The following is a 128,852-nucleotide window of genomic DNA, read 5'->3' on the forward strand; positions in this document are numbered from 1 at the left end:
CTATCGTCATGTTTGCTTCACCCTTGTCTCGTCCTGTCGGAATCTGCCTGTTCATCTGATGCTACGTGCGATCAGGTACCTCTGTCATCTACAACCCGCGCCTACCCAGAGAGACCAGCAGTCTGTCGCCGCTAACCTTGCTATTCTCCTCTGCTGCTAAGAAGGGGACTTTTCTGTAATATCAGAAGGACTTTATGATTTATTTGTCGCCCTCTCTGCGGGTTGTCTATTTTGCTATTCAATACATCTGAAGAGGATCTATGTCTTCCCTGTGTTTTGACATTAAAGGACTCTGTTTTTGTTAAACCGCTTTTGGGTCCTCACTCACCTGCATAACAGAAGAATCTGACCTAGAATGGACCCAGCGACTTCGGATCCTCTCCACTCAGCCGTCGAGATCCAGGGAGCGATGCTAGGCAGACACGAGCAGGAATTGTCTGCTGCTCGACATTCCGTTGAGACCCTGGCCGCCCAAGTCTCCGACCTCACAAAACAGATTCACCATCTCCGCCTCGATCCACCGGCCACTTCCAGGGCTTCCGAATCTCCGGAGCCCAGAATCAATAACCCGCCGTGTTACTCTGGGGAGCCCACTGAATGCCGCTCGTTCCTCACCCAGTGTGATATTGTGTTTTCTCTCCAGCCCAACACTTACTCCAGGAGCACAGCTCGTATCGCCTACGTCATATCTCTCCTTACTGGACGGGCTCGTGAGTGGGGCACGGCAATCTGGGAGGCGAGGGCTGAGTGTACTAACCAGTATCAGGACTTTAAGGAGGAGATGATACGGGTTTTTGATCGTTCTGTTTTTGGGGAGGAAGCTTCCAGGGCCCTGTCTTCCCTATGTCAAGGTAATCGATCCATAACAGATTACTCTATTGAGTTTCGCACTCTTGCTGCCTCCAGTGACTGGAACGAGCCGGCTTTGCTCGCTCGTTTTCTGGAGGGTCTCCGCGGAGGTAAAGGATGAGATTCTCTCCCAGGAGGTTCCTTCCAGCGTGGATTCCTTGATTGAACTCGCTATTCGCATAGAGCGACGGGTTGATCTTCGTCACCGAGCTCGTGGAAAGGAGCTCGCGTTATCCGTTGCCCCCCTCTCCGCATCACTACCATCTTCCTCCGCCGGCTCGGGTGCTGAGCCTATGCAGCTGGGGGGTATCCGCATCTCGACTAAGGAGAGGGAACGGAGAATCACCAACCGCCTCTGTCTCTATTGCGGTTCCGCTGGTCATTTTGTCACTTCATGTCCAGTAAAAGCCAGAGCTCATCAGTAAGCGGAGGGCTACTGGTGAGCGCTACTACTCTGGTCTCTCCTTCAAGATCCTGCACTACCTTGTCGGTCCATCTACGTTGGACCGGTTCGTCAGCTTCCTGTAGTGCCTTGATAGACTCTGGGGCGGAGGGCTGTTTTATGGACGAAACCTGGGCTCGGGAACATGACATTCCTCTCAGACAGTTAGGGGAGCCCACGGCCTTGTTCGCTTTGGATGGTAGTCCTCTCCCCAGGATTCAGCGTGAAACGCTACCTTTAACCCTCACTGTCTCTGGTAATCATAGCGAAACCATTTCTTTTTTAATTTTTCGTTCACCTTTTACACCTGTTGTTTTGGGCCATCCCTGGCTAGTTTGTCATAATCCTTCTATTAATTGGTCTAGTAATTCTATCCTCTCCTGGAACGTCTCTTGTCATGTGAAATGTTTAATGTCTGCTATCCCTCCTGTTTCCTCTGTCTCTTCTTCACAGGAGGAGCCTGGTGATTTGACGGGGGTGCCGGAGGAATATCACGATCTGCGCACGGTGTTCAGTCGGTCCAGGGCCACCTCTCTTCCTCCGCACCGGTCTCTTCCTCCGCACCGGTCATATGATTGTAGTATTGATCTCCTTCCGGGAACCACTCCCCCCCGGCGTAGACTATACTCTCTGTCGGCTCCCGAACGTAAGGCTCTCGAAGATTATTTGTCTGTCGCTCTCGACGCTGGTACCATAGTCCCCTCCTCCTCTCCCGCCGGAGCGGGGGTTTTTTTTGTTAGGAAGAAGGACGGGTCCCTGCGCCCCTGCGTGGATTATCGAGGGCTGAATGACATAACGGTTAAGAATCGTTATCCGCTTCCTCTTATGTCTTCAGCCTTCGAGATCCTGCAGGAAGCCAGGTTTTTCACTAAGTTGGACCTTCGTAACGCTTACCATCTCGTGCGCATCAGGGAGGGGGACGAGTGGAAAACGGCGTTTAACACTCCGTTAGGGCACTTTGAATACCGGGTTCTTCCTTTCGGCCTCGCTAACGCTCCAGCTGTCTTTCAGGCATTAGTGAATGACGTCCTGAGAGACATGCTGAACATCTTTGTTTTCGTTTACCTTGACGATATCCTGATTTTTTTCACCGTCACTCCAGATTCATGTTCAGCACGTTCGACGTGTCCTCCAGCGCCTTTTAGAGAATTGTCTTTATGTGAAGGCTGAGAAGTGCTCTTTTCATGCCTCCTCCGTCACATTTCTCGGTTCTGTTATTTCCGCTGAAGGCATTAAGATGGATCCTGCTAAGGTCCAAGCTGTCATCGATTGGCCCGCCCCTAAGTCACGCGTCGAGTTGCAGCGCTTTCTCGGCTTCGCGAATTTCTATCGTCGTTTCATCCGTAATTTCGGTCAGGTGGCAGCTCCTCTCACAGCCCTTACTTCTGTCAAGACGTGCTTTAAGTGGTCCGTTTCCGCCCAGGGAGCTTTTGATCTCCTCAAGAATCGGTTTACATCCGCACCTATCCTTGTTACACCTGACGTCTCTAGACAGTTCGTTGTCGAGGTTGACGCGTCAGAAGTGGGCGTGGGAGCCATTCTTTCTCAGCTCTCCCTTTCTGACGAGAAGGTCCACCCTTGCGCGTATTTTTCTCATCGCCTGTCGCCGTCGGAACGTAACTATGATGTGGGAAACCGCGAACTGCTCGCCATCCGCTTAGCCCTAGGCGAATGGCGACAGTGGTTGGAGGGGGCGACCGTTCCTTTTGTCGTTTGGACTGACCATAGGAACCTTGAGTACATCCGTTCTGCCAAACGACTTAATGCGCGTCAGGCTCGTTGGGCGCTGTTTTTCGCTCGTTTCGAGTTCGTAATTTTTGTTATCGTCCGGGCTCTAAGAACACCAAGTCTGATGCTTTATCTCGTCTCTTCAGTTCTTCAGTAGCCTCCACCGACCCCGAGGGGATTCTCCCTGAGGGGCGTGTTGTCGGGTTGACTGTCTGGGGAATTGAGAGGCAGGTAAAGCAAGCTCTCACTCACACTCCGTCGCCGCACGCTTGTCCTAGGAACCTTCTTTTCGTTCCCGTTCCTACTCGTCTGGCCGTTCTTCACTGGGCTCACTCTGCCAAGTTAGCCGGCCACCCCGGCGTTCGGGGTACGCTTGCTTCCATTCGCCAGCGTTTTTGGTGGCCCACTCGGGAGCGTGACACGCGTCGTTTCGTGGCTGCTTGTTCGGTCTGCGCGCAGACTAAGTCCGGTAACTCTCCTCCTGCCGCCCGTCTCAGACCGCTTCCCATTCCCTCTCGACCGTGGTCTCACATCGCCTTAGACTTTATCACCGGACTGCCTTCGTCAGCGGGGAAGACTGTTATTCTTACGGCTGTCGATAGGTTCTCTAAGGCGGCTCATTTTATTCCCCTCGCTAAGCTCCCTTCTGCTAAAGAAACGGCACAAATCATCATCGAGAATGTTTTCAGAATTCATGGCCTTCCGTCAGACGTCGTTTCGGACAGGGGTCCGCAATTCACGTCTCAATTTTGGAGGGAGTTTTGCCGTTTGATTGGGGCTTCCGTCAGTCTCTCTTCCGGCTTTCACCCCCAGTGTAACGGTCAAGCAGAACGGGCCAATCAGACTATTGGTCGCATCTTACGCAGTCTTTCTTTTCGTAACCCTGCATCTTGGTCAGAACAGCTTCCCTGGGCAGAATACGCCCACAACTCGCTTCCTTCGTCTGCGACCGGGCTATCTCCTTTTCAGAGTAGCCTCGGGTACCAGCCTTCGCTGTTCTCGTCTCAGCTCGCCGAGTCCAGCGTCCCCTCCGCTCAGGCGTTTGTCCAACGTTGTGAGCGCACCTGGAAGAGGGTCAGGTCTGCACTTTGCCGTTATAGGGCGCAGACTGTGAGAGCCGCTAATAAGCGTAGAACTAAGAGTCCTAGATATTGTCACGGTCAGAGAGTATGGCTCTCCACCCAAAACCTTCTCCTTAAAACAGCTTCTCGCAAGTTGACCCCGCGGTTCATTGGTCCGTTCCGTATTTCTCAGATCATTAATCCTGTCGCAGTGCGACTTCTTCTCCCGCGATATCTTCGTCGCGTCCACCCGGTCTTCCATGTCTCCTGTATTAAGCCCGTTCTTCGCGCCCCCGCTCGTCTTCCCCCCCCCCCCATCCTTGTCGAGGGCGCACCTATCTACAGGGTCCGTAAGATTTTGGACATGCGTCCTCGGGGCCGTGGTCATCAGTACCTAGTGGATTGGGAGGGGTACGGTCCTGAGGAAAGGAGTTGGGTTCCCTCTCGGGACGTGCTGGACCGTTCGCTGATCGATGATTTCCTCCGTTGCCGCCAGGTTTCCTCCTCGAGTGCGCCAGGAGGAGCTCGGTGAGTGGGGGGGTACTGTCATGTATTGTCATGTTATGTTTTGTTCCTGTTCTTTCTCTTCACTTCGTTTCCCCCTGCTGGGCGTATTAGGTTACCTTCTCTTCCTTTCCTTCCCCCAGCTGTTCCTGATCTTCTCTAACTACCTCATTCACCCTTTTCCCACCTGTTCCCTTTTTTCCCTCTGATTAGTTCTCTATTTCTCTCTCTGTTCCTGCTTCTGTCTTTGTCAGATTCTCGTTTTGAGTTTCTCATGCCAGAACCAAACTATCGTCATGTTTGCTTCACCCTTGTCTCGTCCTGTCGGAATCTGCCTGTTCATCTGATGCTACGTGCGATCAGGTACCTCTGTCATCTACAACCCGCGCCTACCCAGAGAGACCAGCAGTCTGTCGCCGCTAACCCTGCTATTCTCCTCTGCTGCTAAGAAGGGGACTTTTCTGTAATATCAGAAGGACTTTATGATTTATTTGTCGCCCTCTCTGCGGGTTGTCTATTTTGCTATTCAATACATCTGAAGAGGATCTATGTCTTCCCTGTGTTTTGACATTAAAGGACTCTGTTTTTGTTAAACCGCTTTTGGGTCCTCACTCACCTGCATAACAACGTGTCCGCTGTGCGGGGGAAATGATAATACAAGCGGAACTACGTAGCTAACTCTGTTGTAACGGGGATCCTTATTGTAGCAACACACTTTTGGAGGGAAGGCAATCCTGCGCTGCGTTAGCTAAGTTTTCATGTCATCGGGTGTAGTTCATAAAGGTTGAAGAGTGTATGTTAGGATGAAGTGTGAATTCATGCCAGGAATAATAAGTGTGAAGTTTGATTTCCTCCCTTCTGTAATAAGCAGCCAATGAGGTATTTTGTCCTTTATTCATGTGTTTAATCTGAACCCGTTATAACGCCGGTTAAACTGTTATGTATGTAAGCACTTCAGAGTTATACCAAGCTAATAAGTCACTCGTAAGATAAGGTTGTAAGAGTGTGCTTAACTGTATTTTTCATTTACTTTATAGTTCTCACGGAAGGTGATAATTCTGACTAAAACTACAGAATAAAGCCGCCAGTTAAAATCAAGGAACGGTTGTGCTCGTGGTTACTGAAGGGAGCTACATCTTCTACTCCATGTTTTACTCTGATCATTGAGATTAGCTAGCAGCAGGCAGTAGCACTACGATAAATCAGTTTGATCATTTCACTGGTCTCTTCTACTGCGTGTTTTACTCTGATCATTGAGATTAGCTAGCAGCAGGCAGTAGCACTACGATAAATCAGTTTGATCATTTCACTGGTCTCTTCTACTCCATGTTTTACTCTGATCATTGAGATTAGCTAGCAGTAGCACTACGATAAATCAGTTTGATCATTTCACTGGTCTCTTCTACTCCATGTTTTACTCTGATCATTGAGATTAGCTAGCAGCAGGCAGTAGCACTACGATAAATCAGTTTGATCATTTCACTGGTCTCTTCTACTGCGTATTTTACTCTGATCATTGCGATTGCTACTGCCTGCTGCTATAAAATCAGTTTAACATCAAGTGGAGCGAGGGTAGGAAAAAAATGTACATGTAAAAAAACACATTTTCTGAAAGCACTTTCTACATATTTCCTTCTCCCTCTCCTTTTACACTTTACTTGATTTGAAGGGTAAAAAAATAAGGGTTTCATTACATTTTTTAAAATGTAACCTTTATTTAACTAGGCACGTCAGTTAAGAACAAATTCTTATTTACAATGACGGCCTACACCGGCCGAACCCGGACGACGCTGGGCCAATCGTGCGACGCCCTATGGGACTCTCAATCATGGCCGGTTGTGATACAGCCTGGATTTGAACCAGGATGTCTGTAGTGACACCTCAAGCACTGCAATGCAGTGCCTTAGACCGCTGCGCCACTCAGGAGACCAATATTCATAAGCCATACACAACACATCAACATGCTGTACAAAATAACTATTTTATTGCATTTCATGAATGCAAGTCGACAGGATCATTATTGTGACATACAGAGCCTTCAGAAAGTATTCACAACCCTTTACTTTCCCACATTTTGTTGTATTACAGCCTGAATTTACAATGGATTACATTTAGATGTTGTGTCATTGGCTTACACACAATACACCATAATGTCAAAGTGGAATTATGTTTTTAGAAATGTTTACAAATTAATTTAAAATTAAACGTTGAAATGTCTTGTGTCAATAAGTATTCAACCCCTTTGTTATGGGAAGCCTAAATACATTCAGGAGTAAAAATGTGCTTAACAAGTCACATATACTAAATACAAATATAAACGCAACATGCAACAATTTCAAATGAGTAAATTCAAACAAATGAATTAGGCCCTAATCTATGGATTTCACATGAATTGGAATAGAGATGGTCACAGATACCTTAAAAAAGCATGCCAATTGCACGCACCCTCAAAACATTTGTGGCGAAGTGTGACAAAACTGCACATTTTAGAGTGGTCTTTTATTGTCCCCAGCATAAGGTGCACCTGTGTATGATCATGCTGTTTATTCAGCTTCTTGATATGTCACACCTGTCAGTTGGATGGATTATCTTGGCAAAGGAGAAATGGTCACCAACAGGGATGTAAACACATTTGTGCACAACATTTGAGAGAAATAACCTTTTTTTTGCGTATGCATATTCCTAAGATCTTTTATTTCAGCTCATGAAACATGGGACTAACACTTTACAGCACACACAAGTACACTTTTATTAATTACACTTTGGATGGTGTATCAATACACCCAGACGACAAAAATACAGGTGTCCTTCCTAACTTGCTGGAGAGGAAGGATACCGCTCAGGGATTTCACTGAGGCCAGTGGTGACTGTTCCTGACAGTTACTGAGTTTAATGGGTGTGATAGGAGAAAACTGAGGACGAATCAACATTGTAGTTACACCACCACAATATTAACCTAAACGACAGACTGAAAACAAAGAAGCCTGTAAAGAATACAAATATTCCAAAACATGCAATAAGGCAAAAGTAAAACTGAAATAAATGTGGCAAAGAAATTAACTTTATGTCCTGAATACAAAGCGTTTCCTTTGGGTCAAATCCAACACATCATCACTGAGTATCACTCTTCCCATTTTCAAGTATGGTGGTGGCTGCATCATGATATGGTTAAGAATGTCATCGGCAAGGACTAGGAATTTTTGGGGGATAACCCCCCCCCCCCCCCCGAATACAACTAAGCATACGCAGATCCTAGAGGAAAACCTGGTTCTGTCTGCTTTCCAACAGACACTGGCAGGCAAATTCACCTTTCAGCAGGACAATAACATAAAACACACTTGAGTTGCTTACCAAGACGACATTGAATGATTCTAAATGGCCTGGTTACAGTTTTGACTTAAATCTGCTTGAAAATCTATGGCAAGACTTAAAAATGCCTGTCTAGCAATGATCAACAACCAACTTGACAGAATTTTATAAATAATAAATGTGCAAATATTGTACGATCCAGGTATGCAAAGCTCTTAGAGACTCGTGGCTGTAATCGCTGCCAAATATCCTTCTAACAAGAATTGATTCAGGGGTGTGAATACTTATGCAAATGAGATATTTCTGTATTTCATTTTCAATACATTTGCAAACATTTCAAAAAACATGTTTTCACTTTGTCATTATGGGGTATTGTGTGTAGATGGGTAAGGAAAAAAATTGATTTAATACATTTTGAATTCGGGGTGTAACGCAACAAAATGTGGAGGGGTATGAAGTCCAGGGGTATGAATACTTTCTGAAGGCACTGTAACAAAAATATAAACTTGTCATTGTTGAAAAATAAATTATGACATTCTCATATACTTTCTTATGAATGTTGTGTATTGGTTATGAATGTGTAATGAGGTAACCTTCAACATAAACCACTTGAAGCACTTTTCAATTCCCTTCCTGATTCTACATGCACAGTTCCCTCACAACATTATCTAATCTTGGGGTAGACATTGCTCTTAATAGATCTAGGATCAGGTAACCCAACTCCAATCCCTTACTTCATCCATCAGGTGAATTAAAAAAGACCAGACCCTATATCAGTTAGAAGCAACTTCCACCTACCCCCTAGGGCAGGGGTGTCAAACTCATTCCATGGAGGGCCAAGTGTCTGCTGGTTTAAGACCTAGACAACCAGATGAGGTGAGTTCCTTACCAATTAGTGACCTTAATTCATCAATCAAGTACAAGGGAGGAGTGAAAACGCACAGACACTCGGCCCCCTCTGTGGAATACGTGCGATACATGCCCTAAGGCAACACCTTCTCACAACATTGTCTAAGCATTTTCTATGGCCGATGCCGCACTCGTTGTGGACATCTTGACTGTGTTCTCAATGGCTGAGACAGAGGTGGAAGCCATCATTGACTCTATGGCTGAGTTGGAAGACATCATTAACTTCTTGACGCTGCTATCCATGGAGGAGGAATTGGACTTCTTCACCGTTTGGATGGTCTTCTTCCTCTTGACGTGGAGGATCTCCATTGCGTCTAGATTGACTCCCGACTGCTGGAACTCTTTGCTGGTCTCAACAGGTTCTGACACCTGCTGCTGCTCCTCCATCTGCTGCTGGTGGATGAAGAGAGAGATTGGACATATTTACACCTTCCATATTAGTTTTGTGTATAACCAGACTCCTTGCAGATATAAATGTGTTAGATCTGTCATTCTCATTGATAAGTGGAGATCAAATCCTAAAATCTAATTGTATGTCGCTCTGGATAAGAGCGTCTGCTAAATGACTTAAATGTAAATGTAATGTCATATGCTTCGTAAACAACAGGTAGATCTGTGAACCTTCCCAACAATGAAGAGAATGAAAAAAGGAGAAATAATAGAATAATAATAATAACAAAAAGGAATCGCACAATAAGTACTGAGAACATGGCTATATACACAGGGCACCACTACGGAGTCCATGTGCAGAGAGCTTGGGGGTAGAAGCTGTTCAGGGTCCTGATGGTTCCAGACTTGGTGCATCGGTACCGCTTCCCGTGCATTTGCAGAGAGAACAGTCTGACTTGGGTAGCTGGAGTCTTTGACAATATTTTGTGCCTTCCACTGAAACAGGATGCACCTGAACTCAGTTTCAAGTCTCATAGCAAAGAGTCTGAATACTTATGTAAATAAGTTATCTGTTTTTGATTTGTAATACATTTGCAAAAATGTATAAAACCTGTTTTCACATTGTCATTATGGGATATTGTATGTAGATTGATTCCATATTGCAATAGCATTTTCATTTTTAACAATTGGCGTTGCACGAACAGGATTCACCTTTGAGAGAGACTTGGTGGGAAGGAGAATCGGTAGTGGAGGTGAACAGACTAAAATAAAAAAAGGTAAGCTAGTTTCTTACCAATACCTCCTGTGCCTCATAAGGGCCATCTACCCTTTCTGTATCTGTAGGAGAGTGAAGTTTCAATTTGTTTATGTGATTGTTGGTGAGAGGGGTACCCTGAAATAGAGGCCGGTCATCATAAGAATGCAGACTATTGGTAGTAGTTTTGAATTTGGGGGAAGGACTGTGACATATCCGGAATGTCTAGCACAGATCTATAAAAGGTCTCCGGGTGGGGGCCTACGTGCTCCGGCATTACGGTCGGGTTGTATCATCGTATGGTCTGAGGTGGGATTTCAGTATACAGAGTCTCACCAGAACGTTGTTCGGAGGGTCGGTCAACGCAGACGGGTCATATTAGGTGATCGATTCGGGTGCGTCCCTATCAGAGAATAGACGTGCAGTTGTGCCATGTTCGCCGCAAAGACAAGGGAAGGGGAAGGGAATACTGGAGTGGAGACTTGTATTTAATATAGGTGAAAACAATGACTGTGTGCTGGTTTTCATGGGCGAGAGCTGTATTTCATGAAAGTATCCACAGGTGAATGTATACACTGTTCAAAAGTTTGGGGTTACTTTCGTTCTTTTTGAAAGAGAAGCACATTTTGTTGTCCATTAAAATAACATCAAATTGATCAGAAATACAGTGTAGACATTGTTAATGTTATAAATGACTATTGTAGCTGGAAACAGCTGTTTTTAACAGAATAGCTACATAGGCGCACAGAGGCCCATTATCAGCAACCATTACTCCTGTGTTCCAATGGCACGTTGTGTTAGCTAATCCAAGTTTATAATTTTAAAAGGCTAATTGGTCATTAGAAAACCATTTTGCAATTATGTTCGCACAGCTGAAAACTGTTGTCCTGATTAAAGAAGCAATAAAACTGGCCTTCTTTAAACTAGTTGAGTATCTGGTACATCAGCATTTGTGAGTTACAGGCTTACAAAATGGCCAGAAACAAATAACTTTCTTCTGAAACTCGTCAGTCTATTCTTGTTCTGAGAAATGAAGGCTATTCCATGCGAGAAATTGCCAAGAAACTGAAGATCTCAACGCTGTGTACTACTCCCTTAACAGAATAGCGCAAACTGGCTCTAACCAGAATAGAAAGAGGAGTGGGAGGCCCCGGTGCACAATTGAGCAATAGGACAAGTACATTAGTGTCTAGTTTGAGAAACAGATGCCTCACAAGTCCTCAACTGGCAGCTTCATTAAATAGTACCCGCAAAACACCAGTCTCAACGTCAACAGTGAAGAGGCAACTCCGGGATGCTGGCCTTCTAGGCAGAGTTGCAAAGAAAAATACATATCTCAGACTGGCCAATAAAAATAAAAGATTAAGATGGGCAGAAGAACACAAGACACTGGACAGAGGAACTTGAAACTTCTCTTGAGCTTTTTCTCAATTTCTTATTGCAAAGAGGTTGCAATAGCATTTTATTTAAACAATATACATAAAAGCATGCTGTATTTCGCTCTCTCACCATCATCATCATGTGTTGGTACTGGGCAATGGCCTCCTCAGTGCTCACGCTCTCTGCCAGGCCCAGTTCTGCAGCCCGCCGGGCCATCTCCACCTTATGGGAGCCAGGGGGGGTCCAGCCCACACCCCTGATCCAGTTCAGATCTGACTTGTAGTTCACCTGCAACAGATCGCGTTGGGGGGCACAAGTCGATATTAGGAAGGTAATCCTAATGTTTTGTACACACAGTGCATATCTTGTACCAGTCAAGAGGGTTTATCTTGAATTTGACAATTTTCTACATTGTAGAATAATAGTGAAGACATCAAAACTATGAACTAACTCACATGAAATCATGTAGTAACCAAAAAGAAGTGTTCAACAAATCTAAATATATTTTACATGTTAGATTCTTCTAAGTTGCCACCCTTTGCCTTGATGACAGCTGTGCACACTCTTGGCATTCTCTCAACCAGCTTCATGGAGGTAGTCACCTAGAATGCATTTCAAGTAATAGGTGTGCCTTCTTAAAAAGTTAATTTGTGGAATTTCTTTCCTTCTTAATGCGTTTGAGCCAGTTCTGTTGTGACAAGGTAGGGGTGGTATACAGAAGATAACCCTATTTGGTAAAAGACCAAGTCCATATTATGGCAAGAACAGCTCAAATAAGCAAAGAGAAATGACAGTCCATCATTACTTTAAACATGAAGGTCAGTCAATCCGGAAATTTCAAGAACTTTGAAAGTTTCTTCAAGTGCAGTCGCAAAACCATCAAGAGCTATGATGAAACTGGTTCTCATGAGGACCGCCACAGGAAAGGAAGACCCAGAGTTACCTCTGCTGTAGAGGATATGTTCATTAGAGTTAACCGCACCTCAGATTGCAGCCCAAATAAATGCTTAACAGAGTTCAAGTAACAGACACATCTCAACATCAACTGTCCAGAGGAGACTGCATGAATCAGGAATTCATGGTCGACTTACAGCAAATAAACCAGTACTAAAGGACACCACTAAGAAGAAGAGACTTGTTTGGGCCAAGAAACACGAGCAGTGGACATTAGACCAGTGGAAATCTGTTCTTTGGTCTGATGAGTCCAAATATGAGATTTTTGGTTCCAACCGTTGTGTCTTGTGAGACACAGTAGGCGAACGGATGATCTCCGCATGTGTAATTCCCACTGTGAAGCATGGAAGAGGTGGTGTGAAGGTGTGGGTGTGCTTTGCTGGTGACACTGTCTGTGATTTATTTACAATTCAAGGCACATTTAACCAGCATGGCTACCACAGCATTCTGCAGCGGTACGCCATCCCATATGGTTTGCACTTAGTGAAACTATCATATGTTTTTCAACATGACAATGACCCAACACACCTCCAGGCTGTATAAGGGCTATTTGACCAAGAAGGAGAGTGATGGAGTGCTGCATCAGATGACCTGGCCTCCACAATCACCCGACCTCAACCCAATTGAGATGGTTTGGGATGAGTTGGACCGCAGAGTGAAGGAAAAGCAGCCAACAAGTGCTCAGCATATGTGGGAACTCCTTCAAGACTGTTGGGAAAGCATTCCAGGTGAAGCTGGTTGAGAGAATACCAAGAGTGTGCAAAGCTGTCATCAAGGCAAAGGGTGGCTACTTTGAAGAATCTAACATTAAAATATATTTTGATTTGTTTAACACTTTTTTGGTTACTACATGATTCCATGTGTTATTTCATAGTTTTGATGTCTTCACTATATTATTCTCTGCTCTGGAATCCCAGTAAATTGAGTATACCTTAAACTCTAAACCTTTTCTACAATTTACAATGGGTACCCCCCCACAGACACACAAACACATTCATGCACGAGCACACACACACACTCACGTCACTCTGCAGCTTGTAGGCCTGCTTGGCGTGTTGGACGTTGAGCTGCTGAGGGTCAAAGGTGTAGTCATGGAGCCTCTGGTGGTAGGTCTGGTTGCTGGCCAGAGCTTGGCTCTTCTTGGCCTGCTGGAACACAGGCTGGTTGGCATGCATCTTGAACTGGGAGCGCGTCTCTTGAGCCTGCCTCTTGTACCCCAGGCAGCTCTGGAGCTTGCTGGCTGCCAGGGAGTGCACCATCTTTGGGTCATCTTCGACACTGAGCAGCCCCACCTGCTGACCCTTCTCCTTCACAAAGGCTTCCTTGTAGCGGAACTGAGGGTGCAAAGACAGGACCATTTTAGAGAATCGCCCAATTCCACTTGGCTCTACACTTGGCTCTCATGATCCTGACCGGTCTATTGTTTCAGCCCATCAACTGATGTGGAAAACAGTAAGCCGGTTTTTCATTTCCAAAAAGTCACAGAAGATGAGGTCTTATCTGCACTATCTGTTATAGATTCGAAGAAATCATTAGGCGCTGACAATCTGGATCCATATTTACTCAAATGCGGGGGCACCTATAATTACTAGTGCAGTGACGCATATCTTTAATCAAACATTAGTCGTAGGAAAGATTCCTAAATCTTGAAAAACAGCTTTTGTTTTACCACTCCTCAAGGGAGGTGATGGTAGAGAATTGGATTATTATCGGCCCATCTCTAAGCTCTCCTGTTTGGCTAAAATTTAGAGTCATTGGTGCTACAACGACTACAATAATTTTTAACTGTTAAAAATACTCTTTCTAGCAATCAATCTGGCTTCAAACCTAAACACAGTAGCACTATGGCCACTGTACGTGTTGTAAATGATATTACAAATGCCCTAGATAATACAAAGTACTGTGCCGCCTTGTTCATAGATTTGTCTAAAGCTTTTGACACTGTAGACCATGTGATACTTTTGGGTAAGCTGTCATCAATAGGACTGGGATCGGATGCCTGTTGTTGGTTTCATGACTATCTAAAGGATAGAAGTCGGGCTGTTAGAGTCGATGACATCCAGTCGGAGCCATTGGAGTTGGTTAAAGGGGTCCTCCAAGGTTCTATACTTGGTCCATTACTGTTCACTCTCCACATAAACAATAATGGTGATGAGGTAAGAACGTGTAAAATACAACTCACAAGTTTACATACGTTTAGGTTGGAGTCATTAAAACTAGTTTTTCAACCACTCCACAATTTTCTTGTTAACAAACTATAGTTTTGGCAAGTTGGTTAGGACATCTACTTTGTGCATGACACAAGTCATTTTTTCCAAAAATTGTTTATAGACAGATTTCTTCACGTATAATTCACTGTATCACCATTCCAGTGGGTCAGAAGTTTACATACACTAAGTTGACTGTGCCTTTAAACAGCTTGGGAAAATGACGGAAAATTATGTCATGGCTTTAGAAGCTTCTGATAGGCTAATTGACATCATTTGAGTTAATTGGAGGTGTACTTGTGGATGCATGTCAAGGCCTGCCTTCAAACTCAGTGCCTCTTTGCATGACATCATGGGAAAAATCAAAAGAAATCAGCAAAGACATCAATAAAACTTTGAAGACCTCCACAAGTCTGGTTCATCCTTGGGAGCAATTTCCAAACACCTGAAGGTACCACGTTCATCTGTACAAACAATAGTACGAAAGTATAAACACCATGGGACCACGCAGCTGTCATACCGCTCAGGAAGGAGACGCGATCTGTCTCCTAGAGATGAACATACTTTGGTGCGAAAAGTGCAAATCAATCCAGAACAACAGCAAAGGACCTTGTGAAGATGCTTGAGGAAACCGGTGAAAAGTATCAATATCCACAGTAAAACAACTCCTATATCAACATAAGCTGAAAGGCCGTTCAGCAAGGAAGAAGCCACTGCTCCAAAACCGCCATAAAAAAACAGACTACGGTTTGCAACTGCACATGGGGACAAATCATACTTTTTGTAGAAATGTCCTCTGGTCTGAAGAAACAAAAATAGAACTGTTTGGCCATAATGACCATCGTTATGTTTGGAGGGAAAAGGGGGAGGTTTACAAGCCAAAGAACACCATCCCAACCGTGAAGCACGGGGGTGGCAGCATCATGTTGTGGGGGTGCTTTGCTGCAGGAGGCACTGGTGCACTTCACAAAATAGATGGCATAATGAGGAATGAAAATTATGTGGATATATTGAAGCAACATCTCAAGACATCAGTCAGGAATCTAAAGCTTGGTTGCAAATGGGACTTCCAAATGGACAATGACCCCAAGCATACTTCCAAAGCTGTGGCAAAATGGCTTAAGGACAACAAAGTCAAGGTATTGGAGTGGCCATCACAAAGCCCTGACCTCAATCCCATAGACAATTTGTGGGCAGAACTGAAAAAGCATGTGCAAGCAAGGAGGACTACAAACCTGACTCAGTTACACCAGCTCTGTCGGGAGGAATGGGCCAAAATTCACCCAACTTATTGTGGGAAGCTTATTGTCGGGACTAGGCTACAGTACTAAGAGCATAACATTTTCACACCCTAATTGCAGTCTAACCAATACCCAAACTGAAATTCAGTGAGAAAACAAATCTCTGTGATTTATCAAGACCAGTCCCCATACTTGTTTCAGAGCAGCGCAACAGAGATCACTTGCTAATATTCAGTCAACACATATATCTTAAGAATATCATGGAATACAATTGAACATTTTAGTTTCTCATAGAATAAAAACCTTTGGTAAGTAAGTAGTAAGTAATACTGACGAGTTAGTGACAAAATAATAAGTGTATTTTTCCGGGTGTGAGCGTGCAGGACAGAAGAATAGCAATTCTTACCGATTGTTCTATATTCAATTACCTTCTTCATCATTCGATTAATTTAAATAAAAATGTTGAAGTTGTGCAGAATTATCTGTTTCTATTTGTTTCACGTTGCCCATTCATTGTCAATTAGACACATTAGCACCTTGGGACCCAAAAGCATAACCAGTGCTCTAACTCCCCCTTGGGCTGGTCTGGAGCAATGAAGCAGTGCGCCAGGGTACCGTACCAAAACACAAATTACGCAGTATAATCCCGCAGTATAATCTCAAAACTTTTAGTTGAGCAACCACTGTATCTCAGCTGTTTAGCTAGCGCTCAGTATCATTGACCACCAAATGTTGCTAATGTTAGCTCGCCACTTGATAAAACTTGTTTTCTAGCTAGCTAAATTAGCCATGTTATTAATACAACTGTCTGTTGTCAACATAAGGATACGATTTGAGAGTTCAGTGCCTAGTCACACCACAAACATAATTTTACCAAATTGCCGTGAAGCAATTGTAATGACAGTCCACCACAACATACGCAAGAGTTTCCTGATTAGCAAGGGGTAGTCTGTGTTTATTTTCAATGTGTGTTGAAAACACATTTGAGATTATTGTGAGGGCCTTTCGCCAGTGGTTAGAAGGTGAAATTGGGCTTCCTGGGAAAATGTTGTCCAAGGTTGCAACAGTAACCAAGAGGGGCGGGGCTTAGCAAAGGGTAAATTGCCACTGCCTGTTGCACACAACAAGCTTCCATTCCTGCTGTCACAAGGGGATATACGGCTGATTTGAGAGATGGGTGAGAGAAGTTGAATGTGATCTTTACGACAGAATGTTACAATAAGGTGAAATCAAACTTTTTTTTAACCAAGTCAGACTTCTCAAAATCAACAAATTGGTGTAACGTCCAAGGTAAGACAAAAACCTCCCTCAATAAAGCAGCTATTAGCAAAATCAGTGCTAGTAAGTAAAATACAAGTGTAAGTGCAAGAAAGACAATTAAAACAGCAATGTGTTAGTATTTTTCGTTGCTTTTTTCTCGTGTAAACTAAACTCACATCACTGGCGATATTCGTGGAAGCCTTGGCCGTCTGGAAGGGAATAGCATCCAGCCTCAAGTCGTAGCCTGCCGACCTCATCTCATCCCCAGACGCTTTATAGGCTTTCTGCAGAGGCCGGGACAAAGAGATAGACAGGCATGGTTACTAAATCAGGATAGTTTTTGTGTTTCACTATGGACTGTTCATACACAGTAGGTGATGCATGAAGATCTGGGTGGGTTACCCCCACTGTTTTAGCACATGGTTCATTACATTTTCATTCTTGTGGCATGGAAATGTGTATTTAGGCTTACTCTGGTGTTTTGGTCTGGTACTTATGTCAAGTACACTGTATATAACAAAGTCGATAACAGTACTTGTCTGGTACAAAATGGCACATTGCCAATCATGCATCCCTACAAACTGAGGAGTAATTATCGGGCATTGCATTCGGAAAGTATTCTGACCCCTTCCTTTTATCCGCTCATCAATCTACACACAATACCCCACAATGAAAAAGTGAAAACAGGTTTAGAAATAGTTGCAAATGTAAAAAACAAAAACAAAACAGAAATACCTTATTTACATAAGTATTCAGACCCTTTGCTATAGGACTCGAAATTGAGCTCAGGTGCATCATGTTTCCCATTGATAATCCTTGAGATGTTTCTGCAATTTGATTGGAGTCCAGCTGTGGTAAATTCAAGTGATTGAACATGATTTGGAAAGGCATATACCTGTCTTTATTGTTTACTCCATGTGTAACTCTGTGTTGTTGTCTGTTCACACTGCTATGCTTTATCTTGGCCAGGTCGCAGTTGCAAATGAGAACTTGTTCTAAACTAGACTACCTGGTTAAATAAAGGTGAAATAAAAAATTAAAAAATAAATATATAAGGTCCCACAGTTGACAGAGCAAAAAACAAGCCATGAGGTCGAAGGAATTGTCCGTAGAGTTCCGAGACAGGATTGTGTCAAGGCACAGATCTGGGGTTCTGCAGCATTCTGCAGATTCTGCAGCATTGAAGGTCCTCAAGAACACAGTGGCCTCCCATCATTCTTAAATGGAAGAAGTTTGGTACCACCAAGACTTCCTAGAGCTGGCCACCCGGCCAAACTGAGCAATAGGGGAGAAGGGCCTTGGTCAGGGAGGTGACAAAGAACCCGATGGTCCCTGTGACAGAGCTCAATAGCTCCTCTGTGGAGATGGGAGAACTCCACCAATCAGACGGATGACACTCCTCAGTAAACGGCACATGACAGCCTCCTTGGAATTTGCCAAAAGGCACCTAAAGGAATCTCAGACCACGAGAAACAAGATGCTCTGGTCTTATGAAACCAAGATTGAACTCTTTGGACTGAATGCCAAGCATCACATCTGGAGAAAAACTGGCACCGTCCCTATGGTGAACATGGTGAAGGCAGCATCATGCTGTGGGGATGTCTTTCAGCGTTAGGGATGGAGAGACTAGTCAGGATCAAGGGAAAGATGAACGGAGAAAAGTACAGAGAGATCCTTGAAGGAAACCTTCTCCAGAGCGCTCAGGACTTCAGGCTGGGGAGAAGGTTCACCTTCCAACAGGACACGGTAGCTCAGCACACAGCCAAGACAATGCAGGAGTGGCTTTGGGACAAGTCTCTGAATGTCCTTGAGTTGCCTAGCCCGAGCCCGGACTTGAACCCGATCAAACATCTCTGGAGCGACCTGAAAATAGCTGTGCAGCGACGCTCCCCATCCAAACTGACAGAGCTTGAAAGAATCTGAAGAGAAGAATGGGAGAAACTCCCCAAATACAGGTGTGCCAAGCTTGTAGTGTCATACCCAAGAAGACTTGAGGCTGCAAATGCTGCCAAAGGTGTGTGAAAAAAGTACTGAGTAAAGGGTCTGAATACTTATGTAAATGTGATATTTAAAAAATATATATATAAAAACCTGTGTTTGCTTTGTCACGATGGGGTATTGTGTGTAGATTGAATAAGTCAGGGGGTCTGAATACTTTCCGAATGCACCGTATACAGTGCCTTCAGAAAGTATTCACACCCCTTGACTTTTTCAACATTTTGTTGTTACAACCTGAATTTAAAATGAATTACATTTAAGGAAAAAAATATCACTGGCCTACACCACAATACCACATTTTAGAAATGATTTACAATTTAATAAAAAATGAAAAACTGGCATGTCTCGATTCCATAAGTATTAAACCCCTCTGTTATGTCAAGTAAGTTTAGGAGTTAAAATGTGTTTAACAAGCCAAATCAAATCAAAGTTTATTTGTCACGTGATGAATACAACCTTACAGTGAAATGCTAACTTACAAGCCCTTAACCAACAATGCAGTTTTAAGGAAATACCCCCAAGCAAGTAAGAGATAAGAATACCAAGTAATGAAAGAGCAGCAGTAATGTAACAATAGCGAGACTATATACAGGGGTGGAGGGGGGTACCGGTACAGAGTCAATGTGCGGGGGCACATGTAGGTAGAGCTATTAAGTGACTATGCATAGATAATAGAGAGTAGCAGCAGCGTAGAAGAGGGGAGGGGGAAGTGCAAATAGTCTGGGTAGCCATTTGATTAGATGTTCTTATGACTTGGGGGTAGAAGCTGTTTAGAAGCCTCTTGGACCTAGACTTGGCACTCCGGTACCGCTTGCCATGCGGTAGCAGAGAGAACAGTCTATGACTAGGGTGGCTAGAGTCTTTGACCATTTTCAGGGCCTTCCTCTGACTGCCTGGTATGGAGGTCCTGGATGGCAAATCAAATCAAATTTTATTTGTCACATACACATGGTTAGCAGATGTTAATGCGAGTGTAGCGAAATGCTTGTGCTTCTAGTTCCGACAATGCAGTGATAACCAACAAGTAATCTAACTAACAATTCCAAAACTACTGTCTTATACACAGTGTAAGGGGATAAGGAATATGTACATAAGGATATATGAATGAGTGATGGTACAGAGCAGCATACAGTAGATGGTATCGAGTACAGTATATACATATGAGATGAGTATGTAGACAAAGTAAACAAAGTGGCATAGTTAAAGTGGCTAGTGACATAAGGATGCAGTCGATGATCTAGAGTACAGTATATACGTATGCATATGAGATGAATAATGTAGGGTAAGTAACATTATATAAGGTAGCATTGTTTAAAGTGGCTAGTGATATATTTACATCATTTCCCATCAATTCCCATTATTAAAGTGGCTGGAGTTGGGTCAGTGTCAATGACAGTGTGTTGGCAGCAGCCACACAATGTTAGTGGTGGCTGTTTAACAGTCTGATGGCCTTGAGATAGAAGCTGTTTTTCAGTCTCTCGGTCCCAGCTTTGATGCACCTGTACTGACCTCGCCTTCTGGATGATAGCGGGGTGAACAGGCAGTGGTTCGGGTGGTTGATGTCCTTGATGATCTTTATGGCCTTCCTGTAACATCGGGTGGTGTAGGTGTCCTGGAGGGCAGGTAGTTTGCCCCCGGTGATGCGTTGTGCAGACCTCACTACCCTCTGGAGAGCCTTACGGTTGAGGGCGGAGCAGTTGCCGTACCAGGCGGTGATACAGCCCGCCAGGATGCTCTCGATTGTGCATCTGTAGAAGTTTGTGAGTGCTTTTGGTGACAAGCCGAATTTCTTCAGCCTCCTGAGGTTGAAGAGGCTCTGCTGCGCCTTCTTCACGACGCTGTCAGTGTGAGTGGACCAATTCAGTTTGTCTGTGATGTGTATGCCGAGGAACTTAAAACTTGCTACCCTCTCCACTACTGTTCCATCGATGTGGATAGGGGGTGTTCCCTCTGCTGTTTCCTGAAGTCCACAATCATCTCCTTAGTTTTGTTGACGTTGAGTGTGAGGTTATTTTCCTGACACCACACTCCGAGGGCCCTCACCTCCTCCCTGTAGGCCGTCTCGTCGTTGTTGGTAATCAAGCCTACCACTGTTGTGTCGTCCGCAAACTTGATGATTGAGTTGGAGGCGTGCGTGGCCACGCAGTCGTGGGTGAACAGGGAGTACAGGAGAGGGCTCAGAACGCACCCTTGTGGGGCCCCGTGTTGAGGATCAGCGGGAGGAGATGTTGTTGCCTCCCCTCACCACCTGGGGGCGGCCCGTCAGGAAGTCCAGTACCCAGTTGCACAGGGCGGGGTCGAGACCCAGGGTCTCGAGCTTGATGACGAGCTTGGAGGGTACTATGGTGTTGAATGCCGAGCTGTAGTCGATGAACAGCATTCTCACATAGGTATTCCTCTTGTCCAGGTGGGTTAGGGCAGTGTGCAGTGTGGTTGAGATTGCATCGTCTGTAGACCTATTTGGGCGGTAAGCAAATTGGAGTGGGTCTAGGGTGTCAGGTAGGGTGGAGGTGATATGGTCCTTGACTAGTCTCTCAAAGCACTTCATGATGACGGAAGTGAGTGCTACGGGGCGGTAGTCGTTTAGCTCGGTTACCTTCGCTTTCTTGGGAACAGGAACAATGGTGGCCCTCTTGAAGCATGTGGGAACAGCAGACTGGTATAGGGATTGATTGAATATGTCCGTAAACACACCGGCCAGCTGGTCTGCGCATGCTCTGAATATTCGTCAATATTTCCATCTGACGCAATACGAAACATGTCCCAGTCCACGTGATGGAAGCAGTCTTGGAGTGTGGAGTCAGCTTGGTCTGACCAGCGTTGGACAGACCTCAGCGTGGGAGCCTCTTGTTTTAGTTTCTGCCTGTAGGCAGGGATCAGCAAAATGGAGTCGTGGTCAGCTTTTCCGAAAGGGGGCGGGGCAGGGCCTTATATGCGTCGCGGAAGTTAGAGTAACAATGATCCAAGGTTTTACCACCCCTGGTTGCGCAATCGATATGCTGATAAAATTTAGGGAGTCTTGTTTTCAGATTAGCTTTGTTAAAATCCCCAGCTACAATGAATGCAGCCTCCGGATAAATGGTTTTCAGTTTGCAAAGAGTTAAATAAAGTTCGTTCAGAGCCATCGATGTGTCTGCTTGGGGGGGGATATATACGGCTGTGATTATAATCGAAGAGAATTCTCTTGGAAGATAATGCGGTCTACATTTGATTGTGAGGAATTCTAAATCAGGTGAACAGAAGGATTTGAGTTCCTGTATGTTTCCTTCATCACACCATGTCTCGTTAGTCATGAGGCATACGCCCCCGCCACTCTTCTTACCAGAAAGATGTTTGTTTCTGTCGGCGCGATGCGTGGAGAAACCCGTTGGCTGCACCGCATCGGATAGCGTCTTCCCAGTAAGCCATGTTTCCGTGAAGCAGAGGATGTTGCAGTCTCTGATGTCCCTCTGGAATGCTACCCTTGCTCGGATTTCGTCAACCTTGTTGTCAAGAGACTGGACATTGGCAAGAAGAATGCTGGGGAGTGGTGCGCGATGTGCCCTTTTTCGGAGTCTGACCAGAACACCGCCTCGTTTCCCTCTTTTTCGGAGTCGTTTCCTTGGGTCGCTGCATGCGATCCATTCCGTTGTCCTGTTTGTAAGGCAGAACACAGGATCCGCGTCGCGGAAAACATATTCTTGGTCGTACTGATGGTGAGTTGACGCTGATCTTATATTCAGTAGTTCTTCTCGACTGTATGTAATGAAACCTAAGATGACCTGGGGTACTAATGTAAGAAATAACACGTAAAAAAACAAAAAACTGCATAGTTTCCTAGGAATGCGAAGCGAGGCGGCCATCTCAGTCGGCGCCGTTTCGAAACAGGAAGCTTGGCCCCGGTGATGTACTGGGCTGTACGCACTAGCCTCTGTAGTGCCTTGCGGTCAGAGGCCGAGCAGTTGCCGTACCAGGCAGTGATGCAACCAGTCAGTATACTATCGATGGAGTAGCTGTAAAACCTTTTGAGGATCTGAGGACCCCTGAGGGAGAGGTTGTTGTCCTTGCACCACAGGGTCAGGTCTCTGACCTCCTCCCTATAGGCTGTCTCATCGTTGTCGGTGATCAGGCCTATCACTGTTGTGTCATCGGAAAATGTAATGATGGTGTTGGAGTCGTGCCTGGCCATGCAGTCATGAGTGAACAGGGAGTACAAGAGGGGACTAAGCACGCAGAGTCCAGAGTCCTTAGCTTATTGACAAGCTTTGAGGTCACTATGGTGTTGAACGCTGAGCTGTAGTCAGTGAATAGCATTCTCGCATAGGCGTTCCTTTTGTCCACGTGTGAAAGGGTAGTGTGAAGTGCAATAGAGATTGCATCATCTGTGGATCTGTTGGGGAAGTATGCAAATTGGAGTGGGTCTAGGGTTTCTGGGATGATGTTGTTGATGTGAGCTATGACCAGCCTTTCAAAGCATTTCATGGCTACAGACGTGAGTGCTACGGGTCAGTAGTCATTTAGGCAGGTTACCTTAGTGCTCTTGGGCACAGGGACTATGTTGGTCTGCTTAAAACATGTTGGTATTACGGACAGGGAGAGGTTGAAAATGTCAGTGAAGACACCTGCCAGTTGATCAGCGCATGTTTGGAGTACACGTCCTGGTAATCAGTCTGGCACAGCGGCCTTGTGAATGTTGACCTGTTTAAAGGTTTTACTCATATCGGCTGCAGAGTGCATGATCACACAGTCGTCTGAAACAGCTGATGCTCTCATGCATGTTTCAGTGTTACTTGCCTCGAAGCGAGCATAGAAGTTATTTAGCTCGTCTGGTAGGCTTGTCTTACTGGGGAGCTCTCGTCTGTGCTTCCCTTTGTAGTCTAATAGTTTGCAAGCCCTGCCGCATCTGACGAGCATTGGAGCCGGTGTAGCATGCTTCGATCTTGGTTCTGTATTGAAGCTTTTCCTGTTTGATGGTTCGTCGGAGGGCAGAATGTGATTTCTTATAAGCTTTCGGGTTAGAATCCCGCTCCTTGAAAGCAGCAGCTCTACCCTTTAGCTCAGTTCGAATGTTGCCTGTAATTCATGGCTTCTGGTTGGAGTTTGTATGTACAGTCACTGTGGGGATGACGTTATCGATGCACTTATTGATGAAGCCAGTGACTGATGTGGTGTACTCCTCAATGCCATCGGAAGAATCCTGGAACATATTCCAGTCTGTGCTAACAAAACAGTCCTGTAGCTTAGCATCTGCTTCATCTGACCACTTTTTTTATAGACCGAGTCATTGGTGCTTCCTGCTTTAATTTTTGCTTGTAAGCAGGAATCATGGAGATGGAATTATGGTCAGATTTGCCAAATGGAGGGTGAGGGAGAGCGTTGTATGGGTCTCTGTGTGTGGAGTAAAGGTGGTCTCGAGTTTTTTCCCTCTGGTTGCACATTTAATACGCAATAGAAATTAGGTCAAACAGATTTAAGTTTCCCTGTATTAAAGTCCCCGGCCACAAGGAGCGCCGCCTCTGGATAAGCATTTTCCTGTTTGCTTATGGCGGTATACAGTTCATTGAGTGCGGTTTTAGTGCCAGCATCGGTCTGTGGTGGTATGTAGACAGCTATGAAAAATACAGATGAACTCTAGGTAGATAGTGTGGTCTACAGCTTATCATGAGATACTCTACCTCAGGCGAGTAAAACCTTGAGACTTCCTTAGATATCCTGCACCAGCTGTTGTTAACAAATATACATTGGCCCCCGCCCCGTGTTTTACCAGAGGCTGCTGTTTTATCCTGCCGATAGAGTGTATAACCCACCAGCTGTATGTTATTAATTTCGGCATTCAGCCACGCCTCTGTGAAACATAAGATATTACAGTTTTTAATGTCCCGTTGGTAGGATATACATGCTTTCAGTTCGTCCCATTTATGTTCCAGCGATTGAACGTTGGCTAACAGTACGGATGGCAAAGGCAGATTAACCACTCGTCACCTGATCCTCACAAGGCACCCCGATCTCTTTCCGCGAAATCTCAGTTTCTTTCTCCATCGAATGACGGGGATGAGGGCCTGTTCAGGTGTTCGGAGTATATCCTTCCCGTCTGACTCATTAAAGAAAAATGATTAGTTCAATTCGAGGTGAGTAATCGCTGTTCTGATGTCCAGGAGCTCATTTCGGTCATAAGAGACGGTAGCAGCAACATTATGTACAAAATAAGTTACAAGCGATGCGAATAAATAAACAAAATAGCACAGTTGGTTAAGAGCCAATGAAACGGCAGCCATCCTCTCTGGCGCCATCTTCATTTTAACATAATAAGTTGAATGGACTCAGTCTGTGTGCAATAATAGTGTTTAACATTATTTTTAAATTACTACCTCATCTCTGTACCCCACAAATACAATTATCTGTAATGTCCCTCAGCCGAGCAGTGAATTTTAAACACAGATTCAACCATAAAGACCAGGGAGGTTTACTAATGCCTCGCAAAGAATGGTACCTATTGGTAGATGGGTAAAAAAAACTTTTAAAAAACTTGAATATCCCTTTGAGCATCGTGAAGTTATTAATTACACTCTGGATGGTGTATCAATACACCCAGTCATTACAAAGATACAGGCATCCTTCCTAACTCAGTTGCAGAAGAGAAAGAAAACCGTATGAGGATTTCAAAGTGAGGCCAATGCTGACATTAAAATAGTTACACAGTTTAATGGCTGTGATAGGAGAAACCTGACGATGGATCAACAACATTGTAGTTACTTCACAATACTAACTTAACTATAATATAATATAGAACTATAACTAACATAAACGAAGGGAAAAGAAGGAAGCCTGTACAGAATCCAAAACATGCATCATGTTTGCAAGTCACAAAAGTAATATTGCAAAAACATTTAGGAAAGAAATTCTCTCTTTTTTTTTTCAAATAGTTATGTTCGGGGCAAATCCAATACAACACATTACTGATTACCACTCTCCATATTTTCAAGTATAATGGTGGCTGCATCATGTTATGGGTATGCTTGTAATTGTTAAGGACTAGGGAGTTTTTCAGGATGAAAAATAAACAGACTGGAGCTAAGCATAGCCAAAATCCTAGCCTCCTGTTTTAGTCTACTTTCCTCCAGACACTGGGAGATGAATTCACTTTTCTGCAGGAGAATAACCTAAAACACAGGGCCAAATATACTCTGGGGTTGCTTACCAAGAACACAGTGAATGTTCCTGAGTGGCTGAGTTACAGATTTGACTTAAATCTAGAGTTACCAGCCTCAGGAATTGCAGCCCAAATAAATGCTTCACAGAGTTCAAGTAACAGACACATGTTCAGAGAAGACTGCGTGAATTCATGGTCGAATTGCTGCAAAGAAACCCCTACAAAGGGACACCAATAAGAAGAGACTTGCTTGGGCCAACAAACACGGGCAATGGACATTAGACCGGTGGTAATCTGTCCTTTGGTCTGGAGTCCAAATATGAGATTTTTGGTTCCAGGCCTGCGTCTTTAGGAGACGCAGAGTAGGGGAACGAGTGATCTCCGCATATATGGTTACCACCGTGAAGCATAGAGGAGGAGGTGTGATGGTGTGGGGGTGCTTTGCTGATGACATTGTCTGTGAGTTATTTAGAATTCAAGACACACTTAACCAGCATTCTGCAGCGATACGCCATCCCATATGGTTTGCGCTTAGTGGGACAATCATTTGTTTTTCAACAGGACAATGACCCAACACACCTCCAGGCTGTTTAAGGGCTGTTTGACCAAGAAGGAGAGTGATGGAGTGCTGCATCAGATGACCTGGCCTCCACAATCACCTGACCTCAACCCAATTGAGATGGTTTGGGATGAGTTGGACCGCAGAGGGAAGGAAAAGCAGCCAACACGTGCTCAGCATACAGTATGTGGGAACTCCTTAATGACTGTTGGAAAATTTTGAGAGAATGCCAAGAGTGTGCAAAGCTGTCATCAAGGCAAAGGGTGGCTACTTTGAAGAATCTAAAATCTAAAATACATTTTGATTTGTTTAATGCTTTTTTGGTTACTACATGATTTCAAAGTGTGGCCCATGGCTCTTTACCATCATGTAAGGTTGCACCCTCCTAGGCCTCACCATCTCACTGTAATTTGCATTTTAATTTTGCCTTATGGAAGAAGAGGAATAATAATATTAATTAAAGCTGCAGGTAGCGTTGCCGGGGATCAGCTGTGTGCTCACTGTGCCACCATCAGGACAAATTGGACACATTGCACTAGGATGAGCTAATTCTGTACTGTTTACAATGCTTGCCAAATATCAGAACTCCACATTGAACAAGTCATGCAATATTTTGCTTTTGAGGTATTTTGGACCATTTTCAATGATGTTGACTACTTTAAATGTCTTCCTTTCCAGGACCGCTGTACCGCTTGGCACCAAATTTGGTATATATCATCTATGTAGCCATGTCTTTAAACTGAACATTTTGCAGGACTCTAACTGAAACAGTATGGCTGCTATGAGCCAATGAGCTTGCATTAATGTGCGTTGGACAGGAAAAAACATTCATGCAGCCAAATTATATCGTACTTTACAGGTTAGCTAGACTCATATCCCTGAGCATGTGTGCCAAATTCCATCATTCTGAGTCAAACAGATCAAGAGATATAAACATGTGCCCGTTACAGGCCCACAGTGTGAGGAGAGGAACCTAGGTACACATTTTTGGACCCTAGCTAACACGGGGTGAGGGGCGTGACCTTTTAAATTGAGCATTTTCAATCGCTTGTTATAGTGCCACAATGTGGCCAATTGGCAAGGCATTTTATGAGAGGGTGTGTTGGCGCTTTACCATCATGCCAGGTTGCACCCTCCTAGGTCTTATCATTTCACTGGAATTTGCATGTGGATCTGAATGTGCTTGAATATGTTCTCTTCACAGTGTTTGGAACATGTGTACCAAGTTGTTACAATACTTAAATTCGTGACTGATTTATATGCATTAATGAGAATAAATATGTGCCCGTTATAGCACCACCGTGTGGTCAATCTGCATATGCTTGCATATGTTGAGTGTTTGGATTTGTCTTGGATATTATGCATCTAATTATTTTGTTTGACATTTTCAGGCCCTGTACACACTCAGATTGACAATTTATGTACAACACATTTGACACAAGGTTGTGATGCAACTGATATTTTTGTAGTACAATGGAGAGATTAACAACCATTGTGATGTGTTTCGGCAACTCATCTAAACACTTTTGTGTAGACAAACTCTCTCTGTTGTATCAAACTCTCCGTTGGTACATCAGTTGTATAAACTGGTATTAGAGGCATTAGAGAAAAAAAAGCATAGTTGGTCTCTTACATTGCTAATCTGCTGGGCGTTGATCCTTGCTCTGATGAAGTCTGGGTCGTCTGCATGTAAGGTGTATTTGTGCATGGCGTCCGAGTCTCCAGACTTATACAGCCTCTGTAACGTGATGAGAATAACATTGATAACAATTACACAGAATTTGCCTTTGAAGGGGTCACAGACATACATGGTTTTAAATACTATTGTAAATCTTTCAAATACTTATAGCGTTTGCTTTAGTCTGCCTGGAGTGCCAAATGGGTGGTGTTTGCTCTTTTGAGACTAGGCAAGCTCAATCAAGCTCAGCTGTATATTACACATTTCCAAATAGTATTTGAAGCCTGGTCTGCTCAAATAGCAAGTTCCATTAGATTTAGTAGCCCTTCTCAACACTGACGATTTTACAAAATGAATAGGAGCTCATACCTCACTGCACTGGAGGTAGCTGTTCTTAGCATGAACAATGTCTGGAGAGTCCGCCACTTGGGTGAACTTCAGACTGTCTGGCAGTTGACGATATTTCTTCTGCAAGACCAATTCACATGAGGATCAGTCACACACACACACACACACTCTCACTCTCTTAATTCTCAGGTAACACGGCCGCTAGTTGTGTACTTACATTACTGGTGAGTTCTCCGGCTTTCTTTGCCAACTCCATTTGAGGCGCCCCCACACCATCCCAGGCCACGCCCTTCATGAAGTTCAGATCCGACTTGTACAGGTTCTAGAAAACAGACGCAGGGAGAGGGTTGCTATTTATACCCTCATATTTACTGACACTCTTATTTGAATATTGTTCTTTGTATTTCCTGGGAAAGACTTTGGTTGAGATGAAAATGTACTATGGTAAAAATTATTCTATTTGATTGTATTCTCTTCTAGTCTATTCTAAACAATGTTGCACCCTGGGACATGATTTGTTAAATTAATTTGAGGGGAAAGCCCCTGCTCCAATATCCTAATACTTAATAGTATATTTCCCTTAATCATGTTCTCCCTCTCCCCTCCACCCTCCACTCTCATCTTCCACCCACCCTTCTCCTCGCTGCCTCACCTCGCTCTGCAGGTTGTAGGCCTTCTTGGCCCATTGGACTTTAATATCGTCAGGTAGGACAGTGTACGCATGGAGCCTCTTCCTGTAGTCCTGATCGCTGGCCAGAGCCTGGGCGTTCTTGGCTGTCACTAAATTGATCATATCTGGATTGAGGTGGTACTGGCCGCTGGTGGAAAGTGCGTCTTTGCGGTACTCCTGCTCGCTCGTCAGCCGGCCCATCTGCATGCAGTGTAGCATGCGCGGGTCATCCAGAATGCTGCGGGCGCCGATGTGCTTGCCCTTATCCAGCAGGTGGTGGTGCTTGTATTGGACCTAGGTTGGTAGAAGGGAAAGAGAAGAGTGAACAGGCAATAAGTGTATCTTATGATGGACTGTCATACATTGGTGACTTCATTATATACATTTCATTATTTGACTTAGTTAATAAAACACCTTTTTTTTGTTTATTTCCCCACACCCCATTGTTTTGTTGTGCACCTCATATACCAAACCCCCCTTTTTGCCCTCAAATACCACACCCCCCGTTTTGTCCTCAGAACAGCCTCAATTCATCCGGGCATGGACTCTACAAGGTGTGGACCATTGTACAAGGTGGACCATTCTTGATTACATACAGGAAACTGTTGAGCGTGAAAAACCCAACAGCGTTGCATACCCCATTCAAATGCACTTAAATCTTATGTCTTGCCCATTCACCCTCTGAATGGCACACATACACAATCCATGTCTCTATTGTATCAAAGCTTAAAAAGCTTCTTTAACCTGTCTCCTCCCCTTCATCTACACTGATTGAAGTGGATTTAATAAGTGACATCAATAAGGGATCGTAGCTTTCACCTGGTCAGTCTATGTCATGGGAAGAGCAGGTGTTCTTAATGTTTTGTATACTCAGTGTATCTTGCATGCAAATAGGTACTACTGTAGTGGCTAAGGTTCCCAGCTAAGGTTCCTTTTATTTTGTGTCTTGTCCTTTCATTTACTGTTTTTGTTGGACAATTTTGTGCAGTTTCTGAGTTTCCTTTTTGCCATCATTATCATCCTGGAATCTGTTCAAATAACCTGGAAATAATCCATGCGTTCATTACTCAAACCTTGGAACAACTAACTGTACCTGGGAATAATTACAATCAAGAAATCTCAAGTTGTTTTATTGGAAGATTTGCATTAATTGGAAATGAGTTGGAACCCTACATCTATTTTGGTGTCTATTATACAACGGGTGGGTCTAATCCTGAATGCTGATTTGGTTAAAACTGCCTTCCAGCCGGTGTCTATTCCACAAGTTACCACTGGCTAAAGCTATGATGTTAATATGCCTATTTACTCTGTTCCATCTGACTGCGCAATCCACTAACTCATCAACCAAGCCAGGCAATTTATAAAATTGATCTCCACTAAGAAAAGCAGCTAGACATTCTCACATTTCTTTTAGACAAAATTGTAGTTTTCAACAGCTGAGATTTGGAACCACATTCTACCGTTGTTATGGCTTCTGTTCTAATGTTCTAATTCGCCATGTCTATTAGACACCAAAATACAGGTAAGGGTTACAACTCATCTTCCAATAAAACAACTGTACATTTCTCGATTGCAATTATTAACATATTTATTACTCACTAAGTTCAGTTATGAACTCAGTTTCAAATTTTGAGTAATGAAGGCATTGATTGTTTCCAGGTTATTAGAACAAAATCCAAGATAATAATGATGATAAAACGCAAACTCAAAAAGATACAAAATGATACAACAAAAACAGCCAAAGGATAAGGAGAGATATGAAATGAAAGACATGGAAATGGTGCCATATTGCCATATATAAACTGGTTCTAGGTGTTAGTAACAGGAATGGCCAGCAGGTGGTACAATAACCTGAATAAAATGGGTTCAAAACATATTTATTTCTCCAGGTAATATTCTTTATATTTCTTACACAATTCTAGCACATTTTCTAATATTTAAAAATGGCTATTACAACTACTGTACTTTCAAAGAGTGCATTCATAAACGGAGTATTACTCACATCGCTGGCTAAATCCATCGAGGTTTTGGCAGCCTGGAAGGGGATGTCCTGCATGGTCAGTTTGTAGCCCTGAGCCCTTAGAGTGTGCCATGACTCCCTGTACTTGGTCTGAAGAGGAAAACAAACCATCAGTAAGTCCAGGCCCTGGTTTGCCAGAGCCTTCATAAGCCTTAACGTAGACTGGATCAGTTATTCATATCATTTATCATCTAATGTTACAATTGTTCATTGGAGATCCCATCATAAGGTGCGTCATTACACCTGGGCTGTTTGTCAAAATCAACTTACTATCTAGACTCTCTTTCTGATGGTATCTACATTTTGGAAAACGATTACATCTCGCTGCCCAAATCATGTCAGTTTCTGGCCCCATCACTGGCCCCTGGGCCCATCAAAATAGAAATATGTGATGCTTTTTACTCTCAATATTTGAGAATGTAGCTCTACCTTATGTTTCTACGCAGACTGTAGACAGTGTGGAGCTCAACAGACACTAGGGATCCCTTGTTTTCCTTTAATCAGTTTACAGACAAGGACGTGCTTGATTCTTTGCTTACTATAGATGTTAAGTGCAGAGGCAGACCAGTTAGATCCTGGTCATCTCGTTGTGACAGTCCCTCTTATTGTCAAACCCATAGCCCATATTTTCCTAGTAATATTTCTTTCCGGGATTATTCCTAAAGAATGGAAAACAGTGCATGTTTTTCCTCTTCACATCTGCCCGATATCAACACTTTTGTGTTTGGCTAAAGCACTAGAGTTATTGATAAACTCTCAAAGTCGCTCCTTCTTTAACAGAAACTGTATCCTAAATACAGTACATATCAATCTGGATTGAGACAAGGACATAGTACCATCTCAGCTGCATCCCTTGTTGTCAACGTTATTGTATGCTCTCTTGATTAAAAAAACAGCATTACACTACCTTGTTTATAAACCTTTTAAAAGCTTTCGACACTATGGATCATTCATTGTTATTACAAAACGGTCCACTGGCGGACTTGATAGAAATGAATGTGCTTGGTTAAAAAAAACGACCTAATGGATAGCTCTCAATTGCTGACTATGTCATCTCGCAATTCCTCAAAGTCACAAAGGGAGTTCCTTAAGGGTCTATGTTAGGGCCAGTACTATTCACACAGTATTTAAATTATATTGGTTCCATAGTAAATAACTAAGCTACACTTTTATGCTGATGACACTGGGCTGTACACTTCTGCCTCCTCTGTGAACCAGGCTATAGCTGATCTGCAGATGGCTTTTAATGTCGTACAAAAAACTCTTCTTGACCTTAAACTGGTACTGCATGCAGATTTTAAAAAAGTAGGCCTATATAATATTCTCTAGAGAACCATTTTGACTATACAGACTTACATATTTGCACGTTAAATAGAACACAAATTGAGCAAGTCCCCTAATGTATATACCTTGGCATTTGGAGTGATGACAAGTTGTAATTTAAAACACATTTCAAAAACATAAGCTAACAAAGAAACTGATAATTAACCTGGGCTTCTTCTACATAAATATACTGTACCTTGATAGCAGGAAAAAAAGTATTGAGTCAACTTTCCCGTCAGCTCTTGACTATGGCAACAATATCTATATGAACCCAGCTGCCACTACTTTAAAAACCACTGGATGTTGTTTATCATAGTGCACTCTGCTACGAGTGACCAATTTTGCACACATCACTGTGATCTGTATCAGAATGTGGGCTGGCCGTCACTGGCAACACAGAGAACGCAACATTGCCTTCTATTCACTTACAAAGCTTTCATGCAGAAACAACCATTTTACCTTACATCGCTCCTCCTACAGAAGTATGGAATACCTTACTTGCTCACAGGAATGGCTAACTCTTGAAATTCCTTTTTATTTACATGAACTAGTGCCTTTCAATCATTTTAGGGTTCTGGTAAATGGTTCTGGTAAAGACTAATGTACGTGTCTTTAATCATTATATTTGTATTTTGGGATTTCCCATGATCCCGCATTTATTGTTGTAATTGTATCACTAGTTACTTTGTATTTCTGGCAGCATTTTTTTGTGAAGCAGGGCTCCCTTGCAAAAGAGACGTGGTCTCAACGGGACTTCCTTGTGTAAATAAAGGTTCAATACAAAATAACAATTGCTGCAAAACCTTTTTAACAAACACTCTAGCTAAGACTTAGGCCAACTAATTTAGCATATCTGGTTCAGATAGTTAAGGTCTTGTTGACAGGCAGCTAATTAGCAGAATCAGTTGTGTTAAATTAGGGTTGGACTGAAAACCCACAGGACGGTAGATCTCCAGGAAGAGGGTTGGGCAGCCCTGACCTACATGTTTCAAGCAGACCACCATAATCCCTGTGCCCAAGAATGCCAAGGTAACGTGTCTAAATGACTACCGCCCTGTAGCACTCACAGCTGTAGCCTTTAAATGCCTTGAAAGGCTGGTCATCAACACCAACTATAGCTCAGTGTCCAACACCATAGTGCCCTCCAAGCTCATCACTAAGCACAGGACCCTGGAACTGAACAACTCCCTCTGCAATTGGATCCTGGACTTCCTGACGGGCTGCCCCCAGGTGGTGAGGGTAGACAACAACAGATCCGCTATGCTGACCCTCAACACTGGGACCCCTCAAGGGTGTGTGCTTATTCCCATTATGTACTCTCTGTTCACACATGACTACATGGTCGCGCATGACTACAACACCATCATTAAGTTTGTTGACAAGACGATGGTGGTTGGCCTGATCACTGACGACAATGAGACAGCCTATAGGGAGGTCAGTGACCTGGCAGTGTGGTGCCAGGACAACAAACTCTACTCTCAACGTCAGCAAGACAAAGGAGCTGATCGTGGAAAAGGAGTGCAGAGCACGCCCCCATCCACATAGACGAGGCTGTAGTGGAGCGGGTTGAGAGCTTCCGCTTGCAAAGGAATTATCATGGTCCACACACACCAGCACAGTCATGAAAAAGGCACGACAATGCCTCTTCCCCCTCAGGAGGCTGAAAATATTCGACAGATCCTCAAAAGGTTCTACAGATGCACCATTGAGAGCATCTCGTCTGGCTGCATCACCACTTGGTATGGCAACTGCTTGGCATCCAACCGCAAAGAACTACATATGGTAGTGCTGTGTAGCTCAGTTTTTCAAGCATGGCACTTGCAGCACCAGGTCACTCTACATAAGCGCGGCTGCTAAATGACTAAAATGTAGTGTATACGGCCCAGTATATCACTGGGGCTGAGCTCCCTGCCATCCAGGACCTCTAGACCAGGCCTTACAAGTTGTCAAAGACAAAGACAGCCCCCTAAGTCATAGGCTGATATCTGTGCTACTGCGTACCAAGCACTACAGATACCAAGTCTGTAACCAACAGGACTCTAAACAGCTTCTAACCCCAAGCCATAAGACTGCTAAATAGTTAGTAGTGTAACTATTTAACTCAGACTGCATCACATATACTGCTGCTACTGTTTATCATCAATCCTGTTGCCTAGACATTTTATCCCTAACTACTGTTTAAGTACATATCTACCTCAATTACCTGGTACCCCTCCACATTGATTCAGTACTGGTACCCCAAGTACAGTGCATTCGGAAAGTATTCAGATCCCTTGACTTTTTCTACATTTTATTACCTTACAGCCTTATTCTAAAATGTATTACATTTTTTGATGCAAGCTTGCTCTTGTTTGCTGCATATAGGCCTAAAATACCACAGACCAAAGAACTGGCGGGGAGTTTGAAAGGAAAGAGAGCACAAGAGTGCAATCACATTGAATGGTGATGATAAATTGATAGACTAACTATACTCATAATGTGTGCTCTGAGGAAGAAACAATGATATAATGTAACAACATCGCCCGAAAACAGCCACATTTTAGTTGAGATGTTAATTCTCCAATGGCATTGATCCTCTTAAAAAATATATCATCCAGATTGAAATATTTAAGGTTCATGTCCAATAGTCCGCTCTGCCTTTGCTCTCTTGATGCACTGATGATGCATCAAGATGTTGCCCACTGAATGTTGTCAGGCTGGCCTGATTGCATTTACACTGAGCTGAGCTCAGAACACAAAGTGAGCTCGTCCACCTCCGGAGGTCCCCAGGCAAATCTGCTTACATGCCAAACATTATGTGCATTGTTTACATTTAGACCTGGCATTAACATTCTTGTTATGCAAATTATTTTAATGCAAGGTGCAAATTGGGTCTTCTTCCGCTAAGTGGTCAGGCTGCGTGTTTTAATCATCTACACCTGATTAAAAATGTGGGCACAATCAGAACATGGACAAGATCAGGACAAAAGTACACGTTGGAACCACGTATAAACAAGGGCTAATACAATGAATTGTATCTCGGACTTAGGCTAAGACAGAAATACCTCGCTGAAGTTAGCCGCGTTGATCTTAGCCTGTGTTATCTCTGGTCTCTCCAATGTCATTGTGTAGTTATGCCTGTCATTCTCCCCTTTCATCTTGTACAGGCGCTGATGAGAAGAAAATGTTACAAAAATTGATATTTTGAATGTCTGTTCAGGACTATGTGAAGATATGTCACCTCGGTGTAACGATAAGTGGCACATCTCACCTCGTTGGTAAGCTTATTGCTGAGTTTGGCATGGACAATGTCTGGTGAGTCTGCGACAGATGTGTGCTTGAAGGAGTAGGGCTGCTGACGGTAGTTTTTCTGTTGGAGAGGAAAGAATGAAGAGGTTAACATTTTCATACCAGTATATTAGGTAGCACTATATAATAACACCTTGCAATAAAGCATGTATAATGGATAAGTAAATAGTTTATTCATGTTTTGTGTGACTAGTGTAATGTCTCACAAAAATATGGACCTTCTAGCAGTACCTGATGCTCGTTACGGTCTTAAAATAGCCTAGAACATATCAATGATAAAGGAATGAGCACACAACACAGCATGTGTAGCCTTTTGCACTCGTAAAAGGTTGAAAATGACAGATTTGGGCACTGATTAGCACCTAAATTGGAATGCAGTGCCTGGCCAGTAACATGCTATAAATGATGTCAGGGCTCTGGCTCTGCACTTCACTTTGTTGTATGGGTTCTGACTGACAGCCGTTCTGAACATGAGCACCGCAAACACCAAGAAGTTTCCCTCCTGCGAATTGGGCAACTTTTGCACAGTTTTTGTTGTCTGAGTGAGGGAAATGCTGTAAGAGTACTCAATATACTTTGAAAGATGAGACATTGATGATTATAATAAATACCGCTAACTATAATCATCGTGTGCGCTCAGAGGAATCGAGCTAGAAATGCCAATGGTAGAGATGTTGCTGTTTATATTCAGAACCACATTCCTGTAAAGATTAAATACTGTTGAAGTAATATGGCTACAGGTTAATCTGCCTCACCTAAAGCCCATTCTGGTGGGAAGCTGCAATAAACCACCAAGTGCTAACAGTCAGTGTCTGGATAACATGTGTGAAATGCTTGATAATGTATTTGTATGTGGTATAAACAGAGGTATATTTTCTGGATGATATAAATATTAACTGTCTTTCATCGAGCTGCCCACTCAGGAAAAAACTTCAAACTGTAACCAGTACCTGTAACCTGGATCAGGTTGTCAGTCAACCTACCAGGGTATTTACAAACAGCACAGGAATGGCATCATCAACATGTATTGATCACATCTTCACTAATGCTGCAGAAATCATCTTGAAAGCAGTATCCAGATCCATAGGTTGTAGTGATCACAGTATAGTAGCCATATCTAGGAAAACCAAAGTTCCAAAGGCTGGGCCTAATATAGTGTATAAGAGGTCATACAATAAGTTTTGTAGTGATTCATATGTTGAGGATGTAAATAATATTTGCTGGTCTGTGGTGTCCTAATCCAGGCACTTGTCATCTCCCGTCTGGATTACTGCAACTCGCTGTTGGCTGGGCTCCCTGCCTGTGCCATTAAACCCCTACAACTCATCCAGAACGCCGCAGCCCGTCTGGTGTTCAACCTTCCCAAGTTCTCTCACGTCACCCCGCTCCTCCGCTCTCTCCACTGGCTTCCAGTTGAAGCTCGCATCCGCTACAAGACCATGGTGCTTGCCTACGGAGCTGTGAGGGGAACGGCACCTCAGTACCTCCAGGCTCTGATCAGGCCCTACACCCAAACAAGGGCACTGCGTTCATCCACCTCTGGCCTGCTCGCCTCCCTACCACTGAGGAAGTACAGTTCCCGCTCAGCCCAGTCAAAACTGTTCGCTGCTTTGGCCCCCCAATGGTGGAACAAACTCCCTCATGACGCCAGGACAGCGGAGTCAATCACCACCTTCCGGAGACACCTGAAACCCCACCTCTTTCAGGAATACCTAGGATAGGATAAAGTAATCCTTCTCACCCCCCTTAAAAGATTTAGATGCACTATTGTAAAGTGGCTGTTCCACTGGATGTCTTAAGGTGAACGCACCAATTTGTAAGTCGCTCTGGATAAGAGCGTCTGCTAAATGACTTAAATGTAAATGTAATGAGGAGCAACCAGACGCTGCATTTGACACATTTATGAAATTGCTTATTCTAGTTACTAATAAGTACGCACCCACTAAGAAAATGACTGTAAAAACGGTTAAATCCCCTTGGGTTGATGAGGAATTGAAAAATGGTATGGTTGAGAGGGATGAGGCAAAAGGAATGGCAAATAAGTCTGGCTGCACAACTGATTGACAAATGTATAGCAAATTGATAAATCATGTGACTAAACTGAATAAAAAGAAGAAACTACACTATGAAACAAAGATAAATGAAGTAAAGAATTATAGTAAAATTTAGTATGAAAGACACGAACAAATTATTGTTGTCTATCAACAATCACAAGCCACCGAGGTCTGACAGCATGGATGGAACATTACTCAGGATAATAGCGGATGATATTGCCACTCCTATTTTTCACATCTTCAATTTAAGCCTACTAGAGAGTGTGTGCCATCAGGTCTGGAGGGAAGCTAGTCATTCCGCTACCTAAGAATAATAAAGCAACCTTTACCGGCTCAAATGCCTGAACAACCCCTTAGTAAACTTATAGAAAAAAATTGTGTTTGACCAGATACAATGCTATTTTACAGTAAACAATTTGACAAACATTCAGCATGCTTATAGGGAAGGACACTCAACAAGCTTAGCACTTACACAAATGAAGAGAAATTGATGAATTAAATGTGGGGGCTGTCTTGTTAGATTTCGGTTCGGCTTTTGACGTTATTGATCACAGTCTGCTGCAGGAAAAACATGTGTTTTATGGCTTTACACCCCATGCTATATTGTGTTCTAACAGAACACAGAGTGTGTTCTTTAATGGAAGCCTCTCCTTCATAATCCAGGTAGAATCAGGAATTACCCAGGGCAGCTGTCTAGGCCCCTTACTTTTTCAATCTTTACTAACGACATTCAGTAAAGCCAGTGTGTCTATGTACGCAGATGACTCAACACTATAGATGTCAGCTACTACAGCGACTGAAATGACTGCAACACTTAAAGAGCTGCAACTCATTTCAGAGTGGGTGACAAGGAATAAATTAGTCCTAAATATTTCTAAAACTAAAAGCATTGTATTTGGGACAAATCATTCACTAAACCCTAAAACATAAACTAAATCTTGTAATAAATAATGTGGACATTGAGCAAGTTGAGGTGACTAAACTGCTTGGAGTAACCCTGGATTGTAAACTGTCATGGTCAAAACATATTGATACAACAGTAGCTAAGATTGGGAGAAGTCTGTCCATAATAAAGCTCTGCTTCTTAACCACACGATCAACAAGGCAGGTCCTACAGGCTCTAGTTTTGTCTCACCTGGACTACTGTTCAGTTGTGTGGTCAGGTGGCACAAAAAAGGACTTAGGAAAATTGCAATTAGCTCAGCACAAGGCAGCACGGCTGGCCCTTGGATGTACACAGAGAGCTAATATTAATAATATGCATGTCAATCTATCCTGGCTGAAAGTGGAGGAGAGATTGACTTCATCACTGCTTGTATTTATGAGAGAAGGTATTAACATGTTGAATGCACCGAGCTGTCAGTTTGAATTACTGCCGTACAGCTCAGACACCCATGCATACCCCACAAGACATGCCACAAGAGGTCTCTCCACAGTCCCTAAGTCCAGAACAGATTATGGGAGGCACACAGCACTACATAGAGCCATGACTACATGGAACTCTATTCCACATCAAGTAACTGACGCAAGCAATAAAATTACATTTATAAAAATACACCTTATGGAACAGCGGGGACTGTGAAGCAACACAAACATTGGCACAGACACATGCATACACACACACACACTGTAACATATGTACTATACACACACGTACATATGGATTTTGTACTGTAGATATGTGCTAGTGGAGGAGTAGGGGCCTGAGGGCACACAGTGTGTTGTGGAATCTGTAAATTTGTTATGTTTTTAAAATTGTATAAACTGCCTTAATTTTGCTGGACCTCAGGAAGAGTAATGGGGATCCATAATGAATACAAATACTGCATAAAGCAAGTCAACCACCAATGAGTCCAAATGTGCACTTCACATCTCCATATCATAAAACTCATGTCATATACCGTGGCAACGTTTATGATCACGATGTTTGATGTACAGTCACAAGATGACATGGCGTCATACCCTGGGTTGTTCTGAACAGAATGAGCCTGTTTGTCTATTGTGAATAAATGTTGCCGCAGGACACGCACCTGAATGCACTCATGACTCCTTTGTATGTGCACCAAAATTACAATCTGTTTCTCTGAATTGCCTTGTCAAAGCCTAACACTGTAGGATTGTATTTTATCATTTTGCTAGTCATATTGGCTATAGAACAAGCTTTTAAATTATGCCGACCTGACCAAGATTGCGATATATAATGGGCTGTGTTGGATTGCGTAAACAACAACAGTAATTGTGTGATGGTGGAGATCCAGTGTTGTGTTCCGAAACCAAACAACTACACGTGTGCTCTAGTTCCTGAACGGCACTAGGAGAGATTTTTTTTTAAATAATTGAAAAGCACCTTACAGTTCAAGCCTCTTCTTACAGTCATAGAAGTGCATTGAAATTACTTAGGAACCCGCACACTTCAGAGAGGTTTGCGGCCACTGGAAGACAAGTTACTCACTCAAAACATTGTAAATGTTTTGTCATATGTTGCACCTGCCCCACATTTTCAAATAATATTCTTATCATGTTACTAAATATATCCAGAGTATTCAGATTTCATTATCAACAAATGCAGTGAAAGTACAGTAAATATAAAATCACCAGACACGATTCAACTTTGGTCTAATCATTTCCCTATCATCTCCAAACGGTTCGCTTTCAATTGCTACCATGCTTTTGCACATGGTGTTCATATTTCTTCTGTAGGAAACATTTCAATTTAGCCCTATCCATATACAGTACAATCGAAAAGTTCTCAGGCCCCTTTACTTTTTTCACATTTTTTTAAGTTACAGCCTTATTCTAAAATATATATATTTAATTCTCTCATCAATCTTAACACAATACCCCATAATGGAGAAGCAAAAACAGGTTTATAGAAATTGCAAATTTATAACAAAAAAAAACTGAAATATAACATTTACATAAGTATTCAGACCCTTTACGCAGTACTTTTTTGAAGCACCTGTTGCAGCGATTACAGCCTCAAGTCTTCTTGGGTATGATGTTACAAGCTTGGCACGCCTGTATTGGGAAGTGTCGCTGCACAGCTATTTTCAGGTCTCTCCAGAGATGTTTAAGTGGGATCAAATTCGGGCTCTAATCGGGGCCACTCAAGGACTTTCAGAGACTTGTTCCTAAGAAACTCACCCTGCCGCAGAAGCCACCAAGTTTATGGCTAAAATGTCCTGGTACTGGGTAAAGTCCATGATGCCGTTGACCTTAAAGCCCCAGGACCAGTCGATAATAACCCCATCACATCAAGTATCCACAGTAGAGATGGGGTTCTTTTCTGCTCATGCATTTTCATTTCAACACCAAAACCACCACTGGTGTGCATGGCCAAAGAGCTCTATTTTCATGTCATCCAACAAATGTAAACACCTGGAGTTTGCTACACGGCAGATTGGAACCGATGCCTTGGTCAGATGACATGAAAATAGAGCTCTTTGGCTACACACACTAGTGGTGGATTTGGCATTGAAATGAGAACGCATAAGCAGAAAATAACCCCACACCTCCTGTAAAATATGGTGATGGATCTTTGATGTTATGGGGCTATTTTGCTTCCAATGGTCCTGGGGCCATTGTTAAGGTCAACAGCATCATGAACTTGGCTCCTTGGCGAATGCATTGGGAAAGATAACATCAACAGCCTTCATTGAGGAGAGGGGAGGCTATGCTTGGTTATTAATCAAATGTAACGAAATGGGGGAAAAAAGTTTCTAAATACAAGGTTCACCAGCACAAAAATAACATATCTTGTTCCATGAGCATATGGGCACTGTTCATCATGGCTGGATAGGCTGCGTTTCCACTCTAAAAATCCATGCCATTACCAACTGTGTTACCTCTAGGACGTGCTTTTTGTGGGTCTTAATTCTCCCCATTTGCTCTGTATGAAACTGTCACTTGTTTTTAAGGACACACCTCAAATATTGCTACCCCTCTCCCTCAGCGAAAGTGAGCTGATGCTAGACAGGTAAATTGCTGAACATGGTGCAAGGGGTGGGAAATTCCAGAGTGCCAGTTGTTACATGCCAAAATTGCCAACTAACATGCATTTGACAGGAGCACTGCCTTATCGCCAGCCGGAAAAGTCCAGAGACTGTGATGTTGAAACAATTTAACATATAATAATATATCCCATTTAGCAGACACTTTTATCCAAATCAACTTTCAGTCATGTGTGCACTGCATACATTTCAACATTATATTTCTATGGTTAACATACTATACTTAATAAGTCCAATGGTATCTTTAGTGACCACAAAGAGTCAGGACCTCAGTTTAGCCTCTCATTTGAAAGACGGTCGGAGGACTAGAGCAGTTGCCTACATGGTACTGACAATGCACCTTTTAAAGGCAAGATCGCACTCATGGTAAGCGCTGCGGAGTCAAGTACAATGCGCTTGTCGATTACTCTGCTTTGATTTAATTCTGGCCCAAGTCTCCCCTGGGTGGTAGCTAAGGACAGAGTTATAGAAGAGTGGAGTTTGACTCACCTCACTAATAAGGTCTGTGGCCCTTTTGAAGCCCTCCATCTGGAGGGCCCCGGTGCTGATCCAGGCTACACCACGCAGGTAGTTCAGGTCAGAGCGGTACACTTTCTGAGGGCCACATGCAAACAAAATGATTGGTTCAATATGCAAAGTAGCACACTGCTATCTAACAAACACAATACACAAAAGTGTTTTCAATGTGCTTTTAAATGTTCTTTGAAAGTGTAGGGAATAACGCTCCTCTATCCAGAGACATTCAATGACCAGTCTAGAAACAGAACCCCTCTTATAACGTCTAAACACTACGAGAGAAGGTTCCCTGAACAAAGCTTGGGCTTTTATTTGACTGTCTTATTGTTCTAGAAACATTCTGACAACAGCAACGTTTTTTACATTTTAATTCTATATCAATATATGAATAACTGAGCAAATGGCAGCTACAGTGGGAAAAAGTTACTGGTTAGCTGGGTGTATTCATTGGTGCACACTGTAGAAAACCATAGGATAACGTTTTTCAATGAAAACAAGAGTTTCTTATTGGACAAATGTAGGTCCCTCCCAGTTTCAACCATTTGGTTCCTAGTGAATAGACCCCTGGTGAGGGGTTGTTACCTCGCTCTGTAGTTGGTAGGCTCTCTTAGCGGCCTGCACCTTCATGTCATCGGGTTGAGTAGTGTACTGGTGGAGTGTAAGCCGGTAGTCCTGCTCACTGGCCAAGGTCTGGGCCTTTTTAGCATGGGCCATCTCCAACATGTCCATAGAAAGGTGGTACTGAGAGCGCTTATTCACAGAGTCCTGCTTATACTTGATCTGCAAAATTAGAGAGAGACAGAGAATACAATTCAATTACACCGTGTCCTCTAACAGTGCATGTCCCCATACATCACTTACACTACACCATTTCAATACCCTCAACATTTAACGTTTTGCAGTCTTTTTCAATCCATTGGTGGTTGAGCATCAGGGTGTGCACATTTTTTCTCTAACAGAAACACACCTGATTCAATTAATCAAATGATCGGAAATAGTTTAATCAGATGGATTGTTGGTGGACTAGAACACACCCCTGGGGGTTTCCACCAGGAATTGGTTGAGAAACACTGCCTTACTGTATGAAGTGTATTAATCTACACTCCAATCACTCCCTTTCATACTACACCCTATACACCCATATTACTCTGATACAAACCCATTGCTCATGTTGAGCTGGTACTCACGTCACTCTGCAGTTTGCTGGCATTCACAGAGTGAGACATGTTCATGTCGTTCTCCAGTCCCTTCAGTCCAATCATATGCCCCTTGGTCTTTTCAAACTGCTCCTTGTACTTGTGCTATAACAAATGTTTCATTTACGTACAATATGTTTTATGTACTGTATGTTCAGATGTTTCACAGAGAGGATCACTTTGGAAATACACATTTAAATAATGCTTTTAAATTATATAGTCTGGAATCAAATTTCACCCAAAATAGAATATACATGTACAGCGCATTCAGAAAGTATTCAGACCCATTTTGTTACGTTTCTGTCACCCTGATCTGTTTCACCTGTCTTCGTGATTGTCTCTACCCCCTCCAGGTGTCGCCCATCTTCCACATTATCCCCTGTGTATTTAGACCTGTGTTCTCTGTTTGTCTGTTGCCAGTTCGTCTTGTCTTTTCAAGTCAACCAGTGTTTCGTGTTTCAGCTCCTGCTTTTCCAGTCTCTCTTTTCTCACCCGCCTGGTTTTGACCCTTGCCTGTCCTGACTCCGAGCCCACCTGCCTGACCACTCTGCCTGTCCGTGCCCTTGACCCTGCCTGCCACCCGGTACCGCTACCCCACCTCTGGTTAAATGAACCCTGCTTGACCTGTCTATTACCTGCCCCTGTCGGAATATTAAACTATTGTTCGAAGTAGTCTGCATCAGGGTTCATCAGGTACCTTCATACCTGACAGTTTCAGCCTTATTCTAAAATGGATTACATTGTTAACTCATCAATCTACATACAATACCCAATTATGACAAAGCAAAAACAGGTTTGGATTTTTTTGCAAATGTATTAAAAATAAAAAACTGAAATATTGCATTTGTATAAGTATTAAGACCCTTTACTCAGTACTTTGTTGAAGCATCTTTGGCAGCGATTACAGACTCAAGTCTTCTTGTGTATGATGCTACAAGCTTGGCACACCTGTATTTGGGGAGTTTCCCCATTCTTCTCTGCAGATCCTCTCAAGCTTGTTCAGGTTGGATGGGGAGCGTTGCTGCACAGCTATCTTCAGGTCTCTCCAGAGACGCTCGATTGGATTTAAGTTTGAGCTCTGGCTGGGCCACTAAAGGAAATTCAGAGACTCTTCCCGAAGCCACTCCTGCGTTGTCTTGGCTGTGTGCTTAGGGTCGTTGTCCTGTTGGAAGGTGAACCTTCGCCCCAGTCTGAGGTCATAACCACTCTACCATAAAGGCCTGATTTGGTGGAGTGCTGCAGAGATGGTTGTCCTGCTGGAAGGTTCTCCCATCTCCACAGAGGAACTCTGTCAGAGTGATCATCGGGTTCTTGGTCACCTCCCTGACCAAGGACCTTCTCCCCCGATTGCTCAGTTTTGCCAGTTGGCCAGCTCTAGAAAGAGTTTTGGTGGTTCCAAACTTCTTCCATTTAAGAACAATGGAGGCCACTGTGTTCTTGGGGACCTTCAATGCTGCAGAGGTTTTTTGGTACGCTTCCCCAAATCTGTGCCTCGACACAATCCTGTCTCGAAACTCTACAGACAATTAATTTGATCTTGTTTTTTTCTCTAACATGCACTATCACCTGTTGGAACTTTATAGACAGGTGTGTGTGCCTTTTCAAATCATGTCCAGTCAATTGAATTTACCTCAGGTGGACTCCAATCAAGTTGAAGTCTCATGGCAAAAGCTTCATTTTGAGGCTCATAGCAAAAGGTCTGGATACTTATGGAAATAAGTAACCTGTTTTCACTTTGTCGATATGGGGTATTGTGTGTAGATTGATGAGAGAAAACATGTATTTCATCAATTTTAGAATAAGTCTGTAAAGTAACAAAATGTGGAAAAAGTGAACTTTCCGAATGCACTCTAAAATATATACAGCATTAATTCATGAAAAAATGTGTTGACAGTTTTCATGGTCTTTCTTTATATGCAATATAGTAACATTATATATATGACGTAAAATCAAACTCACATCACTAAGTATGTTCCCAGACGCTTTGGCTGACTGGAAGGGAATGGCATCCAAACGGAGCTTGTAGCCACCATCTCTGATTTTAGTCCACGACTCCTTATAGCGGGTCTGCCAAGACAAAAAAATTCAGAGTCCGTAAACTACCGACACAAATGGATCCAACGATAGGTAAATCAGAAAAAATAACTATCCACATTTGCTTGATTTATCTGCAAAACCAAGTGAGAGAACGGGTAAATTAATGGATCAATGGATGGATGGATGAATAGGCAGCACTCTATTCGTTATTCACCTTTGCATGAGTGTGTGTGCGTCTAGGGTACTGACCTCACTGATGTTCATGGCATTGAGCTTGGCCTGCACGTGTTCAGGCAGATCTCCGGAGAGTGTGTAGTTGTGCTTCATATGTTCCCCCTTTTCCCTGTACAGCCTCTGAAAAACACAGGTCAACCTTGTTGTGGTCACAAAACTATTGTACAGTCCTACAACGAATGAAGCATTTTCTTGTCTGTAAGAAATTACATGTTCAGGGCTATAATTCTTTGTTGTTGCTATTTCCACCGCGGGTAGCGCAAAACGGCTGGGTTTTGATAGAATGTATTTATTTTAAGTGTGATGAGGACTTGACCATTCACTGGCCAATCAACGTTTTTCATGGCTTAATTCTGCATGCGGTTCTCTCAAGTTTTGTATGCTATTGAAAATCGTTGAGTTATCATCAACTACAATTCGGCTGGAGGGCACGGAATATTATTGTCCTAAACCATGGATTGATACCGTTTAAATAGGATACAGTAACTAATAATAGCAACAGTAGAATGCATCCTGGTTTGAAAAATAAGTTTGCAGTCCAAATAGTTCGAGATGACTTCAACAAAATCAAAAATAATACAAAGGGAATGTACTGTTTTGTTGTTCCCAAACGTGGTCTTTCAATAAAGCTTTGGTGATTAAGAATAATTTCAAGGCAGTCTCACAAGCAGCAAAATCCTTTAGAAGAATGTTTTAAAATTGGGGGAAAATAATTTGTTTTTTATGTTTCTAATTATAGATACAAGTTTCACCAGCCCATCTGTTGTTCCATGAGCATAAGAGCATTGTGCGTCCCGGCTGGATAGGCTGCACTTCCGCTCTCAAAACCAATGCCATTACTAACCGTGTTACTGCTAAGACCTGCTATTGGTTAGTGTTAAATGTCCCCACTTGCGCTGCGCTGCCTTCCCCCTTCATCTGACTGCGCAATCCACTGTCATCAGCCCAGCCAAGGAAGTTAAACTTGATCTTCACTAAAAATCATGCAGACATTATCTCACTTTTTTTTGACAAACATTACGTTTTCAACAGCGGAGATTTGTATAACCCTTTCTGTCGCTCTCTCCGACATTTGCAACATTGTTTCTATATTCAGTCTCAAATTGTCCCATAGTAGTGAACGTGTAGGGGGTCGGGACGAGAGAGACGCAGGCAACGTTTCTTAAAAGGCAATCGAAATCAGGAATCAGCTGGTATCATTTTTATGCATATATACAAAGAAATGTCAATTGAAAAAAAATATTAAACGAAATTAAGTGTATCTAGTTTGCAGTCTTCCCAACTTCAGTTTGAAGTTTGTGTTCGCTGTGTTGTTGGCTAGCTCCTCTGAAAAACAGTGTCTTTATTTAGCAAGGAGACATGGGCAGGGCTCAATATCTTGCTTGATAAATGAAAAACACGGATGAACGGTCCCTTTTTGTCTTGGTTGAATTGCTTGATTTTAAGTTCCGTTATTTCTGTAGACAACTTGTCCTGGAGCGCTTGGTTAGTTTATCAGTTCATTGAATAGGCCATCATTAACAGCTCCTTGCAGAGGTGTGCGTTTCTCTTCAATCGTGGTATCCATTTCAAAATCCTAAAATAAAAGCGTGAATTAAAATTTTGTATCTCGGAGCATCGTATCACTATTAAGTGCAAAAACTCGACTTACCCAGTTGCGGCCCACTTTTTGGAAGCAACCCATCGATTTTCACCCTCCCTAGGGGAGGGGGTGACCTCAAATGTATTGTTAAAACGAGATGCTGCCTGGATCTTTAATTTAAAGACCCTTGCTACCTTCGGTCTCAACGTAGACTTTGATCTCTAGCCATTATTGTGATTTTGCTACTGTAAATGTTTCTAGGCTTATGTAGCCAAATTGTATCTATGATCGTACGCTATCCATTTATGTTTTTTGTATGCTTTTTCAATATAATAGAATTAACCAATGATATCAGGCCACACCTGGCCATGATTACAGACACCTTTGTGTCTTTTGACACTATATAAATGAGTCACCCCGCAGTGTTTGTCATTATACCTTGATGAAGACAGATTGTCTGTCGATACGTTGGACATATACATTTGTTTGCATCTGAGCTCTTCGAGCTCTCCTTTATTTTTGTAAAACGTTTACAATAAACACGTGCTGCGCCCTGCGCTTGAAACCAGCTCTCCGTCTTCCCTTGTGTTCGTTCATTACAGTAGGTTTATGTGTATGATATTGGATGTGAAAGTGTGTATGTCTGAATAAGAGTAAGACAATAACGTGTGATGTCCAAATAAATAATAACCCAGACAATTTGCATTGTTGAGTGTCTGTGTTTAACATGAAATGAGCATAGCCTTAATATTCCGGATGATAATTGTAATCCATATCGTATCATCATCATAGATGCATCATATTGAAATGTAACAACATTTTCAGAGAAAAACACATCCCAGCATTTCCATTGCAATTGACATTTCACATGATCATGAAAGAGACCTTGCATTACTCTAGAGACGGCTTCACTACAGTACAAATGTATTCCGTACAATGTGTTATTATTCCATAACGTCCCTGTTCTGATATCTTCCCATTGCTTGTTAAACATATATCAACATGTAGACAGACATACAAAGGATAGACAAACACAAACATTACATTTGAGAAGTTTCACAATAATGTTTAAGCGTGTATGTAATTGAGTGTGTGTGTGCTGATAAAGTTCATAGTGTTCAAATATTTGTTCAGCTCCAATTTTTTTCCGTAACCTGACGTCCCGGTAGAATTTAGTACAGGTGTTATGGAGCAGTCTCTGAAGAGCAGTCCATAATGAGAAAGGCACGCTTACCTCTCTCCCGCTGTTGCCTCTGTGCAGGATACAGCCTCTTGCGACGTTCGTTTATCTCCCGGGGAAATTGGTAATGTATTTGGTCCCTTTAAGCTCGCTTCCCCTGCTTTAGATCAGCACCTTTTGTTGGTCGTGTTCAAATTTTGAGTTGGTCTTGTCGCACTGAGCCACCTTGTTTACCGTCTATATAGGAAGTTTCAAAGTGGATTGCACGAACTCTGATCGCCCCCTCTGGACTATTTGATGCGTCCTCGGGAATCCCCCCAAAATATTAGATTTTCACGCATGCTACGACGTTGTATGTCTAGTAGCGTCTCCTCCATCACCCTGTTTTCCCTGAGTAAACAATCCATGTTGGAATCGTGTGTTTTTTTTTTTACCTTGGCTGTGAGTGTCTTGTTTTCTCTTTGGAGCTTGAGAATGTCACTCTGGCTAAACTCCTAACTCCCCCTCAGCCCTGCTACCTCCTCATCCAACTGTTCCATTGTTGCATGGATTCCAGCAAGAACACTCGCCTCTACTTCAAAATGTAAGTAAGTCATCAGTGTCTTTAGATTAATCGGCCTTTCTATTTTTGTAGGGTTAGAGTTATTTTGTGAGGTAGCCGGATCTTTCTACGACGGAGTATGTTGTTCCTCCATAGCATAAAGCTGTTGATACTCGTCGATTTCCCTCAGGATCTCCTTTAGTATCACATTTGGCTTAGAACTGCAAGCAGTTGTTGCCAAATCTTTTAACGACGTGTCTTTGCCAGGACGACCGAAGATGTTATTGAGTTTGTTTAAAAAGAAATAACAGACAGGCGAGATATTCCAACCGTTTTCCCCATTCACTTTTCCCATTGTAAAATAATGAAATTAAGCAACCGCATCTAAGCAGAATGAGTACAATGTAAGGGATGTCATTTCAATGGATAAACAAATGCATTGCCTTAAGATGACTACTTTTGTTTTTTGCTGAGCTTGACCTCGTTGATTATATTCATAATGCATGATAAATAGCTTGTGGGAAGAGGGAGGGGGATGCATGCTTATGGCATTGCCAGCAGTAAGATTTGAGTTCGATTCCAACAAGGAAATCGCTGTAGGTTATGAATGGTGTGTCATTTATTTATATTTTTTACCTTATAAGACGGAGTTAGTGCACATGTGTTATCGGATCCAAAGCAACCGCCCAGAGTTTAAGTAGTGTCCCTTTTTAGTCGCTATGTATAGATGACTGGTGGGCTTACGTCTAGGGCCAGTTTGTTGCTGAGTTTGGCCTGGACCATCTCGGGAGTGTCCTCCACGCTGGTGAACTTCAGATCGCTGACATGTTGACGGTACTTTTTCTGAAATAAACTTTTTCTGGAAAACACCACAGATAAAGCACAGTATGTGAAATGAAATAAAATCGAACTGTATTAAAAATGCATTTAAAATGTAAAACACACTTTACAATAAAACAAATAAGACGTTAAAGCAAATAAGAGGTAGGCTGGGTCCAAAATAACTCTACCCCCAGTTAATGTCAATCTATTTTAGACTGTTCTGGAGCTGAAATAGTTGTTACGGAAATTATAATAAAGATCATTACTTTACATATTTAAAATCACCCCTGCAGATATTCACAGAAGTGAAGGATTAAGGCTCACTGCTAGCTAAAATAATGAGATGGGTCAATCATATTGCTTTCACATATCGTGTCACGGTTGGATTGAGGTCAAGAAGGAAAAGGTGCAGAGCAATACAAAGACGTTATGATATACTATACTGTAGCTGTTTTTCAATAAAACTTCACAATTCGCTTGATTTGGCTGCTGGTGGGCAAGGAGACCCCCAGCTCCCCAAAACCATTAACAACTATGTGCCGTTTTTAAGGGATAGTTAAATGTTAACTATTTGGTTTTAATACTGTATAATCACCTATTTAGCATAGTCAGAACTACACATTTCCGATTATTCAATATAAAACAATTGCACACTTAGCTCCATGAGAGTTATACAGTAAGTAACTTTTCATGATCAGTAAACATCAATGATAATGTAATTTCAGATACGTGCAGGTACCTATCCATTTGGCATGTACTAAACAAACAACATCCTTTAGCTTTGCTTCATCAGAGATGAGTATTTTGGAACGAGGTTGACATCGGCAAGTTGGACTACTGTTTTCACCGCTATAGATGGCAAGGAAATCAAATAATATTTGGATATAGTCATTTACTTTATCCCCTGAAAGTTTGCTTTTTTACTAGCCATATTGACATGATCTGTTATTAGCTAGCTAGCCAATTTCACCCGGTTCATCAATCAATGTAGCCTATATCATGTGTCAGCAGCAATCGTAATTAAACACTCTTAAAAACAATGTTGAAAAGGGGATCATGTTAGCTAGCTTCTCTAGGTAGGCCTACATTGGTTTGCGAAAAAGTACATTAGGTCAACAGTACTTACCACTATGGACAAGGTTTCTGCTGGTAGCTTGCGAAGTAAACAGGCAAATGCTCGCTTCTGCTACTTGACAGGCAGAGCCCACAATAGATGCAAAAATAAACCACTCATGCTTGTCAGATAGAATTCACTTATTTTATATCACTCAAATATCCAATTAATGGTGCTAATATTGAGCGACATTGTGAGGCTACCCTACATATCTGAAATTACATGATGAATTGATGTTTACTGATCATGAAAAGCATGCAGTTAGTTAATTGCTGTATAACTCTGATCATAGAGCTAAATGTGCACAATTGTTTTACATAGAATAATCAGAAATGTGGTCTGACCATGCTCTTCAAGAGGTGATGAGGTGATTACAACCAAATAGTTTTTATTACATTTTTTTAAAAAAACATTCAATCTATCTGCAGTGAAGCCACTCAACATTTACATTACATTCCATCATCTAGCAGACACTCCCATCCAGAGCATCCGACAGGAGCAACCAGGGTCAAGTGCCCCACCCAAGGGGACAAGGACAGATCCCTCACCCAGTTGAATCGGGGAACCGAACCAGCAAACTCTCGGCCACTGGCCCAAGCTCCCATCCATCCAAGATCCCCCAACAGTTCCCCTCGAGCGCTGCCCCTCAACCATCCAAGACCCTCCTGAAAAACCTCCCCCTCAACTCCCCTCATCTCCCCAAGCCACCGTCCCCTTCCAACCAACCACCCAACCAAAACCACCACCCACCCAATGCACCAAACAACCAACAAAAAGAACAAAAGACAAAAAAGACACAAACAAACAAACAGAAAACAATGCAAAAACAAAAGACATCAAGGACAACAAAAACCCAAAACAGCAAGGCCAACTGTATGCGTTTGTGTGCATGTGTGGCACTATTTCATGAGTGTGTGTGTTTCCGTGTGTGCGTTTTGAATGTGAGTGTGTGTATGCATGTGTCCACATGTACAAGCTCTTGCGTGGCATCAGCCTGAGGCAAACTGGCATTGGATCTAACAAAGTTCCTTTTTAGTATCAGTTATACATATTTTTTTCCTTTTTTAAAACTCTTTGACTGTCCATTCCACCCTCCGCCCAGCAACTTCACTCCCACTTTTCTCCTGTTCCACATCGCAACTCTCAGATTCCCTCAATCCACCCCACCTACCTTTTCTGGCCAGCCTCTTTGTATTTCTATGAGCCATATATCTTTCAACTATGCTGTGATGTTTAACAAACCATTTTAATCTATCAAATAGAATCTACAGATTGCCAGTTGAAGATAAACATTTTTACTTAGAGTATTAGTAATTGACTGACCCGGTCTCTCCAGATCTTCCAACAATGCTATTTCTAGGGTACATTTTTGATTAATGTTGTGTTTTTTCAGCCATTCCTGAACCCGAGACCAGAAACAGGCTTACCTGAGGGCAATACCAGAAGAAATGGTCTTTTGATTCTTTATCCTCTCAACAAAATCTGCAGAGATGGTTGTATGCCCCAAATATTCAAAATGTTGTTGGTGGCAAGAATTCTGTACAATGATTTTAGCTGAAAAGCATGAAGTCTTGAATCTTGCGTTGTTTTATATGTCAACTCATACACCCTGTGATATGAAATCAGTACATCAAAAATCTCTTCCCAGCTATTTTACAATCTGTATGGCACAGCCGTCAACATCCTTGTCCTCAAATTAAACTGGTATATTTTCATATTTTTGTTCCTCCGCCAGTTTTGCTCCATTATATTGGGCAAACAGACCAGTTCCCTACCTCCTCCTCCTCAAAAGAAATCATCAAAGACCAAACAGCTCTATTTTTGTTTCATTAGACCAGAGGACATTTCTCCAAAAAGTATGATCTTTGTCCCCATGTGCAGTTGCAAATCGTAGTCTGGGTTTTTTATGGCGGTTTTGGAGCAGTGGCTTCTTCCTTGCTGAGCGGCCTTTCAGGTTATGCGATATAGGACTCGTTTTACTGTGGATATAGATACTTTTGTACCCGTTTCCTCCAGCATCTTCACAAGGTCCTTTGCTGTTGTTCTGGGATTGATTTGCACTTTTCGCACCAAAGTACGTTCATCTCTAGGAGACAGAACGCGTCTCCTTCCTGAGCGGTGTGCCGGCTGCGTGGACCCATGGTGTTTATACTTGCGTACTATTGTTTGTACAGATGAACGTGGTACCTTCAGGCGTTTGGAAATTGCTCCCAAGGAAGATCCAGACATTCTTTTGATTTTCACATGATGTCAAGCAAAGAGGCACTGAGTTTGAAGGTAGGCCTTGAAATACATCTACAGGTACACCTCCAATTGACTCAAACAATGTCAATTAGCCTATCAGAAGCTTCTAAAGCCATGACATCATTTTCTGGAATTGTCCAAGCTGTTTAAAATCAGTCAACTTAGTGTATGTAAACTTCTGACCCACTGGAATTGTGATACAGTGAATAAGTGAAATAATCTGTCTGTAAACAATCGTTGGAAAAATGACTTGTGTCATGCACAAAGTAGATGTCCTAACCAACTTGCCAAAACTATAGTTTGTTAACAACAAATGTGTGGAGTCGTTGAAAAACGAGTTTTAATGACTCCAATCTAAGTGCATGTAAACTTCCAACTTCAACTATATATTTAGCGTCATATATAGTCGATTTAAGTATGAAAGTATGTGATTCTTAACCCAGTCATATAGTATGTCCTCTATTCCCCTTTATATCAAGTGTTTGTATGTTTGGTGCAACTTTGTATTTCCAGCTGTGAACAAAGACCTCATTGACCTAAGATTGAGCATTCTTTTCTAGGTTAAGGATTTAAATGTTACCTCGCTAACAAGCTCGCCAGCCTTCTTTGCTTGTTTCACATCCAGGAAATCTGCTGCCACCCAGCCCACGCCCTTCATCCAGTTCCGATCCGACCTGTACTGTTTCTGAATACACAAACAAGGAACAGCTCTCATGCCAGTTCGTCATTTTAAATACTCATTTGTTCTTAACTGACTTGCCTGGTTAAACACATGTTAATTTAATTCATACATTAAATACAAACCTTTTAAAGGTGCATTCATTCTGTAAAAGGTCCATATGCAAATAACCTTCAACATCTATGATATAATGATATCTGTATTTAGGGTAAAATAGAAAAATGCCAGCAGACATTTCTGGTGCTTTAGTTGTTCTGATGCCGCATTCATGCCCTATCGGAGTAATCAGAGGAACGATTGTCAACTTGGAACCACAACTTGGGAGCTTTCACTTGCTTCGAACTCGTTTAGAACGCTAACAACTAACTAGCTACAGCAAACATAATCTAAAAGTTCAGCTATCACGTGGCCCGCAATCAAATTATGGTGTTAAAAAAATATATATATTGTAAAAAAATATATATATATATATATTTAACTGCCAAAAATTGCTGTCATCAAAGTCATTTCTGTGGTAATAGGTTACGTCAGCGTTCAGCATATAGGGAAAGTTAGGGACCAGAGAGTTTTCAACTTGTATGTACAGCTTGGAAGCTGGCGTGAGCATTTTTTCCAAGTCGGGATTTATATTTACTATTACTCCGATTTGCTGTGAATGCAGCCTTAGACTTACGTGACTGAGAATGCTGGGAAATGTAGTTCCAGCAGGTAAAACTTACATCACTCAGTAGTCCGTAGGCCTTCTTGGCCCAGGCCACCTTCATGTCGCCGGGCAGAGTTGTGTACTTGTGCAGGAAGGTCCTGTAGTTGGTCTCAGTTGCCAGATCCTGGGCCTTCTTGGCGTGGGTCATGGTCAACATGTCCAAAGAGGCACTATGCTTGGTTTTAGTGTCCTCGTACTTCTTTCTGTAGTGGCGATCACTCTGCAACCGGGTGGCCAGAGCCGAGTGCGCCATCTGAGAGTCGTCAGTGACCATCTTCACCCCAATCATCTTCCCCTTAGTCTGCTCGTACTTCTCCTTGTATTTCACCTGGCCAGTCAGAGATTTCTCATTAGTGGCCGTTAGAAGAGATCCTTGAAAAGGACATTTAGCCCCATCCCTAACACTAACTTCTGGGACTAATCCCTGCCTACCATACCCTTTCTGATTGGTATTTTGACCAACCACATCCTGTTAAAATTAGCATTTGTGATTATGTTGTTGCTGTTCTTGTATCAATGCATTTCTGTGAGTGACAGAGATACTTAGCATAGTGCTATGCCTGGTACCTGGTCAAATAAAGGTTAACGAATACATTAAGGGGGTAACTCACGTTACTGGCCAGGTCTCTCTTAGCCTTAGCTGTAAGGATGGACAAGGAGTCCATGCGCAACTCAAAGCCCTTCTCTCGCTGTTGCTCCCAGCTACTCTTATACACTTTCTGAAATGAGAACAAGATCGAATGATGGAACATGTTAAAAGACAGACATGAATTGTAAATTGCCCAGAGCTGTGTTTGAATACTCATACTAACCGCACTGTTTGACATAAATTGCCCAGAGCTGTGTTTGAATACTCATACTAACCGCACTGTGTGACGTAAATTGCCCAGAGCTGTGTTTGAATACTCATACTAACCTCACTGTGTGACGTAAATTGCCCAGAGCTGTGTTTGAATACTCATACTAACCTCACTGTGTGACGTAAATTGCCCAGAGCTGTGTTTGAATACTCATACTAACCGCACTGTGTGATGTAAATTGCCCAGAGCTGTGGTTGAATACTCATACTAACTGCACTGTTTGACATAAATTGCCCAGAGCTGTGGTTGAATACTCATACTAACCGCACTGTGTGATGTAAATTGCCCAGAGCTGTGTTTGAATACTCATACTAACCGCACTGTTTGACATAAATTGCCCAGAGCTGTGGTTGAATACTCATACCAACCGCACTGTGTGATGTAAATTGCCCAGAGCTGTGGTTGAATACTCATACTAACCGCACTGTGTGATGTAAATTGCCCAGAGCTGTGGTTGAATACTCATACCAACCGCACTGTTTGACGTAAATTGAGTATATTATATGCTTATTGTTCATAGTATGGATACAGTTAATATGCCAAATGTTCCCGGATGTCGTACTAAATCCGCCAAAATACGAAGAATACAAGCAGTGGACACTTTCTGTGCTTTTAGGGCCCATAATGCAATTCTTCTGAAAATGGGCGGAGCTTCACAACGTTTTCAGATTTGAAGAAAATGGCAGAAATGATGCGACCGAAGTCCGAGAGTGGATACAAATTCATCGCTTTAACTAATTATGACAGATGTTAACATTTTGAGCAATGTAATAAAGTAATGACTTTCCAAATAAGTTACGTTATATGTTGGCTGAAGATTTGTTAGCTACGCCATCCTTACGAACCGCATAGCGTTACAGCAGTATGTTCATTTTTATCAGGATCCCCATTAGCTAACGCCGTAATGTAAGCTGATCTGAAAGGATACCGTTTGTTCACAATATACTAAAATTAACTAATAGTATGTAGTCTGCCAGAGTCCTTACCCCACTGAGGAGGTCTGCATTGGCTTTGGCCTGCCTGAAGAGTGGCTCATCTTTGTCCATGGTGTACTGGTGCATCATCTGTTCGTTGCCCGCCTTATACGTTAGCTGACGGGAGAAATAGCCAATCAAACACAAGCCGACTGAATACAGCCAGAAGAAAAGAGCAGGACAGGGTTATAGCAAATTATCAGCCAACCTCACCTTGCTCTGCAGTTCCTGGCTCTTCTTGGCGTGTTTGATAGAGGGAGTATCGGCCACCTGGGTGAACTTGACGTTGTCCACTTTCTGACGGTACTTTTTCTGTGAGAGGAAACAAAGTGAGGAGTCAACACTAAAGAAACAAATCAAAAATACAATAATAAACACACATACACACTCTACCCTATTATACTGACATCACTGAGAAGCTCTCCAGCCTTCTTGGCTTGGGTCACATTCAGAGATCCATCAGCCTCCCAGCCAACTCCCTTCATCCAGGTCAGATCTGAACGGTATTGATTCTGAGGGGGAGAGTGAAAGAGAGAGCGTGAGGGGGGGGGACAGGCAAAGAGTGTGAGACCGAAAAAGAGTTCACAATTCATTCATATTTGATAGTAAACACTAACTTGAATAACACCCATATAGATATTTTCCTAAATCCCTATTCACCTTCCCTTTGCTGTCCCGACCCTCTCACCAAACCTCAACCCTGAAGATCTCAAGTAAATTCAAACATACCTTATGACTGTTCAACTATAAGACCAAAGACCACTATTACCCCTTTAAACATTGGCTCTCAAATTCTATTATCTGCATGAGAGGATAGGCTGTTCATTTTAGTCTATCAAACACACATAGAACCCTCCACCAGTGCCGCCTATGGCCCACCCCTCTCTGCCTCACCTCGCTCTGCAGGTTATAGGCCTTTTTGGCCTGCTGTACTTGGATGTCGTCGGATAGGATGGTGTAGTGGTGGAGCTTCGTCCTGTAGTCCAGGTCGCTGGCAAGGGCCTGGGCTTTTTTAGCATGGCTCAGGTTGACCATGTCCATGGACAAGCTGAACTGGGACTGGTTCTCCTTGGAGTTCTTCTTGTACTCAATCTGTTGGGATTGTTGTGGATAACAGAGAGACAGACAGATAAGGGAGGAGATTGAGAATCAGGAGGTTGTGTGTGTGTGTGTGTGTGTGTTTTGTACACTGCATCATTTAGAGGGTTTTGTGAACTGTGTGCTGTGACTCACAATAGTATTGTGAGTGCCTTCAGAAAGTATTATATCCCTTGACTTATTCCACATTCTGTTGTGTTACAGCCTGATTTCAAAATGGATTAAATAGATGTTTTCTATCACCCATCTACACACAATACCCCATAATGACAAAGTGAAACCAGTTTTTAGAAATGTTTGCAAAGGTATTGAAAATGAAATACAGAAATATATCACAACCATGAGTGAAATCTGTGTAGAAGCACCTTTAGCAGCGATTACAGCTCTAAGTTTTTCTGTGGGAGTCTTTAAGAGATTATTCAAGCTCTGTCAATTTGGTTGTTGATCATTGCTTGACAACCATTTTCAGGTCTTTCCTTAGATTTTCATGTACTTTTAAGACAAAGCTGTAACTCAGGAACATTCACTGTCTTCTAGGGAAGCAACTGCAGTATAGGTTTGGCCTTGTGTTTTAGGTGAAAGGTGAATTAATCTCCCAGTGTTCAGTGGAAAGCAGACTGAACCAGGTTTTGCTTAACTCCCCAGTCCTTAATTATCACAGGCATACCCATAACATGATGCAGCTACCACTATGCTTGAAAATATGGAGTGTGGTTTTCAGTAATGTATTGGATTTGCCCCAAACATAACACTTTGTATTTAGGACAAAACGTGTATTGCCTTGCTGCAAACAGGATACATGTTTTGGAATAATTATATTCTGTACAGGCTTCCTTCTTTTCACTCTGTCATTTAGGTTAGTGTTGTGAACTAACTACAATGTTGATGATCCATACACAGTTTTCTCCTATCACAGGCATTAAACTCTGTAACTGTTTTAAAGTCACCATTGACCTCAGAGAAATCCCTGAGTGGTTTCCTTCCTTTCCGGAAACTGAGTTAGGAAGGACACCTGTATCTTTGTAGTGACTGAGTGTATTGATACACCATCCAAAGTGTAATTACTAACTTCACCATATTCAAAGGGATATTCAATGTCTGCTTTTTTTTAACCAATAGGTGCCCTTTGCAAGGAACTGAAAAACCTCCCTGGTCTTTGTGATTGAAACTGTGTTTGAAATTCACTGCTTGACTGAGGGACCTTCCAAATAATTGTTTGTGTGGGGTACAGAGATGAGGTAATCATTCAGAAATCATATTAAAAACTATTATTGCACACAGAGTCCATGCAACTTAATGTGTGACTTGTGAAGCACATTTTTACTCCTGAATGTATTTAGGCTTGCCATAACAAAATGGGTTGAATACGAATTAACATTTTAGCTTTACATTTTTTATTAAACTGTACACAAGTATCGTTGTAACGGCTGTTGGTGGAAGAAGGTGAGGACCAATGCGCATCATGGTACGTGTTCGTCATTTTAATGGTAAAGCTGAACACTATACAACAAGCAACAAAAGAACAACCGAAACATCTCCGTCAGGTGCAAAACACACTGAACAGAAATGAATTACCCACAACAACCCAGTGGGAAAACGCTACCTAAGTATGGTTCTCAGAGACAACGATAGACAGCTGCCTCTGATTGAGAACCACACCCGGCCAAACAACAAAGAAATCCAAAACATAGAATGCCCACCCTGGCCTAACCAAAATAGAGAATAAAAGCCTCTCTATGGCCAGGGCGTGACAATCGTGGACAAAGATCCGGGTGCCTTGTTAGGATCCGTCGCCGAGAGGGTAATCTACCTATACCATCAGTCCTATTAGCCAACGTACAATCAATCAGTAATAAAATATCCGACCAACGGGTCATTAAAAACTGTAATATCTTATGTTTCACCGAGTCGTGGCTGAACGACGACATTAAGAACATACAGCTGGCGGCTTTTAAGCTCTTTCGGCAGGATAGAACAGCGGCCTCTGGTAAGATAAGGGTTGGTGGTCTATGTATTATGGAAACAACAGCTGGTGCACGAAATCTAAGGAAGTCTCAAGGTTTTGCTCGCCTGAGGTAGAGTATCTCATTATAAGCTGTAGACCACACTATTTACCAAGAAAGTTTATCTGTATTTTTCGTAGCTGTCTACATGCCACCACAAAACGATGCTGGCACTAACACCGCAGTCATTGAGCTGTGTACGGCCATAAGTAAACCGAAACGCTCACCCAGAGGCGGCGCTCCTAGTGGCCGAGAACTTTAATGCCGGAAAACTCATCCGTTTTACCAAATTTCTACCAGCATGTTAAATGTGCAACAGAGACGTGTACAAAGCTCCCCCTCGCCCTCCATTTGACAAAATGACCATAATTATATCCTCCTGATTCCTGCTTGCAAACAAAAATTAAGGCAAGAATCCCCATTGACTCGGTCTATAAAAAAGTGATCAGATGAAGCAGATGCTAAAATACAGGACTGTTTTACTACCACAGACTGGAATATGTTCCGGGATTCTTTCGATGGCATTGAGGAGTATAACACCACATCAATCACTGCCTTAATTCATAAGTGTATCGATGACGTCGTCCCCACAGTGACCGTACATACAAACCCCAACCAGAAGCCAATAATTAAAGGCAACATCCGCATCGAGCTAAAGGGTAAAGCTGCCGCTTTCAAGGAGCGGGACTCTAACCCAGAAGCTTAAAAGAAATCCCGCTATGCCCTCCGACGTACCATCAATACAGGACTATTTTATTTATTTTACTAGGCAAGTCAGTTAAAAACAAATTCTTATTTTCAATGACAGCCTAGGAACAGTGGGTTATAACTGCCTGTTCAGGGGCAGATCGACAGATTTTTACCTTATCAGCTCAGGGATTCGATCTTCCAACCTTTACGGTTACTAGTCCTCTAACCACTAGGCTACCTGCCAACTAAGATTGAATCGTACTACACCGGCTCTGATGCTTGTCAGATGTGGCAGGGCTTTCAAACTATTACAGACTGCCCAGTGACATTAGTCTACCAGACGAGCTAAATTACTTCTAAGCTCGCTTCAAGGCAAATAACATTGAAGCATGCATGAGAGCATCAGCTGTTCCAGACAGCTGTGATCATGCTCTCCGTAGCTGATGTGAGTAAGACTTTTAAACAGGTCAACATTTACAAGTCCGCAGGGCCAGATCGATTACCAGAACGTGTACTCCGAGCATGCGCTGACCAACTGGCAAGTGTCTTCAATGACATTTTCAACCTCTCCCTGTCTGAGTCTGTACACTGCACATTGTCTCTGTACTGGTACCCCCTGTATATAGCCTCCACATTGTCTCTGTACCGGTACCCTCTGTACATAGCCTCGTTATTGTTATTATACTGCCGCTATTTAATTATTTGTTTTAATAACTGCATTTTAAGATGTTGGTAAAGGGCATGTAAGCATTTCACAGTGTTGTATTAGGCGCATGTGATGAATACAATTTTATTTGATTAAAAGAGCTGGAGCTGGAAGCGCGACAAAGGGAGATCTGAATCCGAAGCATTCCGAATCCAGTCAGGCCACCCTCAACAGAGTTTGATTTTGGTTGGAACAGCCGACTTGTACTGCCTTTCAACCAAAAGCAGGTTGATGTATATTTTACTCTGTTTGAGCAGATTGCCACATCCCTAAAATGGCATATTTGGTCACTGCTCCTCCAAAGAGTTCTTGTGGGAAAGGCTTAGAAAGTGCACGCTGCTTTCTCTTATCCAGAGATCAGATCATGACACTGTTAAAGCTGCTATTCTTCGTGCTTATGAGTTGGTCCCAGAGGCATACAAACAACAGCTTGTCCAGAACAGACTATGGGAGGCGCACAGTACTACATAGAGCCATGACTACATGGAACTCCACATCAAGTAACTGATGCAAGCAGTAAAATGTTGATAAAAAAATGAAAACAACTGGCCTTGATTGGGAGTCCCATAGGGTGGTGCACAATTAGCCCAGTGTCATCCAGGGATGGCTGGTGTAGGCCATCATTGTAAATAAAGGTTAAATACATGTTTTTATAACAATTACCAACAATGACGAGACAGCCTACAGGGAGAAGGTGAGGGCACTGGGAGTGTGGTGCCTATAAAATAACCTGTCACCAAACATCAACAAAACAAAGGAAGGGCCTCCCGGGTGGCCCTTCCTGCAGCGCCAGCTGTACCACCAGAGGCTCTGGGTTCGTGCCCAGGCTCTGTCGTAACCGGCCGCAACCGGGAGGTCCGTGGGGCAACGCACAATTGGCCTAGCGTCGTCCGGGTTAGGGAGGGCTTGGCCGGTAGGGATGTCCTTGTCTCATCGCGCACCAGCGACTCCTGTGGCGGGCTGGGTGCAGTGCTCGCTAACCAAGGTTGCCAGGTGCATGGTGTTTCCTCCGACACATTGGTGCGGCTGGCTTCCGGGTTGGATGTGCGCTGTGTTAAGAAGCAGTATGGCTTGGTTGGGTTGTGTATCAGAGGACGCATGACTTTCAGCCTTCGTCTCTCCCGAGCCCGTACGGGAGTTGTAGCGATGAGACAAGATAGTAGCTACTAAAACAATCGGATACCACAAAATTGGGGAGAAAAAGGGGTAAAAATGTTTTTTTAAATAAAAAAAAACAAAGGAGCTGATCATGGACTTCAGGAAACAGCAGAGGGAGCAGCCCCTTATCCACATCGACGGGACCGCAGTGGAGAAGGTGGAAAGTTCCTCAGTGTACACATCACTGACAAACTGAAATGGTCCACCCACACAGATAGGGTGGTGAAGAAGGCGCAACAGCCATTGTTTCATTCATGGGGACACTACGCCACCAAAGAATCTACAGGGAGACCTAGGCAGTTCAAGCCCCCTTTGGTGCTGCCGTAGATTTACATTAGAAGTGCCACCATTTCTCAAATCACTTTATATCTAGTGTAGCGTTGATTTAGACATCATGTTAACAACATACTTTCAGAATCTTAGCTAGCAAAGTAGACAAGTATTCATCATCATGAATCACGTTGACAATCGACTGGCAAATCATTGTCACATGAAGAGAAATTATAGATAAAACGTATCGGTGCTCATCTGCCATTGGACATAAACATTACATAAGTCGGAAATCGCATATTCAGCCATGTGTGGTTTGGAAGGAATCAGTTGCAAGAGTTGCAAAGCAATCACGATTTTGCTTCCCCTGCCTGCTACTCGGTGGAGAGGGTGTGTGGTCAAAGTCTGGGTTTAAGGATTTAAAACATCTGTCTTGAAAGGGTCTCTTTTCCAAGTTTAAAATGATAAACATTCACACGCAACACCATGGGCCAGAAAAGGCAGAGTGCATTGGCCACGCTGTCAATCCAGCATGACTTTTACTGTGTTCAAAACTATTGGAAACTTGGAACTGGGACATCTCAGACTTCAGTGAGTTCAAGACAACTGGGAACTCGAAAAACAAAAAAGCTGCAACTGGGAATTCCAAGTCGGGAACTCTGGCCTCTTTCTAGAGCTCCGACCTGAAGATCACTGACGTCATGATTCAACCTTGTTTTTTTCTGAGTTCCCAGTTGTCTTTAAGGCACCATAAATCCAAAGAATGTCAGACTTTGATGATAAAGTTTGATGTGAGCACAGCACAACAACGATCAGTCCAAAAATGCATTTTATGCTACTGCATATAGAGCATTCGTAAATTATTCAGACACCTTCACTTTTTCCATATTTTGTTATGTTACGGCCTTATTCTAAAATGGATCAAATTCAATATTTTTTCTAATCAATCTACACACAATAACCCATAATGACAAACAGAAAACAGGTTTTTAGACATTTTTGCAAATTAAATAAACAGATACCTTATTTACGTAAGTGTTCAGACCCTTTGCTATGAGACTAAAATTTGAGCTCAGGTGCATTCTGTTTCCATTGATCATCCTTGAGATGTTTCTACAACTTGATTGGAGTCCACCTGTGGTAAATTAAATTGATTGTACATGATCTTGAAAGGCACACACCTGTCTATATAGGGCATGTCAGAGCAAAAACCAAGCCATGAGGTCAAAGGGATTGTCCGTAGAGCTCTGAGACAGGACTGTGTCAAGGCACATATCTGGGGAAGGGTACCCATAAATATATGCTGCATTCAAGATCCCCAAGAACACAGTGGCCTCCATCATTCTTAAATTAAGTTTGGAACCACCAAGACTCATCCTAGAGCTGGCCACCCGGCCAAACCTGAGCAATCAGGGGAGAAGGGCCTTGGTCAGGGAGGTGACCAAGAACCCCATGGTCACTCTGACAGAGCTCCAAAGTTCCTCCATTGAGATGGGAGAAGCTTCCAGAAGGACAAGCATCTCTGCAGCACTCCACCAATCAGGCCTTTATGGTAGAGTGGCCAGACAGAAGCCAATCCTCAGTAAATGGCACAAGACAGCCCGCTTGGAGTTTGCCAAAAGGCACCTAAAGGAGTCTCAGACCATGAGAAACAAGATTCTCTGGTCTGATTTAAACCAAGATTGAACTCTTTGGCCTGAATGCCAAGTGTCCCGGCTGGAGGAAACCAGGAACTGCTCATCATCTGGCCAATACCATCCCTACGGTGAAGCATGGTGGTGGCAGCATCATGCTGTGGGGATGTTTTTCAGGGGCAGGGACTGGGAGACTAGTCAGGATCGAGGGAAGGATGAACAGAGCAAAGAGATCCTTGATGACAACCTGACAACCTCCAGAGCGATTAGGACCTCAGACTGGGGGCGAAGGTTCACCTTCCAACAGGACAATGACCCTAAGCACACAGCCAAGACAATGCAGGAGTGGCTTTGGGACAAGTCTCTGAATGTCCTTGAGTGGCCCAGCCAGAGCCCGGACTTTAACCAGATCAAACATCTCTGGAGAGACCTGGAAATTGCTGTGCAGCTACCGTTTTGCGGGCTCCTAACCAATTGTGCTATTTGCTAGTTTTTCTTCAATTTCTGTGTAGTATTTTGTATGTAATGTTGCTGCTACCGTCTCTTATGACCGAAAATAACTTCTGGACATCAATTACTCACCTCGACTGGACAAATATTTTTTTATTTAACTCGACGGAAATACTGCTTTCTCGAGAGACTGGAGTGAAGAAAAGACAGCGGAGGTCGAGCTGAGAATTAGTAGGCAAGTGAGTTAACCTCCATTACCATCCATTCTATTGGCCAATGTGCATTCATTGGAAAAACAAATGAATGATATACCAGTAAGACTATCCTACCAACGTGTCACTAAAAACAGTAATATCTTATGTTTCACCTAGTTGTGGCTGAACGATGACACGGATAATATCAAATCAAATCAAATTTGTCACATACACATGGTTAGCAGATGTGAATGCGAGTGTAGCGAAATGCGTGTGCTTCTAGTTCCGACAATGCAGTAGTAACCAACGAGTAATTTAAACTAACAATTTCACAACTGCTACCTTATACACACAAGTGTAAAGGGATAAAGCATATGTACATAAAGATATATGAATGAGTGATGGTACAGAACGGCATAGGCAAGATGCAGTAGATGGTATCGAGTACAGTAGATACATATGAGATGAGTAATGTAGGGTATATAAACATAAAAGTGGCATAGTTTAAAGTGTCTAGTGATACATGTATTATAAAGATGGATGCAGTAGATGATATAGAGTATATAAACATAAAAGTAGGGTATATAAACATAAAAGTGGCATAGTTTAAAGTGTCTAGTGATACATGTATTACATAAAGATGGCAAGATGCAGTAGATGGTATAGAGTACAGTATATACATATGAGATGAGTAATGTAGGGTATGTAAACATTATATAAAGTGGCTAGTGATAAATGTTTTACATCAATTTCCATTATTTAAGTGGCTGGAGTTGAGTCAGTATGTTGGCAGCAGCCATTCAATGTTAGTGGCGGCTGTTTAACAGTCTGATGGCCTTGAGGTAGAAGCTGTTTTTCAGTCTCTTGGTCCCAGCTTTGATGCACCTGTACTGACCTCGCCTTCTGGATGATAGCGGGGTGAACAGGCAGTGGCTCGGGTGGTTGTTGTCCTTGATGATCTTTATGGCCTTCCTGTGACATCGGGTGGTGTAGGTGTCCTGGAGGGCAGATAGTTTGCCCCCGGTGATGCGTTGTGCAGACCTCACTACCCTCTGGAGAGCCTTACGGTTGTGGGTGGAGCAGTTGCCGTACCAGGCGGTGATACAGCCCGACAGGATGCTCTCGATTGTGCATCTGTAAAAGTTTGAGTGCTTTTGGTGACAAGCCGAATTTCTTCAGCCTCCTGAGGTTGAAGAGGCACTGCTGCACCTTCTTCACAACACTGTCTGTGTGGGTGAACCAATTCAGCTTGTCCGTGATGTGTACGCCGAGGAACTTAAAACTTACTACCCTCTCCACTACTGTCCCGTCGATGGAACAGGGGGGTGCTCCCTCTATTGTTTCCTGAAGTTCACGATCATCTCCTTTGTTTTGTTGACGTTGAGTGTGAGGTCATTTGTCTGACACCACACTCTGAGGACCCTCACCTCCTCCCTGTAGGCCGTCTCGTCGTTGTTGGTAATCAACCTACTACTGTAGTGTCGTCCGCAAACTTGATGATTGAGTTTGAGGCGTGCATGGCCACGCAGTCGTGGGGAACAGGGAGTACAGGAGAGGGCTCAGAACGCACCCTTGTGGAGCCCCAGTGTTGAGGATCAGCGGGGTGGAGATGTTGTTACCTACTCTCACCACCTGGGGGCGGCCCGTCAGGAAGTCCAGTACCCAGTTGCACAGGGCGGGGTCGAGACCCAGGATCTCGAGCTTGATGACTAGTTTGGAGGGTACTATGGTGTTAAATGCTGAGCTGTAGTCGATGAACAGCATTCTCACATAGGTATTCCTCTTGTCCAGATAGTTAGGGCAGTGTGCAGTGTGGTTGCGATTGTGTCGTCTGTGGACCTATTGGGGCGGTAAGCAAATTGGAGTGGGTCTTGGGTGTCAGGTAGGGTGGAGGTGATATGGTCCTTGACTAGTCTCTCAAAGCACTTCATGATGACGGAGGTGAGTGCTCAGTTACCTTAGCTTTCTTGGGAACAGGAACAATGGTGGCCCTCTTGAAGCATGAGGGGACAGCAGACTGGGATAAGGATTGATTGAATATGTCCGTAAACACACCAGCCAGCTGATTTGCGCATGCTCTGAGGACGCGGCTGGGGATGCCGTCTGGGCCTGCAGCCTTGCGAAGTTTAACACGTTTAAAAGTTTTACTCACGTCGGCTGCAGTGAAGGAGAGGCCGCAGGTTTTGGTAGCGGGCCGTGTCAGTGGCACTGTATTGTCCTCAAAGCGAGCAAATAAGTTATTTAGTCTGTCTGGGAGCAAGACATCCTGGTCCTCAACGGGGCTGGTTTTCTTTTTGTAATCCGTGATTGACTGTAGACCCTGCCACATACCTATTGTGTCTGAGCTGTTGAATTGCAACTATACTTTGTCTCTATACTGACGCTTAGCTTGTTTGATTGCCTTGCGGAGGGAATAGCTACACTGTTTGTTATGTTTACGGTCACCTTGCCCTGGTTAAAAGCAGTGGTTTGCGCTTTCAGTTTTGCGCGAATGCTGCCATCAATCCACGGTTTCTGGTTTGGGAATGTTTTAATAGTTGCTATGGGTACGACATCGCCAATGCACTTTCTAATGAACTCGCTCACCGAATCAGCATATTCGTCAATGTTGTTGTTGGACGCAATGCGAAACATATCCCAATCCACGTGATCGAAGCAGTCTTGAAGCGTGGAATCAGATTGGTCGGACCAGCGTTGAACAGACCTGAGCACGGGAGCTTCCTGTTTTTAGTTTCTGTCTGTAGGCTGGAAGCAACAACATGGAGTCATGGTCAGCTTTTCCGAAAGGAGGGCGGGGGAGGGCCTTATATACATTGCGGAAGTTAGAATAACAATGATCCAGGGTTTTACCAGCCCTGGTTGCACAATCGATATGATGATCGAAATTAGGGAGTCTTGTTTTCAGATTAGCCTTGTTAAAATCCCCAGCTACAATGAACAAGCCAGTATCCCTTTCATTGCTGCTTGCAGCTTTAATCATTATCATATGAAACATTTAATCTCAAATCCAAACTGCTGGAGTATAGGTTCAAATAAAAAATGTTAGCTTCACTGTCCAAATACATATGGTGCAACAGCATGTTTATTGTGTTTCATATTCTTACCTCACTGGTCATCTTGGAAGCCTGAAGAGAGTGCAGGGTCTTGGAGTCGCTGACATTGCTTGTCTTATCTTTATTTTTCATGAAGGACTCTTTGTACTTAATCTGTAACACACGGCCACCGCCCAAATCACATCAGCCAGTCACGTATAATCAGATGACCAATCCCTCCCTCATTCTTATCCACTAATATCTCATTCTCATTACTTAAGAAAGGATTGTTCTTTGTGATTGTTCAGCTACAGGAAGGGAATGCTTACATCACTGGCCAGGTCCCGAGATGCTTTGGCAGCCTTGACGGTCAGCGTGTCGAGGCCGATGTCACATGTTTTGGACTTGGTCTTCTCCCAGTCCTCCTTGTATTTGATCTGGAATCATTTATATAAATAAAAACTACAGCAACCCTTATTCATATGGTATGTGTATAACCCTTTCGGAATATAGTGCATTCTGAACATATTCACACCCCTTGACCTTTTCCACATGTTATTACATTATAGCCTTATTCTAAAATGTTTTTTTCCCTCATCAATCTACACACAGTAACCCTATAATGACAAAACAAATTTTTTTGGTACTTTTTACAAAATATCTACTGAAATATCACATTTTACGTAAGTATTCAAACCCTTTACCAAGTACTTCGTTGAAGCACCTTTAGCAATGATTACAGCATCAAGTCTTCTTAGGTATGACGCTACAGCTTGGCACACCTGTATTTGGGGAGTTTCTCCCATTCTTCTCTGTAGATCCTCTCAAGCTCTGTCACGTTGGATGGAGAGTGTCCCTGCACAGCAATTTTCAGGTCCCTCCAGAGATGTTTGATCGGGTTCAAGTCCGGGCTCTGGCTGAGCCACTCAAGGACATTCAGAGACTTGTCCCGAAGCCACTCCTGCATTGTCTTGGCTGTGTGCTTAAGGTCGTTGTCCTGTTGGAAGGTGAACCATTGCCCCGGTCTGAGGTCCTGAGCGCTCTAAAGCAGGTTTTCATCAAGGTTCTCTTAGTACTTTGCACCGTTCATCTTTCACTTGATCCTGACTAGTATCCCAGTCCCTGCCACTGAAAAACATCCCCACAGCATGATGCTGCCACCACCATGCTTTACCGTAGGGATGGTGTCAGGTTTCCTCCAGACGTGACGCCTTCGAATCAGGTCAAAGAGTTCAATCTTGGATTCACCAGACCAGAGAATCTTGTTTCTCATGGTCTGCATCGTTTAGGTGCCTTTTGGCAAACTCCAAGCGGGCTGTCATGTTCCTTTTACTGAGGAGTGGCTTCCGCCTGGCTACTCTACCATAAAGGCCTGATTGTTTGTGGGCTTCATAGATAGTTGTCCTTCTGGAAGGTTTTCCCATCTCCACAGAGGAACTCTAGAGCTCTGTCAAGAGTGACCATCGGGTTCATGGTCACCTCCCTGACCAAGGCCTTTCTCCCCTGATTGCTCAGTTAGACCGGGCGGCCAGCTCTAGGAAGAGTCTTGGTGGTTCCAAACTTCTTCCATTTATGAATGATGGAGGCCACTGTGTTTTTGAAGACCTTCAGTGCTGCAGAAATGTTTTGGTACCTTTCCCCATATCTGTTCCTTGATACAATCCTGTCTCGGCGCTCGACGGACAATTCCTTCAACCTCATGGCTTGGTTTTTGCTCTAACATGCACTGTCAACTGTGGGACCTTTACATAGACAGGTGTTTCCCTTTCCAAATCATGTCCAATCAATTGAATTCACCACAGGTGGATTCCAATCAAGTTGAGAAACATCTCAAGGATGATAAATGGAAACAGGATGCATCTGAGCTCAATTTCGAGTCTCATAGCAAAGGGTCTGAATACTTACGCAAATAAGGTATTTATGTTTTTATTTTGAATAACTTTGCAAAAATGTCAACCTGTTTTTGCTTTGTCATTATGGGCAATTGTGTGTAGTTTAATGAGAATCAAAAAATATTTAATTAATTTTGGAATAAGGCTGTAAACGTAACAAAATGTGGAAAAAGTCAAGGGGTCTGAATACTTTCCAAATGCACTGTATATGCAAATGCAGAGCGAAAGCTATGTTGTTTGTATGTACTGTATAGAGTGTAACGTTTGGTATAGACCGTGGCGTGATAGAAAGATAGTGTACATGTGTATCTTTGGCTCTACTTGCATTGCTGAGTTGTTGAGCGTTGATCCTGGCCTGGACGATTTGAGGGGTATCTGTCACCGAGCTGTACTTGACTTGGTCAATGTGTTGTCTGTAGTTAACCTACATGGGGGAATCAGAGAGAGAGTCAGGTTTCCTTGATATTATGAAAGGGGTTCCGCATAGGTTGGTTTTGGTTCCAGTACTTTTTGCTATATACATTAACAATATTGGTTTGTCTGTAAAAAATTGTAACCTACAAGTGGGGCTGTTATGGTGCCCATATTACCGCCACATCTGTGGTGAAGAGTCATGATGGCAGTTAAATTTCACATGACCTTTAGTCACTAATTAGGCTTCTCCAAGCTCTGATGCCTATGCTGCTCTGTACCATCACTCATTCATATATCCTTATATCCTTATGTACATATTCCTTATCCCCTTACACTATGTATAAGACAGTAGTTTTGGAATTGTTAGTTAGATTACTTGTTGGTTATTACTGCATTGTCGGAACTAGAAGCACAAGCATTTCGCTACACTCGCATTAACATCTGCTAACCATGTGTATGTGACAAATAAAATTTGATTTGAGGATTTGATTTGATGCTGCTGATGGTCAATAGTAGCCTAGTAAACTTGATAACTGCCTGGTACTCAGCACTCTATTGTCCCACTAATCACTCTGACAATGAAAATGTATAAAAAATCTACTCAAACACTTCATGAGAGCCCATGAGCTCGTGTTGCGCAACATTTCTATAGGCTATGCAATTGCTTGAGAAAACAGAGTGATGGCCTCTATTAAAAAGAGGAGGATCCCATCAGTTTGTATAGGCTAGGACTACTATATTTATTTCTCAACTTTCCGAATATTAAGCACATTGCTTATCTTTACAACAGGAGCACAGCCTACCTGGCTGGCATGAAAATTAACCATGGGGAAAGTGTTCCTCCATTCACTATTTAAGTGCATAGTTGACATGTATTTTCCCCCTGGCCCTGTTTCGAGATAGGTGCATGATAATGGTCCATTCTAAATCTAAACAAATTTCACACATATATTATTTAGTATTTGTCAAGAACCGACCAAAACAATTATAGTCTGGTGGGTGACAATATTAACTTTGCCTTAAAGCTTGTGTGCAGTAAGGCAAGAAACGCATGGCTTTTTTTTAACATCTTTTTCAAAAAGTCGCACACCTCATGTAGCCTAGCCAACAGGTTTAAAGTGGCAAAATAACTTCTTGAAATTAAGCACATGAATCCGCTTTACAAAGGGTGTAGAGCCTAACTGGCATACATACGCAGCACGTGAGTTTCAAGTTCGGGGAATTTTCACTTTCACCATACAAATTCACCTTTATAATAAAAGCATTACATGCATAATCACATTTGCCGCCACTTTTGAGAATGGTGTTTTCCCGCTAATGGAACACTTGATTTAAACATATGTAGATTGACACTTCATTTTATTACGGCCACAGCTTCAGTGCACATCAATGCATTATTTACCAGAAAGTAGGCAGGCCCTCTTTAAAATCAAGTAGGTTGATTCATTTCTCTTTTTATTTATAAGTCTCTTTTATAAAAACTCCCACCGTACCTAACATCATTAATAACCTTCAGATGTATGGTACCATACCTAGTCTCAGGGATGGCTAACTCTGGAAATCCCTTCGGTCTCCCCAAAGTAAGGTAAATCAGCTTTTAGTTTCTTAGCATCCCATGTTCCCAAAGTTCCCAACAACTGGATGTACTGGTCCCACTCAGGTAGTTCAAAATATTGATTGGGGACCACTTTGCTGAGGAATGTGATTGTTTTTCTTGAGTGTGTTTGTAATGTTGTATATTTGTATTCTATAGTCATTTGTAAATTGTGTTTATGCAGAGCTCCCTTGTGAAAGAGACCTTGTTCTCAATGGGACTCCCTGTTAAAATAAAGATTAAATAAAGTGGTATATTGTAGTATTACTTATTTTGTGTGTGTGTGTGTGTATTCCGGCACAGCCAGAAGAGGACTGGCCACCCCACATAGCCTGGTTCCTCTAGTTTTTCTTAGCCACCGTGCTTCTACACCTGCATTGCTTGCTGTTTGGGGTTTTAGGCTGGGTTTCTGTACAGCACTTTGAGATATCAGCTGATGTACGAAGGGCTATATAAATACATTTGATTTGTTTTATTAGCTTGTGGTGTGTATACACTCACATCACTGCACAGTTCAGCATTGGGTCAGGTAAGGTTAGACAAATAGCTGAATGATTTAACGGTGAAACGTGTCAGAAGGACATTTATTAATCAATGTCGAACATGCAATAGTGTCTCACCCCCCTCCCCCACATCAAAAAGCATCAAGAAGCACTTACATTGCTGAGTTGTTGAGCGTTGATCCTGGCTTGGACGATGTCAGGGGTATCTGTCACCGAGCTGTACTTGACTTGGTCAATGTGCTGTCTGTAGTTCTTCTACATGGGAAGATGAGAGATGCAGGGTAGAAAGATACAGTATGTAAAGACATCTGTAGTGCTGCCTCTGAACATATTTTTTTCTACCCCTGAGTTATTTGAATCCTGTGGTAAAGATAATGGCCCCCAAAAACCATAGAATGTGGGCTGTGTTAGGTGTGAGACTTACGCACACAGTTGACAAACAAGTTCAGGGCACTTTATGAAAGTTAGCAATTGTGCCTGATAAAATGCTAAGGGGTCCTTAATATTTCAAAATGAAAAGCATTGTATTAGGGACAAATGATTCACTAATCCCTAAACCTCAACTAAATCTTGTAATAAATAATGTGGAAATTGAGAAAGGTGAGGTGACTAAATTGTCGTGGTAAAAACATATTGATACAACAGAAGCTATGATGGGGAGAAGTCTGTCCATAATACAGTACTACATAGAGCCAGGAGTACAAGGAACTCTATTCCACATCAAGTAACTCATGCAAGTAGTAATATTCGATTTTTTTTAAATGATAAAAATACACCTTATGGAACAGCGGGACTGTGAAGCAACACAAACATAGGCCCAGAGACACGCACACAAGATAACATATGCACTATACACACACGTACACATGGATTTGTGTATTAGATATGTGGTAGTAGAGTAGGGGCCTGAGGGAACACAGTTAATGTGTTGTGAAATCTGTTGTGAAGTATTGTAATGTTTTGAAAATTGTATAAATGCCTTAATTTTGCTGAACCCCAGGAGGAGTAGCAGCTGCCAAGGGACCCATAATAAATACAAATACAAAATGAGAAGAATTGAGAAGATGTGAAGTCAACGGTGCGCTTATGATTTAGATATTATGGGTTGAGCTAACTCTATATATTAGTCTAGTTTAATGGATGATCCACATTTAAAATGGTTTACCCAGCTACTAGACCCCCTTAAGTTGGCCTCTTTAAAATAGCCCACTTTTGAATTATACAGTCCTCAAGTGGAACCCTTGGGGTTTTTCTATCTGCGAAAGCACCCTGTTTTCTGGTTTTGGTTACTATGTCCAGTATGAGAGCCATGTTAAACTTATTTGAGGCGAAGGGGAAACTCACGTCCTTGAGTGGATCCAGTTTCCTCTGACTCTGGTAGCCTGGTGTGATGGTGGCTGGGTAGTTGTATTCCACATGGTCAGTTTTCTCCTGCTCATACTCCTGCTTGTAGGCAATCTGCAGGTCACAGAAACATTTGAATGAACGTTATTGATCCCCAGCAGTACCAATACAGACACACAGGCATGCATGAGACAGAACACATAGATGTGAGTACTGATGGCTGATAGGCATTATATGTGCCACATTTACCAATAAAATAAACAACACCATGAAATAGATTCATAAAGAAAGAACCTGTGTGGCTCAGTCCTGTGAGGCTTAGTTGGTAGAGTATGGCACTTGCAACTTCAGGATCATGGGTTCTATTCGCACTGGGGCCACCCACATGAAAATGTGTAACAGGTGGGGCCTCAGATGGTCAACCTTAAAAGGTTCTGATTAATTTCCTGACTTCCCTATATAAAGTGAATTCTAATCAGGCACTTGGAGAGACTCCTTTACCTTGGGTCATATTAATGTGCCTGCTTTGTTTGAATAAGGTTGAACATCATGGTGAAGCTGAAGCAGACCGCTCTAGGTGGTTCTTGGTGAAACTGATGTGACTCTAAGGATGCACTAATTGTAATTGCTTATCCAACCTCTGTTTTTTCTTTGTTAATGTGTCATTCCACGATTAGAGTGCCTTTTTTGTAAAAATAAAAAAAAACAATATTTCACGCAATTTTAACATTCTGTTAAAAATATCACGTTCAACTTCATAAACAAGTCTCTCACCGTTGCCGCCTGCTATAGACCACCCTCTGCCCCCAGCTGTGCTCTGGACACCATATGTGAACTGATTGCCCCCCCATCTATCGTCAGAGCTCGTGCTGCTAGGCGACCTAAACTGGAACATGCTTTAAAACCCCAGCCATCCTACAATCTAAACTTGATGCCCTCAATCTCACACAAATTATCAATGAACCTACCAGGTACCTCCCCAAAGCCTTAAACACGGGCACCCTCATAGATATCATCCTAACCAACTTGCCCTCTAAATACACCTCTGCTGTCTTCAACCAAGATCTCAGCGATCACTGCCTCATTGCCTGCATCCGTAATGGGTCAGCGGTCAAACGACCTCCACTCATCACTGTCAAACGCTCCCTGAAACACTTCAGGGAGCAGGCCTTTCTAATCGACCTGGCCGGGGTATCCTGGAAGGATATTGATCTCATCCCGTCAGTAGAGGATGCCTGGATATAAAAAAAAAAGCCTTCCTAACCATCTTAAATAAACATGCCCCATTCAAGAAATTTAGAACCAGGAACAGATATAGCCCTTGGTTCTCCCCAGACCTGACTGCCCTTAACCAACACAAAAACATCCTATGGCGTTCTGCATTAGCATCGAACAGCCCCCGTGATATGCAGCTGTTCAGGGAAAATAGAAACCATTATACACAGGCAGTTAGAAAAGCCAAGGCTAGCTTTTTCAAGCAGAAATTTGCTTCCTGCAACACTAACTCAAAAAAGTTCTGGGACACTGTAAAGTCCATGGAGAATAAGAACACCTCCTCCCAGCTGTCCACTGCACTGAAGATAGGAAACACTGTCACCACTGATAAATCCACCATAATTGAGAATTTCAATAAGCATTTTTCTACGGCTGGCCATGCTTTCCACCTGGCTACTCCTACCCCGGTCAACAGCACTGCACCCCCCACAGCAACTCGCCCAAGCCTTCCCCATTTCTCCTTCTCCCAAATCCGTTCAGCTGATGTTCTGAAAGAGCTGAAAAATCTGGACCCTATCAAATCAGCCGGGCTAGACAATCTGGACCCTTTCTTTCTAAAATGATCTGCCGAAATTGTTGCCACCCCTATTACTAGCCTGTTCAACCTCTCTTTCGTGTCGTCTGAGATTCCCAAAGATAGGAAAGCAGCTGCGGTCATCCCCCTCTTCAAAGGGGGGTGACACTTTTGACCCAAACTGCTACAGACCTATATCTATCCTACCATTTCTTTCTAAGGTCTTCGAAAGCCAAGTCAACAAACAGATTACCGACCATTTCGAATCTCACCATACCTTCTCTGCTATGCAATCTGGTTTCAGAGCTGGTCATGGGTGCACCTCAGCCACGCTCAAGGTCCTAAACGATATCTTAACCGCCATCGATAAGAAACATAACTGTGCAGCCGTATTCATTGATCTGGCCAAGGCTTTCGACTCTGTCAATCACCACATCCTCATCGGCAGACTCGACAGCCTTGGTTTCTCAAATGATTGCCTCGCTTGGTTCAACAACTACTTCTCTGATAGAGTTCAGTGTGTCAAATCGGAGGGTCTGCTGTCCGGACCTCTGGCAGTCTCTATGGGGGTGCCACAGGGTTCAATTCTTGGACCGACTCTCTTCTCTGTATACATCAATGAGGTCGCTCTTGCTGCTGGTGAGTCTCTGATCCACCTCTACGCAGACGACACCATTCTGTATACTTCTGGCCCTTCTTTGGACACTGTGTTAACAAGCCTCCAGGCAAGCTTAAATGCCATACAACTCTCCTTCCGTGGCCTCCAATTGCTCTTAAATACAAGTAAAACTAAATGCATGCTCTTCAACCGATCGCTACCTGCACCTGACCGCCTGTCCAACATCACTACTCTGGACGGCTCTGACTTAGAATACGTGGACAACTACAAATACTTAGGTGTCTGGTTAGACTGTAAACTCTCCTTCCAGACCCATATCAAACATCTCCAATCTAAAGTTAAATCTAGAATTGGCTTCCTATTTCGCAACAAAGCATCCTTCACTCATGCTGCCAAACATACCCTTGTAAAACTGACCATCCTACCAATCCTCGACTTTAGTGATGTCATTTACAAAATAGCCTCCAATACCGTACTCAATAAATTGGATGCAGTCTACCACAGTGCAATCCGTTTTGTCACCAAAGCCCCATATACTACCCACCATTGCGACCTGTACGCTCTCGTTGGCTGGCCCTCGCTTCATACTCGTCGCCAAACCCACTGGCTCCATGTCATCTACAAGACCCTGCTAGGTAAAGTCCCCCCTTATCTCAGCTCGCTGGTCACCATAGCATCTCCCACCTGTAGCACACGCTCCAGCAGGTATATCTCTCTAGTCACCCCCAAAACCAATTATTTCTTTGGCCGCCTCTCCTTCCAGTTCTCTGCTGCCAATGACTGGAACGAACTACAAAAATCTCTGAAACTGGAAACACTTATCTCCCTCACTAGCTTTAAGCACCAACTGTCAGAGCAGCTCACAGATTACTGCACCTGTACATAGCCCACCTATAATTTAGCCCAAACAACTACCTCTTTCCCTACTGTATTTAATTTATTTATTTATTTTGCTCCTTTGCACCCCATTATTTTTATTTCTACTTTGCACATTCTTCCATTGCAAGTCTACCATTCCAGTGTTTTACTTGCTATATTGTATTTACTTTGCCACCATGGCCTTTTTTTTATCTCACCTCATTTGCTCACATCGTATATAGACTTGTTTATACTGTATTATTGACTCTATGTTTGTTTTACTCCATGTGTAACTCTGTGTCGTTGTATGTGTCGAACTGCTTTGCTTTATCTTGGCCAGGTCGCATTGTAAATGAGAACTTGTTCTCAACTTGCCTACCTGGTTAAATAAAGGTTAAATAAAATAAAATTAAAATAAATAAATAACAAACATGCTTTTCTAGCTCAAATTTAGAAAACATTTTATAAATGAGGGACATTCCAAAAGGGGGATTTTCAGAGAAAACAAATAACTTAATTTAATAAATAAAAAACTGCTATTGGAATTTTATATGTTATGTTATGTTTAGTAAGGGGAACATATGTATGTGATCCAACTGTTAGATTAAGTGTTTCATCAAAATGTATACGCATAATTCCTGAGAGACATAGAAGGGACTCTATTCGTGGAACAAAACTAAGAATTAGAGCCACTTCCCACGGTGTTGCAGTGCAGTGCCAGGATAATTGTAGAACTTATTGAGTGAACCTGCTTTTTGATAACCTAAAAGTGAGACTTATTGCGTAAACACGCATGTGTAATTGGTGACAGTTTCAAATGACTATTGGGTACATCCTAACAATTTCTATTCTAACCTAATCAATGACTTATCCTTGTAATACAGTTGCAATTGTGGTAGAGTTGGTCTTAAAGAAACAATGTATATTTTTTACAAGAAACCTTAGTATTGCTCAACAACAGAATCCTATTTTTCTAAATAAAAGCTTTTTTTGTATTCTGGTGTACTACTACTTCTATCATTTATTTGATAGGCCTGTGTTAGGAGCCTTAGTTTGGAGCTACCCTTTGCTCCTGTCTAAACTAATGGGTGGCAAAGTGTAGCTAATGTCTATCTGGTCACACATACACAACTGTAAGTCACTTTGGATAAAGACGTCTGCTAACTGGAGTATATAGTGCCTTCGGAAAATATTCACACCCCTTTAAAAAAAAATTGTTACAGCCTGCATTTAAAATGGATTGATTGAATTGAGAGTTTGTGTCACTGATCTACACACAATACCCCATAACATCGAAGTGGAATTTTGTTTGTGGAACATTTTTGAAATTAATACAAATTTAAAGCTTGAAACCCGTTTGTTATGGCAATACCTAAAAAAAAGTTAAGGAGTACAAATGTGTTTGACACATCACATACAGTTGAAGTCGGAAGTGTACATACACCTTAGCCAAATACATTTAAACTCAGTTTTTCACAATTCCTGACATTTAATCCTAAAAAAAAATCCGTATTTTTATTTTTTATTTTTACAAAAACACAAGCAAGGGGTAACATTAAAGTATTAGAACATGAAGGACAAACACTACAGCATCAAGACACTATCAAACATGTATCAGTCTTTCCGCAGCAGAGCCATCCTTATGTGTGAGGGTGCGTGTGCATGATAGTGATATAAAATATGTCATAGTTTCCTTTTTCATGATCACAATGTTGTGAAACCTGAACCCTCCAAGATTCCCAATAGCTGTCCCTCAACCATTTGAACAAAATACCCTTTTCAAACATCTTTCCCATAAATACAGGTATTTTATCAACCATCACATTTGAGTTCAGCCATAATATTTGTTGTAATATTTGTTCTATCTTTTCAGGGGGATGAAATTGAAATTGTAGCCAGCTCTGCAATGCCTGTTTGAAAAAGACAGATACTTTGAAAAAAGTATAATTTAACATTTTTGAACAATGGATGAGCTTTTCTTATTAATCTACTTGAGAACCATTTAGGGTTCAAATCAAACTTTTGAATAAGTGAAGCTTTTAGAGAGAGGTTTAGTGCTTTTATATTTAATCATCTCAACCCACCCAATTCATATTCATTATATAGATGGGCTCGTTTTATTTTGTCTGGTTTAGCATCCCAGATATCCCAGAATATTTTTTGCTCGTATGATTTGAAAAACGAATCATCAGGAGTAGGCAGCGCCATAAGTAAGTGAGTAAACTGAGATATGACTAGGGAGTTAATCAGGGTAATTTTTCCATAAATAGACAGGTATTTACCTCTCTGGTTGCAGGATCTTGTCTATTTTTACAAGTTTTCAATTGAAATTCATTGTGGAGAGCTTATTTATATATTTTGTGATATGAATACCGAGTATGTCTACTTCACCATCAGCCCATTTTATAGGTAAGCTGCAAGGTAATGTAGAAGTTGTATTCTTTAAGGATCCAATACGTAATATTGTACACTTATCATAATTAGGTTTCAGTCCAGAGAGCACATAAAAGTTATCTATATCTTTAATGAGACATTATTGCAGGGATCTAGCTTGTGGACTTAACCTGTTGCCTCTACTTGGGACGCTTGCGTCCCAACTAGAGCTCTGGAAATGCAAATGCGCTACGCTAAATGCTAATAGTATTAGTTAAAACTCAAAAGTTCATTAAAATACACATGCAGGGTATCAAATTAAAGCTACACTCGTTGTGAATCCAGGCAACAAGTCCGATTTTTAAAATGCTTTTCGGCGACAGCATGAGAAGCTATTATCTGATAGCATGCACCAATACACTACAACAGAAAAGCACAGCAGGGGACGTAAACAAAATAATTAGCATTTCGGCGTTACACAAACCGCACAATAAAATAGAAAACAGTCATTACCTTTCACCATCTTCTTTGTTGGCACTCCTAGATGTCCCATAAACACTATTGGGTCTTTATTTCGATTAAATCGGGCCATATAAAGCCAAGATATCGTTATATGTAGACTGTGTGATAAACGAAAAAAACAGCGATTTCACAACGTAACGTAATTTTTTAAAATTCAAAAAGTAGACGATAAACTTTCACAAAACACTTCGAAATACGTTTGTAATGCTACTTTAGGTATTAGTAAACGTTAATAAGCGATAAAAATCATCCGTAGGCGATGTAAATATCATTAGCTGTCGTCTTGGAAAAAATTTCAGGAGAGAGCTCTTCCGGAATGATCTGGGCGGAGACCGGAGGTAAGCGGTGCCCCTCTTTCGGTTCAACCAAGAATCAAAGATGATTAAATTCACAAGATACTCGACAACATGGGGATGCTGTGGGAGTTGAATGCTCGGTCTTATCTAATTCGGCTCACTGTTAACAATTGCTGGAAGTGGCGCAAGGATATTTATTTCCATTTTCTGTGATCAGGTTTTCCTGCGCTTTCCGATGTAACGCACGTTATGTAATAGCCACAGTCGTGATTTAACCAGTTTTAAAAACGTCCGAGGGTTTCCTATCCACACATTCTAACCATATGAACGTACTATATTCCTGGCATGAGTAGCAGGGCGCTGAAATGTTGCGCGATTTTTAACAAAATGTTCAAAAAAGTAGAGGGTCGACTGAAGAGGTTAACATAAAACTTGAGTCATCGGCATACATGGACACCTTTGTTTTTAAGCCTTGGATTTCTAATCCTCTGTTGTTATTGGATCTGATTTTAATAGCTAGCATTTCCATGGCCATAACGAATAGATATGATGACAGCGGACACCCTTGTTTAACTCCTCTTGACAATTCAAAACTCTCTGAGAAGTAGCTGTTATTTACTATTTTCCACCTGGGGTTGCTATACATAATTTTTTACCCATTTTATAAGAGAATTACCGAAATTGAAAAAAATCCAGGCATTTATAAATAAAGTCCAGTCTTACTTTATCAAATGCCTTTTCAAAATCCGCTATAAATACCATTCCTGGCTTCTTATATGTTTCAGGATGTTCTATTATTTCTAGTAGTTGTCGTATATTATCTCCAATGTATCGTCCATGTAAAAAACCAGTCTGATCAGGATGAACAATACCTGGTAAAAACCCTTTAATTCTGAGTGCTATGCATTTTGCTAGTATTTTTGCATCACAACATTGAAGTGTAAGGGGCCTCCAGTTTTTTTAGATAGACTGGGTCTTTATATTTGCCATCTGGGTCTTGTTTTAATAATAGAGAAATAAGATACCTGACAGACTACCATTTCTATAGAAGTAGTTAAAACAGTCTAATAATGGAGCTTTTAATATATCAAAAGATTATTGATGTACCTCTACCGGTATGCCATCAAGCCCTGGGGTTTTTCCAGACTGAAAGGATTTAATAGCTACAAAGTTCTTCCTCTGTAATTTGGCCTTCGCACTGATCTTTCTGTACATTTGTTAATTTTCCATTTCTGTATATTATTTGGAAATAATTCCTTACCGTAATCTTCATTCAGTGGGAGAGGATGAGACTGAAAGAGAACATCTGTCTAAAATAATTAGCTTCCTCTTTTAAAATATAATTCGGAGAATAATAGATGACTCCGTCTTCAGTAATGAGTTTCTGCAAATTATTTTTGTTAGCGTCCCTGTATTGGAGATTCAGGAAGAATCTTGTGCATTTTTCTCCATATTCCATCCAGTTTGCTTTATTTTTGTAATAGATTACATTAGATCGTTCTTGAATAAGTTCCTCAAGTTCTTTTTGTTTTTCCTCTAACTTATTTAGTATCTCTGTAGTATGGTTCGTGGATTTCCCTTGTTAGTCTTGATTCTTTAGCCAGAAACTGCTTTTTTATTTTGATGAATATTGAATTGAATGACCCTGAAGGTACATTTAAAGGTATCCCAAACAATAAGGGGATTTGCTGAACCTATATTATACTGGACAAATTAAGTTATAAATTATTTTGTCTCAGTTAAATATAAGTTGTCCTCTAGTAAACTTTAATTAAAATCCCAGTCTACGTAGAAAATCTATAAGAGTTATGTGAAGGCCAATTAGATGATGATCCGATCGCATTCTGTCTCCTATTAAAACTGTTTTAACCTTTGATGCAAAAGAGAAAGAGACAAGAAAGAAGTCAAGATGACTAGCTTGATTAAGTCTTCTCCATATATATCTCACTAGGTCAGGGTTTTTTTAGTCTCCAAATATCCACCATTTCTAATGTGTCCATAATATTTGTGATTTCCTTAAGGGCACGGTGATGATAGTTTGTAGAGTGATTACCTTTACGGTCCATTGAGGTACTTAACACTTTGTTATAGTCTCCTACCATAATGATTAGATCATCTGTTGCCTGTAAGTTCAATAAATTGGTATAAATGTTTTCGAAGAAGTGTGGATCATCCTGATTTGGACCATATAGATTAATGAGCCAAATCTCTTTTTCTTCCACTTTCATATTCAAAAGGATCCACCTTCCTTGCGAATAATTCCTGATTATTTTCACATTCAGATCGACATTTTTGTTAATTAATATCATCACACCCTTTGAGTTCCTTTGTCCATGACAAAAAATTATTTCACCACCCCATTCCTTTTTCCACGCAACTTCATCTAAGGATGTAGAGTGAGTTTCCTGTAAACAGTATATTTTACATTTACATTTAAGTCATTTAGCAGACGCTCTTATCCAGAGCGACTTACAAATTATATGTTATATTCCTTTTCTTTTAGCCATGTAAAGACTGATCTTCTTTTTTTATAATCTGCCTAACCGTTACAATTGTAACTAGCTATACTTATTTCACCCCTTACCATAACTAGATACTATTCTCAGGCTAATTTGACCATAATTAGTGCTTGTAAAGTCATTGCCATCAGAGGTATTAGGAAGGTCAAAACTAGAGCTTTCAAATGTCTGATATTTAGAATTCAATAAATAGGTCCTAGCAATATATTTTTTAAATTCCCTAGAAACTGTAGACAAATTCTGTGTGTAACAAATCTCAGTAGGTTGATGTGTATGATATTGGATATGATATAATGAGAGTGTGTACGATGTCTGTATAAGAGTAAGACTATAATGTGTGATGTCCAAATAAATAATAACTCTGCCAATTTGCATATTTGAGTGTCTATGTGTGTAACATGTAGTGCGTATAGCCTTAATATTCATAATTGTAATCCAGATCGTATCGCCATCATAGTTGCATCATAATTACCATTAACATAATTGAAAAACACATCCCAGCATTTCCATAGCAATTGACGTTTCACATGATCATGAAAGAGACCCTGGAGACGGCTTCACTACAGTACAAATGTATTCCGTACAATATGTTATTATTCCCCAATGCCCCTATTTTGATATCTTCCCCTTTGCTTGTTGTAAACATATATAAACTTGTGGACAAATACATATAAAAGAGACAAACAATAAACACTTTAAATTATAAAACAGTTCTCGACAATAGAGAGAGAAGAGGAGAGAAAGAGAGAGAGTGAGAGAAGAGCGAGATCAGGTGTGTGTGTGTGTAAGTCTGTATGTGTAAGCAAGCATGTAGTTGAGTACGTGTGTTCATGTCCACTTCATAATGTTCAGATATTTTAAACATTCCCATACCTTCTTTTTTTTCGTAACCTGAAGTCCCTGTAGAATTTAGTACAGCCACGGTGTTATGGAGCTGTCTCGGAATAGCTGTCCATCTATAAAGAGTTTGTCCACAATGATAAAGGCATGCCTACCATCCATCCTTTGTTGTCTTTGTACCGGATACAGTCTCTTACGAGGTTCGTTTATCTCCTTTGGAAATTGGTCATTGACACCGAATTTGGTCCCTTTAAGCCCCCTTCCTCTGCTTTTGATCAGCTCCTTTTGTTGGTAGTGTTCAAATTTTGCGATAATCGGTCGGGAACCCTTGGTCTTGTCACTCCAAGTCTGTGTACTCGATGGAAAGCCACCTTACAGTCTCTAGAAGAAGTTTCAAGGCGGATTGCATGAATTCTCTGATCGCTCCCTCTGGATTATTGGATGCGTCCTCAGGAATAACAGAACATGCTACGACTTTGTATGTCTAGTAATGACTCCTTCATCACCCTGTTTTCCCTGAGTAGACAATCCATGTTGGAATGGTGTATTTTTACCTTGGCTGTGAGTGTCTGGTTTTCTCTTTGGAGCTTGAGAATGTCACTCTGGCTAAACTCCCCCTCAGTCCTGCTACCTCCTCACACAACTTTTCTATTGTTGCATGGATTCCAGCCAGAACACTAGTCTCCACCTCAATGGTAAGTAAAACGTCCGTGTCTGTAGATTAATCTGCTTTTCTTTTTTTGTCGGTTAAAGTTATTTTGTGAGGCGGTCGGATCTTTCCACGAAGGAGTATGTTGTTTTTCCATAGTGTAAAGCTGTTGGTACTCGTCGATTCCCTCAGGATCTGCTTGGTATCCAGATTGTCTCTTTACTGCAACCAGTTGTTTTACGAAAAGATAACAATGAGTCTTTCCCACGACAATGACAGGTGTCGGTAGTACAGCCAGATAGCACTCGCGGAATCCACGCAAAAAAAAAGGAACACATCCTTAGTAACAAAACTTTAGTTCGGATTGAAATCGACTTAATGAAAATGTTTTAATGTAAACAACAAACCGAGTGTAGACAGTACAGTGTTCTGTTGTGCTCTTTGATGACGTCTGAACGCTCTGATGAGGTCTGCCGGTAACAAAGAAAATTCCCTGTCTTAGGTCAGTTAGGATCACCACTTTTATTTTAAGAATGTGAAATGTCAGAATAATAGTAGAGATTTATTTTAGCTTTTATTTCTTTCATCACATTCCCAGTGGGTCAGATGTTTACATACACTCAATTAGTATTTGGTAGCATTACCTTTAAATTGTTTAACTTGGGTCAAATGTTTGGGGTAGCCTTCCACAAGCTTCCCACAATAAGTTGGGTGAATTTTGGCCCATTCCTCCTGATAAAGCTGGTGTAACTGAGTCAGGTTTGTAGGCCTCCTTGCTCGCACACACTTTTTCAGTTCTTCCCACAAATGTTCTATACGATTGAGGTCAGGGCTTTGTGATGGCCACTCCAATACCTTGACTTTGTTGTCCTTAAGCCATATTTAAACTACTTTGGAAGAATGCTAGGGGTCATTGTCCATTTGGAAGACCAATTTGCGACCAAGCTTTAACTTCCTGACTGATGTCTTGAGCTGTTGCTTCAATATATCCACATCATTTTCTTCCCTCATGATACCATCTATTTTGGGAAGTGCACCAGTCCCTCCTGCAGCAAAGCACCCCCACAACATGATGCTGCCACCCCCGTGCTTCACGGTTGGGATGGTGTTCTTCGGCTTGCAAGCCTCCCCCTTTTTCCTCCAAACATAACAATGGTCATTATGGCCAAAAAGTTATGTTTTTGTTTCATCAGACCAGAGGACATTTCTCCATAAAGTACGATCTTTGTCCCCATGTGCAGTTACAAACCGTAGTCTGTTTTTCTATGGCGGTTTTGGAGCAGTGGCTTCTTCCTTGCTGAGTGGCCTTTCAGGTTATGTCGTTATAGGACTTGTTTTACTGTGGATAGAGATACTGTTGTACCTGTTTCCTTCAGCATCTTCATAAGGTCCTTTGCTGTTGTTCTGGGATTGATTTGCACTTTTCGCAGCAAAGTACGTTCATCTCTAGGAGACAGAACACGTCTCCTTCCTGAGCGGTATGACGGCTGCGTGGTCCCATGGTGTTTATACTTGCGTACTTTTGTTTGTACAGATGAACCTGGTACCTTCAGGCATTTGGAAATTGCTCCCAAGGATGAACCAGACTTCTGGAGTTCTAAAAATTCAATTCTGAGGTCTTGGCTGATTTATTTGGATTTTCCCATAATTGTCAAGCAAAGAGGCACTGAGTTTGAAGGTAGGCCTTGAAATACATCCACAGGTACATCTCCAATTGACTCAAATGATGTCAATAAGCCTATCAGAAGCTTCTAAAGTCATGACATCATTTTCTGGAATTTTCCAAGCTGTTTCAAGGCACAGTCAACTTAGTGTATGTAAACTTTTGACCTGGTGGAATTGTGATACAGTGAATTATAGGTGCAATAATCTGTCTGTAAGCAATTGCCAAACTATAGTTTGAACAAGTGAAGAAATATGTGGAGTGGTTGAAAAATGAGTTTTAATGGCTCCAACCTAAGTGTATGAAAACTTCCAACTTCAACTGTACTTCCATCACTCCAATTGTGATACGTTGAATTATATGTTAAATAATCTGTCTGTAAACAAGTGTTGGAAAAATTACTTGTTTCATGCACAAAGTAGATGTCCTAACCTACTTGCCAAAAATATAGTTTGTAAACAAGAAATTTGTGGAGTGGTTGAAAAACGAGTTTTAATGACTCCAACCTAAGTTTATGTACATTTCTGACTTCCATGCAACTGTTGGAATCATTCAATAGTTGTTAACATGATTTTTTTATGACTTCCCCATCTCCGTACCCCACATATACAATCATCTGTAAGGTCCCTCAATCGAATAGTGAATTTCAAGCACAGATTCAAGCACAAAGACCAGGATGGTTATTCAATGCTTCGCAAAGAAGGGTACCGATTGATAGATATGTGAGATAAAAATACACTGAATATGCCTTTGAGCATGGTGAAGTTATTAATTAGGCTTGTATGGTGTATCAATCACTACAAAAATACAGGCTGTCCTTCCTAACTCAGTTGCCAGAGAGGAAGCAAACTGCTCAGGCATTTCACCATGATGCCAGTACTGATTTTAAAACAGCAATGGAGTTTAATTGCTGTGATTGGAGAAAACTGAGGAGGGATAAACATTATTGTAGTTACTCCACAATACTAACCAAAATGACAGAGTGAAAAGAAGGAAGACTGTACAGAATAAAAAATATCCCAAAACATGCATCCTGTTTGCAACAAGGCACTTAAGTATTACTGTAAAAAATCTGTCAAAGAAATTGACTTTTTTGTTCTGAATACAAAGCGTTGTGTGCAGGGCAAATCCAACACAACACATCACTGGGTACCACTCTTAATATTTTCAAGCATGGTGCCTGGCTGCATCAAGTTATGGGTATGCTTGTCATCGGGAAGGACTTGGGATTTGGGGGGGGGGGGGGGTTAAAAATAAACGGAATACAGCTTATAAACACAGACCAAATCCTAGAGGAAAACCTGGTTGTCTGCTTTCCAACAGACACGAGAAGGAAAATTCACCTTTCAGCAGGACAATAACCTAAAACACAAAGCCAATTCTACACTAGAGTTGCTTACCAAGACAACACTGAATGTTCCTGAGTGGCATAGTTACAGTTTTCATTTAAGTGACTTGAAAATCTATGGCAAGACCTGAAAATGTCAGTCTAGCAATGGTCAACAATCAACTTTACAGAGCTTGAAGAATTTTTAAAATAATAATCGGCAAATATTGTTCAATCCAGGTGTGCAAAGCTCTTAGAGGCTTACCCAAAAAGACACCAAATGTGCTTCGACAAAGGATTTACTCAGGGGTGTGAATAGTTATGTAAATTAGATATTTCTGTATTACATTTTCAATACATTTGGAAGAATGTTTTCACTTTGTCAATATGTGGTATTGTGTGTAGATGGGTGAGAAAAAAATCGATTTAATCTATTTTGAATTTAGGCTGTAACACAACAATGTGGAATAAGTCAAGGGGTATGAATACTTCCTGAAGGCACTGGATAAAAATATTTTAAAAAGACTGTTTTAATACATGGTAGACTGTTTAAATAGATATCACATGCTACAGTTATTGATACAAAGAATATATTATTAAGTAACTTAATGACTAAGGTAAACGTTTTTTCTAGAATGATGAATCATGCTTCACCATCTGACAGTCTGACGGACAAATCTGGGTTTGGCGGATGCCAGGAGAACGCTACCTGCCAGAATGCATAGTGCCAACTGTAAAGTTTGGTGGAGGATGAATACATGTCTGGGGCTAATTTTCATGGTTCGTGCTAGGCCCCTTAGTTCAAGTGAAGGGTAATCTTAACACTACACCATACAATGACATTCTAGATGATTTTGTGCTTCCAACTTTGGGGGAGGCCCTTTCCTTTTTCAGCATGACAATTCCCCCAGCAACAAAGCGAGGTCCGTACAGAAATGGTCTGTTGAGATTGGTGTGGAAGAACTTGACCGGCATACACAGAGCCCTGACCTTTACTGGCCAACACAGAGCCCTGACCTTTACAGTTGGCATCATTCCTTCAAGCATAAACATCAACTAAATCTTCTAATAAGTAATGTGGAAATTGAGCAAGTTGAGGTGACTAAACTGCTTGGAGTAACCCTGGATTGTAAACACCTTAATGGTCAAAACCCAGTAGCTAAGATGGGGAGAAGTCTGCCCATAATAAAGCACTGCTCTGCATTCTTAACCACACGATCAACAAGGCAGGTCCTACAGGCTCTAGTTTTGTCATACCTGGACTACTGTTCAGTCGTGTGGACAGGTGCCACAAAGAGGGACTTAGGAAAATTGCAATAGGCTCAGAACAGGGCAGCACGGCTGTCCCTTGGATGTACACAGAGATCAAACATTAATAATATACATGTCAATCTCTCCTGGCTCAAAGTAGGGGAGAGATTAACTTCATCACTACTTGTATTTATGAGAGGTATTGACATGTTGAAAGAAACGAGCTCTGTTTAAAATACTAGCACACAGCTCAGACACCCATGCATACCCCACAAAACATGCCACCAGAGGTCTCTTCACAGTCCCCAACTCCAGAACAGACTATGGGAGGAACACAGTACTACATAGAGCTATGAGTACATGGAACTCTATTCCACATCAGGTAAATGATGCAAGCAGTCGAATCAGATTTTAAAAACAGATAAAAATACACCTTATGGAACAGTGGGGACTGTAAAGCAACACAAACATAGGCACAGAAACATGCATACACACACGATAACATACATATAAATACACAAGTACACATCGATTTTGTGTTGTAGACATGTGCTTGTGGAGTAGGGGCCTGAGGGCACACACTTAGTGTGTTGTGAATTCTGAAATGAATGTATTGTAATGTTTTTTAAATTGTACATCTACCTTAACTTTTCCAGTGCCCGAGCTCACTAATGCTCTTGTGGCTAAATGGAAGTAAGTCTCTGCAAGTAATGTTCCAACATCCAGTGGAAAGCCTTCCCAGAAGCGTGTAGGCTGTTATAGTAGGAAAGGGGGGACCAACTTCATATTAATGCCCATGATTTTACAATGAGATGTTCGACGAGCAGGTGTCCACATACTTTTGCTCATGTAGTGTATTAGTTCAGAGTAAAAACAAAGAAAGTCTTACATTGCTTGCCAGCTTTCTGACGTTCATAGCGTGTACAGCATTCTTGTCCATCTCAGAGCCTTCATAGTGCCCTTTCATGTGGTTGGTATACTTCTCCTTGTACTTGTTCTGTAGGAAAATATAAAATGTCACTCTTTGACACCACTGAGTACAGGGCGTCTTTTTTTTCTGTCCGGACCAGTGTTTTTTATTTATTTTTTATTTTTGGTCCGGACCGGCATTGATTTCAACGTCCACAGAAGTCCATACCGGACCGGCCTATATTTGGCCCAAACAAATCAAATCAAATCTAATTTTGTTAGTCACATGCGCTGAATACAACAGGTGTAGACCTTACAGTTCAATGCTTACTTACAATCACCTAACCAACAATGCAGTTAATATATACAGTATATTAAATATATATATATATATATATATGGAAAAGAATAAGAAATAAAAGTACAAAATAATGAATGAGCAGCAATAAAATACAGAAAAGTACAGTCAATGTGCGGGGACACCAGTTAGTTGAGGAAATATGTACATGTGGGCACAGTTATTGAAGTAAATATGCATAGATGATAACAACAGAGAGTAGCAGCGGTGTAAAAGAGGGGGGGCAATGCAAATAGTCTGGATAGCCATTTGATTAGGTGTTGAGGAGTCTTATGGCTTGGAGGTAAAAGCTGTTTAGAAGCCTCTTAGAACTAGACTTGGCGCTATGGTATCACTTGCCATGCGGTAGCAGAGAGAACGATCTATGACTAGGATGGCTGGAGTATTTGACCATTTTTAGGACCTTCCTCTGACACTGCCTGGTGTAGATGTCCTGGATGGCACTGAACTTGGCCCCGTGATGTACTTGGCCCCATTCGCTCTACCCTCTGTAGTGCCTTGCGGTCGGAGGCCGAGCAGTTGCCATACCAGGCAGTGATGCAACCAGTCAGGATGCCCTCGATGTTGCAGCTGTAGAATCTTTTGAGGATCTGAGGACCCATGCCAAATCATTTTACTTTCCTGAGGGGGAATAGGCTTTGTCGTGCCCTCTTCACAACTATCTTGGTGTGCTTGGACCATGTTAGTTTGTTGGTGATGTGGACACCAAGGAACTTGAAGCTCTCAACCTGCTCCACTGCAGCCCCGTCGATGAGAATGGGGGCGTGCTCGGTCCTCTTTTTCCCGTAGTCCACAATCATCTCCTTTGTCTTGATCACGTTGAGGGAGAGGTTGTTGTCCTGGCACCACACGGCCAGGTCTCTGGCTGTCTCGTCGTTGTCGGTGATCAGGCTGTTGTGTCATCGGCAAAATATATGATGGTGTGGGAGTCGTGCCTGGCCATGCAGTCATGAGTGAACAGGGAGTACAGGAGGGGGCTGAGCACGCACCCCTGAGAGGCCCCCGTGTTGAGGATCAGCGTGGCGGATGTGTTGTTACCTTCCAGAGAGAGCTTATTGATGAGCTTTGAGGGCACTATGGTGTTGAACGCTGAGCCGTAGTCAATGAATAGCATTCTCACATAGGTGTTCCTTTTGTCCAGGTGGGAAAGGGAAGTGTGGAGTGCAATAGAGATTGCATCATCTGTGGATCTGTTGGGGCGGTATGCAAATTGCAGTGGGTCTACGGTTTCTGGGATAATGGTGTTGATGTGAGCCATGACCAGCCTTTCAAAGCACTTCATGGCTACAGACATGAGTGCTACGGGTCAGTAGTCATTTAGGCAGGTTACCTTGGTCTTCTTGGGCACAGGGACTATGGTGGTCTGCTTGAAACATGTTGGTATTGCAGACTCAGTCGGGGATGGTTCGTCAGAGGGCAAACTATAGTTTTGGCAAGTCTGTTAGGACATCTACATCTTAAGTGTATATTTTTTCCCCCTGCCACTGTTTTGAGACAGGTGCAAAACAAATTTCACACATATATTATTTACAACAGTACATGAAAAAACAAGATTGAATCAAGAATAGTTTGATGGGTGACAATATTAGCCTATCACTTATTAATGATATATTATCACTTGTGAATGATGCCCAGTTTAAGGCAAGAAACAGGCATGATTTTTTTCCTAGTTTTTCAAATCATAGTCACACACCTTATGTAGCCTAGCCCATAGTATCAAAACACTAAAGTGGACAAACAACTTCTTAAAATTATGCACAATAATCCGCTTTACATGTGAAGAAATAGCCTAATAGTTCATCAGCATTTTAAGCTAAATGTTCTGATCTATTGCGTCAGGCTCATTGCTTAAAACAGTTTTTTTTGCTGCTAGTGGTTGTATTGATTTGGGATCTATCGCATCCCACAACTGTCCCAGACTACGTTTGGAATATTCAGTGCCTTTGGAAAATATTCAGACACCTTGATTAAATCAAAAACTTCCTCATCAATCTACACACAATACCCATAATGACAAAGCGAAAACCTTTCTGCAAATGTATAAACATTTAAAAACCTAAATAATTTACATAAGTTTTCAGACTCTAGGCTATGAGACTCTAAATTGAGCTCAGATGCATCCTGTTTCCATGGATCATCCTTGAGATGTTTCTACAACTTAATTGGAGTCCACCTGTGGTAAATTCAATTGATTGGACATGATTGGGAAAGGCACACACCTGTCTATAAAAAGGTCCCACGGTTGACAGTGCATGTCAGAGCAAAAACCAAGCCATAAGGTCGAAGGAATTGTCCGTTGAGCTCCGAGACATGATTGTGTCGAGGCACAGATCTGGGGAAGGGTACCAAAACATTTCTGGAGCAGGGAATGTCCCCAAGAACACAGTGGAATCCATCATTCTTAAATGGAAGAAGTTTGGAACCACCAAGACTCTTCTTAGAGCTGGCTGCCAGGCCAAACTGAGCAATCGGGGGAGAAGGGCCTTGGTCAGGGAGGTGACCAAGAACCCAATGGTCACTCTGACAGAGCTCCTGGGGTAAAGGCTCACCTTCCAACAGGACAACGACCCTAACCACACAGCCAAGACAATGCAGGAGTGGCTTCAAGACAAGTCTGAATATGCTTGAGTGACCCAGCCAGAGCCCGGACTTGAACCCGATCAAACATCTCTGGAGAGACCTGAAAGTAGCTGTTCAGCGACGCTCCCCGTCCAACCTGACAGAACTTGAGAGGATCTGCAGAGAAGAATGGGAGAACCTTCCCAAGTACAGGTGTGCCAAGCTTGTAACGTCATACCCAAGAAGACTCGAGGCTGCAATCACTGCCAAAGTTGCTTCAGCAAAGTACTGAGCAAAGGGTCTGAATACTTGATGTAAAATGTGATATTTCTGTTTTTAATTTTTCATACATTTGCAAAAATGTCTAAACCTTTTTCCTTTGTCATTATGGGGTATTGTAGCCTTAGAATGTATTAAAAATCAAAACATATAGCCCAACATTTTTATCACAACTAAAGTTACATAACTCTAAAATAAGCATATAGGAGTGCCTGTTTCTTTGTTAACCGCTCAACACAGAATAGCCACATGTGCGCTCCCTCAAATCGTTTGGAGAAAATATCCTTTCTATTTTATTCAGCTATGTTAAATTGTATTCCATTTGGCACAGCCAGTTCAGGGCCTAACATAAGGACAACTCAGTGTATGCTATTCTGTTTTTCTGAAATAGACTATATTTTCTTCATATCATGCTTCTTTAGACCTGTCTAAAATATATAATGGATTTATTGTGATGTGTAGGCTATATTACATGCATTTATTATACTTTTTAAAATGTAGAAGTTCCAAAGGTCTGCATCAGTGGCTTTTAGGCTGTGCGTGGAACTAGGAGATGCTAAATGTGTTTATGTTAATAACCTGTCAATTACTGTGAGACCCACAGTTATTTGCTTGACAATCACCAGCTGACAAATTGTTGTGACCTCCACAGCCCTACCCTCATACCATCATGGCCACCTAATCATTCCCAGCTTCCAAAAGGCTCATTCATCCCCCCCTTCTCTCCCCTGTTCCCCAGGTCGTTGCTGTAAATGAGAATGTGTTCTCAGTCAACTTACCTTGTAAAATAAGGATAAAATTAAAATATTTGTGATGTATGAGTTCCGTGCCTTTCCGGCAGAACCACCATCCACAATGACACGTTGTGCTCCCAAAGCTAGCTATCAAAACCATGGTCTAGGTTTGTGCAAGGACGACACTACTTCAGGTCTCAGGGAGGATGACATCACCCACGATGGTTACTAGTGCTAACTAGCTCACATCTGCTATTTAGAGTATTTGGTTATATGTTTCCATTTACGAACCATTCTAGCATCTATTACATACTCATTCCCCATACTCCATACTCGCCAATCTATTTTTGCGTTTAAATCTTAAACTATGCCACTCTGGCAATGCTTAGCTAGTGCTTAAACTAATGTAGTAGCAACACCATATGAAAAGCATCTTTGCACATGCATCTGCCGTGTTGCTCATGCATTCCTCACATCACTGCTGAACTTGGCAGCCTTGGATGCATTCTTGTACTGGGGCGTCTCACAGTAGTTGATGCTGTGGCCTTTAGTGTTCTCAAGGTCCTTCTTGTACTCAACCTGCCAGGGAGAAAACAGAGCACACATTACAATAGGTGTTCCATCACAGTCAAGCAGACAATTAGGCAAACTTGAATCCCAAATGTGTCTCTGAGCTCGATCCTGACGCCCTAAGCTTAACCTCTAAGGAATGTGTATGGATGACGTCACTGTATAAATCTGCCCCCTGCAGAGACTTTCCTGACCATTGACCTCCACAGAAGAATTTGTTGAGATGATTTAAAGAGGAGAAATGGTTCAGAATAGATGGTCCAACTAACGTGTTGCATTTATCAACGTGCTCAAAGACAAATTGAATTACCTTTCCCTGCCCGTGGAGCTAAGTTAAGTCCATAGGGCCGAGCGGACATCAAATTTGGGACACTATGTAAATGATTGTGGAACATGGCAATGCAAATAAGTGGATTTTTGTTATTATTTTGTCCTCTTCTGTTTCTTTTTTTATCTTCATTGTTCGTGGTGTGCACTATATTTATATACCCACAACCAGGTGTGCACTATATTTATATACCCACAACCAGGTGTGCACTATATTTATATACCCACAACCAGGTGTGCACTATATTTATATACCCACAACCAGAGGTGTGCACTATATTTATATACCCACAACCAGGTGTGCACTATATTTATATACCCACAACCAGGTGTGCACTATATTTATATACCCACAACCAGGTGTGCACTATATTTATATACCCACAACCAGGTGTGCACTATATTTATATACCCACAACCAGGTGTGCACTATATTTATATACCCACAACCAGAGGTGTGCACTATATTTATATACCCACAACCAGGTGTGCACTATATTTATATACCCACAACCAGGTGTGCACTATATTTATATACCCACAACCAGGTGTGCACTATATTTATATACCCACAACCAGAGGTGTGCACTATATTTATATACCCACAACCAGGTGTGCACTATATTTATATACCCACAACCAGGTGTGCACTATATTTATATACCCACAACCAGGTGTGCACTATATTTATATACCCACAACCAGAGGTGTGCACTATATTTATATACCCACAACCAGGTGTGCACTATATTTATATACCCACAACCAGGTGTGCACTATATTTATATACCCACAACCAGGTGTGCACTATATTTATATACCCACAACCAGAGGTGTGCACTATATTTATATACCCACAACCAGGTGTGCACTATATTTATATACCCACAACCAGAGGTGTGCACTATATTTATATACCCACAACCAGGTGTGCACTATATTTATATACCCACAACCAGGTGTGCACTATATTTATATACCCACAACCAGGTGTGCACTATATTTATATACCCACAACCAGGTGTGCACTATATTTATATACCCACAACCGGAGGTGTGCACTATATTTATATACCCACAACCAGGTGTGCACTATATTTATATACCCACAACCAGGTGTGCACTATATTTATATACCCACAACCAGGTGTGCACTATATTTATATACCCACAACCAGGTGTGCACTATATTTATATACCCACAACCAGGTGTGCACTATATTTATATACCCACAACCAGGTGTGCACTATATTTATATACCCACAACCAGGTGTGCACTATATTTATATACCCACAACCAGGTGTGCACTATATTTATATACCCACAACCGGAGGTGTGCACTATATTTATATACCCACAACCAGGTGTGCACTATATTTATATACCCACAACCAGAGGTGTGCACTATATTTATATACCCACAACCAGGTGTGCACTATATTTATATACCCACAACCAGAGGTGTGCACTATATTTATATACCCACAACCAGAGGTGTGCACTATATTTATATACCCACAACCAGGTGTGCACTATATTTATATACCCACAACCAGGTGTGCACTATATTTATATACCCACAACCAGGTGTGCACTATATTTATATACCCACAACCAGGCACTATATTTATACCCACAACCAGGTGTGCACTATATTTATATACCCACAACCAGGTGTGCACTATATTTATATACCCACAACCAGGTGTGCAACTATATTTATATACCCACAACCAGGTGTGCACTATATTTATATACCCACAACCAGGTGTGCACTATATTTATATACCCACAACCAGAGGTGTGCACTATATTTATATACCCACAACCAGGTGTGCACTATATTTATATACCCACAACCAGGTGTGCACTATATTTATATACCCACAACCAGGTGTGCACTATATTTATATACTATATTTATATACCCACAACCAGGTGTGCACTATATTTATATACCCACAACCAGGTGTGCACTATATTTATATACCCACAACCAGGTGTGAGGTGTGCACTATATTTATATACCCACAACCAGAGGTGTGCACTATATTTATATACCCACAACCAGGTGTGCACTATATTTATATACCCACAACCAGGTGTGCACTATATTTATATACCCACAACCAGAGGTGTGGTGTGCACTATATTTATATACCCACAACCAGAGGTGTGCACTATATTTATATACCCACAACCAGGTGTGCACTATATTTATATACCCACAACCAGGTGTGCACTATATTTATATACCCACAACCAGAGGTGTGCACTATATTTATATACCCACAACCAGAGGTGTGCACTATATTTATATACCCACAACCAGGTGTGCACTATATTTATATACCCACAACCAGAGGTGTGCACTATATTTATATACCCACAACCAGGTGTGCACTATATTTATATATTTATAACCAACCAGGGGTGTGCACTATATTTATATACCCACAACCAGGTGTGCACTATATTTATATACCCACAACCAGAGGTGTGCACTATATTTATATACCCACAACCAGGTGTGCACTATATTTATATACCCACAACCAGAGGTGTGCACTATATTTATATACCCACAACCAGGTGTGCACTATATTTATATACCCACAACCAGGTGTGCACTACATTTATATACCCACAACCAGAGGTGTGCACTATATTTATATACCCACAACCAGGTGTGCACTATATTTATATACCCACAACCAGAGGTGTGCACTATATTTATATACCCACAACCAGGTGTGCACTATATTTATATACCCACAACCAGAGGTGTGCACTATATTTATATACCCACAACCAGGTGTGCACTATATTTATATACCCACAACCAGAGGTGTGCACTACATTTATATACCCACAACCAGAGGTGTGCACTACATTTATATACCCACAACCAGAGGTGTGCACTATATTTATATACCCACAACCAGAGGTGTGCACTATATTTATATACCCACAACCAGAGGTGTGCACTACATTTATATACCCACAACCAGAGGTGTGCACTACATTTATATACCCACAACCAGAGGTGTGCACTACATTTATATACCCACAACCAGAGGTGTGCACTACATTTATATACCCACAACCAGAGGTGTGCACTACATTTATATACCCACAACCGGAGGTGTGCACTACATGTATATACCCACAACCGGAGGTGTGCACTACATGTATATACCCACAACCGGAGGTGTGCACTACATGTATATACCCACAACCGGAGGTGTGCACTACATTTATATACCCACAACCGGAGGTGTGCACTACATTTATATACCCACAACCGGAGGTGTGCACTACATTTATATACCCACAACCGGAGGTGTGCACTACATTTATATACCCACAACCGGAGGTGTGCACTACATTTATATACCCACAACCGGAGGTGTGCACTACATTTATATACCCACAACCGGAGGTGTGCACTACATTTATATACCCACAACCGGAGGTGTGCATTACATTTATATACCCACAACCAGAGGTGTGGACTAGAGTCACATGACTTGGACTCGAGTCAGACTCAAGTCACAAATATGATGACTTGCAACTCGACTTTGACTTTAACACCAATGACTTGTGACTTAACTTGGACTTGAGCCTTTTGACTCGACCTGACTTGATACCCTCCCCAAGGCCAGATATAAAAATGATGCTATTAAAAAAAGTGTGCAGCTCATCAGCTCTTCATTTAACAGATTACAGTTTGAATCGGACAGCAGCCAATCAAATTGTGCCAGCTGAGAAAAAGTTGCACGTGGCAGTGCAGTGGAACGTCGGTGGGTGAATTCAGACGGAGCCCTTGGAAAGATGATACCCAAAATTATTATTAAAATTACTACGCTATACTCAACAAAAACCGATTGTAACTTCCAAAAGATGCGGGAAGAAAATGACAGACGGAGGCGCAACAACTTCCAACTTTGTTCGACATTTGAAGCTTCACAAAGAACGGTAAGTCGTGGCTAATATAGCCGACAGCTATATATAACTTTGCTAGCGTAGCGTGTAGGCTAACGTAACATTAAGTCAACAAGCCTCCACACAGTCAGTCAGTGCGGGAGCGTGATCATTGCACCCAAGATTGAGCTACAACTGGCTGATGTTACTGCTGTTCCTAAAACCACTGACATACTTTCGCCTACTGTAACCACACACACAGAGAGAGTGTGTGTGTGAGAGAGAAGGTTGGGCGATTGTGTACAAGCCTACATCGCCCGATTGCGCCCCATAGCGGGGGACTTTCTCATGGAAATATAATGTTTATTTGGAAAGTAATAAATATATATATATTTTAAAGCATTCATGATTTGCGTAAATGTAATACACAAACTATTACTCTTGTTAAAATATGAAATGATATTACATTTGGTAAAGAGCACATGATGACTTGTTTAGGACTCGAATCTCAAAGTTTGGGACTTGAGTGGTAAGACTTGAAACTTACTTGTAAAAAAAAATGACTTGGTCCCTCCTCTGCTCACAACCTTTCCATCTTTTTTGCCCCCATTTTTTGTTCTCATTTCTCAGGTCTATCTCACCTCGCTGACGATCTTGTTGATTTTGCGGGCGCTCTTCAGGGCCAGGTTGTCCTCACTGGTCAGGTTGTGGAAGTGGGATGAGCCCTTCATCTTACTCAGGTCCTTCTTGTATTTCAGCTGGGGGGTTAAAAATGGAAAGAGAAGCAGAGAAAGATTAAAAAAGAGCTGAAGAATCCTCGGTCACACATTCCCATCTGTCAGATTACATAACTTGTCTATGAGCGCATCTTCATACATGCTGTACACAATCGGCAACAAACACACAGGCACACACAACTGCGAAACACACACATGCGCGCATGCTCTCTCAATCACACACACACAGTCTAATTTGGTCTGTGGAGAGTTTGGAACATGACAGCACAGGATTCTTGGTGAGAGTCACGGGGAACGCTACTTATCCCTGTGACCATGACCTGAAATTCCACCCGGCAACACCAGACAAGGTGACGGATGAATGTGATCAAATCAAATTGTATTTGTCACATGCGCCGAATACAACAGGTGTAGACCTTGCAGTGAAATGCTGAATACAACAGGTGTAGACCTTGCAGTGAAATGCCTACTTATTGTGAGTTTTGAGAATCCCTGGACCTATTCGGAAAATGTGTTTGAAATGCATCTTTCCTTTCTCCCTTCATTGAAGTAATCACAGAACCACCGAAGTACATAGTTTTCACAAATACAGTCATGGCATATAAGTGATTACTTTCAAGAATAGAAGGAGGGATCCCTTTAAACTATCCTCTCTCTTTACTAGATCCCTCAATATATTGTCCAATCCATAGTGACTATACAGCTCCAAAATGAGACAGATATCAGACTGTCTGTCAATTGTGTTTCCTTATTGAAAATGAATTCACCCACATACCCTAACATATGATCCGCCGCTTTAGGGGTGTCTACTGCACAAAGTTGTATACAACGTTGTATACACAATACAACTTTTCACCCCAATAAATTCACTCACAATACAACATTGTGCAGCCGATACCCCTAAAGCAGAGGAGTTAAACCTCAATAAATCCACCCACAATACCACTTTGTGCAACAGACACCCCTAAAGCAGAGGAGTTAAACCTCAATAAATCTACCCACAATACCACTTTGTGCAACAGACACCCCTAAAGCAGAGGAGTTTAACCTCAATAAATCTACCCACAATACCACTTTGTGCAACAGACACCCCTAAAGCAGAGGAGTTAAACCTCAATAAATCTACCCACAATACCACTTTGTGCAACAGACACCCCTAAAGCAGAGGAGTTAAACCTCAATAAATCTACCCACAATACCACTTTGTGCAACAGACACCCCTAAAGCAGAGGAGTTTAACCTCAATAAATCCACCCACAATACCACTTTGTGCAACAGACACCCCTAAAGGGGAGGAGTTTAACCTCAATAAATCCACCCACAATACCACTTTGTGCAACAGACACCCCTAAAGGGGAGGAGCATACTTGTTCAGCAGGGACACTACTCACATCACTGGCGTGGGCCTGGGCTTTCTTGGCAAGCTGGTAGGCAGGAGTGATCATGGCTGGGAAACTGCCCTTCCCTCTCTGCTGCTCGTACTCTTCAGTGTAGGCAATCTGCAAGGAGGAACACACACCAGCACACAGTTGATACTATAGATAGAATGGGAACAGGGAGAGTATGGCAGACTTTTGTTCTGGGCTAACAAACACATTTGATTCATAAGACCTTGATTAGTTGAACTGAGTATTGTTGTGTTGGGATGGAAATGTCTGCACACCCTATTGTTATCATATAATATGTACAGTGCTACAACAATTCAGCAAATGATATAAGGGTATAAATACACGCACACACTACCGTCAAACTCACCTAGTATTCTAAACTCGTGTCACTGTCTGACATATCGACACCAATGCGTAAACCTAATCCCGAAGCATTATGTGCATAGCGATCTTTTTGGCAGGCAAGAGAAAATGTTCTGTCTAGCTAGGTACCAGCATCATCCAGGTATGGCTCTGTTTCACCCACTTCAGAGCCGATGGGTTGCACCTACTTTTGCATACATACAATCATATCAAATAGTGACAACTACACTCCGAAGAATATTGATTAAATAAAAAAATCGGATATAGGGAAAGCTTGGTTGGAAAGTGAAAACAACTGGAAGTTTAAAGAATTAGGCATCTCTAAGGCATTAAAGAATCTCAAACAGTACAACAACCATGTCTGTGAAGATATAAGATATCGGCTACTCATTGTAAGGACAATTTGTGTATGCCCCCCTACTTTTCCACTTAAGTTTGGGGCCAGACCAATTTATACCAATCTGGAAGAGTGTTGTGAGTTGTTGTCTTTCTGAGAGGCATTGTAAAGTTAAACAACTATTAGTCCTCTTTGGAGATAAGATACTTTAGTAGTTTTATTTATCGATGAAACCACTACCAGTAGAATTGAACTTGCGGCCCAATAATCAATTACGCATTTCAAATGTAATTGAACGTTTCACAGGTCTCCCTCTTCACTTTCTCAGAAAGAAAAAAAATACATCCGAAAAATGTTGAAGTTGTATTGAAAAATTGCATTATTATAGAAAAAATAATGTACTTAAGCTTCCAGTTAACAGATACATAACTTCCTCTCAGATATTGGCTGAACATCCTCGCCAAGAGGCTAAAATCTCTTGGTTAGGTCCCTAGGTGTTGAACTAAGGAGGCTATAGTATTTTTGACAAGAGGGTCTACCTAAAAATATATATACAATTTGCTCGCTCGCCTCACTTTTAAAAAAAGAAAGAAATCTGTTAATAATAATTGTATGGCCTTATCGATCCCCTGCTGGGAAAAAAATGTAAGGGGAAGTAGCAATGGCAATACAAAATCAAATTCCACTCAGCATGCTGATCTGCGAGGATTGGATGTACAGTGGTTTTTCCTTTAAAAGTTTTGAGTTTATGCCGCGACCATTTGGGGCAGATTGTGGTCAATTGCGTCATTCATTCTGTCATTGCACCACTCTATCACAAGGGGGAGTTAGAACGCTGATCTATCGATAGTGTAGACTGTGGCACTATCCTGACTATATTTTTGTTAGTTAATGGAGGTGTGAATGTTTCAGTCCGAGAGTCTCTCTTCTCTGGCACTAGAGCCCTGCATCAGGCAACAGCAAAATAAAAATAGCTGGCGGGTGGTTCTGGAGTTGAGAGAGAACTTGGGTAAATACAATGGTGCAATTACACTTGTAATGTCGACTGACGGTTTTCTAAAAATAGAAATAATTCTAAATAACAAACTGACTTTTTTTACCAAAGTGTGAAAGAGTGATAGCCCCTCTATGTAAAGTGAGTTTCTGAAACGCTGAGTCCTTATTTGCTGATGTGAAGAAAAAACGGAATGAAAGAGTCCAGCAAGGATTTGTCAGCATAAAGTTGAGTGACTCACTCATTCGTGGCTTTGGATCAAAATCAAGAAATGTTTTTATTGTTTGGACCAAGTTCATCTGCTCATGTTGTGTGCGACCAATTATTTGTGACATTGTGGTTACAATGACGAATGTAAATTAAATAAATCCTATTCATAATGAATAATCAGATGTGTGTCGCAAGCTTTAAATTTTTCCCTATTTTTTTGTAGGAATTTATTTCATATTTTTAGACAATACAAAACATACATATACAAACGACAACTACATCACACCTGTCCAGATCTACCTGCTCACACCTGCTCACACGCCCATCTCCATCTCCAACGCCCGCATCACTTTCTGCCACATTGCCTCAAACTGCACCATTTTGATTTTCTCTGTCGCCCACACGCACATTCAATATTTTGATAATGAAGCATTTAAAGGCTGACATTGTAATACTCAACATTTCGAACTCCACCCATAACTTTTGGACTTCATAACATTCCCAGAAGGCATGAATTATTATAACCTACTGAAAAATGAACCTGGTAATCTATTTTAATTTACTGCAGGCCTAACACCTATGGGTTTAACCCTCTGAATTAATGATTATATTGAAGATAGAAGCCTCCTATGAATTAGTTCCGAGAGCCAATCGGTTACCCAACAAATAATATCCATTTATTTAGCCTAATTGTTTTTATGAGTACAGACAGTATATTATTCCGCTTATCCTCCATGTACTAATTAATACGTCTGCATCTCTATTCAACATTTGGCTAAAAAGAAACCACGCCATGAATTAAGAACAGATATATATTTTTCTCTCTAAGGTTTTACATTTCTAACTCAATATCACAGACCAGATTTGCCCTAACAAAAAATGCATCAACCCCTACAAATATATCAATTTACAAAAGGATAGTCTAATAGCTCGGCTAGGTGTGAAAAATCCCCCCAACTTGCAATGTATTCTATGTTGTTGTTTTCACCTGGCTGAAGTTCCCAGCATTTTCTCTGGCAGAAGAGAATTCTGCTGCCCCAGCATCCGAGGTGGCCTTTCCCTTCATCTCCTGCTCATACATCTGACGGTACTTCACCTAAGATATGATCACAGTGTCAACATTAGTGTACTGTATGCGTATGACTTTGCATTTGTATGTGTGAGCATCAGTTTGTGTGAGCATCTTTCTGTGTGTGTGTGTGTGTGTCCTCTACTCACACCACTGGCCATCTCTGTGGCTTTCTTTGAAACTTGGTAGCCAGGAGTGAGATGGGCGGGGAAACTGCCTTTACCCAACTGCTGTTCATACTCTTCAGTGTAGACATACTGGGAGGGAAAATACTACGTCATGGACACACGAAAAGTGACATAATTGCATTTGGAGGAAAGCATAAATCAGATTGAGTAGGGTTTGTAATAAATACATTGATCTGTCCTTGGCTTTTGGCCAGAAGCACTTCAGGGGTTTTGGCTATGGAGGAATATTTTGACACTTTCTCCTCTCCTTTATTGTACTCCGCCTGAATAACAGAGAAACAAAAATGTTAACATATTATTTGCCCCCCCTCATAACACGCTATAACACTGTAATAATAAAATGTATAATAATTACAGCTAATGTCATGAGCTGAAATCAACTGGTTCTTTTATGGTAACACTACCTGCCTCCCGAAGTACTGTTCTGCCCCTATAGAGGGAGCTGCACTTACACTGCTGGGCAAGGTATTTGGTTTCTTGGAAATCTGGTATCCTGGTGTGATCATAGTGGATAAGCTGCCTTTTCCTTTACTCTGCTCATATTCCTCAGTGTATTTGACCTGTCATCAAGGAGAAAGTATGCCCCCAAACTTTATGACACAAACACGGTCAGACCACTACTGAATAACAAGTACAGGAACGTTTCCTATGCCATAACTACGTGTTTTCTGTGTAATTTTGAACCATTTGAAATTGGCAAATTTGACGGGTGGGTGGGTGGGTGGGTGTGTGTGTGTGTATAACTATGATAAAGGTATGTGTAGGTTTGTCTGGCGGTTGTTTTCATGTTGGTTGGTTGTTCTGTGCTTACATCACTGGCCAGGGAGCCTCCAGTCTTAGCATGTAGAATATGGGAGGTGTCAGCCACAGAGGTAAATTGTGTCCATTTTTCTTCATGTCCCCTTTTGTACTCCACTTACGATCGAATACATATTGTACTCATCTATATTTAGCACCTACCTGTACATCTGTAGCTGCATTGTATTGCAAAATCTGTTTGTTTAATAGGAAGGCAAATGCAGTTGTACTCCATTTTTAGTAATCACGTGGGCCATTTTAGACAATTTAATGTACATCAAAAGTATTTTGTTCTGTTATGTGTTTTATCATATGTTTCCCTATGTTCCTTTTTGAAATTCAATTCAAAATGAATCACTTTTTATTTATTTTATGATGTTTTATATCTACTCTTCAGACTTGGTCCAACCTTGTGTTTGTTATACAAATAAGGAAGATACTCACATCACTGATGGTCTTTTGGGCCTGTGTCACGCTCACAATCTCCTGGTTGGTGATGGTGCCTGAGTACGAGTAGGTCTGCTGCTCCTCAAACTTAGCCTGATAGTCCTGCTGTTGAATCACAATGCACACAGAATCAACTAAGGACTCTCATTATATTGGGGGCGGTTCCAGAAAGCAGGATCAATGAGTTAGTTAGCTAACTGTTCAGGTAGTGGTTCCAAAAGCAGTTTGTTTTGGTTGTGTTTTGTTTTGCCCAATAGGAACCGAATGGTGAATACTGTCTTGGGAGTCAATTTTATCGTAAGTAAGAATATAATATGTTTCTGAACACTTGTACATTCATGTAGATGCTATGTGTCACACCCTGATCTGTTTCACCTGTCTTTGTGCTTGTCTCCACCCCCCTCCAGGTGCCGGCCATCTTCCGCATTATCCCCTGTGTATTTCTACCTGTGTTCTCTGTTTGTCTGTTGCCAGTTTGTTTGGTTCGTGAAACCTACCAGCATTTGTTCCCCTGCTCATGCCTGTTTCTTGCTCCTGTTTTCTAGTCCTTCCCGGTTTTGACCATTCTGCCTGCTCTGACCCTGAGCCTGCCTGCTGTTTGGTATCTTACCTCACCTAACTGGATTATTGACCCCTGCCTGCCCTGAGACTGCCTGGCGTTCTGAACCCTTTGCACCCTCTCTGGATTACTGACCCCTGCCTGCCCCTGTTTTAGAAATAAACTTTTGTTTCTTTGACACTGTCTGCATCTGGGTCACACCTGAAACGTGATACAATGGATAATCATGAATCAATCATTAATAATTACCAGTAAGAAAGATGCACAAAGATCATACCACCATCCCCACTTCAATAAACTGAAGTAATACATGTATTAATAAAATACAAAATAGAAAAATAACAAAATATTAAGGAGCAACAATGAAATAACAGTAGCAAGGCTATATACAGGGGGTACCAGTACAGAGTCAATGTGCGGGGGCACCGGTTAGTCGAGGTAATTGAGGTAATATGTAGGTAGAGGTGAAGTGACTATGCATAGATAATAAACAGAGAGTAACAAAAACGTAAAAATATATGCGTGCTGCAAATAGTTCCGGAAGCCATTTGATTAGCTGTGGCTTGGGGGTAGAAGCTGTTAAGAAGCTATTTGATTAGCTGTGGCTTGGGGGTAGAAGTTGTTAAGAAGCCTGGTACACTCTGGTACTGCTTGCCATGCAGTAGAAGAGAGAACAGTCTATGACTAGGGTGGCTGGGGTCTTTGGCTATTTTTAGGGCCTTCCTCTGACACCGACTGGTATAGAGGTCCTGGATGGCAGGAAGCTTGGCCCCAGTGATGTACTACCCTCTGTACTGCCTTGCGGTTGGAGGCCGAGCAGTTGCCATACCAGGTGGTGATGCAAGTGGTGATACACTCTCGATGGTGCAGCTGTAGAATTTTTTTGAGGATTTGAGGACCTATGCAAAATCTTTTCAGTCTCCTGAGGGGGAATATGCTTTGTCATGCCCTCTTCAAGACTGTCTTGTTGTGTTTAGACCATGTTAGTTTGTTGGTGATGTGGACACCAAGGAACTTGACGCTCTCAACCGGCTCCACTACAGCCCCGTTGATGAGAATGGGGGCGTGTTCGGCCCTCCTTTTACTGTAGTCCATGATTATCTCCTTTGTCTTGATCACGTTGAGGGAGAGGTTGTTTTCCTGGCAACACACTGGCAGGTCTCTGACTCCGCCCTATAGGCTGTCTCATTGTTGCCGGTGATCAGGCCTACCACTGTTGTGTCATCCAGTTGCAGAGGGAGTTGTTTAGTCCCAGGGTTCTTAGCTAAGTAATGAGCTTTGAGGGCACTATGATGTTGATCGCTGAGCTGTTGTCAATGAACAGTATTCTCACGTAGGTGTTCCTTTTGTCCATTTTCAGATATTACACATTTCTAATTTTGTCAAAGTCTTTTCATTTCAAGGTAGTGTACGGTTAGCTAGCTAGCTAACGTTACGTGTATGATCTCATTATTTGTATCTCAGAGCCATTTGCTTGACCAGTTATAGCCTAATGTTAGCTAGCTAACATTGAACCTGGTTGGTTAGCTACCTGCAGATTCATGCAGTGTCGTAGCGTCATGAGTTGGGATTATGGTTCATTGTTTACTTAGCTAGCTACATGTCTTAACAAAAGACTCTCATCTGAGTGTGCCAGAGCGCAGAATAACTGGTGGTTTTACGAAAGCTCAACACCCGTTGATTATGGCCGGTGACAGTAAAAGTCTGCAAAAAAATCATAATTGTTGCCAGCAGCACACTTCCAGTCACCAATGCTCTGGATAACATGAAAACAGCCTAACCAGCTCTGCTAGGTCAAGTAAAATTGTCAGATTGGGGTTTGTGTCTGGATGTAGCTAACAAGCTAGTCAATGTTAACCAGTTAGCTTGGGTGCTTGACTGCTGTTATGAGGTCAGGACGTTCTGATCAACCCTACTCATCGACCAGCGCGTCCAGTGTGTGCTCTGAACACTCCGAGAGTGAAACACTCTGAATTTACAAACAGACAACCTGCGAGCACAGTTTCAGATCGACCCTTAAAGAGATGGGTGGGGCTAAAGCTTAAGAGTGTGTGAACGATGCTGAATGGGTGTAGACAAAAAGGGTGCTCCAATAGTAGTACCAAAACATTCAAGGCCATTTTCTCAAAAGTGAGTTTACAAGTTTATCAACTTTCAAAGCAAAATTACTTTCCCATTGTTCCTCAACTGTAGTGTATGATATACAGTTTTGTAGCTCTGAGCCTCTACTTTTATCCAATGTAAAAAACACAATTTCAAATTTTGCTACATAAGACCGATTTGAGCTGGTCGGTCACATTTAACTCAATGGCAGCACCCAAGGGGCTTGAATTTTCTAGCTCTACCCTTAGACTTGGCGGTGAAGTAGTGTCCCCATGAGTGAACCCTGAGCCAATCACGGCGCGACGCTCCGTATTTTCTGCTGGCTCGCCGCACCACCACAGAAAGCACTGAGCTAGTCTGTGAGTACTGTGAGACACCTAAGACAGCGCTACAGGGAGACAGGACGGACAGCTGATTGTCCTCGCAGTGGCAGACCACGTGTAACAACACCTGCACAGGATCGGTACATCCGAACATCACCTCTGTGGTACAGATACAGGATGGCAACAACTGCCCGAGTTACACCAGGAATCAATCCCTCCATCAGTGCTCAGACTGTCCGCAATAGGCTGAGAGAGGCTGGACTGAGGGCTTGTAAGCCTGTTATAAGGCAGATCCTCACCAGACATCACTGGCAACAACGTCGTACTCTGGAGCGGGTTCGATTTGGAGGTGGAGGGTCCGTCATGGTCTGGGGCGGTGTGTCACAGCATCATCGGACTGAGCTTGTTGTCATTGCAGGCAATCTCAACGCTGTGCATTACAGGGAAGACATCCTCCTCCCTCATGTGGTACCCTTCCTGCAGGCTCATCCTGACATGACCCTCCAGCATGACAATGCCACCAGCCATACTGCTCGTTCTGTGCATGATTTCCTGCAAGACAGGGATGTCCGTGTTCTGCCATGGCCAGCGAAGAGCCCGGATCCAATCCCATTGAGCACGTCTGGGACCTGTTGGATCAGAGGGTGAGGGCTAGGGTAATTCCCCCCAAAAATGTCAGGGAACTTGCAGGTGCCTTGGTGGAAGAGTGGGGTAACATCTCACAGCAAGAACTGGCAAATCTGGTGCAGTCCATGGGGAGGACATGCACTGCAGTACTTAATTCAGCTGGTGGCCACACCAGATACTGACTGTTACTTTTGATTTTGACCCCCCCTCCCTTTGTTCAGGAACACATTATTCCATTTCTGTTAGTGACTGTGTCTGTGGAACTCGTTCAGTTTATGACTCAGTTGTTGAATCTTGTTATATTCATACAAATATTTACACATGTTAAGTTTGCTCAAAATAAACGCAGTTGACAGTGAGAGGACGTTTCTTTTTTTGCAGAGTTTATTTTACTCAATGTAGTCTTGCTAGCAGGAATGTTAGCCATGGCAATATTATATGACTAACAAAGGCAAAAAAAGCTGAAGGGAGACTGAGTGCCAGACAGACATTCAGACCAGACATGCAGACAGACAGGGACAGGTGGAGTGCTGAGGGTGTTGGAGAGGAGGCGGGGAGAGGCTGTTTTCCTGAAGGTATAATTTTAACCTCCTGAAACATAAACTAGGGCAGCAAGGGGTGCCGTGTCTCTGTCACAGCCACAGAAATAGATAGTCATGCACACCATTCCAAACCTATGCTGTCAACATGGGCCCAAAGCTCTCCGAAATCAAATCAAAGTGTATTTCTCACGTGCGCAGAATACAACAGATGTAGACCTTACAGTGAAATGCTTACTTTGTTCAGGGACACATTATTCCATTTCTGTTAGTCACTGTGTCTGTGGAACTTGTTCAGTTTATGTCTTACGACTCTCTTTCTTTCATAAAGAGGGGGAAACTGCATTTCTCGTTGACAAGCATAATAAATGTACAGTTTATTTGCCTATATCATGTTGGCTCCATGTGAACACACTATTTGCAGCCTCCACACTTTGAAAGTTCCACAGCAGGTAAAATGCAGTGGCTACATGTGAACACACTATTTGCAGCCTCCACACTTTGAAAGTTCCACAGCAGGTAAAATGCAGTGGCTCCATGTGAACACACTATTTGCAGCCTCCACACTTTGAAAGTTCCACAGCAGGTAAAATGCAGTGGCTCCATGTGAACACTATTTGCAGCCTCCACACTTTGAAAGTTCCACAGCAGGTAAAATGCAGTGGCTACATGTGAACACACTATTTGCAGCCTCCACACTTTGAAAGTTCCACAGCAGGTAAAATGCAGTGGCTACATGTCGCTCTTTTTAGTAACTGGTTGTTATATTCTGGAACAAAAAGACCAGTATAAAGGAGAAACCCCTCCTGTTTAGAACAGCATAATGCAGGTTAACGTTCTCAATTCTATCAAAACGACTGTTTAGGATCATTGAGCCCTACTAAATCAAATACAGGGATACCAGTAGGTCAAAAACATATTTCTTCCTTCACTGCAAGAATACAGGTTACAATGTATCAACTATTAAAAAAAACACAACAAAAAACAAAAATAAACTAATCTGCATACTGCTGTCTCTGGTTTCGGTCAAGTATGGGAATACAAAACATTGAAATTAGCTTCATTACTGGATAGCAGTTTTTTCAAAATTACAACGAGCCATCAGTGTGACGTCCTTTACACTTCCATTCCATTACCCAACCAACATCCTCCATGGTGTCTATTTATGTCTTATCTATGTATCAACTCGTGAGCCGTGACAATCAGAATGAATACCATTATTCACAATGCCACATGCTGTGTGTACACCAGTGTACTCATGTAGTCATACTTCCACAATACCATGCGCGATGACTACAGTGAATGACTAACTCATGTGAAATGTGCGGTGAGAGTCATTGAGTAATTTCAAGCCCAGCACACCTAAGTTCCACTGTCACTTGAGTGGAGGAGGGGGAGCTGTTTCAAACTGCTATTCTAGAATAATGACACACACATGTCAAGTTCAATAGCCATGTTGAAGTAGAATACAAGGTCCTGCATGCGAAGTCTAAAAAAACAACTTCTTGATTCCTGATACATCTAGACTCAGTAAATGGGACTTTTGCTGCATGTTGGTGTGACATCATTGCTGACTCACCTTACTGCTGGCAATGGCTTGCTTCTTGGCATTGATGGGGGTCTCATAGACACTGGTGAACATATTGTTTCTTGGATTGTGTCTGAGGGATTAAAGGTGAGAGGTCATCATCAACCCATTTTAAGAATCTCACTTTTGGTTTAGTCCATACTCGTAGCCATTTACAAATACAATTCCAGTGACATGGGACTAGAACGCTAAAGATGCTGAATGGGTCATTCAACAAAATTACTGCCTTTTGCATACTTGTGCACCAATATTGCATTTTAAAAGCCTGTCACATTAAATGAAGTGCCCTTTAAAATAGATCACATGGAGAATTCAATAAATCCAATTTTTTATATGAATAAAGAATTGTGGCACAAGATTAACCACTAGATTTCTCAACATCATTGTAAAGCCCTAGTTATTTTTGTTGTTTTGAGAAAGTCATTTCTGAAGATGATTATTTATTTCATGTGATTAGTGATTCACATATGTCTGTCCCTCATTTTAAGGTCCACCCTGGTACGTGAACTGCACTCTTATTTTAATATGGTGAAACTATTCCTATTAAAATATTTTTTCAAAGGATGCATTGAATAAATAGTCAAATCATAATGTAAAAGCAGGTGAGCTGGTTCTATACTTTTTGGGCATTTACTGGTGTTTTGTGGTGGGAAACTGAGCAGTTCAAGCATATGTCAACCCTTTTACCCATAGAGAGACAGGCCAAATTTTTTATTATATAAAGTTGAACATGTGCTCTTTATGACAGAATGTTGAATTCAAACGTTTTTTTTTGGTGGAATGACTCAAATGACAACAATCATAGTACTTTAAAGTACTATCATCCAAATAGCTTCCTCATTTCATTCAGTGCCTAATTTCCCCATTCATTTGGGATTGAGGCAAAGGGCTTTATCTACACCGATGGCGAGGGATGTGGACTCATAGACCACTGTTGAGGTCTGAAAACGCGTAACAAACTTTGATTTTGGAGGGAACTATCCCTATAAATTCCCTAAACAGTGAAAGAAACCTCAGTAAAAAAAAGTGAAATACACCTTTCTACTTACACAGAGCAGTATGGCCGCTTCTTGTGGCTAACAAAGTTCTTGGCTGTGAGCACCATTTTACAGACGTCACAGTGAAAGCATGCTTTGTGCCAGTTCTGAGAAAAGGGGAAAAAACACAAGTGTGTTACACACATAAAATCCTGGGTTCTGATCTAGGAATTATGACTCCAATCTAAGTTATTGTAAAGAAACACAGTGAAGAGTGCTTTGAATTGACCTAAATGGATGTCTGACATCATAGACCAAGAGACTGCGATTTTAAACATATTCTTGCTCACAATGTTGCTCAACTGTCCTTGAATATGCAAACCATGCCACTTTGACAGTATGAACTATGAAGGAGCAATAGCAGTCAGATGATGAATATGTTAAATTCATTCTTTGCCTTAACCTTTTAGAAGGTGAAATCAGGGCCACAGAGTGATTCTTGGTAGTCTTAAACAAGTCTAGTTTGAAACAAAATTATACACCTCACACACATGGTTATGGGCTTAAAAAAAGAAGACAACAATACCATGTCAGATATAGAGTTGAAATCCAACTAGAGGTAAAGTATGGGAGTAACTCTGTCTTACCTGATCAATACAATTGATCTTCTCCGCTGGGTACACCACAAACCCACACCTGGCGCAGGACTGCATCTTCGTAACCTTTCCCCTTACCCAAAGTACTCAGGAAAAAAACTAAAAGGTAGCTTGAGTGAAGTGAATATTAGCCCCAAGAGAGAGCAAAAGCCCAGGCAGCAGTAAAGCGAGGCAGGATCTCCTAGACAGTCTCTGGTAGTAGTGCCTCTGGCAATGATAAACTTAGCTCTCGATTGTGACAGACAGATCAACCCTGTCTGTTACAAGACACCAGGACCCAGGAGGACCCCCCCCCCCTTTTAAATGTATTTTTTATTTAACCTTCATTTAATCAGGGAGTCATGCTGGGACCACAGTCTCTTTCGCAGATGAGCCCTGCATGAATACATTAAAAAAACAATTACACTATACTGTATATACAGTATCTATATACACATCAATTACACAATACATGAAAAGCAGACACAAAACACAAAAAGCAAAACAGTAAAAAGGCCCTCAAACATCCGCCTGAATTTCCCTAGAGGCACCAACTCCACCAACTTTAAACTAAAAGCACATTTACCTAACTCGGTGAAGATTGGAAGGATCTCCATGGTTAGCAATGCCCGAGTCCGGGCCCGGAGCACCCCCCTCTCCATATCGATGAGACCGCAGTGGAGAAGGTGGAAAGCTTCCTCGGCGTGCACATCACTGACAAACTGAAATGGTCCACCCACGCAGACAGTGTGGTGAAGAAGGCACAACAGCGGCTCTTCAACCTCAGGAGGCTGAAGAAATTTGGCTCGGCACCTAAAAACCTCACAAACTTTTAAAGATGCACAATTGAGAGCATCCTGTTGGGCTGTATCACCGATGTCATAGGAAGGCCAAAAAAATCATCAAGGACAACAACCATCCGATCCACTGCCTGTTCACCCCGCTATCATCCAGAAGCCGAGGTCAGTACAGGTGCATCAAAGCTGGGACAGAGAGACTGAAACAGCTTCTATCTCAAGGCCATCAGACTGTTAAAAGCCATCATTAGCACCTTAGAGGCTGCTGCCCTATATACATAAACTTGAAATCACTGGCCACTTTAATAATTGGAACACTAATCACTTTAATAATTATGTATGTACTATATTCTACTGTATTTTAGTCTATGCCGCTCTGACTTTGCTCATCTAAATATGTACAGTATATATACAAAAATAATACTCAAACATATCAAAAAGAAGTAACAAAGACCAATAGAAACAAATTGTAGTATATAAATACTAATAAAAAAGAGAATTTAATTACTACACTATTACCCGAAAAACACACAAATAAATTGCACAAATCCTATATCACACAAATACACAAATAACACACTTGTAAAGAAGAGAACTTGATTATTACACTATTGCACTTCAAACAAGAAACACACAAACTAAATTTCACAACTAATTGCATTACTAATTGCATTAGTACTGTACAAAGTTAGAGGTGCTCTATTTAATAGATTCCCCCGCTCCCCCTACCTCGGACTTCCAGTGGGGAGACCTGAGGTCAACCTACCCCCGCTTCCTCCCCATCTCGTACTTCTGAGTGGGAGACCTTCCCAGGCAGTAGCCTGCCTGGCTCACAAACTAGAATCAGGGCGTCCACTCCGACAAGGTTAATTGACCCACAGTCCCACATGGTGACATGATATCATTGACGTGAAGTGCAAATGAATGATAGAAAACCAAGCGCAACCGATTGTCACCATTCAGAATTATTTATTTATTTGTATTTAAAATAATATATATTGTGTGGCGCCCCATGCCGCCCCTGGCAAGATGCCGCCCTGGGCAGCTGCCCATGTCGCCTATGCTTAAATCCGCCACTGGCTACCAATGATGTCCTCAAACACTACAGCTTGAGAGGGAGGAAGGAGAAGCGGTCCTTCCAGGACCTGGTGATTTACAGGTTAATAACCAGTAGGTTCAATACTAACCTACACTGACTGTACAAAACATTAAGAAAATCTTCCTAATATTGAACAGCCTCAATTCGCCGGGGCATGGACTCTACAAAGTGTCAAAAGCTTTCCACAGGAATGCTGGTCAATGTTGACTCCAATGCTTCCCCCAGTTGTGTCCAGTTGGCTGGAAGTCCTTTGGGTGGTGGACCATTCTTGATACACACTGGAAACTGTTGAGCGTGAAAACCCCAGTAGCGTTGCAGTTCTTGACACAAACCGGTGCGCCTGGCACCTACTACCATTCACCCTCTGAATGGCACACATACACAATCCATGTGTCAATTATCTCAAGTCTTAAACATCCTCCTTTAACCCATACTCCCCTTCATCTACACTGATTGAAGTGGATTTAACAAGTGACATCAATAAAGGATCAAAGCTTTCACCTGGATTCAGCTGGTCAGTCTATGTCATGGAAAGAGCATTGTTTTGTATACTCAATGTATGTCCGTCTAGGGTTCCAGCAACTTAAAATCCCTGGTATTCCTGAAATCCCGGTTGGATTATTCCCAGAATCAGAAGGGAATCAGCAGGAAATCGGTAATCCTCCAACCAGGATTTCTGGGAAACCAGGGAATTTATTTAAAGTTTTTGGCAACCCTGTCTGTCTGAATCTTAAGTACCTGTTTTTTGTAACTTTGCCCATGTCATAGCCATGCTGAAATCTCATGTTATCGTGACCTATTGCTTTTCTTAAATGATAGGCTACATCACTATATATTTTCTGTTGCATTTCTCTCATTTGTTCCTACAATCCTGTCTCTAACTCCCCTTCTGCATGGTGTTACTATAGGAGCCAACTTAACTTTCAAAAAGTTAAGAATACTGAAGTTGTGGAGGTCATTGGAGCCCTACTGAAGAAATGGAGGGAAGAAACAGAAACAGGTTCATTTTCACATTACAGAACAGGAACTGAGCCAAGCTAAGCTGTACTGGGCTAGCGTAGTTGCACATTGAACACAGTTGCAACATCATTCCTAGAGTTCTAATTAGCCACTTGATACGTGGGTTACTGATAGACTGTTTTTGACACACCTCTCCATCTCCTTCATGTCTCCTCCATGCATCAAACTAGATTTACCTTTCCTCCTTATTTCTTTAGAGTTTAAGACTCTGGGGATGGGGGTGCTAAGCTGACATATGTTTTCAAATGGTCATACTATGGATCATTTAGCTATTTGATTTAGAATTGATAAAAAAATATTATTTTAAAATATTTGATAAAATATTGATTTTGGCCTTTTGTATGGGTTTTAGCAGTAACGCACTGAATAACACATTAATGGCAAAAAAGACAGTAAAATATTTTTTCATAAGAAACAAGGATTGTCTTTAAATCTAGGAGATACATAATTATATATATTTTTTTACACATATTTACCCCTTATTTTGGGCAGGCACAAAACTACTTTCGTACTTCCATTCATTTTTTAAAACCAGTACCGGTTACCTTCAGACGAGTCCCGTGACACTTGTGGGGGTTTTAGAGTAAAATGCAGAACACCATCATGTTCGTGAGAATTTCCCCTTTCCAATTAGTTTGTAGCCCAAACGGTTCGGATGCTACCAAACAGAAGGTGCAGGATACCGACTTCAGACAAGTCTCCTCATACTTGTGAGGGTCGTAGAGCAAAACAGAAAACATCTCTAACTTAAACTGACTGACCGATTTTGAAGGGGATTTTTTCTTATGTTACTTAGATTGAGGCGCCGGTGTGTCAATTGACTCTGGGGGGTTAATCTGCTGGTCTAGCAAATAGTTTAAATTGTTCAGATAAAACTTAAGGATCAGCACTCACTTGATATAATTTACAGTTAAAGCTTGGTGTTTCTTTTTTAAAATTTTTGCAATATGTCTTAATACACCACTTGAGTATGTTTCATATTGCGCCTTCCTCAGAGCATGTCCAGTTCTTACATTTGCTTCCTGGCCCCAACATGACCTGATGTTTGATGGTTAGTAAGGGCTATTGGTTTGGTTGAGAGGCAGGCATCAATGTTCCTGAGCAGCCAGAATAGATCCCTCTTCCTGTAGAAAGGTCATATTCCCCTTGTGCATTTCCTTTCTTTTGTACACTGCTCCAATGAGTGACCATCTTCACAGATCAAACTACATACATGGGGTGTATATTCAGTTCGCGTTAGGAGAGTTTGACTTATGGGTTCTACAAGAGGCATGAGTCTACTGGTGGAATCAAGGGCTCTGACAGATACATGGTTGAGCACAAATATTTCTGGGGGTCTGAGGCCTTATTGAGACATGGCCAGAGGCCTAGGAGAGTCAGGGGGTCTGGAGGAGGATTAATATTGTCCTTGGTCCTTCTGTGTGTATATCCTATTCTTAGCCTGCACCAGTGCTTAGTTTGTAAATCGGGAGGTGACGGCACAAAAAGTGAGCACGAGAGGGGGGTGAGCTGGGGAGCTCTGTGGTACCGGAATGCATGAGGGGGAAAAAATTGCCTTTTATAATCAAGCATTGCATGCACTACATTTGAGTAGTGGCATAGAGCAGTAGAGTAGAGACACTTAGAATATGTTTTTGACCTTTTCATAAACACATTTTATGCCATTCTATGTCCTTTTGCATGACTGGAGACAGCTGATGGGTACTGACTTCTGAACTTGAAATATCCTTATTCATGTTATTAAGGGAAAGAGGGGAATACAGAAAGTTTACATTCTGTAAGAACATGTGATAGTTAGGCGCCAACCGAAAGGTTGCTGGATCGAATCCCAGAGCTGACAAGGTAAAAATCTGTTGTTCTGCCCCTGAGCAAGGCAGTTCCCCGGGTGCCGTGGATGTCGATTAAGGCAACCCCCTACACCTCTCTGATTCAGAGGGGTTGGGTTAAATGCAGAAGGCACATTTCAATTGAAGGCATTCAGTTGTACAACTGACTAGGTATCGCCCTTTCTCTATTAGGTATCCTATGGAGAGGAGAAGGACCACAGTCTGCTTCCAGTCAACAGGACAGCTGTGAGTTAGGTATCCTATGGAGAGAAGGGCCACAGTCTGGTTTCAGTCAACAGGACAGCTGTGAGTTTGGGAGGAGTGAGGAATTTGGGCCAAGGTCAGGTCAGATGAAGTGAAAAAGAAAAGGCATCACTAAAGTCCTGTCCAGCAACAGAGATGTATTGGTTGTCCAGATGTGTAAGGGGACTCAGCATAGGAGGAAGGTATAAATATATGTGCTTGTGTTAATGTGTTTGCAACTATTTGACCCAGTTTGTGAATAAACTTTGTTTGAGCTTCCCCTAGTTGTCCGATTGTTTATTTAGAACCTGAGTATTAACATACCGCGTTCAAAAGAACTGAGAACTCGAAGCAAGGAAATCTTTGTCTTCTGACTTCAGTGTGTTCAAGACTGGGAAATCTGAAAAAAACTAGCTCCGACTGGAAAAATTTGCTTTGAAAGGTCTCGGCGTCGCAATGGACCGTGTTGTCCTAACCATGGACCGCTGGGAAAGACAGGGAGTTCCTCCAGCGCCTCCACCAGCACTACCAGGGTCTCCACAACTCGTGCCCCCCCTTCACCCGGTCCTAGTGGGATTCGTCTCGCCCTTCCCCGGGAGTACGACGGCACGGCTGCACGCTGCCTAGTTTTCCTGTTGCAGCTGGAGCTCTACCTGGCAACCTTCCACCCGGCTCCTTCGGACTGTGAGAAGGTGTCCGCCCTCGTCTCGTGCCTCTCGGGGAAAGCCCTGGACTGGGCCAACGCCGTGTGGGGAGAAAGACAAGTGGCGCTGGACAATTTCGAGGAATGCCTTTTCCATCTGAGGCAGGGGACGAGGAGCACCCAGGAGTTCGCAATGTACTTTCGAAACCTGGCCGCCGGCGCGGGATGGAACGACAGGGCCCTGATCGGCCAATATCGCTGCAGTTTGCGCGAGGATGTCCGTCGAGAGTTGGCCTGCAGGGACACCACCCTCACCTTCAACCAGCTGGTGGACCTGTCCATCCGGCTGGATAACCTGCTGGCTACCCGCGGACGTCCAGAGCGGGGTCTGTCGGTTCCATCCCCCAGCACCACCGCTCTGATGTCCATGGAGCTGGGAGGTGCTGCGCTCAGGGAGACCGGAGGAGGTTCCGTCTCGTGCACCATCTGTGGCCGCAGAGGTCACACTGCCAGTCGGTGCCGGGTTGGTCCCTCTGAGGGTCGAGGCAGCAGGCAGGGCACTCTGGCGTCACCCCAGGTGAGAAGGCACCATTCTCACACAGAGCCCTCTGTTGCACACATGTTTTTGTTTGTTACTTTTTCGGAGTTTTCTCCGCATTCCCAGCATAAGGCGCTTGTCGATTCAGACAGATCATTTGCCCGTAGACAGTCGACCATTAGGGTCAGGGTTGATTAGGGAGGCCACCAGATCTCTGGGCATGGTGACGCAGGGGGGTCACAAGGAGAGAAAAGTCTCTTCCTTATTGACTCTCCTGCTTTTCATGTGGTGCTAGGCCTACCCTGGTTAGCTTATCATGACCCCACTGTTTCTTGGCAATGGAGGGCTCTCACTGGGTCGTCGCGAGAATGCTCGGGGAGGTGTTTAGGGGTTCCCATTGGTGCTACTACGGTGGAAAGACCAGACCAGGTCTCCACCGTGCACATTCCCCCCGAATATGCTGATTTGGCTCTCACCTTCTCCAAAAAGAAGGCGACTCAATTACCACCCCATTGACGGGGGGATTGTACGATAAATCTCCCGGTAGACGCCGCACTTCCCAGCAGTCACGTGTATCCCGTCACAGGCGGAGACGGCGGCTATGGAAACATATGTCTACAAATCCCTGCGTTAGGGGTACATTCGGTCCTCCACTTCACCCGCCTCCTCGAGTTTCTTTTTTGTGAAGAAGGTCTGCGCCCATGTATTGACTATCGAGGCCTCAATCAGATCCCTGTGAGGTACAGTTACTCGCTACCTCTGATCGCCACAGCGATTGAGTCAATGCACGGGGCACGCTTCTTCACCAAACTAGATCTCAGGATGTGTATCCGGGAGGGAGACGAGTGGAAGACGGCATTCAGTACTACCTCAGGGCATTATGAGTACCTCGTCATGCCGTACGGGTTGATGAATGCTCCATCAGTCTTCCAAGCCTTTGTAGACGAGATTTTCAGGTACCTGCACGGGCAGGGTGTAGTGGTGCATATTGATGACATTCTGATATACTCCGCTACACGCGCCGAGCATGTGTCCCTGGTACGCAGGGTGCTTGGTTGACTGTTGGAGCACGACCTGTATGTCAAGGCTGAGAAATGCCTGTTTTTCCAACAGTCTGTCTCTTTCCTAGGGTACCACATTTCCACCTCAGGGCTGGAGATGGAGAGTGACCGCATTTCAGCCTTGCGTAATTGGCCGACTCCAACCACGGTAAAAGAGATGCAGCGGTTTCTAGGGTTTTCCCATTACTACCGGAAGGTTATCCAGGGTTTTGGTCAGGTAGCGGCTCACATTGCCTCAATGCTGAAGGGGGGACCGGTACGTTTGCAGTGGTCAGCTGAGGCGGACAGGGTTTTTGGTCATCTGAGGGCTCTGTTTACCTCGGCTCCCGTGCTGACCCATCCGGATCCCTCTTTGGCATTCATCGTGGAGGTGGATGCGTCCGAGGCTGGGATAGGAGCCATACTCTCTCAGTGCTCGGGTACGCCACCGAAGCTCCGCCTCTGTGCTTTCTTCTCGAGGAAGCTCAGCCCGGCGGAGCGAAACTATGACATGGGGGACAAGGAGCTGTTGGCTGTCATCAAGGCTTTGAAGGCGTGGAGACATTTGCTTGAGGGGGCTAAACACCCTTTTCTCATCTGGACTGACCACCGTAATCTGGAGTACATCCGGGCGGTGAGGAGACTGAACCCTCGCCAGGCAAGGTTTGCCATGTTTTTCACCCATTTTGTTTTCACCCTCTCTTATAGACCAGGTTCCCAGAACGTGAAGGCAGACGCACTGTCCCGGCTGTATGACACTGTTGTGTCTTTGGCTATGCCGGATTAAGAGATATGACATGCTATTCTATAAAATAATTTCTCCGTAATTAATATTACCTGATTGAGCTAATCATGTAAATGTAATTAACTAGAGAGTTGGGCACAACAAAATATTATTTATAGAGCTGTTATCTTCCGAATAAATAAAGACCTAGTAATATTTTACATCAATAGCAGTAAATATTAATTTTCATCTTAATTCAGTCTCATCTGAAAGTTGTAAATTCTTGGTTATCTGCACGAACCCTGGCTAACAAGTTGAACCAGCAATGCAAAATTGGGTTTAATTATTTATTTACTAAATACCTAACTAATCACACAGAATTACACATACAGTGGGGCAAAAAAGTATTTAGTCAGTCACCAATTGTGCAAGTTCTCCCACTTAAAAAGATGAGAGAGGCCTGTAATTTTCATCGTAGGTACACTTAAAATGTGACAGACAAAATGAGAGAAAAAAATCCAGAAAATCACATTGTAGGATTTTTTATGAATTTATTTGCAAATTATGGTGGAAAATAAGTATTTGGTCACCTACAAACAAGCAAGATTTCTGGCTCTCACAGACCTGTAACTTCTTCTTTAAGAGGCTCATCTGTCCTCCACTCGTTACCTGTATTAATGGCACCTGTTTGAACTTGTTATCAGTATAAAAGACACCTGTCCACAACCTCAAACAGTCACACTCCAAACTCCACTATGGCCAAGACCAAAGAGCTGTCAAAGGACACCAGAAACAAAATTGTAGACCTGCACCAGGCTGGGAAGACTGAATCTGCAATAGGTAAGCAGCTTGGTTTGAAGAAATCAACTGTGGGAGCAATTATTAGGAAATGGAAGACATACAAGACCACTGATAATCTCCCTCGATCTGGGGCTCCACGCAACAAGTTGCCCCGGCGTATTCCATCCACTCCATACTGGATTCGAGGCGTCGGGCGAGGGGCCTTCAGTACCTCGTGGAGTCGGAGGAGAGATGCTGGGTTCCGGTGGAGGACGTGTTGGACCCTTCAATTCTGCGGGAGTTCCCCGTCTCCGTCCGGATCGCCCTGCATCTCGCCCTTCGGGTCATCCCAGAGGCCGGTGTTGGGGGGGGGGGGGGGGGGTACTGTCACGACTCCCGCCGAAGTCGGTTCCTCTCCTTGTTCGGCCAGCGTTCGGCGGTCGAAGTCACCGGTCTTCTAGCCATCGCCGATTCACCTTTCATTTTCCATTTGTTTTGTCTTGTTTTCCCACACACCTGGTTTACATTTCCCTCATTACTTGTTGTGTATTTAACCCTCTGTTCCCCCCATGTCTGTGTGTGAAATTGTTTGTTGTAAGTGCTTGTGCACATTTTTGACCGGTGCGCGACGGGTTTTGTACCCATATTTTGTAGTTCTGGATGCCATTGGGTTTGATAATTAAACTGCTCCGGTTATTACCCAGTTCTGCGCTCCTGCGTCTGTCTTCCCTGCCACCAGTTATGCACCCCTTACAGTGTGGCATGGAATTAAAGTTAGGGTTTTGTTTCAGTGTTAGCCATTGAGCAATTTGTGTTTTTGTTGAGTCCATCCTAGTGAGAGCTATCATGTCATCTCAAGTCGCTCCTCTACTCACTGCTTTTAAACATTGAGGGCATTAATATTGCTAGATATTTGATGTCCAGTTCAAGCTGTGTACTTTCCTTCTGTTTGTTTTCTCTCTCATTCCTTCAACACAAGTTTCTCTTCAAGAGTGTGTACAGCAATAGTTGCCATCCCTTCCTTAGTCATTGGGAGTGCAGAGGCTTTTGATGATGCAGGATAAAGGCTTCCCCTCCTTGATCCTTTGATTGCAGAATTTGAGGCACTGCCATCACAACCAATGTCACTGCTATACAGAAAGTAATCATCCTCAGGGTGCTTTCTGTGCAGTGCAGTTTTCACGACCACATATTGGCAAAATGGCTCTTACAAAGTACACCAACAGCCAGTGACAATAATTTGTCCCAGGTGGTGACCATCTTTCCCAGTCAGGGTTCTGCCGAGGTCTTGCTCCCAGTCTGCTTCCTGACCAATACAGAATTCTCTCTCTCATCACCTTTGTGTATGTGACATGATTTGTGTTATGTCCTGATTCTCTAAATCAGAGGTTCAGCTCGAGACCCAAATTAGGAATTAACTGTCCAACAACCCAAACTAAGAAGAAATAGTATATGTGATTATCAATGTGACCCACCTCTCACATAACCAGGGCCTACTTTGGGTCCTGACCCATAGTTTGAGAAACCCTGCTCTACCTCCCGAAGTGTTCACCAAAGGTTACCCTCATTTAAGCATCGGATTGAGTCATGTTTTATTTCTCTATTCTGGTTTGGTTTAAAACCCAGCAAATGTATATGATTTTTGATTTCTGGTCAAAGCACTGAACATTTTTTAAGCACAAGTTAAATACCATTGGGCAATGATACATTTTGGGAAGGACACTATCCTTAAAAACCCTAATATTAGTATTTAACTAATTAGGAACTCTTTGTTTTACAGGTTGCAGAGGAGGTGGTGGAAGAGTGAGCCCTTGAGTCCCCTGTACCATAGACAGTGTTCAGATGAGACAACATCCTGTGTGTGTGTGTGTGTGTGTGTGTGTGTGTGTGTGTGTGTGTGTGTGTGTGTGTGTGTGTGTGTGTGTGTGTGTGTGTGTGTGTGTGTGTGTGTGTGTGTGTGTGTGTGTGTGTGTGTGCTAATCAGATTCCTGAATTGTTAACTAAAATTGTAAGTGTTAAAACTTCTTATGGATCCCTTCGCGTGCCAATCCCTTTAGCGGGATCGATTTGACAACTCCCAGTGAAATTGCAGCGCTCCAAATTCAAAAACAGAAACACTCATAATAAGAATTCAAAAAGCATACAAGTGTTATACATCGGTTTAAAGATGAACTTCTTGTTAATCCAGCCACAGTGTCAGATTTCAAAAAGGCTTTACGGTGAAAGCAGACCATGCGATTATCTGAGGACAGCGCCCAGCATACCAACACATGACAATCAGATTTCAACCAGGCAGGTGCTACACAAAACTCAGAAATAACGATATAATTCATGCCTTACCTTTATAGATCTTCTTCTGTTGGCACTCCAAAATGTCCCATAAACATCACAAAAGGTCATTTTGTTCAATAATTTGCTTCTTTATATCCCAAAATGTCCATTTATTTGGGACGTTTGATTCAGAAAAACACCGGTTCCAACTCAGCCAACATGCCTACAAAGTATCTAATAAGTTACCTGTAAACTTTGTCCAAACATTTCAAAGAACGTTCCTAATCCAAATTGATGTATCCTAAAACGTAAATAATCGATCAAATTTAAGATGGGAAATACTGTGCTCAGCTCGCACCAAAACATTAGAGTGCATCTGGAGTGACACATGAAAATAACAGGGCTACTTCTTCATTTCTCAAAGGAAAAACATCAACCAATTTCTAAAGACTGTTGAAATCTAGTGGAAGCCATAGGAACTGCAAGCATATTTCTACTTAAAAAGGGATTGCCATAGAAACCTAATGGAAAACAGATTGAGCTGAATTTTTTATATTGTATACTGTATTAAGTGTACATTTGTGTTAACTGTAATTGTGTTAGTGATGTTCCAACATACCCTTAATCTTGTGCCAATATCAGTTATTTTTAAGTTTTGGAAGACAAAAAAATTACCTTTTTATTCTGAGTTTTATTTGCCCATATGAAGTCTGTTATGACCGAGTATACTTAAATAAAAAATGTCTTCAGTGGGTTAAATTGTAAATCCCTAGAACAAAAATAGGAACTGTTAATATTTAAATATGCCAGCCTGTGTTTTTATGCCAATCAGATTGCAGATTTTCCCCCGAACCCGTTTTATAAAACAAATTGATAACTGAAATTATAATTCTGTTAATATTTAATATTTAATTTTGTACTCCTGGCTGTGTGTGTTCCCAACGTTGTAACCTTTAGATAACGTTCCCGCTACCTTCATACAACTAAAAGAGAACGTTCAAAGAACGTTAAGAAAACAATCCATTTGAACCTTAAGTGAACATTGGTGCAAAGTTCAGGGAACATTCCCAGAACCAAAATGTGTTATCTGGGGCTACAGTAATATTAAGACCAAATGCACTTCTAATTTAATCTCCATCTGGCTTTCGGGGTCACCTTATTTTATAATTGTAAAGATTTGTTTTATTTTATTGCAGCTGCAGAATTTTAAAAACATTGATTTAAATCAGTGCACGAGCAAGCACTCTTGCAGTCTCTCTCCAATTTAATTCAAATTGCATTCAAAATAGATCATTCTGTTCTAGATTGTAATGCGGTGCGTACTGGCGGCAGAGAAGTCAGGCGCAGGAGAGCGGAAACTGATTTACAACGGTGTCGTTTAATAAACATAAACCACCGTCAACAGAACAATACATCAAATGGGTCAAACAAAACCCAGTAAATACCAGCATACCGTGCACAAGCACTACAAGAAACAATTACGGACAAGGACATGGGGGGGAACAGAGGGTTAAATGCACAACATGTAATTGATGTAATTGGAACCAGGTGTGATGGAAGACGATATAAAACCAATGGAAAATGAAAAATGGATCGGCCATGGCTAGAAGGTCGGTGACGTCGACCGCTGAACGCCGCCCGAACAAGGAGAGGGACCAACTTCGGTGGAAATCGTGACATAGATTCATATATAGCCCTATATATAGATGTCCTAATGGAAATATCATAAAATAAAACGGAAATATCACATTTACATAAGTATTCAGCACCTTCACTCAGTACTTTGTTGAAGCACCTTTGGCAGCGATTACAACCTTGAGTCTTCTTGGGTATGACGCTACAAGCTTGGCACACCTGTATTTGGGGAGTTTCTCCCATTCTTCTCTGCAGATCCTCCCAGTTCTGTCAGGTTGGATGGGGAGCGTCACTGCACAGCCATTTTCAGGTCTGTCCAGAGATGTTCAATTCCGGGCTCTGGCTGGGCCACTCAAGGACATTCAGAGATGTGTCCTGAAGCCACTCCTGCTTTGTCTTGGCTGTGTACTTAGGGTCGTTGTCCTGTTGAAAGGTGAACCTTCGCCCCAGTCTGAGGTCCTAATCGCTCTGGAGCAGGTTTTCATCAAGGACCTCTCTGTACTTTGCTCCGTTCATCTTTCCCTCGATCCTGACTTGTCTCCCAGTCCATGCCGCTGAAAAACATCCCAACAGTACAATACTGTCACCACCATGCTTCACCGTAGGGATGGTGCCAGGTTTCCTCCAGAAGTGATGCTTGGCATTTAGGCCAAAGAGTTGGTTGGTTTCATCAGACCAGAGACTCTTGTTTCTCATGGTCTGAGAGTCCTTTAGGCAAATCCTAAGCGGGCTGTAATGTGCCTCTTAATGAGGAGTGGCTTCTGTCTGGCCACTCTACCATAAAGGCTGGAAAGTTCTCCCATCTCCACAGAGGAACTCTGGAGCTCTGTCAGAGTGACCTTCGGGTCACCTCTCTGACCAAGGCCCTTCTCCCCATATTGCTTAGTTTGGCTGGCCAGCTCTAGGAAGAGTCTTGGTAGTTCCAAACTTCTTCCATTTAAGAATGGAAGACCTTGGGGACCTTCAATGCTGCAGACATTTTTTGGTATCCTTCCTCAGATCTGTGCTCGGCACGATCCTGTCTCGGAGCTCTACGGGCAATTCCTTTGACCTCATGGTTTGGTTTTTGCTCTGACATGCACTGTCAACTGTGGGACCTTATATAGACAGGTGTGTGGTTTCCAAAACATGTCCAATCAATTGAATTTACCACAGGTGGACTCCAAGTTGTAGAAACATCTCAAGGATGATCAATGGAAACACGATGCACAAGTGCTCAATTTTGAGTCTCATAGCAAAGGGTCTGAATACTTATAAAAATCATTTTAAAAAACGGACAACTTATTTACATATCAATTTGCTAAAATGTCTAAAAACCTGTTTTCGCTTTGTCATTATGGGGAATTGTGTGTGGAATGTGAGAAAAAAATATTTAATACATTTTAGAATAAGGCTGTAACGTAACAAAATGTGGAAAAAGTGAAGGAGTCTAAATACTTTCCGAATGCACTGTATTTAACAAATGAATGATGGGTTATGCATAATACGTTTTCTAACTTATAGCCTCTGTCTCTTGCTCAATATGCATGCACCTGTGCTCTGCTAGCCTCTTCTAAAGAAACGCTCCTTGGACTACAATAGTTCGCAAGACATTTTTACCAATAGGTATTCGAAGAGGGATGCAAGCATTTTTTTGCTAAGTGTTATATACAGCAGCCAATAGAGCTCAACGGTAGTTTGAAAGAAGAGCAAACACGCGGTGGCGATAGGCTATAGCAGTTATTTATTCAGACCCATAACCATTCAAAGTCTTCTGCATCTAATTATATTCCTATATTATTCAAGGATGTCAGAATGATGAAGATAAGGACAACTAAACTTATTTCATATATCTTTCGAAAGGGAGGAAGGAATGCAGCAACAATAAAGAGAGAAAGAGTAGGTAAGCTAATAACATTAGGGGAAATATTATGAAAGGTATATACACCTACTAATTATACAAATATTATATTATGTTTCCAAATTAAAATCAAATTCGCTAGCCTATACTTGTAACTTTGTAGGCTGCATGTGCTGCACCAGAATCGCATGTTCTCTCACTGCTTTACCATGGTTTGAACGATGTGCGTAATTCCAGTCATATAATAGAGTACAGTGCAGTAATACAGTCCACAGTCAAAAAGACTGGAGCTAGTTTAATGTATTTACCCAAGAACATATAGCTAGCTACATCTATGGGCTTTTGTGTTTTTCTGTTGTGCAGTAGCCTATATCATATATGTATTGGATAATGGCACAATCATTTGGGTTTGGGCTCATTAAACATCTTTAATGTAGGGCTCATCAAATGTAATTAAGGTATGGCTCATCAGGCTCAGGTAGCATCAGGCTTGAATTTTCAATCACAACTCTAATCAAATCCAGACATAGGCCTATTCATATGCTTTATAATGCTTTTGAATGGCACTTCCGTTTTTGGCAGGAAATACCAGGTTACCCAGAAGAAAAGGGATTTATTCTCGGGATGGAACATTTGTAAAATACCAGGAAAATATTCAACCCTACTCAAGAGTGAATTTATAAAACACAACCTAAAAATAAGTTTTTAGTCCTACCTAAACTGTACATTCTAAAGATTGGAGAAGCAGTTTCTGACTCTTGTCCGGCACAGGGGACCCATAAAACCCGGCAATGGTTCCAATCGTTTTTCACCATTAATTTTTACGTCTGGAATTTTAGAACTACTTCATATAAAGGTCTGTGTTTCATGTAAGTGTAAAGGTTTTGCAAACAAAGTCACTAAAAACAGACATCACTTTCTATTTTTTTTAACCAATTTGTTTATGTATTTGTCTTAATTCATCTAAATTGTATATTTTACATGCTTTAGCATTAGTCCATCAGCCCAATAGATGGCGCTATTGCACTGTGGTAGTAGGAGAAACAGGTAAATTCTGGCCAAGCGCGCACCATTCTGCAGAATAAAGAAAGCTCCAGATCTTTGTTGACATAAACTTGTGTGCGTTCCTTTTACTAATACAGGCCACTTCAGCTACAGACTGAGGCCGGTAACATAGGCTTAGCCAGGCGTGACGTTTTGATAACCGTGAGTTTTATCAATATATTTGCCTAAATTTACGACAAAAAAATGCACAATTCTAATTTGCAACAGAAGCCCTCAGCAAGACTACAAAGTCCTTGCACGTCATCTCTAGCAGACACTGTCAGCTACCGTTCTCCAGTGCGATCCAGCCTTCTGTGTCCAATCCATTAACATTTTAAGTCCCCTTTCACTGTCTTAGCTAGTCACTGACTACACTTTAGCTAGTTAGTTAGCAGAGCAGTAGATAAACATTATTTGGTTTTACTTAGCCTAGATAATATTGTTTGTCCAATATGTCGACTTTGGTGTCCATTTCAGACCTGGCATGTTTCAAGGATGAGCATAGAAGCATTAAAAGGGAGAAGTGTGGCGGAGTGCAGCCATAGTGAGAGGCAACTTAAGTGTGCCTTGAATTCTAAATAAATCAGTGTCACCAGCAAATACTTTATACACAAACAAAAATTACACATTTTTGATTGATTTTAACTATCTTATTAAAACATCCATAGTGAATATCAACAAGTAACATTTTCCTGAATCATTATAATGTGATTTTTTTCCCCCAGAGTGTTTACAATTGCACTAGAATAGCTTTTTTTTCATTTATATTTTTTGTATTGTAAAGAAACAGGCAGGGAGCAGGTGTCGAACCCTCGACCTTCTAGCCCGAAGTCCGGCGCGCTATCGACTGTTCTGCAAAAACATGCTCGAGCTGCAAGGTCGATCTCTGAGTTTATAAACCCAGGGTCGTTACAATATCTTTTAGTATTTTCTTGTTAATACCTGCGTTCTGTTTTGTATGATGTCGGAATGTAAGTTGTTGATCTGTATTATGAATAAAAATATATATATATATTTTTAAATCATTCCATCCTCCCTCGCAAGTGTACACTCCTCAGACGTCTTGATACGTCATCAGAAGTGTTCACTTAATTTGAGGGGATAGGGTGTGTCTGGACCGTAAGGCCTATTTTAGCGATTGGCAACGCAGACGCCCTTTGTTAAGCAAATAATTTAATAACGTATGTTTAAATTTATTTTGCAACGCTCGCATTGGCATATTAAGTCACAGCTTGCGACAAGATTTGTAGTTCTGTATGATAGCCACATTAGCAGCTAATTAGTATTTCGTTTTGGGGGGGTAATTAGAGCCGAATATATAAATTACCTTGTCTGAGAGCAATTTACGCGGTTATCAACACGAAACACATGTT

General features: G+C 42.2%; 1 protein-coding gene across 3 annotated transcripts; it reads right to left on the minus strand.

The window, feature by feature from the left end:
• Positions 1-6,551: 6,551 nt before the first annotated feature.
• Positions 6,552-112,231, minus strand: nrap (nebulin-related anchoring protein). Of its 3 annotated transcripts, XM_065002373.1 has the most exons (41): positions 111,992-112,231; positions 111,417-111,511; positions 110,359-110,440; positions 104,626-104,733; positions 103,836-103,943; positions 103,551-103,646; positions 103,345-103,452; positions 103,115-103,222; positions 100,226-100,333; positions 98,739-98,855; positions 93,749-93,853; positions 89,325-89,432; positions 73,730-73,843; positions 72,542-72,640; positions 70,200-70,298; positions 68,312-68,419; positions 68,055-68,156; positions 57,642-57,839; positions 57,155-57,259; positions 56,961-57,059; positions 56,760-56,864; positions 55,525-55,632; positions 54,930-55,241; positions 54,112-54,216; positions 50,096-50,194; positions 46,064-46,168; positions 45,737-45,844; positions 43,769-43,882; positions 43,164-43,361; positions 42,555-42,659; positions 35,964-36,062; positions 35,758-35,862; positions 31,373-31,480; positions 29,353-29,664; positions 28,918-29,022; positions 28,722-28,820; positions 28,308-28,412; positions 17,165-17,272; positions 13,303-13,614; positions 11,456-11,614; positions 6,552-9,195 (listed from the first exon to the last, which is right to left on the minus strand). In XM_065002373.1, exons 1-41 carry the CDS (start codon positions 112,055-112,057, stop codon positions 8,905-8,907), a joined length of 5,295 nt encoding a protein of 1,764 aa, XP_064858445.1. In that variant the 5' UTR covers positions 112,058-112,231; the 3' UTR covers positions 6,552-8,904. The 3 variants fall into 3 exon arrangements, with proteins under 3 accessions (XP_064858445.1, XP_064858444.1, XP_064858443.1); XM_065002372.1 differs by lacking the exon at positions 103,836-103,943 and having other exon boundaries at positions 6,552-9,192; positions 111,992-112,230; XM_065002371.1 differs by lacking the exon at positions 103,836-103,943 and having other exon boundaries at positions 111,992-112,230.
• Positions 112,232-128,852: the final 16,621 nt, after the last annotated feature.

The sequence above is a fragment of the Oncorhynchus nerka genome, linkage group LG16, assembly GCF_034236695.1.
Source record: "Oncorhynchus nerka isolate Pitt River linkage group LG16, Oner_Uvic_2.0, whole genome shotgun sequence".
NCBI classification, from domain to species: domain Eukaryota; kingdom Metazoa; phylum Chordata; class Actinopteri; order Salmoniformes; family Salmonidae; genus Oncorhynchus; species Oncorhynchus nerka.

Coding starts and splice junctions, on each gene's coding strand:
- nrap (XM_065002373.1), bottom strand. CDS start 112,057: ATGCAGTCCTGCGCCAGGTGTGGGTTTGTGGTGTACCCAGCGGAGAAG. Junction 72,641..73,729: donor AACTGGATCCACTCAAGGAC/GTGAGTTTCCCC, acceptor CTTCCCATGTAG/AAGAACTACAGACAGCACAT. Junction 54,217..54,929: donor CCTACGGACTACTGAGTGAT/GTAAGTTTTACC, acceptor TTGTGTATTCAG/AAACAGTACAGGTCGGATCG.